Source organism: Ciconia boyciana, chromosome 11, assembly GCF_034638445.1.
Source record: "Ciconia boyciana chromosome 11, ASM3463844v1, whole genome shotgun sequence".
In the NCBI taxonomy this organism is placed as follows: domain Eukaryota; kingdom Metazoa; phylum Chordata; class Aves; order Ciconiiformes; family Ciconiidae; genus Ciconia; species Ciconia boyciana.
The window spans coordinates 22521993-22655409 of record NC_132944.1 but is presented as its reverse complement, the minus strand read 5'-3'; the positions used below and the strand labels follow the sequence as shown (position 1 = coordinate 22655409).

At 52.7% G+C, this 133417-nt stretch overlaps 3 protein-coding genes across 13 annotated transcripts; 2 read left to right on the top strand and 1 right to left on the bottom strand.

Moving 5' to 3' along the window:
- Nucleotides 1-17595: 17595 nt before the first annotated feature.
- FLNB (filamin B) lies at nucleotides 17596-92174 on the top strand. 5 transcript variants are annotated; one of them, XM_072876243.1, is made up of 47 exons: nucleotides 17596-17959; nucleotides 42200-42448; nucleotides 43435-43532; nucleotides 44418-44565; nucleotides 47732-47850; nucleotides 48604-48681; nucleotides 49484-49646; nucleotides 51497-51694; nucleotides 53377-53514; nucleotides 54696-54822; nucleotides 55377-55513; nucleotides 55883-56076; nucleotides 56422-56535; nucleotides 57086-57229; nucleotides 57577-57700; nucleotides 57957-58117; nucleotides 58663-58753; nucleotides 59007-59176; nucleotides 61373-61490; nucleotides 62203-62465; nucleotides 63087-63684; nucleotides 63916-64089; nucleotides 64516-64678; nucleotides 65065-65225; nucleotides 66371-66538; nucleotides 67151-67240; nucleotides 68068-68191; nucleotides 68462-68618; nucleotides 70352-70541; nucleotides 72456-72703; nucleotides 74429-74503; nucleotides 75222-75324; nucleotides 76226-76366; nucleotides 78137-78265; nucleotides 78761-78934; nucleotides 79085-79243; nucleotides 79617-79820; nucleotides 80437-80589; nucleotides 80911-81033; nucleotides 81607-81873; nucleotides 82319-82456; nucleotides 82547-82662; nucleotides 84506-84638; nucleotides 85661-85837; nucleotides 88290-88508; nucleotides 89459-89662; nucleotides 90376-92174. In XM_072876243.1, the coding sequence occupies exons 1-47, from the start codon at nucleotides 17611-17613 to the stop codon at nucleotides 90561-90563; spliced, it is 7959 nt and encodes a 2652-aa protein (XP_072732344.1). In that variant the 5' UTR covers nucleotides 17596-17610; the 3' UTR covers nucleotides 90564-92174. The 5 variants fall into 5 exon arrangements, with proteins under 5 accessions (XP_072732344.1, XP_072732345.1, XP_072732340.1 ...); XM_072876244.1 differs by lacking the exon at nucleotides 67151-67240; XM_072876239.1 differs by lacking the exon at nucleotides 74429-74503.
- Nucleotides 92175-102390: 10216 nt separating this feature from the next.
- DNASE1L3 (deoxyribonuclease 1L3) lies at nucleotides 102391-108461 on the bottom strand. Its single transcript, XM_072876307.1, has 8 exons — nucleotides 108330-108461; nucleotides 106507-106595; nucleotides 105803-105895; nucleotides 105406-105518; nucleotides 104778-104890; nucleotides 104247-104404; nucleotides 103243-103339; nucleotides 102391-102979 (listed from the first exon to the last, which is right to left on the bottom strand). Exons 1-8 carry the CDS (start codon nucleotides 108459-108461, stop codon nucleotides 102854-102856), a joined length of 921 nt encoding a protein of 306 aa, XP_072732408.1. The 3' UTR covers nucleotides 102391-102853.
- On the top strand, nucleotides 105438-133192 carry ABHD6 (abhydrolase domain containing 6, acylglycerol lipase). Of its 7 annotated transcripts, none has more exons than XM_072876303.1 (10): nucleotides 105438-105487; nucleotides 121051-121120; nucleotides 123142-123285; nucleotides 126723-126879; nucleotides 127275-127388; nucleotides 127604-127736; nucleotides 129040-129197; nucleotides 129955-130009; nucleotides 130458-130558; nucleotides 131327-133192. In XM_072876303.1, the coding sequence occupies exons 3-10, from the start codon at nucleotides 123167-123169 to the stop codon at nucleotides 131501-131503; spliced, it is 1014 nt and encodes a 337-aa protein (XP_072732404.1). In that variant the 5' UTR covers nucleotides 105438-105487; nucleotides 121051-121120; nucleotides 123142-123166; the 3' UTR covers nucleotides 131504-133192. The 7 variants fall into 7 exon arrangements, with proteins under 7 accessions (XP_072732404.1, XP_072732401.1, XP_072732400.1 ...); XM_072876300.1 differs by lacking the exon at nucleotides 105438-105487 and adding an exon at nucleotides 108701-108855; XM_072876299.1 differs by lacking the exon at nucleotides 105438-105487 and adding an exon at nucleotides 117273-117329.
- The last annotated feature ends 225 nt before the right edge of the window (nucleotides 133193-133417 follow it).

The window sequence follows — 133417 nt, the reverse complement described above, 5'->3', positions numbered from 1 at the left end:
TGATTTCTTCTTCCGTATCATGGCCAACAAGTCAGTGTTATTCTTTGGAAGCATGAACTCCTCCAAATCCTAACATGTGGGGAGAAAGAAATCAGAAATTTTTATTATCGCCTTAACAACAGCCCGCAGGAATGTGCTTTGCAGCGAGCGCGGCCTGCGAGTCCTCCTGCCTTGGCCCCGGCACCTTTCCCAGGGGCGGCTGGCACAGGCGGGGACCCCTCAGCCGACTGGCCGAAAACCCAGCAGGGGAAGCAATAATCCGAGCCGGGGGAAGGAGGCTGTGGGATACGTTAAGAGAGGAGCTCTGGAAAGTCATTAATAGAAATGCGGCAGGGAGCCCCGCTCCTGCGGGCACCCCAGGGACAGCCTGCGGCTGCTCGGCAAGGCTGACGGGGGATTCGGGGGCATCTCCTGGGGCCAGGCAGCATCTGCTGTAGGTGACATCGGATGGGGCCCTGGCGTTTCGTCTCTCAGGACAGCGGGGAAGGGATGCTAGGTGCTACGGCTTTTGCCATGCGGCTCGCTGGCTCGACGCCTTCCCGCACCGGTGGGGTCTGCCCTGCAGACGTCCCCGCCTGCCCCTCGTTGCCCATAACTGAAGTCGCAGAGAAAAATGCCTGTAGGCAGATGGTAACGCGTCCCGGGGAGCAGGACCTGCCCGGCTGGTGGGGTTTATTCAGCAGGGACTCGATGCTACTCCCACTCAAGTGGATAATAAAACTCCCATGGATGTTTTTAATTTATTTATGACTTTCTATGGACTCTCGATTACCACTGCAACCGTGCCGGGAGCGTGCGAGTGTGCGGGGGTGCACGGCGCGGCAGTGCAGAGGAGTCTGCTGTATCCTGTTTTTGTAAAGGGCTTTTCCTCTTAGTAGTTGTAGTGAAAACAAACATGTGGGAGAACAATGGGATTTTTTTTTCTATTTTCCTCTACATTTTAAAATACCATTAAAAAGCCTATTAAAATTAAATAAAGCGCATTAACAAAAAAAGGGATACCTACATGTTAGCGAGGAAAATAAGCATAACTATGTGCGCATGCAATCACAAGCACAAAGGTCATTTGCCTTCCTGATCTCAGCCTGTATTTTTGCAGTTGAAAGCCTATTCATTAAACTCCTTGTGAAAACAGGGCACTGGTAAAGCAGAACAATGCCTGAGCCATAGAGCTGCTCTCTGTCATGAAGGAGGGCCAGCTTCACACCCCGGAGAAACGCCCTGGCGCTGCTGCGGGCTTCGCAGTCTTCTGAGTCATCCTCTCAGCAGGCAGCAAAGGGGAGCCCCCGGCAAGGATTCCTTTTCTTCCGATAAACCTGTGGGTATTTTATTCGTTGTGTCTAAAATAGTTTGCAATAAGCAAATGAGAATAGTTCTGGTTGCTGTAAAAATGGAAGTAATAGGAAGATATTAATTCTTTCTAGGAGTAAAGCTTGGGATCACTGTTCATAGGACAAATTACCCCCAAGGAAACAGGGACTGTGAAATCAGTGATGAGGTGCAATACAACAGGTGGGACAACCACCTTAAATTGTTCCTATTTAAATTACGTGTGTTTTAGAGGAACATCTGATGTTCATTTTTCCCTAGGTAGTGGTGGAGAATGCACTGTAATAGGTGGATAAGGGTACGGTTAGTTGTTCACAACATCAAGTTGCTCCTGTTTGAAAATAGCTTTCCCTAGAGCACGGCTTTGTTCAGCTGCGGCTTTCTGCCAGTGAGTCCTCTTCCCCCTGGGCGGGGAGGACCCCTCGCCGCTGACATGGCTCTTCCCCGTGCCGGTGCTGCAGCCCCTGACCACCTCTGGCCTTGTGTGCTGGTTGTGGCTGGGGTAGAGTTAATTTTCTCCATAGTAGCTGGGATGGGGCTGTGGTTTGGATTTGTGACCAAAACAGCGTTGATCTTCCAGGGATGTTTCCGTCACTGCTGAGCAGTGCTGGCACCGAGTCAAGGCCTTTGCTGCTCCTCACCCCCACCAGCGAGGAGGCTGGGGGGCACAAGGAGCTGGGAGGGGACACGGCTGCCCAAAGGGACATCCCACACCATATGGCGCCATGCTCCGTGTATAAAGCTGGGAAGAAGAAGGAAGGGGGGGACGTTGGGAGCGATGGCGTTTGTCTTCCCAAGTCACCGTTACGCGTGATGGAGCCCTGCTGTCCTGGAGATGGCTGAGCACCTGCCTGCCCATGGGAGGCAGTGAAGGAATTCCTTGTTTTTTACTTGTGTGCACAGCTTTTACTTTCCCTATTAAACTGTCTTTGTCTCAGCCCAGGAGTTTTCTCACTTTTACTCTTCTCATTCTCTCCCGCATCCCACCGGGGGGGAGCGAGCGAGCGGCTGGGGGGGCTGAGTTGCCGGCCGGGGTTAAACCACGACACCTTGACCTTCTCAGCAGCAGATCGGGCTCCTGAAGCCCTTTGCTACAAGGTGGGTTTCCCGTGCCGTAGCCATCCTCCTCGCGGCTCTCCCTTTTCTCGTCTTTTCCGAGTGGTGGATACCACACCTGGATGCAGGTTTCAGTATGCTGATATGGGATGAGATTATTCATGCCACTGTCCAACGCAGTCCAATATTCTTTTGATTGATAGAGAAACTTGCACTAGACCCAGAAAAACAGAAGACAAATTTCTCTTTTAAAAGGGATCACACCCAGGGCTCTCCAGGTGTTACAGACTTAGGTTTGCTTTGTGTTTGGGCGTCACCGGTTTATTAAATAATCCCCTCTTGTGGCTGCTGCCTTGAGCGTGGCTGTGTGTGGGCACCAAGGTGGGGACACCGTCCTGGCCCCAGCCATCAGTGAGCAATGAGAAAGGCCGAGGACATACTGGTGGGACCGGATTTCATCCCAGCGTGTTTTGTTTCTGTTGAGATCGAAGTGCTTCGTGAAATCGATATGAATTTTAAGGCTGGGAGAAATAAATAAGGTGCGATAATGTCAAAATACTGCATCCAACGTGATTCGGGGTGTAACATTTCAGATTTATTTTGAAACGACGTATCCTTTCAAGAATTGGTTTGCTTTTATTCTGTTCTAACACATAACACAAAGTCGAAAAGAACAGTTTTGAAGCGCCTGCAACTGAGGGGAGCAGCTTTTTACCATCCTCCTCCTGAGAGCCGTACGCATCGGGCTCCGACTCATAGCGATGCTAAGTTGAAAAATCCTTTCAAAATAGGGCTCAGCCTTTCTCACAGCTCTCTTCATATAAAGCTGAATGTTGAAGTGATAATGTTCAGAACAAAGAACACTTAGTATAAACATTGACTTTGTACTAAATAAATTGCACTTGGTCTTACCGTCACGTTACCGGTGACAGCTCATACAGCCTGCACCCTTCCCCCGTAATGCACCAGAACGGAGCAAATATACATCGTTGGGAACAATTCCTTGTCTTTTGTCAAAGAGCCCAACTGCTGTCAGCAAACATATTGTGGGAATATGAATCTGGAAACAAACAGATCATTAGAGGGTGACCTAAGGTTTTGTGATTTAATTCTAAACATGTTGAGTGAGGGAACCAGAGATGTGCCATGCCAGGAAAACGCTGCACCAGAAGGGGTTTTTTCTCTAATGAAAGCTGGTATTTTTATTGAATACAAAGCGCTTTGGGTGACAAAGATGGTTACATATGGAAAATATGAAGTTCCGTTTGTTCTGGAGAATTATGAAGATCACTTGATTAGAAGTAACGTTGCGCCGATCCAAGTTTTACATTCTTTCCTGTGTGGAAATTATTCATCCATTTACAGAACTTTATTAACAAGGTACAATAATTTTCCGATGTAAAAAAGAGAACGTATATGGAGGACCTCTGCTTGCACGGAAGGTAGACACTTGTGCGGTCCCATCTCTGGTTGGATCACATCTGTGCTTTGCCCTCTTGCAACTATAATGGGGTTGAGAAAATAAGACGCCTTTCCCGTTCCGAGCGTGCCTGGCAGGGGAGCCTGCGCCGGGGTCGTGGTGCTGCCCAGCCCGCTCGACTGCCGGAGCTGCTTGGGCTGAGGACCGTCGGGAAGCCAGGGTGCCAGAGGAGCTCTTCGGAGGTCTCCTGGGAGGACTCGGAAATCATCTGTGGAGTCCCGAGCGGGGCCCGCGGTTCCCGGCGTTTTCGAGAAATGCAGTCCGAGGTGGCGGGGCGGTGGGAATGCCCCGGGGGCAGGGAGGGAGCCTGGCCCCGGCCCCGGCCCCGGCCCCGGCGTGAGATGCTGCATCCCTGGGGCGGACCGAGCCACGGCGACCAGCCTTGGGCCTCTTCTGGGCTTTCATTCTTCTGCTGCGTCTTAAAGGTGTCCTCCCCGTGTCTAGACACATCACTGCAGAACACATATCCCGATCTGCCCCAGCCCCTGCTCTGCAGGGACGGTCGCAAGGCAGTCTGTGTCCTTGTGTATTTTGGCAGATGCTGGAGCTTTGCTCTCTCGGGGAAAAGCTGCTTCGATCTCTCCCCTTCCTATAGCCAGACAGCTACTGTCTTGGCCCTACAGCTGTTCCGGTGGCAGCCTGAGCTGCTCCGTTGTGCTGAAAGGAGAAGGTTACGGCGAGGGAGCGGCAGGACGTCTCCACCTCAGAGCGCACCGCCGAGCCCACGTGGACCTGGAAGGCTTCGAAGGCTGCTCCTCTGTCCGGCACCTATCCCCGCAGCGCTTTCTTCAGGCAATAGTAGCGCTGGATGCCTCTGCCGGTAATGGTTTCCTGCGCGGTGCCACGCTAATGAAAACCGAAAATCCCCTGAGATGGTCAACCTTGTCCATCTGCCGCTTCCCCTCCAGCGCTGCCCAAGCACGCGCTGGTTTTCCCCAAAATACAAGGATTTGCTTCCTGGGATGCTCCGAGGCTGAGTATCCCGCCTGCACCATTAACCCGGACACAAATGGGCTACGAGAAGAAGGGGGAAAAAACCCATTCATTTCGCAAAGTCTTTGACAAGATAGCAAAAGACTTCTCTTCCTCAGGAGCAGAAAGACGCTTTTATTGGAGAAAATGCCCCTGCCAAGCTGGCTCGCAGCCCCAGGAGCTGCTGGTGGCCAGGGAGCCCCTCCCTGGGGGGACGACGGAGCTCAAACCGGGAGGTGGCTTCAGCCGCCCTGCTGCTCGTGGCCCCTTCGCCGGAGGATGTCCCCGTGCCGAGAGCGCGTCTGCTCTCGCCCAGCCCTTCGGCTGTGCTGTCTGAGGTGAGGTCAGGCTTTCAGTTATTTAAACGCTGAGTTTTATTCGCTGTTAATTTTATAGCGAGGTGGAGGTCGATCAATATTTTCTGCTATTTCCTGCCTTCTCTCACAACGCCGGTTCAAATTGTTATTACCCCTCCAAAAAACCCCAGCCGGCTCTGTGAATCCAGCCCGGCGCTCAGGGTAGCGGTCGTGTGGGATACGTGGGATGCACCGATGCTCATCGCAGGGGGAAGGAGCAGCTTTTTGCTGCCCTTCTTTCCCGCCTAGGAGAGAGTGCCGGCGCAGGAGCGGGCTGCGAGAGCACAGGAGCGCTGCCTGGAGACGTTGGGCTGTAGCGAGAAGATACCAGACGTCAGCTTCAGAAAATCTGCCCGTCGGGATCTGAGGCTGCATTCAGAAGTGGTAATGGCCGGGATAATGTGTTGTTTATTGCAAACAGGCATCTGCAGTGGCCTCGAAGGGTTGGATGTCCGACCGCCCGGCTACACGCATCAACCCCCCTGTTAGGAGTTTCAGCCCCATATTCAGCCTCCAAAGCCAAACGGCGATGGTATCGCATTCGCTTTTCATTTCTGTGTGGGCACCGTGCCTGTGCAGTTATAACACAGCTGATTCTGATTTTCATATAGTTCATTGTTTACTTATGACTTACTATAAAGTTGAGCTTGTCTTATTTATGAGCAGCCATGAAGATATGGGATTTCATCCGCTGGGTGATGACTCACTCATTGGGTTGGACTCTTTAGCTCCTAATACGTGACATATTTTGGAGTATTGGATGAACAGCATTTCTGCGTGAGCCCAAATTAAACGCAGTGAATGGAAATAATTAGTCATTTGTTTTTAAAATCATGTTTGTAGCTGGGTTTGTGCTGGTTCAGCTCCCGGCTCATTCCGCCGATGTGCACAAGGGCAGGATGAGCGGCTGCACGGCTACGGAGGAGAGGTGATGAACGGCGTTGCAGGGTCAGGCGCCTGACATGCCAGGGGCCACTGCGCTTCCTTTCTGCTGCACAAGGAAAAGCCTCGCAGTGCGGGAGCGTTAAATACTTTCTATGAACTTTAACGACTGCAACATTTCTTGCGCTGCTGCAAACAATTTGAGAAACTAATTTGTAAAATCACTCATAAAAATCTCATGTTCTTTCTGTAATAATAAAGCCCCTTGGCTGGAAAAAGAAATACAAATCTTCAGAAAGAGCAGCTCAGCAGGAGAGGACTCTAGCTGCTCTCGTCTCGGGCATGCCTTCCCCTCCTGTGGGCGCGTCGTGCCCCGTGCGTTCAGCAGGGAGGATTCATGCACAGTCAGAAATATCCCCCCCGGTAACGCTCAACTACCTAAGGAAAATGAAAAGTTTTCTAAAAACCTTTTCCCGCTCCTCCTGCCCGCAGCTCTCACGGATGGGACAGGTACATGGGAAATGTCGGAGTCACTTTGTCACAGCGAGCGGTTGTTACGGCTTTCAAGTTTTCACAGCCAGGAGCCCTGCCAGCAGAGATTTATGCCTCCATTGCAGCGGTAACGATGCTTCCCAGAGCTTTCGGCTGGCGGATGGCTGGGAGGCAGTGGCGGGGCGTGTGGGGGACTCGCCATGACATAACCGCATTCCTGCGACATTAGGAGATATTCCCAGGCCGCGGCAGGGGCAGCACATCCCCTTCCCTGCCTCCCGCCCCGCACGCTGCGGCAGATCTCAGGGCTCGGGGAGAGCGAGCGAACCCTTCGCCTGCGCCGGGCGCAGGAGATTTCCCCGCTGTGGGTTTGCGGGGGTGTTTATAAAATCAAATCAAATCAAACTTCTACCTCGTTTCGCAGGGGCTCACACTGGGAGCGTGAGAGCCGGCCGGTGCCCTGCGCCGAGCGGGGCGACGGGCAGCCGTAAGGGCAGGTTTGGTGCCAGCCGTGGCAGGGCCAGGCAGGGCCCTGCAGCAAGCGTCCCGCTGCCTCGGGCACGGCCACGGGTGCCGGTGGGGCCAGCCGGGCCGGCGGCTGCAGGTGGAGCATCCTGACATGTTTGCGTGGGGGGTTCGCCCTCCCCGGGCGTGGGGCGTGGGAGCCCGGCTGCCCCTTCCCACCGCCGGCCCCGCTCCGGGGGCACGCACCGAGCGCCGGGACCCTGCCAGGCCCTTGCTCAGCCCTGCATCCGCAGGCGTGGTCCTGCATGGGACACACGCTCGTGGGGGCCGTTGCCTCCACGCGTCCCGCCCGGCTGTGCGTGCGCAGCAGAACCGCGGTGCGCGGCTTCGTTTTGAACCCTCAGATAATTTACCGGCTTTTATCCAGCCCTGGGTTGAAGTGCCCTTCGCAGAGCCCTCTGGGGCAGTGAGTGCCTTCACCATATCCCTTCGTCCTCCAAGGCCGGCAGCTAAACGGACTTTGTGCTAATTAGCGTTTCTAAGAGCTGTCAGAGGGGTTGGGATTTGCCACGAAGGGAAACTGAACTGCACCAGCCGCTGCTCTCCTGCCTTGAGCCTTCTCGGCTGGAGTACAAATGACGAAGCCGTTTTCCAGTTGCACTTCACCAGTTTGCAGCCACTTCCTCACGCCCCCCGCTTTGCTGCTGGAAACTCGCTGCCGTCAAGGAACCAGGGAGAGGGTTTTTGCTTTGCAGAAGGAAAATTCACTGCTGCTGTGACTACAGAAAACACAACGGGCCAGTGCCTCCCCGGGTTTGCACGTCGCCGGGCACACCACCGCCGAGGCTGGCGAAGGAGCAGGAGGAAGGCTCCTGCGGGGCCGAACCAGCCTGTCGCAGCGCAGGGCACGGCTCGTCCGTCTGAACAGAGCTCCCGGGCTGCGGCCGCACCGCGGCACCCGTGCCAGCCGGGCACCGGCAGCACCAGTGTGTTACCAGCCAGATTTGTGCTGTTCTCACAGGAGCAAAGGCTCTCGCTGCGGAGTCTCCCCAGCTACTGCTCCCAGAGAGATGGAGATAACGCAGATGTGCTGGCACGCGCCCCGCTCAGCCCGACGCTTTAAGACACAGTCCTACCAGGAGCTTGCCAGCCAGCGATGGCTGCTGCCAAAAGGACCGAAGTCTGTGCAGAACAGAGGAAAAGTTTTACATACAAAGTTCAACAAAAGGGAGATATCTCCAGAAGATCATTGCCGTGCAGAAAGCGGGAGAAGGGGGCTTCTCGTGGGTATGCCTGGCCCCGCTGGCGTCTGTTGCAAACCCGGGGGGGGTTCTGGTCCCCAGAGGAGCTGCTGCCACCGCCCTCCCCAGGCTCAAGCCTCAGAGAGGCCAAAAGCAAACAAGGGCCATCGGAGGTGCCTCGGTGGCCGCCGTGCTGTGCCTGTGCAAGCAGCCAGTGCCTCCGAGAGGGCAGCGGGGACAGCCCAGAGCTTTGCAAGGCTCCTGCGGTGGAGTCCCCGCTGCCAGGCCCCCGTGGGGCTCCCACGTAGCACGACTGGCCCCAGCTGGATCGCCTCCGTCCTGCTGCAACCCGTGTTATCACCATGGCTGTAAAGATAAAACCGCTTACCTGAGGCTGCTGTATCTATGTCTCCCGTCCCTCTCCCTTCTCTACCACCACCATTGCAGCAGTGGGGCAGCTGGGGCTAAGGCACGGTGACCACCTTCGAAAAAGGGTCTTAAGCCGTGCCCCAACCCTGTTCCCCGGTTACATTTTGCTCTTGCTCACCCCAGTTAGCAGGACTGGGCCTGGCAGGGCTCTGTTTTTCTCCTCTGTGTCACAGTAGCCTCCCTGTTGGTGTTTTAACCCGAAGGGAAGGCACAATGCGCACGGCTTACAAAGACAAGGTTCCTCGCTGGGATTGCTGCACCAGATGGCTGATGTGAAGTGCAGTGCCAGCTCCTGCCGTATGGCTGAACCGCCCTTTGAAATACACTGTTCTTTGACTGAAAAGGACCTGTTTTTACTTTTTGGTCCTTTTCAATCAGAAGCGTGTGACTGGGCTCCTTCTTGATATTATCTCCCGTTTCAGGTCTCTGTCAGGCACACAAGGAGCGAGAGGAGCCGGCTGCCCAGCTAGCTCCACCGCTAACGCCTTTCTGATGCCAGCTTCTCCCAGTGGCGTAACTTTTATTGCTTTTTTTTAATCTGGTGATTTTGGAGCTGCTTTGCAAAATCCAGGAATCACCGTTGCGAGACGAGCAGGAAAAAGGAATCGCAGGTTTTGCCCTACAAGACAAAGGCAGAGTCGGAGCAGAGTGGGGGTCCCCACGAGCGAATCTCACAGTTTTTAGGAAAAGTTTACACCCAGAAAAGCTCCTGGGAATAGGTAAGGCACAGATCGTGCTGTGGGGACGGGTGATCTGCTCAGCTTTCTTCCTGCCCTGCTTTCTCCCATCTGGGGGCTCCGGTTTCTCCGGACAAACCCCGCGGAGCCGTCCCTGGACAGCCAGCCCCCCAGGTCCTGCTGGGGGCTGTGCCAGCACGCCCAGCCCCGGGTGTCCCGAGCTGCCGCTCTCCTCCTGCCCACCCCAGGGTGGTGTCTCCCATTCTTTTCTTTTCTGGGACGGTGGCAACACCCTGCCCTTTCCCCCCAGCTGGTTCTTGCACCCGCGCGCCCGTCTCCGCCTTTCCTCCTCGCAGGGTGTTGCTGGGCAGAGCTCAGCCGTGGAACATTGTTCTGCCGCAATATATTAACAGCAGAACTGATTAACAGCTACGCGGGGGGGACGGTGGCTTGAGGCTGGCGACTGCTGGCCAGGTCCAAGAGCTTTTCTTCCGCCCTTTATTATGCTTAATTCTCACCCAAATCAATGTGACGCTGCCCACAGAGGCCTCTGCCATTCCTTCTGGTTCTGCAACATGTTTAAAAGGTTAGCTCCCTTTCAGGCCCAGAAATGCCTCCAAATATATGGCCTCACACATACAAGCATTTACGGAGGAAGTTAAACTCTCTAATTGCTTGGCTGGATCAAGATCAGGCTGCCAGCGCCGCACTGGGCTGAGCAGCCGAACAACGCGCAGCCCTTGTGTCCTGTGTGCCAGCCAAGGCTTATCAGCCTGTGTGGGGGCTAATAAAGTAGCTTTCAAAATGAGTCAGTAGACTTAGGGCTTCTTATGCAAGATTTCTGTCTGGGAATATTCTTGTGAGAAATGTTTAAAAAAAAGAAAGGAGAGTGACTTCAGCCTTTTGCAGAAAGCAAATCCACTTAAAGGGTTTTTTTGGTCGATTATTCACCATCCTGAGAACACTGCAATGGGGACGGTGGGTACGCGCGCTGCGCAGCGCCGTGCCTTTCTTCTGAAATAGGCGGGACGTGCGTGTTTTCACTCACTCCGTGCACTGGCATTCCCATCCGCGTGGCTGCCGCATCCCGGGGCGTGCACCAGGAGAGCCGAACAACCTCCCCCTTTGGCCGCACGTAGGTCAACGGTTTTGTTAAGGTCACACAGAAGGGCTTTGGTTTCTTTAAAAAATATACCCTGTTCCCCTGGAAAGCGTTCCGTCCTCCGCTTCGTTCAGCTGTCCCAGGAGGAGCTTGGCCGCTCCTCTGCAGCCAAGCACAACCATTCATTTGTAGCCCAGGTTAAAACAACTCCTGAAGAGCAGCCGGGGAACACCTGGAATTGCGTGCAGTCCGCAAGCTTTGGCAGATGTGAGATGTTTTATTCTGATTTTACACCGTTACTCCTGCGAACTCCAACCCACGGAGTAAAAGCACAAGAAAAGAAGCCCAAACCCTGAGAAAAATGGGCGTACCATCTTAGGAAGAGGGCCCCAGTTACTCTGAATGCAAACACAAGCAGTAGGTAAAGCTGGAAGTAAGCACAGAAAACGTCTAACGAGGACCGTGCCTGCGGTATCTGATAGGGGCAGGAAGCTGTGATTAGCTGCACACTGGAGCATTGTGTGGGTTTGTATAGGATCTGATTTCCCAGGTCATGAAATCAGATCCTGAGTTATTTTAAAAATGAGTTGCTATTTCAAATTATTTTTCAACGTCGTGTTTGATATGCCCAGTGACATTTATTTGGGTAAGCTGTGTTTCGCTGGGGCACCCACAGCGCGGCCATTGCTGCATTCCCGGTGCTCGGTGGGGGCTCTGGCTGAGCGCAGGCGCTGCTGTGGGGATGTCTGCACTGCCAGGCATCGTCCTCAGGTACCAACACAACTTTTATTGGGATTCTGCAAAGCAGGAGATGCCTATCCATGGCTGTGAGTATTCATTTTTTCACTTAAAACCATCTTCACAAATGAGAAGTAAAATTAAACACCCTGCGGCAGTTTATCAACCAGAAAAATAGATGAACCTAGAAAAAGAGATTAACTTTGCAGCATTTCCATAGGAACAAGCAGCGAGGGTACTTTGGACAAAGAAACGAGGTGAACTCCTGCATGAGACACACTCCCAGGGAATGCCCTGTCCTTGCTCTCCAGTATGTGCTAAGTGGATTCCCCTTTGGCTGTCTCCCCCGATTTCAGCTGCCACAGGACAGCAGAAAGCACGAGCAGCCTTGCTCTTGGGCCATTTACAGCCTGTGTCAAAACCAGAGCTTTAAATTCCAGCTGCGAGTCTTCCTGGGATCCAAAGCAAGAGCAGCACTGTAAGTTCTGGCAAAGCACTGTGTTTGCCAGATGGAGGGCTGCTTTTGGCACCAGTTTCAGCTTCTGGATACATATATAATGCAGCAAGACATATATATACACATATATAGTGCAGCAAGACCTCTATGTACAGAAGAAAAATCATATTCTTCCAGACACAGAGAGATGAAAAAAATGCCCCAGACACAACTGCTGCTACAAGCAACCATTGCCTAAACAGACTTTCGAATGATAAATTTAAATACAAATTCCAGGACAAGTCCTATATATTTCAGCATATTTCTAGAGATTTCTCTGCCTAAAGACATCCCTCTGTCCAATTTGGACTGAACTGCTGCTGCGTGCTCTCGTATTGCTGTCTCCCCTGGATAACATAGGTAGGAGGAAAAAGAAGATGGAAAAACTCAGAACAAGTTGTATCAAATATCCTAGCCAATATTTGTATAATGCAGAACTCCTTTGCCTTCCATAGAGCTGCTGAATAAGGAAAACGCAATCCATGATGCAATCCATTGAATTCATGCTTTGACTTGAATGACTCGTCTCGGTTTTGCTTCGCTTGGTAGCGATCACGGCAACAAAAGGAGAGGCTTAATGACTACTTCATCAATCAAGAAGAAACACTTCTACTGTCTTTTAAGACTCAGTAAATAGCGTACCAGGAGAAGAAAATGTATGGTGTGTTTGGAAACCTTTGACGTGGGAGGCTGGGTGCTGCTCCTGGGGAGCTGGCTGTGACTGCTGTGCCAGGATCGGTGCTGCCGGCTGCGCGGCAATGCCATTTATGGTCACTTTGTCATGAAATCCCATCGTGTTTCGGTGTCTGTGGCTTCTGAAAACCCAAACCTTTAACTACTTTGAGCCTCAGCTTCTCTGTCTTTGAGGTTACTGGCTGAGAGCTGGATTAGCGGACGAGTCTCCCCGCGGTGCCGTGAGGATTAGCATCTACACAGTGTTTTGAATGTGCTATAATTTATTTTATGGCATTTGTTGCACATGGCTTTTGTTGCAGTGCACAATGCTGCCCTGTGTTTGGATAAGGCTATTATGTGCCAAAAACTTGTAAATATTTAAAATCTCCTGATAAATTTCTAAAGCTAGCTGGGTGCTATAGCCCACGGCTCAGTTAGTCCTTTTCCAAGCCATTGCCCTGACAACTCCCAAGCTTCGACAGCCCCGGGGTACAAACCGTCAGGGTGCTGCGGCTTTGGCAGAAGCCTGCGGAAAGGATGGAGGCATCTTGCTGGCTTTTCACCACACATTTCTGCTGAGATGTGATGCATCTTCAAAGTCATTTGTGTGGGGTTAGTTGTAGTGTGGGAAAAAAAAATCAGTGCTCCTCGGGTATTAGCAGCACCACTGAATTCTTTAAAAGATGACGTTTCTAGTTGCACAGATCCTCAGAGAGGCGATAACTGAACCACGAGCTGCCAGTGGTAGAGAAAAGCCCTTCCACCTGCGAAGGCTCAGCCCTGAATGCTCAGCCACGGCCGATTCCTGCTCTAAGCAAACTGTGCAGATGTTGGATTAACATTCGATATTCCGATTCTTGTCCTCTTACGATCAAAGCAAGCTGTTGCTGAATAATGTGTCAAGCAGAGAACACGTACAGTGTCCCAAATGGCCGGGATCTCTCATAAATAGCCCATGATTCGGAGGAATCCAAGAACATATCATCACATGAGACCGTGATAAAGTTGATGACCCCGAAGCAGACCTTCATTAGTCACCCCATCATGCGCTGCCTGTCCACTGATGTCAGCGAGGGCCGCGCCGCCGCTCCCCACACCCTTCTGCTTTTGCAAGCCAGGCTTAAACAGACCTTCCTGCATGAAACAGCCGGTGGTCAGAGCTGCTACTTCCCCCTGTTAGGATGCTCCAAAAAACTAATGGCAAGCGTCCCCTGTGGAGTCCCACAGTACACTTCCAGGGCCCCAAAAGATGTGATAAATAATCCGTGCTGAGATTAAATTTCCATTAAGGATTATCGCAGATTCCAGCAAGAGCAGCAGCAGACCTGTAAAGGCCAGCCAACTTTTATTTACCTTTACAGTTTAAACTATGCTCCCAATTTTTTTATTCCTGCCTGCAAAGTAACTCCCTGGAAATTCACAGAGCCTAATGCCGTATTCTGGTTTGAGAGACATTCTTTAATGTCTTTTTGCTAAAAATAGAGAAACAAAATGCCATTACAATTCATTCCATTTGTCAAGGCTGTGTTTTCAAACGCAAAATATTCTGAGCAGTTCTGTGATAAAACAGTAAGTATGTGGCAGCGGAAGACCTCTGCTGCTGAATAAACCAGGTCTTTTTAAGTCCAGCCTTGCAGTGAATTATCATAAAGAGGGAAGAAGAGTATTTTTAAAACAGTGGAAAAAATTCAGTGCTGTGTTTTTGCAACTGCTTAGAGAGAACCAAAAAGCAATGACAGCATTCTTCCTTCCTTATATCTGCATCTAGTGAGCAAGGGAAGAGCCGGGATGGAAAGATCCTTGTCATACAGGACGAATCAAAAGAAAAAAGTACCTATCTGCCCCAGAGCATAGTGTTGAAATCTCCCTCCCTCTCTGCATATATGCATACGTCCACACAAACATCTGCCCATATAAATATACACATAAGGTATTTCTGCAAGGCATGCATTAGTCCATTTGTAATAATATACAGTACCAAGATGGTATTCCAGCAAGTACAGATTCACGGGTTAGCTTGTTTTTACTTCTCTGCCTCCTGATGAAACTTGAAACACGTGTTCACTTGTGTTAAAGTGTCTTCCAACTCCATTTCAAAGGAAATCCAGTTTTTCAGGCCAAACATGACCCCGAGAAGAATCTGACCATGGAGCAGCACAGCAGGACTCTCTCTCACCGGCGGAGGAGGACAAGGCATTGACGCCAGAGGAGCTGCCCGGCACAGCAGTCACTGCCACGGCCGGCTGCCACGCTTGTGGCCAGGCAGCTCCCGGACACGGTGCCTCTCCTGATCTCAAACACCTGTGCAGGTGATGGGGTGCCCGCAGGGCCTGCCCCCCTCCGCTGCCCGTCAACCAGAAACGTTGCTCAGACCATGGCTGGGAGGGCCGTCTGTGAACGGGAAGGAAGGAAGGAAAGAAACAAGATCTGTTCCTCAGAGCAGAAATTATTTTGCTTTTTTTCATTCTCTTCCCATAAAGCAGCCTTTGTTTCCCAATAATCGTGAAAGCAATGGGATGCAAAAGGACAAATTCTGGTCAAAAGCCCTGTGATCTGCAGCAAAGGGCAGCTGCGACACGGGCTGCTGCATCCAGACCACCAGCATCCCACCGGCCCCGCGCGGTCCCAAGCAGCAGCAACCCCGACTGTGCCGCTGCCCTTCTCCCGAGGCTGACGGGTGAGCTGGGCTTACAGCTCTGCACCAGCGCTTCGCTGAGCTCTTCACGTCTGTCTTTGTGCCTTGATGCTTCTGGTGGGATGGATGGGTGGGTGGATGGATGGGTGGGTGGATGGATGGACAAAGTGGTGCAAAACCGCTTGAAGAAACCGCTGTCCTTATGTGTGCAGAGCATGTCGTTGCACAATATGTCGTTGGGATGAAAATTTTCTTTGCTGGGTCTGGGGAAAAAATGACCCTTATTGAAAATTTTAGTGAAATATTTAAGTTAAAAATTAAGGTCCTGATATTGATTCTGCCTTTTTTCCTGTTTACTTTTTACTCACTTCTTTTGTTACAGAAAAAAATGGCTGAAGCTTCAACTTTCAGTGTGGCATGGGCACAAAACAGTATTAAAGAGAGTGTGCGCTACTAGGTGCAGGAGTGGAAAGGAACTGAAATTAAAATGTTATAAGCCATCAGCTAATCCGGATGTGGAATGGTTGCTCAGGAGTCCCAACGCAGGCCAAAGTCAATACGCAATTAGCATCTATTAAAAGATGAAGTCTGGGATGATGGGGGAAAAGCCCTTGAAGAAAGGCGCAGCCCCGTTTCCAGCCTGTTCTCCCTGGGCTGGACCAGCCTGTGCCGACGGCAGGGAGCTGCTCGCGGGGGCACAACCCGCCCCGCCGCGGCCTGTCGCCGGCTGTGCTCTGCAGAGAAAATCCCTCCGTTACAGTCAGTTTTGATTTGAATCCTTCTTGCTGCTTGGCTCAATAATTTGAGGAAAGGGCAGTGGCTGCTGAGACACTCCTCATCATTTCAGTGTATTAAATCTGATCTCTGATTTCTTTGATAGTTTTAAAACAGGAGGTGATGCTGGTTGGGGAGCAACGGAAGTTTACTTAACTCCCACTCTACCTCACCTTCATCTTTGCTTCTTTCCTATTTTCTCGTGAACAAATTTATCTAATATAACTTAAGATAGTCGGAGGGAAGGAGCCGTCGGGTCACTGGAGAGAAACCACAGCGCCACGGTTTAGTAAAGGCGTTAGAATGAAACCCTTGAAAGAAAATCATTGGAAATCTGTATTCTAATTTTAGTGGAGAGTGGATGGTCCTTTAACTAAATTAGCCTTTACCGACCGTGCTTTAATGGATTTGTTTTCTCTGACAGACTCCCGCGTCTTTCAGTGCGACGGCCTTGATGTAAATAGATCCGCACGCGCACGCTTCGCTTGACGTCGGCGGAGCAGCTCCTGGCAGCGAAGCCGAGGCCGTAAGTGTGCGTGGGACCGGCCCGGCGGGGAGCGCGCGTGGGTGGGCACGGGGACGCGCAGGGACCCCTCGCTGGCCCGGGAAGCGGCACGAGACGTCCGGGCAGCGCGTCCAGAGTCAGCACGTAGCAACTGCAGCTGGGGGAGTTGTGTTGACTCTTCGCTGTCATCAGATGAATCAGCGGCAAGTCACAGTCGTGTACGTCTGCAGGGAGCGGCGTGCCAGGAAATGGGTCACAAAAGTGGGGGGGGGGGGGGAAGGAGAGAAACCCCCCGAGAATTCAAGCCTTACTTGCTTGCTTTTTGCAGTTTGTTTTCTTTAAATGGTTGATAAAATCGCGTGTATCGGTACGGAGGGTGCTATCCCCTAGCAGCGTGCTCGCACGGCCGCGCTCCCGGCCCGGGCCGCCCTTCGCCCCGCGCTCCCGACGGCCGCAGCGCTTCGCAGCCGCGCAGGAACGACCCCCCCCGGCCCCGCGCTCTGCCGCCGCTGCCGCGCAGCTCCACGCTGGGCCGCCCACCCGCGGCTGCATCGCCCCCCGCCCCCCAGCCGCTGCCGGCGTCGCCTTCGCCAAGCGAGGGGGGGGGGGCTGCGCCGCCCGGGCGTGCACCCCGGCAAGGGGCTGCGCTCCCGCTTGCACCGCGGGCCCGCGCTGGTGGTGCGGGGGGGGGGGGCGGCTGGCGGCCCCGGCCCCGCACCGGCGCCGGGCGAGCCGCTCTCCTGCGCGGGCCCAGGTGCCGGGGCCGCGCCCCGGCCCACGCAGCGCCGCGACGCGGCTCAGCGCTGCCGCCGGGCCGCTGCGGCCGCGGCCCTGCCCCGCTGCCAGGTGAGCCGCGCTCCCGCGCCCGCAGCGCTGCCACGGCGGCCGCTCCCCGGCCCCGCCCGGCGCCACGGCCAGGTGAGGGTCGGCGCCGCGCGGGGCCCGCCGGGGAGGGACAGCCGGGCGTGCTCCCGGCCCGACCCCCGCGGGGCCGTACGGCGGGGCGCGGGAGGCTGATGCAGCCGAGGGCGTGCCGCTCCCGGCGGATAAAGGCCGGGCGGCGGCGCGGGGCCCGCGCAGAGCCGGGGAGCGGAGCAGCAGCGCGGAGCGGGCGGGCCCAGGCGGCGGGGGCGGCGGCGGGAGCAGCACCAGCGCCAGCAGCGCCAGCAGCGAGCGGGGCCGCCGCTGAGCGCCGCGCTCCCTCCTCGCAGGCGGGCGGGCGCGGCCGGGCGGGGCGCGGGCGGAGCGGAGCGGATCGCGGCGGAGGAGGAGAAGGGAGGAGGCGGAGGCGGAGCGGGGCCGCGCCATGAGCACGCAGGCGCGGGGCCAGGGCGGGCGCAGAACGGCCGATCCCGACGGCGAGATGCCGGCCACCGAGAAGGACCTGGCGGAGGACGCGCCGTGGAAGCGGATCCAGCAGAACACCTTCACCCGCTGGTGCAACGAGCACCTGCGCTGCGTCAACAAGCGCATCGGCAACCTGCAGCATGACCTGAGCGACGGGCTGCGCCTCATCGCCCTCCTGGAGGTGCTCAGCCAGAAGCGCATGTACCGCAAGTACCACCAGCGGCCCACCTTCCGCCAGATGCAGCTGGAGAACGTCTCGGTGGCCCTGGAGTTCCTGGAGCGGGAGAGCATCAAGCTGGTCTCCATCGGTGAGTGCATCCCCAGCGGGGGGGGTGGGGGGTGTGTGTGTTGGTTTTGTCTCATTTTATTGTGGCTTTTTTCCTGCGCCGGACCTTTGCCTTGCAGAGCGTGGACGGGCTCGGGGCACTGGGGTGCTGCCGGCCGGGCTCCCCGGGGCTGCGGGGCCAGGCGCGGAGGGATTGCTGCCCTTTCTTTCTTTAAAGAGCAAGCTTTGGGGGTGCAGCGTCGTGTTGGTCTAAAGCTGTGTGTGCAGTGTGTCCCGCAGCCCGGCTGTCGGGGCTGGCAGTGCTCTCCCATCCTCCTGAGCTTCTCTCTTAGTCGCTGCTTCATAGGCGAGGCTTTGCTTTCAGGTCTTTCCCTGAAGAAACCCAGTACCAGAGCATGTTCCCTCCCTGTGCAGCCAGTTTCCCTGGGTGCTGACCCCTCCAACAGCCCCAGCAGGAGATGCAGCCGGGACGATGCTTGCCCTGGCCCGTGTCGGTACCGGGGCTGTGGCAGGGTGCCGGAGCCTGGCTCTCGTGGGGTGGGTGAGCTGTGCGGAGATAGGTGCTACCTTAGGTGGTGTAGGAGAGTGAGGAGGCTTTTCTTGCTTGCCAGAGCCCAGTAGATGATGCCAGCGTTCAGATTAGCGTGGGCGCTTGCCTAAGCGCAGTTGCAGCTTTAGAACAGGATTGTACTTTCTCCTTAATCTTTCTGCTGTGGTAGGTCATGGGTAGAAAATGTACAAGGACCTCTGCTAACGCCAGGAGATAGGTGGTTTGAGCTAATGCCCACCCTGGCTGGCACTAGGTTTGACTGTCCATGCCATACTGGAGGGTGCAGTTGCTAGATAACTGGTGGTCTGCTCGGGAAACTAAAGCTGTTGGCATGCACGTCAAATTGCAGATGATCCCTCAGGAATGCATGCGGTGACCGTTTTGGGAATAGCTCAGGTGTGGCCGCAACGCAGTCTGTAAAGCAATAATTTGAATGCCTGAGAGATCTCTGGGAAGGAATGTGAATGCCTTTTCTAGCTCTTTGCCAGATAACTCTAATTACCGCCTCCTGATGACTCTGGCCTCTCTGAATTGCACAGCTGAATTTGGGTGAGTGCAGCTCTGCTCAGTTGTCTAAAACTCTTGGCCAAGGTGAAAGCTGTTTCCCTTCAGAGGCTTTAGCTACGATAGCAAGAAAATAGAAACTTTGCAGTTTGGGAGAGACCTGGCCCTCTCTGGAAGCCTGTGGCTGGGTGGAGTAGATGGGTACCCTGTTGTTCCTCTCTACTAATGAGTAAAAGCAGCTTTGGACAAATGGGGATTGTTGGGTCCCGAGTGGCTGATTATCCTCCTAGGGCAAAACAGCTGATGTACTTGCAGCTGGGAATGGAGCTGGTGCTAATTATTTACTTAGAGATGCACTCCCTTTGCACACAGTGGGGTTTGCGTTGCAGCTGCTGACTCCTGGGCTGAGCTTGCTTTTGCTAACGTCGGAGCTCACCTTTCTGCTTCAGCCACTGCAATAGCTCCTCACCGTCCACAACGCTAACACCAGCCCAGCGCTCCCCTCCTGTTGTATTGTTTGCCCAAGAAGAATGCTACTCCAGCTGCCTTCCTATTTGTCTGTGGGATTTCCCGAGGGCTGCGGGTTTGGGAGATCAAGGTTAGTCCGGTCAGGCCTGGCTTCCAGTGACTTCCTTTCTAGAAACGGTGCTGCAGCAGCACAGCTCCCTTACAGGATTAGACTGAGCTGCAGGGTGGCCTTAATAATTTAAGACACGTCTAACTCTTGCAGCTTACTTGCATTGTGTTGGCTATTAAAAAAACAAATCAAAAAAATCCCCAAACACTGAAAAAACTTGTAGTTGAAGTTTTGGGAGAAGGGAATGGCCATGGCTGCTAGCGCCTTTGCCATATCACAGCCTCTGCATGAAGGGGTATACAGCTCCATCCGTGCTGTGCCACCAGAGCTGGAGCCAAGTGGTAGCACAGGAGCCCTACTGTGCAGTCCTGGGTAAACCCAGCCGCTCCTGAAAAAACATCCTGAACTCGCTTTCCAAAAAAGACGTTCAAAGCGAGCCGTGCGGTGCTCCGCTTGCTTGAAGGGGCTGAAGCCCACGCCACCTCTCCTGCAGGCACGGTGTCGGCTGGGATTGCTGCCTGTCCCTATCGTGTTTCTCCCTGCAGGTTCTGAATAACATGGGGCTTTCTCTTTGTTTCTAGTTTTTAGTCTCTTCTTTTGTGTTGCTGAACAAAAACGGGGCCATTATGGGGCCTGGAGCTACGTACCAGTAAAGGTTTTTAGGTGGAGAACTTTTATGACCAGGTTGGTCTTTAGGGCCTGGGGTGTTTAGGGCCAGCTCTGAGCCAAATCAGCTGGGAAAACCTGACAGCTGCAGTTGCTGGATTTCTGGCATTAATAATGCCATCAGACCTCTGCTAAGTGGATGCAGTGCCTGTTCCAGTTATTATTTAACTTCCAGGAATGTTTTGGAAGCCATGTATTATGGCTCAGCTACTGCTGCTATACTACAACCACACTTTTAAACTTTTTCAGTAGCAAGCTTTTGGCATTCAATTTTTGACGGTTGGAATAAGTCTGCCTATACACAGAGAAATCAGTTAAATCGATAGTGTTTGACCACAACCCTTTCTGGATGCACAGTTAGGAGTCCAGCCTCTCCTGCTGCTGTTACCCCTTGTTTAGTCTCTGCTCAGTCTCTTTGGTAGTTTCAGGATGCTTTTCTTCTGGTCATGAAGTGCCTTCCCTTCAGTGCAGATTTGACTGCATGTGTGGTCTATCATAAAAACGGCCATAAAGCACATAGGTGCTTTGTGCCATCCAGCAAAGATGGGATTGAAAGCTCTGAAAAAGCTGCTGTGAGGGCAGGTGACTTCAGAGTCTTCTGCTCAACATGAGGTAGCTGCTGTGCTACTCAAGTGTTAAGTCTAGCTTTTTTTTGTCTGCTAGACTGAGATAATTGCGGATTCCTGGGTGCTGAGTGGCATGTGGCGTGACAGGCGCTGGGGAGTAGGACGCCAGGAATGCAGAGCACAAGGGCTTTGCTCTTGGCCAAGGAGCCGATCAACTCTGCAGATTACTTTCTACCGGCACCACATTGTGCCTTGGTAAAAGCCGTAGCAAGTGGCAGAGAAGGGGGGGTTGAAGCTAATTTGGCACTGAGCTTGCCCCTAGAGACCCTGATAACAGGCAACAGGGGTCAACTGATTTAGCTTAGAAACAGAGGAGTTCGGTGTCTGAAGCCTGGCAGGTGGCTTTGGGCTGTGACTGGCCAAGTTGCACCCAGGCTTGCAGCCAGCAGGTCCTAGGTGTGTGCTCTGGTGCTGCTGGGTGCCTCTTGGCAGCGGCCTCGTGGCTGATGCTCACCTGGCAGCCCTGTGTCACTGGCAGAGGCAGGCTGATCAGAGTCAGATTGATCAACCTGGAAAACGTGCAGTTTCTCTTTGCCGGGTTGCGCTTTCGCCAGATGAGCGAGCTGACCTGGCTAGCCTCGCAACTGCAGGATCTCAAGTGGCAATGGAAGTAAACGGATGGGCAGGGGCAGCCGGGGCTGCGTGGCAGCTCTGCTGCCATTGCGCTGGGATCCGGTGCCAGCCACGGCTACAGTTGTGTGGTTGGTTTTCAGGTTTGTCTTTGTGGTGGTCCTGAGTCCCGCTGCCGTGCCTGGAGGAAGCTGAACTGTGCCAGGAGGGAGATGGGTGAGGAGAGTTGGGGTTATAATCGTGGTCTGTTGGTACTTGCCTCGTGGAGTCTTTGGTGGTCTTGGGATGTCCCAGCTGCAGGCGTACTTCTGGAAGGGCTGTGTCCTTCTGACTGAGCCTAACCTGTGTGTCAGGTAGGGTTTTGGTTAATGACCGAGTACTTGATGCATGCACTGCACCCCTAGCGCAGACGTCCAGCATGCTCTAAAGATGAAAGCACCTTGAGCCATGAGTCTCAGTACCTCATGGGAACCTCATTTTAGGAAAATAGTTGAAAGCCAACTTTCTTCCCTAGGCTGTTGATACACTGAAGAGTGACAAAGCAAATCTTAAATTTCTCGAGGAAGATTAACCTCTTCTAAAACTTGGTAAATGTGTTGTCCTGTAATGCCTAGAGCTAGGTGCTTGAAAACTGAAAAAAAGGAAAAAGTGTTGTTGGCCTGTATACGCTTAGGGTTTCTCTCTGTCTCACTCCAGGTGCCATTAACACATCATAAGGAGGTAGTCAAAATACACTTGCATTTTGTCTGCCACTTACCTGTGACTTCCCTGGAGGTTGTTTTCTGGAAAATATCCAGTGTGTCTTGGACGCAGGTTTCTGCTTCTTGGAAATGTGACACTTAATCCTTCCCCTTGAAAATTATTTTTGATAGACTGGCAGTGGGCCTCACTGCTGGAGACGGGAGGTGGCTTCAGTTTCTGAGGGTGGTTGGTCTCCTCAGGACCTTCTGTTCCAATAGTTGGACTGCTGGTCTAAAGAAAAAGTGGCTTTGCATGAGCCATTTGCTCCAAGTTACAGGAAACTTTAAGGTAGCTTACACAGACTGTTCTTGCATTCTTTTACATATGAGCGGAAACTTGTAAAGTGATCAAACTTCAGTAAAATTACTTGGGACCAGTTAGACTAATGTGCTAAACAGCTTTTTCATTTAAGGCACTGAATGCTATGCCAGCTATTCAAGCAGGACTGAAGTCTTAACTGCTCCATATTCTAATGCCATGTCCTGTATTGACTTACATGGGGATGTTTAAATCTAAATGGGTCAGGATAACTCTTTTCCTAGCCTACAACTGTAATCTAAGAACGTGGTTAGCCTTGTGTGTGGCCATGCTTCTGCGTTGCCAGTATTGTTCGGTGTCTGCTCCAAGCAATGGGAAGGAAAAGAATGATCTCCGAATCCCCCAAGCTGCAGAGGAGCTCTGTTTTCTCTCTGCCCCTCAGAAATGGAGTTTGGGCAGCTAGTTTGGGACCCGAACAAGGGCCTGCCAAGTTTAGACCACTAAGACATGCTAAGCAAGCACACCAGAGCGAAACAGCGCGTTGCAGGTGATGCTGGTGTGAACAGACCTCTGCCGTACTGTGACGCTTGCCACGTCTCTGCCACCGGCATCAGGGGGACCTGCCTGTGGACCTGTCTTCCGTTACTGCCTGGCGTGGTACACGGCTCACGAATACGGCACCTGACCTGTAAGTCACTACAGTAATGAAGATGCAAAGCTCAGCGAGCCGGGGTTTGGCTCTGTTGGTGCTTGGTACCGGTGTGCCTGAAGAGCCTGTCCCAGCGGCTGTTGCGTACAAAGCGTCGAGCCTGACTTTGGCTCTTGGCGAGGTAGCCAGGCTTTCTGTAGAGAAACTCGTAGGTTCCTGTGGGATTTTCTTGCTTGTTGTGTGTGTACTCTGATAGTGCCGGGGGTCCTGTTCCAGAGCACCCACCCGTGGGGAGGGGGAGTCACCTCCGTGCAGGTGCCCCACGGTAGTGATGGGCACGCAGGGTAGGTGGAAGTAGGTGAGGATGTGTTGCTGCAATCTCCTTGGACTTGGCAAGAAAACCAGAATTGGGTGTTCCAAGCGTGTCTGTGCTGGAGGAAGGAAATGCTGTCTAGCTGAGTGTTAACTGTTGCGGGAAGAATCCAAAACAAAATATATGTAGAAAAGGCTAAGGGAAGGCACTGCCCATCGTTGTAAGGAGATCTGAGCAGTCTTTGCTACGGCCTTCGCTGTAGGGCACTGCTCTCAAGGCTGAGCTCGTTGCAGGCTGAGTTCATGCTAACGGTGGGGGGGAACAGGTAAGTGCCTTCATGTTGTGTTTGGAGAAATGAGAGTAGCAGTTTTCATGAAAATACCGTGTCTGTGAAACCTGTGCTAGCTGCCCCTATATCTTGTCTGGATCGCTCTAGTAGCGTGTGCGGTAGAGGTGGATACTCACCCACCCTTCTCGCAACCGCCGCCTGGGTGGGGTGAGCAGAGCTACCCTTGCTCTTCCTGGGAACTTGACCTTGGTTCAGAGTTGAGTCAACCGAGATCTGAGGTTATCTGTTCAATGGGCTAAGCGAGCTCTGCCTGTTGACTTGGATTAATGCAATGAAGCCTGAGTATGGTTTTTTCCCTAGGTCTTGCTTCTAGAAATTTGGTGCAAATTTTTTTCCCCACAAGGCAGAAGTTTCTGTAGCTCGCGCTCCTGCCTGTTTGTGTTCCTCCTGAGGAAGGAGCAGTGCTCTGTAATCTGATAGGGAAGACACTTTCTTCCAGGTCATCATTAGGAGAGAAATCCTAGTTCCTGTGCTTGAAAGCCTTGCAGTGAGTGTATGTTGTATCACAACCAGATGGTTCTCTGGGCTCTGACGTGGTCTCCAACCTGTCTGTGAGCCTCCCTCAGCTTTCTGTCCCTCCTGCAACTAACCTGGAGTTTTGGAGGTGTCTACATAATACCTGGTACATCATAGTGAGGACTGGATCTGCTGCGGTGGGCTTTGGGTTGGGCTAATGGATTGCAATTCCTTGTGTAAACGCTATTCTGCTGTAAGCAGTTGAAGTCTAACGTCCGTAGTGAGATGTACGCAATGTCTAGTTCCTACTGTGCTAGTACATGGCAACTGTAATACTCGCAACCACTTCAAGAATAAACCGGATTTTTTTGTGTTGGCAAAAACAAGCTAGGCCACTTCAAACAACAGGCAAATGAGCTTTGCCCAGGCTCCTGGGGAAGCAGGGGTTGCTTTGCACGTCCTCCCTTGTGCTGAGTAACACCGCGGACTGCCCTGGAGCTGCCTGGGACTGGGCAGAGGACGGAGCAGCTGAATCCCGTCTCCCCTGGTGTGATGGGTTGGGGTTGTTTGGACCTCCTGCTGATACTGCCCTTGGAAGAGAGCAGCCATGGCTCTCTAACAACGGTCTGAGAAGCGTGGCCACACATACAGCGCACCGTCCGGCTGCTAACAGGACGTTTCCTCTGAGTCGGATAGATGATGGTCCTCTGCTGTACCTTACAACTCGCAGAAGCAGACAGCTGATCTAATGGGAAGGGGCCAATAAATACTGAAGGCAATCTCTAACTTTAAAGCATAAATTCAGCTGATATGTCGGAGTTGTTTTCTCTGGGTCACTGAAATATAGCAAGTTTTACTGATCAGGCTGGTAAGTTGGTGGCAGAGCTTTGAACATGCAGGCTGGGATCTTTCTTGCAAAGGGACGAGGTGTTTTCATCTAACAGCAGCAGCAGGTTGCATTGTTACACTGGTAACCAGTGTTACCCAGTAATAGCACAAAAATGGCTGTGGGCTACAGTGACATCACAGGCTGTGGCTCCTTCTCCCTTGCTTCAGGGCATGCCGTAAATCATGACGGGTTAATTTGTCAGAGCACTGAATTACTCCAGCATGAGCTGGCCAGGCTGCGTGGCAGCACGGCTCCCAAAAGCTGGGTCCTGCGAGGGTGAGGTGGGCACAGACAGACTGCCACGCTGACACCCAGCCTGCCTGCTGCGAGGGAAAAATTGGGCAAGGGCTGTTGCAGCAGAGCGTCCCGGCATCGCCCAGACGCCTGCTAGCAGGCAGTGCTCGCATGGCGTGGGTGCCGTGCTGAGCGCCCAGCCAGAGGCTGTGAGCAAACCTCTGCTCTCGCCGCGCCGTTGGCGAGGCTCTTGCCGTCTTCTGCAAGCCTGGGTGGGGTGCGAGCGTTTGCAACGCCGGCCGCAGGCCCTGCGCGCTGCCGCTCCGCTGCGGAGCAGTAACTGAAAGCAGTGGAGCCACCCTTCCTGCTAGCCCACGGTTGGTGCGTTTCCACCCGCTTTTTGTGCTGAAATCTGGGGGGCACTCCAGACTGCCTGCCTGCGAGAGGAGCTCTGGGCTGAGCTCGCACAAGCTGCTCTGAAACACCACTTCCTGTGCCTTGCAGAGGTGCTGCGAGCACATCTGGACCCGCGGCTGCTCCAGCTGACCCGCGGTGGGACGCCGGCGGCCGGCTCTCCTCCACGGCTCGCAGCCCACAGCGACTCGGGCTGCCCTGGGCGCTCGCGGCTGCCTACTGCTTTTGATTAGTCTGCGGCTGCTCTTGTGAGGAGACAATGTACGTGTCTGTGTTTCTGAGCCTATATTAAAGGGCACTGTCGCAGTTGGTGGGCCTAAAACGAGCCGTAGGTGGCAACTGGTGAGCTGTGTTAGGCAAACAAGCTTTGAAGGGCTCCTCTGGAGCCCTGCAGCAGAAGGCACAGCGCGCTCTGAGCAAACACCCCTGATATGTGCATCTGGAGGTTATTCAAACACAGAAGAGGAAGCACTGTTCCCCTCAGCTAGATACGAACGTGCTCTATCCGTGCTTCCTTTAATTGGTATAATTAACTGTTTTACATTCCCTTTTGTTACAGCCACTGTGCAGCAGTAGGTGCAGCAGTTTCAGTGGACTTCCCGTAGGTAAATACTGGCAAGCCAGGCCTCAGAGCTAGCTTAGGTCTCAAGGCTAAAACACTAACGAGTACGTCTTGGAGGTGACCTTCACCTCTGTGCAGATCCTCCCTTTATTACAAGGTGAGTGGTAGCAGCAGGTCCCTCTGGGCTCCGACCCCAGGGGCGAAGAGCCCGAGCTGGGGGGTCTGCGCAGGTCCTGCATTTCTCTGATGCGTCTCCCTGGCTGGGAACTGGCGGCGTGACAAATACACCTTGTACCTCTAGTGGTGTGAGACACAAATCTTGGATTAATCTGACTGCGTTTGATCCTCGCTACAGAACGGGGAACACTGGCTTGCTAAACGAAGCTGGTGTCCGATTGTCATCTCGATGGTGCAAGATATCAAATATTACTTCACCTTCATAGCTAGATGGTGCATTTCTGTAGGGTTTCCTTCTCTCTGCAAGACTCGGAGTAATTCTTCTTGTCGGTCTCCCAAATAATCCAAAGCCCGGGCACCTTTGAGCCTGCTCCAACACCTGGGTGCTCCTACAGAGCTGCTGTTCGCCGGTGTCACGCTAGCCGCAGTGGCTCTCTGAGCAGTTGTCACTTGCTCAGACACGGCTTGTTATCAAATTCCCCTGGGGGGGAAAGAGTTGGTGTCTGAACAGACTTAACATGCTGGCTGTGGGAAGACTTAGGATGCTAATCGTGTTGTTTCAGCTTTGTTCCGGCTGTTGATTAACAGTGTGGCTGCATGCAAATATCTGATAGCTTATGTAACTGCTTGAACAAGATCAATGATCTAATTAAAAGTCAAATGGAAACAGCTTTAGTTGTCTCTGAGGATTATTTCTTTTGGGTAGCTCTTTTAGGCTTGTGGTAAAAATGCATCTATGAAGAAATAGAAAAACTAGGCTGGTGACGGCTAGGAAAGCTTGTGGTGACTCTTGAAAGGGCTGTGACTTGCAGAGCCACAGCCCGAGCTCAGCCGTGCCGGGCACTGTGGCTGTCAGATGGCAGGACAAAGACATGGGGGCTTGTAAACTGTGACCACAGGACCCTCTACAGTGGTGCCATCTTAATGTTCTCTTAATGCTTCGTAGTTATGGAGTCCTGTGGTATCTCGTGCTGGCTGAACAGAGTTTAACACTTAACGCAGGATGCAGCATGCGTGCTGGACGACTGAACAGCTACATCAAATATGGGTGGCCAAAGGGAGGAGGGTTACTTGCCACAGCCCAGAACAGCTGCCATCAGAGGAGACCCCAGCTGGCAGGGGTGGGCTGTATGTTGATAAAGCAGCTCCTATGCTAATAATACTTCCCTGACCTAACCCGAGTAGTGAGGAATGCCAGCTCAATCAAGTCGCCAAAGGCCAAGTGAGATGTCTACTTGAGGGGCCACAGCACCAGGCTACCGAGGAGTGCCTGCAGATGCCCGTGGCCCCGAGCTGCAGCGTGCCCCGGGGCTCCCCGGAGCTGTGCAGAAGCAGGCGTGGCTCATGGGTAGCCAGTTATACTTTTTGCATCCAAAAAAGTTAGGAAAGGCTGAGAGAGTCTTCCAGTGGTTCAGGTTCTCCCCCAAAATGTCAGAGTGAAGAAGCACTGACTGCATTCAGCTCGCTGCCGCTGTGAAACAGGGCTGGCTCAGCCGTGTCCTTTGTGCTGTCACACGGGATGATTAGTGGCTGCTAAGCGAGCATTACTGAGCACGCTAATGACTTGCAGACATCTGCAGTTATAGAGATAGGAGCATGTGAGACTCCTGGACAAGGGCATTGCAAAGACCTTGTCCCAGGGAGTTAGCCACATCGCTGCCAGGATCCTCACTTGAGGATATCCGAATATGCCGCTTTCTGGGAGGAAACAGTTTGGAGCTACCTGGCGAGGGTCAGCTCACGGAGGTGGCTTGCTCTGCCGTGAAGGCACCAGGAGCAGCAGACTCCAGCGAGGAGCTGCGAGTTCAGGCCCTGGAAACAGTGGAGATGTCTGCGTTTCCCAGGTGGAAACCTCTGCTGAGAGCCCCGACTCAGCCAGGTTAGCCCCCTGAAGTTATGGCATCAAACCCTGCTTCAAGAAATCTACTTCAAATTTCGCTGTGGTTTTGTAGCCTAGCTCTGAGCTCAGTGTTTAAAACTAAAGAAATACCTCTTCTGATATAGATAGATAAATAACTGAAGAAAACTATGTACCTTTAACAGGTTTTTAATTGCAAGGAGGAAAAATGAACTGCTTCACGTGAAGTGCTGCAACTATTGGTTGAAAACACTGCCTAAGGCAGAGGAAGCTTAAATATTTTAATTAACCAGCTTTATTATTTAAACATAGGCTTTAACAAGCTGCAGAATATTTCATACTCCATCTGTAAGAAAAGTGGCTCAGGCTTCTGAAGCAGTGCCTGGGCAGCAAGAGTATTCAAGCCCAAATGTCGAAGCTGAAAGGAGCAGCCCAGTCTTTGTCTAGGACAAACACCTGTGGGGCTTTTGTTCTGTCTGGGTGGAGGTAATAGCATGTTACTAAACAATTTTCATGGTGAAATGGAGGAATTGATAACAAACGAGGTGGCCTAACGCTGTACCTAACCTGGTAGGTATCTGGAAGGGGCATGGGAGATCAGACAGAGCAGTGTAGCTTGCAATGTTGCTGCAACTATTCCAGCTCTAGCAAAATTGCCCCTGCAGCCAGTGCTTTATTTTTTTGTGTTAAAAATGTGAAATACAATAGGCTTGCAAATGTGAACAATGTGAGACTGCAGATTAAAAATGAGATCTTGCAGCTGGTGAGGATTTGGGTAATTGCCTGCACCCTGCTCAGTCAGCATGTGTGTGGTGGAGCGCCGTCCCTGGGGACTAGGGAGAGAGCTGTGAGCTTGTGAAGTTTGGAAAGACTTGCGTGAAGCCTTTAGTTGGAAGATTCGAAGCTCAGCCTCCGGAGAGGAAAGGTGGTATCCCTCTGAGCGCTGGCTAGCTCGGAAGTGCTGTTAGCAGCCAGAGCCTGTTCTTGCCAAGCAGCTCCTGACAAAGTTGCATTAGGCTGATGGTGCCAAATGAGCAGAGCTGCTCCTGCCTCCTGCTAGGAGCAGCCCGCAAGGGGGGGAGCGGGCGACGGCTCCCGAGCAGAGCCCGCGCATGGCACAGGACCCAGGGTGTGGGAGAGCGGGGCCGGGGCTGGCCAGCCGGTGGCAGCCAGCCTGAGCCGGGGGCCCGCGCGCTGCCTGGAGCGATGCGAAACTCGCACATCTGAAGCGAAGCTTGGCTGCGCGGTGGGCGAGTTTGGATGGGAGGAGAGGGTATGCGGTCTGCGCGAGCACGCGTCACACAGCTGCGGCTAATATGCGCTCAAGCTGTACCATTAATCCTGTATGGTCCTCTTTAAGGTGCTCAGAGACCACCCGTGCAGGCTGTGCCTCTGCAGATTCGCCGCCGCGCTCCTGCTGGTGAAGGCTCCTCTCAAAAGAGGTCTGTCTGATAGGGGCTGCCACCGTCGGATGAATTACCCGGGCCGCAAGCCAAGCGTCTATTCCTTGTGTTAGTGGCTTGTAGCTGAAACCGTATAAACAGAGCACTCTCCTGTGTGGGATGTTAAACACACGGGGCGTAAATCGCCGCCGTGCAGGGGCGAGCCTTGTGCTGTGTGCAGATGGAAGTGTGTTTACTGCTGGGGTGCACAAGTATACAAAAATACGTTCAAATGACTTCACTGCTTTCTCCATAAAGAGGGGAAAGCTGCTTCCTTCAAGAAGCAGCTGCACAACACTGAGTACGTTTTAAGGATTGACATTCCGGAAAGGAAGTCGCCTTCCTTCTTCTTGGACAGGGATGGTCGTGGTTCTGAGTGGAGGGGAGGATCTGTGTCTGTGTGTGAAAGCTCATGAAGAATTAACATCTAGCTGGCTTACACACAAAAGCATTAAGACATCTTCATAGGGGTCATGGAAAAGCAACAGTGCCTGCCAGGGCCGCAGGGCTGCAAGCGGCTGCACGTGTTGGTAGCGACCGCGCAGCTGCCCCGAGCGTCCTCGCTTGGTGCCGTCGGCCCCCTCCTGAGGGGCACTCGCGTGGCAATGCCGCGGCAGCGGCCGGAGCTCGGAGGCAGGACGACGGCCGATTTCAGGCGCTTTGCACCGTCACGGCAGCGCTGAACGGCAGTGGCCTGGTGAGACACGTTCTGGTGGCAGCGTGTGGGTGTGGGGCTGCTTTGGGTGCTGTGTCTTTATGTTAAGAGCGTGCGCTTGTGCCTGAGTGTCAAAATGAACCGTGGAAAAGGCTCAGATGTTGGAGGGAGATTTCCAAAGCGGCTGTTCCTATCTGCAGCGGGGGTACAATTGCATGTTAGAGATTAATTACCTTTCCTATTGCTTCTTAGGGAAATGATAGGACAGAGATACCTGACCTGCTGATAAATTCTGGAATAACTTTGTCACTAAGGCTACAGAGCACCTGTAACAGGTGCTTAAATGCTTCCAAACAAACCTGCGTGGAGCAGTGCTGTTAGGTGCTCAGAATCAGAGGCTATCAAAACTGAGACAAACCACAAATCTTTTGCATAGCTACAGTGACTGGCAGGGTATTTTCTGATGTGTCACCAACCCCAGACCACAAAGTGTGCTCCAGTGCTGAGCTCTTTAGTGTTGCAGCGTGGAGTGGAGATGGGTTGAGCCATGCAGGGCTGCGTGAATGGGGATTTCCTTCAAAGAGCCCTGTGCTCAGGGAATCGCAGTCAGTACAGCAATACTGGTTTCAGATGGAAAAACTGAATCTTGGTGTATGTTGTGGCCAAGGATTTCCCCAAACAGTAATCACTTCTGATAATTTCTAATGTGTTGGTTTTGGCTTCAGGAACTCCATCCATTGCAGCTTTCGTGCCTGGCGTCTGCTGCACAGAAGATGTTACAGCCCTATCTGAATGGGCTCATTTATCTCGGCAGGATTTTACATGCTGTTTCTTATAACTATCTTGACCTACACCCAGTGTGAGTAAACACACTCTTCAGTAACGCAGTTTGTCGTCTGGAAACCTCTGGATTACTCATTGCTCTTTGGCCTTGCCGAGGCGCTTTTTTTTTTTTTGCAGCCGCATCTCTTGTACCTTTTCCATCTCCAGGGCATGCTGATGCCTGAGGATGGACCTTCCTGTCGGTCCCCTGCGCTGAAGCTTGGTAGCCTTCCTTCAGCAACGTAAGACCCAGCACAGTGCTAATGACTTGTCGCCTAGGGCCTCTGCCAGCCCCTGCAAGGTCATTGCAAGAACTAGCCAGGTTTTTAACCTTGATGCAACCTGAAGTGACCTGGTGAGATTTAGGATTACCTTAATCCTGCAGAGATGGTTCCAGCACTCTCATGCTTCAGAGACAATTTGTGGTTTTGTTGTGTTACACTGGCAGAATTCTGACTCTACAGCCGCGTTTATCGGTTCAGCCTTGCTGGTCAAGGCTTGGCTTTCTAGCTGTGTAAGCACCTGATACGTTGTGAGGAGGTGCTTTTTTGTTTGCATGCCGTGCATGAAATAACCTTGAGTTTATCAGACTCCTGGACAAGTATTTTGTGCTAAGCTTAGGCAATTTTGCATTTGACTAAAATTTTAATGTCTGTCTTAAAGTGAAACTTGTTTCCTGTGAATTGGGCAGTGGTGTTGCTGACTCGGGCGTAGCTGCCCGCTCTGATGGGAAGGCGAAGCCTTGCTGTGCCATGGCAATAAATGCGCTGACCCTGAGGAGCAGAGACCTGGCATAGGATCGTTCCCCGTTCACTCCCATCCTGTGCCCAGAGGAGGGAGGTGTAGCTTGTGTCGTGTCTCTTGGTTTCAAAAGCAGAGCCAAGCATTTCTCAGCAGAGTGTGGCAAAGGCAGGAGGACTCCTTCCCCCCCCCCCCCCCCCCCCATCATTTAACAGAAATCCACTTTCCGGCATGGTCGCTCCTCCCTGCAGGGACTTTCCTCCACCACTCATTCCCGAATGATTAATCAACACTCAGGCAGCTTCCGTTGCCCTGTCCTCACCGCTTCCCGGTGCTTCCCACCTCTGGCCTTTGACTCCAGGGCCGCGGGGGCGAGCGGCGGTGTGGGCGCAATCCTGCAGCCCTTCCCACGGCCCGATCCCACGCTGCCTGGCCCTTCCCAGGGCTCTCCCAGGCAGCCTGTTGCCCACGGGGTCGATGCAACCGGTCTTGGGGGTGCTGCCAGCCATGCCGTGCTGGAGGACGGGGCACCGCTGCGTCACCCGGAACCGGCGGGAAGCAGGAATGTCCCGGGCGGGCTCGGGCTCCCTTCGCACGGTGAGGCACGAAGGGGTTGCAGGCCCGTTCCTGCCCCAGCCGCCCGGCTTCCGCTCATTTCTCCCCCGAAACGCAGAGCTTCGCGGTCGAGGGCGCCGAACTCCATCCGCTGCGTTCGGCAGAGGCAAGCGGGAGCCGCGGTGTCCCGGCCGCTCCCGGGGCCGGCACCGGAGGGGCGGTGGGATGAGCTCAGCAGCGGGGAATGCGTTTTGCTGGGCGCGAGGGGGGCCGCGCTCACAGGGCCCATTGTCGGGGCGGTTTTGGCAGTGATGTCATGGACGGCGGCGTGCCGCGGCAGGCCCTGCGCACGGGAGGGTGGCCAGAGCCCGCTGCTCCCTCGGCTGTACGTGGAGGGTTTACGAGAGCGGGGAGCGTTGCGGTGCCGCCTGCCCCACGGGTGCTCGGCCACGCCGGTTAACGAGCCGCGCCGGGGTTTGGGGGTTGGAGCGCGGCGGTGGCACGCTGGCGGGCTGCCCCGCCGAGCTGGCGAGGGGCTCGCTCGCTGCGAACAAAGCAGCACTCATGGAAACTCGCTGCTGTACAAAGGCTGAACATTCAGCCTCTTTTCCTGCCCCCGAAAAGGATCTCGGATAACTAGCGCGGCGTTCCTGCGTGCAGCTCGGCTGGGTATCTGCGCCGCGGTCCTGCGGCCGCGAGCGGGGACCTGCTTCCAGAGAGCAACTGGGTCTGAAATAGCCGGTGTGAATGGCAGCTCTTAGTCTTGTGTGTTGCATCCTTGCTCGCTCCCGGCAGCGTGCAGACCTCCTGCTCGTGGTGGGGATGCTCCCCAGGAGCGCTGGCCGCAGGACTCGGCTGTGTGCCGACACCTCCTGCCTGGGGCTGCTCTTGAACATCCAGACGTTTGCCTTCTCGTAGCCATAACTTGGTATATGGCTCTTAAGGCAAGAGCAACCCTAGGTGTATGCAGGCTGAAAGTATTAAGGAATTTGACCATAAGCCACCCGCAGTTTGAATTTTTTCCCCACCCACCCCAACAATTCCTAATTTTGAAATTCTTGACTTCTCCTTCCAGCTCCCTTGGGTGTTTTCAGTTTCTCTTGGACAAGCTGGGTTGGTTGCTGTTGCTGTTACACTGCTGGCTTAAACTTGCTTCGTGTTATGCCTTTCTCTTTGGGATGTGAGACTTAAGTGGTCTCTGGGTGCCCATTAAGAAGTTGGGCAGAGCTATTTTAGTCTGTATTTCACTCCTGTGAGCTCCACTGCTTTGATTCTTTTTATTCTTTTCTGTATTAAAAGTCTGTATGGTTTTTTTTTCCTTGCCAAACCTACACTGAAAGGACTGGATTTGACCTTATTTTTACAGTTGCCTGTTCCACCTCATCAGAGATCCTTTCCAGAGGCCCAACATGCACTGGTAGACAGTACAGGGCGATGGATGCGATAGTGGCCTGAGGGTGTCTGACTGATCCAAATGGTTTCAAATCCACTTAAAGTAAAAACTATTGAAAACCTTGGAATTGTAATGTTTAATCTCTCAAATCCTAAGATAAGTCTCTCAAAGGAATCTTACTCTTTTTTTTTTAATAACCAGACACCCCGGTAAGCATGTAGGGAAATGGTTTCTGTCCCCTTGCAAAAAAAAAAAAAAAAAAAAAAAAAAAAACCAAAAACCAAAAACCCCCCAATCAAACAAACAAACAAAACACCCCAAAAAACCCCCCTGACATTTTTTCCCCTCCTCCCATCTGTGCCCAGATCAGCACTCCTGTTCTTAGAACCCTCCAGTGAAATGGCATTCCTCCTCTGAAAAACTCACCTTGTACAAAGCTTAGGGGATCTGCTGTGTAGGTGGTGCATCACCTACGCTGCCTGAAGACACGCTTCCTCGGGTGACGAACGCGCTGCGGCCCGTTGGTGAAGCTGACCGCTGCCTGCGTCTTGGCAGGGTGCGGGAGCTAAGCCGGGAGCAGGTGAGGTGAAAGCCCGCTGGTGTTCGGGTAAGCTGGATGCCGAGGAACAGCTCTCCGAAGGGTGACGGCACTGACTGCAAACGCCGCTGCGAAGCGGAGATGCGGTGGGGCTGGAGCATGTTTCCGTCCGAGGCTAGCAGGTCACGGCTAGGAATCCACGAAGCTGGCTGGAGTTCAACTGCACCGGTGCCAGCTCTGCAATAAGCACAGCCTGCGCTTTCGCTGGGTGAGCCGGTTGCACGCGGCCAGCCGGCAAGCTATGTGCCGAGCCCCGAAAAGCTGCGAGGTGGACCTGGGCTTAATGGTCACTGGGGGAAATGCTTGCGGTATGTTCTCAAAGCACAGAGGAACCCATGTAATTGATGTAAAGACATATTACCCCTACAAAGGATGTCACTAATGTCTTTAGCAGGCGCGGTAAGGCTGTGAACACATACTGTACGCTTCAGCAAAGAATTTCCTTAGGCAGCTTGCTCACTCCATCTCATCTGCACGCTTCTGTTTGGCATGCATGCAGTGTGGAGCAGGGCTTTGGAAGAGCTCGGTTCAGTGTGGTGTTTTCACTGTTGCAGAAGATTAAGCCCTAATGAGTGCTTAATTTTTCAGTCCCCCAGTTGCTATAGCTGTTTAACAACAGGTGAGAACAGTTAGAGGTGGGGAAGTGCTCAGAAAGTTCAAGACACCAGGATTTAAAACTCCAACGGTCTCTACATAAATGATCCATAACTGAGATGAACTTTGTGTGCTATACAAAATTCCTCCCATGTCTGGAAATAGGGAATAAGGGCTGTTGTTGAGACTGCTCCTTTGTTTTGTGTTAAGGACCGTGCATTTTGGGTTCTTCCTCCACATAATGCATAAAACAAAATTGTGAATGGGGAAGACATCAAGATTGGAAAGGGTGACCGCCTTTTAGAGAAGCTGGATGCAAAGATCAGTGCTGGTTGTGGCAGAACTTCCACGTGTGAAGATCAACAGCAAAACTTCAGAGATGACTTCCTCAGACTGCGAACAAGCAGCGTTGACTGCAGCCTCAGTCAAGAAACTGCTTCAAAAGAAAAATTCACTACTCAAAAGCTGCTTTTTCAGTCCTTCATTTGTTTCACAAGGCTTCGCACGGTCTCTCTGACTAGCTCGCGGAAGCTGTCTGCTGCGGGAGCTTATCTTGTTTCCACTAATTGTCCAACAGAAAATGACTTGCGGCTGTGCTGGGGGGCAGAGTTCAAGGAGCCTTGCCGCAGTTCGGGCAGTGCTTGTGCTGGATCTGAATGCAAAGCAAACTTGCACGTGAGCAAAAGATACTAGTCACAAACTTGTTTGTAACACTGGTGGGTTTTTTTGAATTGCAGAAGAATTTAGTTTTGAAGAGACCTAATGAAGGGGATACAGTTTGAGCCATGTAGTGGGAGCAGGCCCAAGTTGCTCAGGTTGCTCGAGGCTGTGTCCGGTTGGATTTGAGTATCAGAGGATGGAGACCTCACGGACGGTCTGGGCTTCTGTTCCAGTATGCGACAGCCCTTATGGAGAAGACTTTTTCCCTTTTTCCCCAAAAATCTGCTTGGAATTTTCTATGTTGCAACTTGGAAACCCCTTTGAGCAGAGGAGCGAGGGGACTCCCAGTCTGTAAGATCTTATTTTGAATTTTCTTTTTTCTCCTCCGGAAATAGTCCTTCTTCCAGTATAGAGCTGACTGAAACAAAGAGTATACAGTGGGCTGGGAAAGAGCCCAAGAAGGACAAGTGAAGCTGTTCTGAAAGATGGAGGAGGCCACAGGAATTTCTCTTGCAGCACTAGCTCTTGAAATCAAGTAATGATGGATTGTAAGTTACAAATATTCTTAAAGATCTGAAGATGTCTAAAACTAAACTGTAACGTGCCCTAGGCTCTTAGGCTAAAGGCAAAAGATGCTGAATTTACTTAGCCATGGGTATTGTGACTTCAAGGCCCTAAGACGGCTCCATTTAAAGAGCCAACACCAAGTGAGAGGTCTCGCCATCCTGCTGGCGTTGGCACAACGCTCCGGGTGGAGTTCAGGGGTCTCTGCTCAGGAATCGGTGAATCGCCAAGCTTCCCATCAACGCCAGGATTCAGTTCTGCTCACTCCTGGGGCAGCTCCAAGCACCCAGCAAATACAGAGCACCCAGCCCTGCAGCGTTGGCTGCTTCCGCTCGGTAGGCTGGGAAGTTTTTCGTGGCCCAAGCCGTAAAAATGACACACGTTTGTCTCGAGGTGGCCGCATTGCTGGCTCGGGCTAGTCACGCTGCTGGCTGAAGACTAGGCACTTGAACGTCTGTCTCTGTGCTTTAAGGAGTGTGATATTAACAGTCCAAGTGTAACATATCGTATTAATATTTAGTATAGAGCAACAATTATAAATCAGCTTGAGCAGTTAAAACTTGGTTCCTTTTCAAGACTGAGACTGATGGCGTGTACTGCCGTCCTATGGAATTGCCATAATCCATTCTTTGGGCTGGTTGCCACTTGGTTAATAGGATAATAAAAGGGTAAGAATTACAATCTAGACTGAGGTGTGATGGGGGAAGCAAACGAGCTCTGGTTCAGTCTGTTTTCCTCTTCACCCTACCAGGCAGCCACTTAAATCCTAATAGCTGACTAAGAAGCAAGATACTCCTACATAAAACTTAATGTTGTAGGCTATATATAGGCTTTTTTTTTTTACAGAAGAGTGAGTGCTGGCTTGTTCGATGCTGGTGTTGGTTCTGCAGAACAGCTTAGGTCTCATGGGCAGGTTTTCCCCAGCAGTCAGTGCGGGTCCTGCCGAGCTGCGTCCCGATGCCGGGGCCGCTGGGCTTCTGCCTGCGTGCAGCTGAGCAAGGGCTGTGTCTCGCTTCGCAGCTGTAGCTATTTTGTTGACATTGGATTGCCATCGGGTACTTTTAGAGGAGGAAGGCAAGTTAGAGTTGGGGTAACTGGAGTTAAAATGCACATTGAACAGTGTAGGTGGGAATGAAGGTTCCTGTTAAAGCCAAACTTGAGTGTTTTTGCTTCTTGCTGCTTCTGGACTGTGTGTCCAGCCGTGATAACTTGCAGACGGTCTAAAAGTGCTCATCTAACAGCATTCACAAATTTGGAGTCTGCAGCTGAGCATCAGCAGGACTTGCATGTAGCAGCCCAAAACCTCTGAGTTCTAATGGGGAAAAAAAAAACCAAAACACAAACAAAAACCAACCCTCACCCTTTGGCTGTTCTAGATGGCACCTCTAAAGTTGGTTGCCTGTGTTTCCAGCTGAGCTGAAGTCCTCCTCAGTACTGGTCTGGGGCAGGCGAGAGGTCCTGTGGCACTCCAGCCATGCATCCTGCTTTACGCCTGGGCTCCCCACAAAAATGCGTCCCTTCAAAGTACAAGTCGAACGGCCGTCGGCAGGCATCCTGCTCCGCGGCCCGTGCGGTGGCGTGACTCAGCTCTGCGGGGACTTTGCTCTCCAAAGCAGGCATCTCCTACCAGGCACAGAACCAGTGAGCGAGTGCACTCTGGCACGCGTGTGAGTGCATCTTGCAGATGTTGACATAGGTGTTGTAACGTGAATAAAGAAAATTATGCAGATGACCACGCTTTCTCCAAAAAAAGGTTACATTAAAGCTGTCTACAGTGGTGCTGTAAAGAATTTGTTCTATCTGAACTCTCTTGGCGGATGAGATACGACAGCTCACTTCCTCCGAGCCGCGGGAAGGCGGCGATCAGCGGCTGTCGCCTGCGTGGAGAGGGCTCCGTTAATCTGCGGAAACTCGCCTGGTGCTGTGGAGTAAACACGCGCTCTCCGTGTCAGCTGCAAGCAGACAATTTGTTCCCATCTCCCTAACTCATTGAAGCTGAAAGGCAAACACTGGTGATGGTGGAGGCGCATCCTCGCGCTGTGGTTCTGAAGCACTGACCACGACAAGCGTGCATCTCTACGTTGTAAATTTACTGTGAGCTCCAGAGGAGCAATTGAGAAACGTGGCTTGAACGGCTCTGTAAAGCTGCAAAGTATAGATTGTGTGAGTAGTAAGTATGCCTAAAAGTAATTTTTGTAGTAGGAGAGCAGTTTTGCAAGATGTGCTGTTCACGTAACCTGTTTTCCAGCCTGGGATGGACAGAAAAAGGGTCTTGAAGCAGACCAGGGAACGGGGGGAATCCAGTGGAAAGCCAGCCGAGCTGGGGTACGCAGCAGTGCCTGCAGTAATGATTGGTGCTTAAGTGTCACTGGAAACACTTTTTTTTTTTTCCGCTGTTCCAAAACTTTGGCAGTATTACACTGGCAGTGTGCGCTTGGAGCTGGTGGGGGACGCCTGCAAATTTGGCTGTATTAAGAAGGTTTCAAGGTTCTCTGGGCCAGCTCTGTGCTCCTTGTGCAGGACCTGTTAATGGATGCTTGTCTTCCTGGGTGCCTCGTGCATCTTAATGCCCGAGAGACCTCGAGGAGAATGCATTGAATGTTTTTAGTCAGTTAATTAAAAAGACAGCACTAAAGCGGAGGCTTTTATGGAGAGGCTGAACGCTCGGGTGGAGCCGAGCTTTACACCAGCGCTTGGAAGCCAGGCCTGCTTTGGGCTGGACTCTGGCCTCTTCTTGAACCTGGAGGGTCCTTTTATATTGTGATAGAGATGGTGAGCCCAGGCGGGCCAGGGGCTGAGCTGCCGGTGGGATCCCCGTAGCTGGGAGCGGGGTGCCTGCGGGAAGGGTGTGCAGACAGCTCTGCTGGGTGCTGATAAGGTCTCCTGTCCTGCCCAGGAGTTCTTTTCCCTCCCTCCTCCCCACCCCAAATGAAAGCAGACAAGCCCTCCTACAAGCAGGCTTGGAAAAAATTACATCATGAGATCCCAATGCCTGTCAGGAAGCCGGGAGGCTGCAAGAGCCTGCTAGCTCTGCTAACAAAGTGCAGTCGCGGGGATGGCACCAGCCCCGGGGAGGAAGAGCCGTCCCGTTCCTGCGGTGGCCTTTTCCTGTCATCGGGGCAGCGGCCCCGCGCCCGGCCTCTCTGGACGAGGCTGATGAGACGGGGTATTCTCGCTCTCGATGCGAAGCTGTTGTGTGCACGGGCTCTTTTTTCCCCCGGTCAAGGACCGCTGCCCAGCCGTGCCCTCGGAGATGGCGATGGGGCGCTGGAGGAAGCTCTGAGCACGCGGCCGGTTGCTGCAGTAAGCAGAGGGCATCCGCATATAGACATTATTTATGCGCTGTAAATACAAAGCGGGCCGCTCTTTATCTCGAGTAACTTGCGCGTAGCAGCGTGCTCGAGGTGACTCTGTCCCGCTGGCTTTCCTCCCTGGGAATCTGGATGGCTTTCTGACACGAGCTTACTTGTAGCACACTAGCTCATCGCTGCGTCCGCTCCAGTAAAAATGCCGATGTCAGTATAAAGCCGCAACCGAAGCTCGGAGGCGTTTCTGGCGCAGGGGTGCGATGGCCGGCAGTACGCTCCAGCGCGGCGGTGCGAGCGGGTGGTCCGGCCGAGGGCCGCGGGTCGGAGGTGCCGCAGGGAGCGGGCGGGCAGCGGGGGCTCGCACCGACCGCCTGGTTTTTGCACGCTGCAGCCCTCAGTTCCAGCTTGCGGAGCTCAGGCACCGTGGTGAGCCTGCCAGCAGGGCTTTGGGTCTCTCTCATGTAAAATGCAGCTCTTCCTTCTGCTCTGATACAATTTCTTTCGAGAAAGCTTTCCCTAATAGCTTGTAAGGGAGCGTCCTCCCTCCACGGCCCAGTTTGCAGCTCAGCTGGAAAGAGGGGGGAAATGCGTAACAGCAAGGACTGTTTAGCTGTCGCTAGGAGACACGCTACTGACGCGATGCAGACTTTTACCTTGGAACCTGTAATTAAAACCCAGTGGGACTTAATCACCTCCTAGCTATCTATCGCATATCTCAGACTGGATGTGAAATCAGTGAGCAGTCAAGTGGCAGACACTTATCAGAACCCTGTAAGATTAGTCAAAACCGATGTTAAAAAAAATCCAATACAAATAAAGCCTGGGTAGAAACTAGACATGAACTATCCAGAAAGGCCAAACGCCATTCAAGGTCTGAAGGTACAGCATTATCTGTTCAGGACATACCGCCCTATTGTGAAACCGTGTAAATATTAACCACTTCGCCTGAGCATTGGGTTAAAGGGAACACCCTGGTGCTTACTGTTCTTGGCCACTGTTCTGTATAATCGCTTGTTTTGAAAGTCAGGAGATCTTTTTGTATTGATTAGATGGTATGGGGTTGCTGCTGCGTCTCTGTAGCTGAAGAGGAGCAAGTAAGGCGTGCCCAGCGGATGTTGGGCATGGTGAGGCTTGCCTTGGAGGGCTCTACCTGTAAATGCTCTGAATTTGAACTGGAGAAGGCCACCGAAGCATGGAACGCTTTTCCTTTGCTAGCTAGGACTCATTAAGATCCCTGTGCAATTACTTGGATGGCATCAAAGTGAGTTTATACCGCTGTAGTTGTCTTGACTCCAGCATCTGCTCTGGGAGCTGGAGAGCAGACAAAAGCTTCCAGGTCACTTGTACCTTCTCTTGACTAAAAAGGGATTTCTTTAGCGGTTTTCATTGTAGTGGAGAAAAGAACAGAAAAACGCTCTGCTGTAATGTGTTGCTGTGAATGAAAGGGTCGGTCAGGCTGGGGGCATCCCGTAACGTGCAGAACATCCCTGGTTTGGTTGAGCCTGGACAAACTGGAGCCGTTACAAGTATAATGCAACCTGAGTAGCAACTACAAGCTCGAAGGGAGTGCATCTGACCCGGGACTCGCTAAAACCAAAGTAGATTGCAAGAGTATTCACAAAACTGTAGACGTCACTTCATAAGGCCAAAGTGATGCAGAAAAATATCCTGCCCCTTCGGAGACCTTCTTACCACAACCTGACTTAGTGCCCAGCTGCATGGCGTGTCTTCAAGTAGAGCTGCGGCATGACCACTGTGGTGATCAACTTTTCCTAGGCTAGAGTGTGACACGGTTTTGCTAGAGCTGGCTTTTCCTTGTCTTCCAACTCTCAGTTGGTGGTGTGGGGGGATGACGTTTTGTGCAGGCAGGAGTGTGATGGTGCAAAGGATGCCCGATGGACCTCCGCTGCCCGCTTTGCCGTTTGTACCCAGGCCGTGATATATCCGGACTTTGTTCTAATTCCGAACTCTGGCTTTGCTGGACTTCATCATATAGTGCTTTTTTCTTTTGCTACCTTTTTTAATGCAGACTGTTGATGTGTGTGGGGAGGTACATTTGTGTATGTAAACGCAGTTTCCGAAATGGTGCTTTAGGTATGTCTTGGGGTATTTTGCCCCTGTTGGGATGCTGTTCTTGTGAACTCCGCTGCATACTGTTTGGCCTCTTTCATGAGATACAAATGCCATTAAAAATACCATGTGGCAGTTATCATCCAAATGTAAAATACCAGGGATCTTAAAGTGCTGATTCTCCTAAGCTTAATGTTATAAAGCTTCAAGGGTGCATCAGAACACCCTTGGAGAGCACTGAGCTCCCAAGGCAGCTGGGGAGCACCGAGTCCTTGGACTCCTCTCTTTCCTCCCGTCTAACGCAGGGCATGAAGAATGGTGTCGCTGCCTGAGCAAGCGCCTGCAGTGACCTGGGTCGCTGCTCTTGTCCTTGATTACCTGGGCACGAGCGCAGGCACAGTATTTTAAAAACATGCCTCTTTCCTTTAGGGTGGGAAATAATCAGATGTATGTCTTTTGTCTTCCAGATAGTAAAGCCATAGTTGATGGAAACTTGAAGTTGATCCTTGGCCTGATATGGACCCTTATCCTCCACTACTCCATTTCCATGCCAGTGTGGGAGGATGAAGGCGATGATGATGCAAAGAAGCAGACCCCTAAGCAGAGGCTGCTGGGCTGGATCCAGAACAAAATTCCTTACTTGCCAATCACGAACTTCAATCAAAACTGGCAGGATGGCAAAGCACTGGGGGCTCTCGTTGACAGCTGTGCTCCAGGTGAGTCCTTTGCTCTGATGGTCAGTGTGTCCTTGCTCGCTCTCCTGGTGGCTGCTCTGCTGTTCCTGTGGGAGGAGGTTTTCACTGCCGAGCTACAGATGGGAATGAGGCTTTCGAGAAGACCCGAGTCCAAAGAGGCCAGCTGTGGGAAGCAGCAAGTTGTAAACGACTTGGCCAAGAGAAATACTGGCCTAAAGCAGAACGTGTGATTGCATTATTGGAGGCGCCACGTCTAGGCTTTGTATTGGGTGCAAGGGACAAAGGCGCAAATGCTGGCTCCTAAATGCAAGAAAGGCTTGTTCCCACAGTGAGTGCCAACAACCTTTCAACTTCAGGGCGCAGCAGGAGGCTTCATGTGTTCTCCTGAAATAGGATTGCAGAGGGAGCGCAGAGCAGCCAGAAGCCGCACGCTACCTGAAACTTCAGCGTTTAGCAAGCTAAGGCTGTGCTTCTTAAGGCGAGTAACGTGATGAAGTGTGAAAAAGGCACGGTTTCCTCACCTTCTTGTAAAACAGCCTTGCTAGTGCGATTGCTGGTGTTCATCTAATGCAATCTGGGGTGCTATGGCAAGCAGTTGAAATTTTCTTTTCCAAACTTGCTGCAGGAGAGCCAACGGCACATAAAGGATTGCTAGATGTGTTTGTGATGAATTTAGAGTGGTCTCTTGCGCAGCTTAAATTTAAAGCAGTGCAGTTGCATAGCTTTTCAGTCAGCCACACGTCTTCTGTTGACAGGCTAGGTGGGTGGGAGTCTCTCTGAACTGGCTTTAATGTCTGCGCCATAAGGGCCCCTGGAGATGATGGTTGATGTCTCAGAAACGTTTCAGCGAGCAGCACGTTCTCATCTTGTTTTGGTTACTTCTGCAAAGCTCTGAATGTCTTTCTGTATAGCAGCATAATACAAGCGGCTGCGGAGTCTGTACTGGGTTTCTTCAGCTGGGGAGGCTCCTTTGCAGATAATACCTCACGATTGCAATGCACTTGCAGGCCTGTGCCCTGACTGGGAGACCTGGGACCCGAAGAAGCCCGTTGACAATGCTCGGGAAGCCATGCAGCAGGCGGACGACTGGCTGGGTGTGCCGCAGGTGAGGCTGTGCAGGCTGCCTGTGCGAAGCACAGCGGTTAGCTTTGTACTTGCAGCTAGCTTGAATGTAGATTGAGGAAAGCAGGTGAAGTTGCTTGGACGCTTCCAAAAGGTATGGTTTACTCGTGCGAAACTGCCTGAGAAAGGGCAAATTGTAATGAAACGCCCTATGACATTTCAGAGCGCTGGTTGTCAGATTTTGTGTGGGTGTCCCCGCTGAAGTTGCAGCGTGTAGGGGAGGGGAAAAAGTGCATGTGTAGTGGTCCCTGCTCTGTTGGTCCGTGGAGCAAGTTTGTTTTGCTGCATTGAATTCCACAGAAGAAAAGCTCACTGGCTTAGGAAATCACCTGCAAAGATTACTTTCAACCAGAGAACAATGTATTTGCAAACCAGATTGTTTTCATGCTGATAAAGTTGGACAGAATTGCTGAAGTCTCTGAAGCTGTTGGAACAGCGTGTGTTGTGGGAGCAGGAGCAGAGACTGGTCACAAATTTGACTTCGCAAGCGCTGCGGTTCAGAGCTGTAGCACACAGGGTTATGCATTGCTAATTCTTTCAGTTTCAGTTATCCCCACGTTGTTTTTCGAGGGGAACATCGCTGCCGTTGTCTTGCCTTGCTCCTGTTTAGTTTGTCACAGTCTCCTGAGAACCCCTAATAATCAAGGCACAAAAAGCCCCCGAGCCACATTTGGACCATAACAAGCTTCTTGATTTTCTTGCCATGAGATAATAAATGCTGTTGTGTGTATCAAAGGGAAAATAAATGTAAGAAATGACATTAGCATGCGGGAGTTTTGAAGGGTAAGACTGTGTGGTAGCTCTGTTTCTGTGTTGACATGCGGTAACCAAGCACTGCCACAATATACTTAATTGCGCTGTCTTTCAGGTTATTACCCCTGAAGAAATTATCCACCCTGATGTGGATGAGCACTCTGTAATGACTTACCTGTCCCAGTTCCCCAAAGCCAAGCTGAAACCAGGAGCTCCTTTAAAACCCAAACTGAATCCAAAGAAAGCAAGGGCTTATGGCAGAGGTAAGGACTCGTTGAGCTTAAGCCGCACAGAGCGTTTAACTCTTCAGAAAGCTGGGTGGGGTTTTTTGCTTATGTTGAACTCCAGACTTACTGTAACTGACTTCAAAGTTTCACTTGTATACTCTTGGTGTGGTGCCTAGTTTCAGAAGTACGTGGATATAGTCCAAACGACACTCCTAGTTCTAACATGTAAATTCCCCACAGTCTCTGAACCTGTTCTGCAATCTGCCAGCCTTGCAGTCCACCGCTGGAAGAAGTAGCGTGATGCGGGGCTGAAACAACCTTGGTGTGAAACTTAAGCTAGCAGGGTTGCTGCTGACGGCCGTTGATCTAGCAGTGAATGCTTCTCGTGATAAAGCGCTCCTTTAAAGAGCAAAAGCTCCTTTACATCTGCGTCTCGCTGAGGAGGCTCTCTGTAGAGGCAGAGTCTCCAGTTTCCCAGGCTTGGTGGCAGATGTGTATTAGGGTAGGCTAATTTAAAATAAATTATTTGAATTGATCGGTAGGCGTGGATACTTTGTTTGCACATGCACGAAGGTGGGTTGGTAACCCTTCAAACATTAAATAGTGCCGAGCCTTTGTGGTAAATTGGAAGGACTTGTCCATAGATGCTTATGCAACTGTAGATTTACATAGGCGTTCTTATTTTTAGCTTACCTTTTAATGGATAATTTCCTGTAACTTCTGATGTGGTTCTACTCTAGATTGGAATACAATCACAACTAAACGAATAACAGATTTTTACCTTTAATATACTTGGTATGTAGCAAGACATCACTTAAGCATTACACTTTGTTCTCCATCCCATTTTCTTTTTTTGTAGATCTGGGGGTTGCTGCTGGTCCTTCAAGACTTTTAGAATTATGGGTTTCAGAATTGGGTATACAAGAGTGAAATGGAAAGAAACAAAACTTTCCTTATTTTTTTCTGTTTTTCTTGGGATTGGTTTTTTGTTTTGTTTTTGGTGTGGTTTTTTTTTTTTGAACTTGATTTTTCCATTGAAACTTAACTAGTGGAATGAATGGACATGGACACTATCTGTGCACTGAAGAGCGGTCAGTATAGTCAGAAGTGGGTTTAGCGCTTACCCTGCTTGGGGTTTATCTCCTTCATTGGTGCCTTCCACAGCAAACCACGACACACAGACACATTTGTCAGGCCCCAAACGTATAGACTACCTATACTGCGCTTACTGTGTAAATGACTGATCAGCCTGCCTCGGTCTGTCGAGTCTGGCTATAGTCATGTTCTTACTCTTTCAAAAACTGGAATTATTTTGTTGTCCACTTCCATGCATACAGTGCTCTGGAGCCTTTGTAATGGAAATTATAAAGGGTGAGCGGCTCTTCTTGAAAGATGGATGTTTTCCTGAAGTTAATTGCTGAAACAGAGTAACTAAAAAAATTGATGTTTGACTGCTAACGTGTGTCAGAACTGAAAGGTGACTCCAGCAGCAAGGGGCTCGCTGCCAGGCTGGGCAGGGTCTTCTGGACAAATGAGTAACAGGTCTTCGTGCTTCCAGAAAAAGGCGACTGTCAAGTGTGAAGAGGGTCAGTCTTAGCCTTTTTTATTATTGTTTTTCCATGCAAGTTGCTCATAACCTCCCAACGTCAGCCTTGGTTGGAGCCCACCGCCCCGGACACGGCGGTGGTTTGCTCCCAGGGCAGCTGTGCGTAGACCTGGTGTGAAATGAGCCTGCAGAGCTGCTCTGCAGAATCGTGCAGCTCATCAGTGATGCGCTACGAGTTCTCATTCAACCCGCCAAAGCAGATCTCTGATAAGAGAGTAAATCTGGAAGATGAAACGTAGGCTAAGAAAGTGCTGTGACTAATGCTGCCGTGGCCAAAGCCGTCTTCTGAGGACAAGCAATCCTTCTCGTTGTGCTTGCCAAAGGAGAGGTACTTAGCTCAAATACGATATCCTAGTGCTTGTGTGGTGGCCTGAAGATATGCAGAGAGAAGTTATAGCTGTTTAAACTAGATGATAATCTAGGGCTTAGTTTGAAAGGATGAATATGTCAATTGTTAACACCTTATCAGAATGCTCAGATTTCCTAGTAAAAACATGATCTTCCTTGCATTGCTATCAAGTTATTGTTTTCTGAAGATAAACAAGTTCAGGAATTCTGTTGTTCACAACCACTTCCTTTATAATCTATCAGACGTTGCACTTTCCACTAATTGTGCTACGGAGCAGTAGTGCCCACGGTTTTATGAATAAGCCGAGGAGTAATCCCCTTGGACGGAAGGGTATATATGTTTGGGCTAGTCTGGAACCAGCAGCTTTGGGAAGTTCTTCCACTCACTCGGGCTGACACCACCATGACAGGTGTCATGGCCTGGGGCTACCTGGAGGGAGATGACGAAACCCTGCCGGTAAATGCGTAAATGCGTGCTGTAGCAGGCCCTGTGCTGGGGAATAAAGAAACTCCGATTAAAAGTTAAGTGGAAGTGGCACTGGACTGCAGGATTTTCGTGGTTTAAAGAGGTTCCTGTGTGCCATTTGTACAGCGTTCGCTCTGGCAAAGTATTTTGAGCAGCTTTCAAAGAATAATAAATCTGAGCAGTGTCTGTACAGCTGAGTTCTGAAAACGGAGTGAAATGGGACAGTATAGGTAAGAATTGTCTTGCCTAAAGAAGTCTTTTCCCCCTCGGTGCTAGGGTAATGCCTTTACCAAAAGGCTTCCCAGAATTTCTCTCCTGCCTCCCCGGTTGCCCTTCCTGCGGTGCCGCACCATGGCAGCGTTTAGCTGCGTGAAGCAGAGCAGCTCCTAAAGAGCAACTAATGCGCGTACCCCGCTCGCTGTCAGCGCCGGCCGGGCACGCGCCAGCTGCGGGGTGACCCTCAGTCCGCTGCTCAGGCCGACGGGGTCACTTGCTCTCTCCTGAAACCAGATGCCAGCTGGGTTCCTGGCTCGGCCGGAGATCCTGAGATGAGTTGAGCACCAGCGAGTCAACCGATTTTGAAAAATGCTTGTATTGTAAGAGCAGGGGCTCTTGTGAGCATGATGCTCTGGGCAGCTGGTGAAGAGGTGCCACGCAGTGGCCTGGGGAAGCCGGTGCTGGGGGCTCGGGGAGGACGGGTTGGACAGCTTGTGGGTGGCCTCCGAACTACCTTTGGGGTTTTGTAGCAACAGCTAATGTGCCGCTCTGCGTCCGTCTCGCAGGGATTGAGCCTCACGGGAACATGGTGAAGCAGCCTGCCGTCTTCACGGTGGACACCATCAGCGCTGGGCAGGGAGAGCTGATGGTCTTCATAGAGGATCCAGAAGGAAACAGGGAGGAGGTATGTATGTTAAATATTTTGTGTGGAAAAGTAAAGCTGGTCTGAACGCTGAAGTTTTTGCAGTAACCTTCATCTTTCACAAGCGAGGTCTTAACAGATAAGTAATCTAAAAAGAAGTTGCAAAATACCATCTATCAAAAGTGCATGCCTCAAACGTTTTCTCATAATTGCCTTACTGGATGAACTTGAAAAAAAATTCCCTATCTGCAACTAAGCAACCCAACTCCAATGTCCAGTAGTTGCGGTACTTTAGCTTGACTGGCCAAGTACATTCTGACACGGTTTTAGATAACACACATCACTAAATCACTGCCTGCCCTTACTCATTCTGCAAGAATGGCTAAAGCAGCTATTTAGATGCCATGAATCATTTTGAGTGAAAATGCTGGTTTTAATGTTTATAGAAACTTCTCATCCAAGTGCTCCACTTGATCATGTTACAACATTCCAGAAAAATACAGCTGTGCGTTGGACTTAACGTCTCCTCAGTTTTGGCCTGCCTTAGAGCAATTAACAGCGAGGGAAAGGGCTGGGGTGGGGAGAAGGTAGCTTGCTTTGTCTCATGGAAAGACAAAACCAATGGGGGATTTTTCCCTATGAGAAGAGGAGGTAGTAAGGTTCCCTGCTCCCACAGCAACACGTCTCTGACATTGCTGACTTGGGAAATACTTCGCAGCATCGAGCGCTACCCAGAAAAGTCTTAGGCTGGTGCGCGTAGGCACAGCTCAACAATGGATGTGCTTTCTCTCCTAGGCAAAGATAACGCCGTCCAGTGACAAAAACAAGACCTATTCAGTTCAGTATGTGCCAAGGGTTACCGGCCCTCACAAGGTAGGTTGTGTGTCCATAACCAGCATTCTCTTGCTAAATGTGCCGCTCTGCTGGTTGTTAACGTGGGCCCCTGAGGGCTGCCTGTTAACCGACGGCGTGATAGCCACTCCGGGCATCCTGAAGAAAAGGTAACCTGATGTGGCCCTAATTCTCGGTCTGGGCTATTGGGCTGTCCCCTTCTCAAGGGGGGAGTGGGTGTGCCTTGGGAGACAGCGCGTGGGTGTTTGGGTGTCAAGTGCTACAGCTGCCTCTCCTCTCATGTGGGGCCACTTGTTGCAGCTCATGAAGCCAGTTTTGTGGGTTATCAGAGAGACGCGGAGGAAAGTACCAGGTTGTTTCTGTAAGGCGTTTCTTTGCTGATGATACTGTATGCTGTAGGGGTTTTGCAGAGGAGGTTCCTCACCCAGCTCTGTCCCCAGACGCCTGCAGAAGCAGGTTTATGATGGGGGATCCCATTGCTTGGCACGTGCCTGAGTGGCTGGTCCCACAGCCAGCCTGAAAAGATAAACGACTTCTGCTGGCACTTCATTGCTGGATGGTGATTTGCCTCTCGCTGGCCCATCCAGATTCAAGCATCCCCACTGTGTGGCTGCCCCGTGATCAGCAGCACTTTGAGGAGGTGACCAGCAGTTACACTGCATGGGCAGGATGAAGGTTGGGGGATGGATGGTCTCTCTCACCTCTGAGGCATAGACTCTGTGTGCTAGGAGCACCGGCGCTTGACCCCACGCTTGGCTACGTGGCAGCGGCGCTGAGCTCTGCCTCTGCCCGGTGGGTCGGAGCTGACGCTGTCTGTCTCTAGGTGTCGGTCCTGTTTGCCGGGCAGCACATCTCAAAGAGCCCGTTTGAAGTCAACGTTGACAAAGCCCAGGGAGATGCAAGCAAAGTAACAGCAAAGGGACCAGGACTGGAGGCAACAGGGAACATTGCCAACAAGCCTACCTACTTTGACCTCTACACAGCAGGTAAGCAGGATGAACGAGTGCCGAAATCCTGCAGCTTCCTCAGTGTCCTGGTTTCAGCTGAGATAGAGTTAATTTTCTTTATAGTGGCTGGTATGGGGCTGTGTTTTGGATTTGTGCTGAAAACGGTGTTGATAATACAGAGATGTTTTAGTTGTTGCTGCACTCGTCAAGGGCTTTTCAGCTTCCCGTGCTCTGCCGGGTGCAGAAGTTGGGAGGGGGCACAGCCAGGACAGTTGATCCAAACTGGCCAAACGGCTATTCCATGCCATATGGCGTCATGCTCCGTGTATAAAGCTGGGAAGAAGAAGGAAGGGGGGGACGTTGGGAGCGATGGCATTTGTCTTCCCAAGTCACCATTGCGTGTGATGGAGCCCTGCTGTCCTGGAGATGGCGGAGCACCTGCCTGCCCATGGGAAGGAGCGAAGGAATGCCTTGGTTTGCTGTGCGTGTGCGGCTTTTGCTTTCCCTATTAAACTGTCTTTATCTCAACCCAGGAGTTTTCTCATTTCTACCCTTCTGATTCTTTCCCCATCCCACTGTGGGGGAGTGAGCGAGCGGCTGGGGGGGGCTTCGTTGCTGGCTGGGGCTAAACCACGACACTCAGACGTGAGGAGAACCTAAGCTTTGGAGGAATAAACAAACTGAAAAGTGGATGAGGATTTGCAGCCCCGTCACGTCCAGAGGTGAACTAATAGCCAGGCTGCTTTGGAGGCTTCAGCCGTGCATGAAACGTTTGAAGTACGGAGCTGAGCTGGGGCAGGAAGGTGCTAAGCATTACCCAGAGATTTGCCATGAACTTGCTGAATGGCAGCAGGCAAGTTCCTGGATGGTTTCTTCACCCAACTCATTCATACAGGAACACAAAGTGCCCACCTCTGAAGGATGAACAGCGAGTAAACTGTAAACGCTTCACGTGTTCTGTACTTAGCTTTACAGAAAGAATCTGCTGCAGTGCTACTTCGAGTTCATACTTCAATGACGAACTGGTTTCAACCACTATTGTAATTATTAGAGGGCTACTATCTTCATTAGGGCGTCTCCATCACGTGCCTTGTTGCCTGCTATTAGGGCAATGCTGTAGCCTAGAGGAATGAGTCAATAAGATGCTACAAATGCTAATTCATTTAGAACAATGCAAAACTACTTAGGGCAGCTACTTCAAGTATTTAAACACTGAAATATGCTGAGTAGCATATTTTAAATTGCCTTCTGCCTGAGGGTGCTTAGAAATAAAATTAAATGTGGTTATAGTGAGGGGAAGTGTTATGTTCCAGCCTCTAATTGGGAGAGGGAGTGGTCTGAATCACGTAAAGACATGTCTGGCCTCTGAAAGTGTCTGGAAAACTGTTTTGTTGCATGATGAGTTGAATAAAATGGGAGGGGAGCAGGTGTCTGCACAAAAGTGAATTCGTGTAGTCAGGCAGAGAAGGATCCTTGTCCAGACCAGCACGCACTTTGTCCGAGCTCTTAATCTAAACCGCTTCAGAGCTTGAGAGGTTGAACTGACTGGGAAAGTTGTGGGCCAGTCTGCGACAGAGGTGCCGCAGGGTGGTAGCAATAGGGTAACCAGGCTGTACGTGTGTTCAGCGCTATACTGCTGGTGTGCAGCCCCGTGGATGGAGCAGCGGAGCCCTGTCCGTTTGATGGCTTCGTGGAGATGCCACCGTCCTGTCTTGCCCCCTTCCCGCTTGAATGTCTGGTTGCTGTCAGCGGAAGCTGAACGTTCAGGCTGTGCCTAGAAAGGGTAGCAGAGGACGGCCGGCTGAGCCCAGGCAGCCGGCTGTGAGCCTAAACGTGGCGCGTGTTGCTGTGGGGAAGCCGAGGCTCAGCTGGGCTTGTTTCCTTTGCAGGTGCTGGTGTGGGCGATGTGACCGTGGAAGTGGAGGATCCTCAGGGGAGAAGCCTTGCTGAAGTTCTAGTAGAAGACAAAGGCAACCAAGTCTACCGTTGCACCTACAAACCTGTTCAAGCTGGTCCTCACATTGTCAAAGTGACTTTTGCTGGAGAGGCAATTCCCAAAACTCCTTGCACTGTTCTCGTCGGAGAGGGTATGCTTTTTAAAAATGCACCTAAATGTAGATGGCCGCTTTCCTCCTTGGATGTGATAGCAGAATATGCTTGAATCTTGCCTTGGACATTCTCTGTACCTTTCAACGTCTTGGGCCTGATTCAGTGGGTCACCTGGGTACAACAGTGCTCTCTAACAGTAATATGGCTTTTGTTGCTAGTTTCCTTTCTGCCTAGACCTCCAAACATTAAGCTGCCCTTTGTATTTTTTTGAAGTGTTTTATGCAGCTATGCAGAGTCTTGCTGTTTTCCACCTTTGTTCCTCAAATGACTATATTTACTGTTTTCCTCCTTAACTGACACCTAACTGGCTTTCTGTTCCATCCTTACGTGCTCCTACGCTTTTAGATCTCTGCTCATCTCTCCTGAGCTACCCTCCATTTGTGGAATTTTGGACTTCACTGCTAATGGCTTCATAGTTGGTAAGAGGTGTGCAGGATGCTCCGTCACGTTTGCTTTTCGTAAGCTTCTAGCCTGCAGCTTGTCCCGGCCAAAAGGGTTTTTGGTTTTGTAGGGGTTGGGGAAGAAAGTCGCAAGTGAACTGAAGTGGTGCGTGAGCCAGTGAGTGAAACTGGCTTAGCCACGGGCTGCCTGTCTCAGTCGTGTAAGGGCTCCGCGAGCCGTTCCCGCTCCTGTATGCTCCCACCGAGTTTTCAGAGCTAGCAGATGGCATGCGATCTTCGCTTACACCGTCCGGTGTAGGGCGCGGAGCGATGTTGGCTGCTGCAGGGGTGAGGGTAAAACTTGTAAGCTATTGAAACGAGTAAAAACCTAACGAGCTGCTTGGCAGACTTGTGCTCCTGCTGTAAGCACGGCGTATTTTGGGGAAATGCATGTTGGGTTTACACCGCTGGGAAGCTGTGATTATTTGTAAGTCTCTTCAAACCCTTCAGGTCTCTGGAGTTGAAGACCGCGTGGTAGCTGGGATTGTGTAACGAAAACTGTTCATAAGTGCGCGTTATTTATGTAGCCACTCTGCAGGCCTGGAGAAGCACTTGGAGTAAAGGGGTCAGGCGTAAGCTTAAGCTCAGCCATACGTAACCTACTGCCCCTGCCCGCGGCTGCTTCGGTCTGCAGAGGGCTCGATGGCTTTACTTCTGAAAGCGTGAACTGCGACAAGCAGGGGGTTTTGGCGTGACATCTCTTAAGGAAGCACGTGCAGAACTTGGCTTTGCGATAGCAGTTATTCCAGTCATGTGCTTCTGAACAGCACAATAGTGCTGTTCACTGGGGCTTATCTGCAAAGGGAGACTTCGCCCCATGCTGCAGCGTGCCTCTCAACACAAAAGGCATCAAGAAGGTTGTGCCTGGTGCGGTGAATATCTGTACGTGACAGCCGTGTAAAAGCTTTGTATTGATAACTGGCATCAAATTGGAAAGCAACAGGGCTTCAGCGTTTGCTTTTAATTCTAAAAAATGGCCCTTGTAGGGGGTCAGCGTTGCCTGGCTGCACCGAACGCTGCTGCCCAAAAGCCGTGGGACGTAGACAACGGCTGGGCGGACTCCTGTCTGCCTGCCTTAATGCTATAACGGTAAAACTTGTGCTGAAAGCTAAGCTGTGGTTGCCCTGAGTCAACATTAAACTAAAGGTTGTTCCAGGCTGGCTAGGCTACGGGTATGTTGAGAATCAAAGACGGTATTGAAATCTGAAATTCCCTTGCAGCCTGCAATCCGAACGCGTGTCGTGCCACTGGTAGAGGTCTGCAGCCCAAGGGTGTCCGCATGAGGGAAACGGCTGACTTCAAGGTTGACACGAGAGCAGCGGGGAGCGGAGATCTCGGAGTGACTATAAAGGGACCGAGTAAGTGTTCGGGTGAATCTGTGCTGTGGATGTGTTTTGGAGAATGGGGGGAAGCGGGGACTGCGAAAAGGAAGAGCAGTAAGGAGATGGTGGCCTGATGGAACTGATGGGATTTGTATCACCATAAAAAGCCAAATTTCAGAAGGGTTTTCTGGTACTTTGTGTCTGGTGTGAAGGTTTCGATCTGCAGGGCTGGGTAAGATTACACCTGGTTTTCGGTGTCTCCATTTTAACGCATATCGGTTAGCAAAACTGAGAAAATCCACACGTCTGCCTGCCGTGGCCTCTGTGCTTAATGGGTTCGTGTTGCATCTTCATCTGATCTGTGGGAACAAGTCGCGCTCCAGGGGCTCTGGCAGGGTGGAAATCCTGCTCTCGTAAAGCTAGGAACGGCTCAGAGCAGCACTGATGCTCGGGCCCACGAGCAGGGGAGGAGAGGGTCGAGGGAACCTGCAGGCTGACATGGAGACCGTCTGCCAGGATCCGTCCCCGGGTCCTTTGCTGCAGCCCTCCGCCTGGAGCGCGCCAGGCTGGGGCAATGGGAGCGCCGCTGGCTCGTGCCGCGGGCTCCTGAGGCTGCCGGCAGCGGTGGCTGCGCTGCCGCTGCCCGGGAGCTGCTGCGCTTGTGTTGTCCTTGTGAGCCGGTCACCTCCCCCCGGCTGGGACGGTATTAAAAGGTGCATTGTATTGCCTTCACCTCCTCCACACGCACAGGGCTCTGACTGTGTGGCTTAATGCGGTTGAGGCGGGGGGGAAAGCAACAGACGTATTGATGTAAATTTTAGTGTATTAAGCTTTTCTCCCTAAATTCTTCATCTTGAAGAAAATGAAAAGTAGGCATTCCCTGCATACTTGTGGTTGCAAAGTCTGACAAATGTTAAGCTTTTTTGTTTTAACATATGACATGCATCATACTGCAGACTAAGAAAATAAAACACAAGGGAACCTATTAAGTCTGGTAACTTAAAATACTTTCTGCTGTATTTCTTCTGGAAGTGTTTGCTGTCTTTGTCCTAGAGGGCAACTAGAACTAACTTCCCTTATAACCTGACCTTTTTTTTTTCTGGCAGAAGAAATTTATTCTTGCAAGCTAAATAAATACTAGAAAACATGAACTTGTCTGAGTAATTGAAGGCAGGATGGAAGCTGTTAAGTTTAATGCTGAACTGATCTTTCAACAGAGGGCCTGGAGGAGCTGGTGAAACAAAAAGGCTTTATGGACGGTGTATATGCATTTGAATATTATCCAGCTACCCCAGGGAAGTACGTTGTCACGATTACATGGGGTGGGCACAACATCCCAAAAAGGTGAGTTAGAAGTAGCTTTTTTGGAGTTTTTGTGCCCTTCGATGGGTTGCGTAGCTGGTGGGCTTTTAAAGCAACGCTGACCTCTGAAGAAGCTCTGAGGGGACAGAGTTAGGGGCAAGCTGTTGCTGTCACAGTTTATCTACAGCCTGGTTTAGGGCTGCAGTGGCTTATGTTGGGAGAGCTTTGGAGGGTGATTCGCATCAGTCTTGCTAAACCCAAAACGATGAATACAAAAATCCAGTAAAACTTGGTGGATCATGCAGCTTGGACTTCGCTGCGAGTTTTTGAAGGGATCTGTTATTTTAGCGTCCAGGGCTACAGCAAGCAGCGCAAGCCGAGTATTTGGCACTCAGGATTTGTGATGCAAGATGTAAGCACGTGATGGGTTCGATGACCTCTCTGCGAGAAAGAGTCTGCTGGGCACTGTGCCACCATGTGATACCATCTGTTAATTTGGGAAATCCAATGTAAAGCCTCATTAAAATGCCTGGGGAAAAACATGGATGCTGTATTTGTCCTCACTTCTAATCCCATGCTTTGTTTTTCTCTTGTAGCCCCTTTGAAGTTCAAGTGGGTCACGAAGCGGGTCCTCAGAAAGTGCGAGCCTGGGGGCCAGGGCTGCACGAGGGGGTTGTGGGCAAATCGGCTGACTTCGTGGTAGAGTCCATTGGCACAGAAGTTGGCTCTCTTGGTATGTTACTTTAGTTAGTTTGCCTGAAATACTTATACATTGCAATGCTAGCAACGAACTCGTGAGAAACAATAGCTTTCCCAGCAGTAAAAGAACATGTCTGTGAGACGTTTTGGTGTAAACACAAACTTATATCAGAGTATCAAGCGCAAGTCCTAGACGCAGGAGCGTGTGTGATGGCAGCGTTGATCTGTGGTTTCGTGGGATGGGATCCAGAAGGGATTGATGGATTATCTCCTATATTGCTGAAGAAGGGTGGTAGAAAGCATAAAGCATGGTTATGGTTAATAAAAAGCAGTTTGGGGAACTGGTGTTAAATTAGCAGCCACCACAAACCTAACACGAGGAACCTACTTGTTCCTTTTTCAGGCTTTGCAATAGAAGGCCCTTCTCAGGCTAAAATTGAGTGTGATGACAAGAATGATGGCTCATGTGATGTGAAGTATTGGCCCAAAGAGCCTGGTGAATATGCTGTGCACATCATGTGCGACGACGAGGACATAAAAGACAGCCCTTACATGGCCTTCATCCGACCGGCTTCAGGAGACTTCAACCCGGATAAGGTGCTGTATAGGAGTTCACCCATGGCATAACTACAGTAGAGATGTTTCTGAAGGCTTCTGGTAACAGAGACTTGACTCTTAAGCTGCCTCGACTTAAAGCTCTGAATTTGCCATGCTCCAGCCGGATATTACGCGTCTTTTTCTAACAACAGTGTTGTGGTTTTGATTTAATGTAATGAAAACTTGCTGAATTAGTCCAAATTCTCAACTTTTATGCTACCCTCTACTTGTATCCCATGCTTCATGGGTTTTGTGGGAAGAGGAAAGTCTTTAGAAATAAATCACTTGGTTTTACTTCTCTTTCTGAACTGCAAGCTAAGACTCTTGGGTTTTTTTTTTTTTTAGGTGAAGGCTTATGGCCCGGGCTTGGAGAGGACTGGCTGTATAGTGAACAATCCTGCTGAGTTCACAGTTGAAACCAAGGACGCTGGGAAAGCACCTCTGAAGATGTATGCACAGGTAAAAAGCCAAAGACAGCTATGTGAAACTTCAGCAAAAGGGCTTTAATACTGTTGAGAAAAATGCCTTAAGTATTTCTACTCGCTTACACACCACTTAATTCTGGGCATGTGTAATTCTCTCAAAGCTCTGTGCTTTGATCTGTGTAATGTAGTCAGGCAACAAACCGAACTCGGGAGAAGGTGACTTCTCCCTGGCGTATGAAATACATGGAATACATGGCTCTGCTTCCTAGCTTGGAGTCTCCTCAGCCAAGCAAGCTGTAATTTCCTGGAGCTGTCATTTGGAAGCACCCAAAGTGTCTCTCAGCCTGTGAATTTCAGGCGAGCTTGTTAAAATATGTGTTGTAGGATGGTGTTAGGAATGAGCAAGTGTTAGATGAGGAAGGCTTGCAGGAGTGTAATTTGCATGTTTCTTCAGTATTTCTGAGCTGCAGTTCTGGAAAAAAAAAAACACAACAAACCCACATTTTGGAACAGTCTTGGGCTGTTCAAACGATACAAAGATTTTTAAAGTACCTGAACCTTCTGCTTGTATTACTGCTTTTTAGGATGGAGAAGGAAACCCTATCAATATCCAGATGAAGGGCAAGCCTGATGGTGTGTTTGCCTGTTCCTATGTGCCGGTTAAACCCATCAAACATACAATTTCTGTTGTCTGGGGAGGAGCCAACGTGCCCAATAGCCCATTTAGGGTAAGTACAGAGATGGATATTACAAATTCTAGCCAAGTAGGACGTTCGTGCTCACAACTACTTGTCATTACAACTAGGATGATAAAACCCTTCTGTGAACTTCAAGGAGGCATGCCTTTCTGCTCCCTTTTTTTAGGAATCTATCCACTTGAAAAAAGCTTTCTGTTTTTACAAGCTCACACGTCAGAGGTCTCCTGTCAGTCCAGCTGCAGCCTGGGGGAGTCAGGGCAATTCACTCTTACCTTGGTACTGTTTTCCTGTAGCCTCTGTCCGAGCAATGCTCCAACTTGACCGTGACCTCGAGCGTGACACGTGTGTGATTCTGACCCTTGTGAATCCGTGTGTAGGTCCTTATAGGTCAAGGGAGTCATCCTCAGAAAGTGAAAGTGTTTGGACCTGGCGTGGAGAGAACTGGCCTGAAAGCGAACGAGCCAACCCACTTCACTGTTGACTGCACGGATGCAGGAGAAGGTAAAGGCAGGCTGGGCTCTTGCTGCGGTGTCAGAACCACAGGTCATGCAAGGGGGGGATTATGTACTGTTTCGTGCTGGTTTTCCTTGTTTCGTGGAAAAACCTTGGGAAGCAGAACGTTGCAGTGCGTTATGATGTGATCCGTTACATCGGTTAACGTGGTGACTTGACCAGCGCTGGAAATGGGAACGTGCTGGCTGTTTGGCTAGCAATGCCTGTACCGTCCAGTAGCAAAACTTCCCTTTGCTTTTCCTAGGTGATGTCAGTGTTGGAATTAAGTGTGATGCTCGTGTGGTCAGTGATGAGGAAGAAGACATAGATTTCGACATCATCCACAATGCTAATGATACGTTCACAGTGAAATACGCACCACCTGCCGCCGGGCGCTACACTATTAAAGTGCTTTTCGCAGGAGAGGTCTGTAATCCTCGTTTTTCAGCCTGATGTTTCTGGAGTCTGTTTATCTGCTCTTTGATCACCGAGCACATCCCAGTTTACAGCCGGCTCCTTCCATTTCAGCTCACATGCACTTTGTCTGGTCCCTGTTTCTAAAAACGCTTTTGTAGTACTTGAAGGTACACAAATGAGAGGGGTTGGCTGGAGACGCCGAAGTTCAAGCATGTGATGTGTTGGGCTGGCGTAAAGAGCGTGGTCTCAGGGATGGGGCAAAGCTGCTTTCTAAAGGATAGAAAACCTAAGTGACTCTCCAAGGAACATGGGAATAAAAATAAGTTTACCTTAAAAAAAGAAAAAAAAGGGAGAGGCCCCTGCAAACTGTCCACCTATTAACTTTGCCCTAGACTGTGCATGATACTACTCATAAGGCAGCGCAGAGTGTTTAAGTGAGGCAGAATTTTACTCCGGATGGTGCTGGAGTTAAAGCAGAAGTATCTTACAATGAGTATCTGTCTCGCTTTGGCTAGTGAAGAGTGACCCGGTTTAGAGCTGTGTTTCTGTTGCAGGAAATCCCTGCCAGCCCGTTCAGAGTTAAAGTGGACCCCTCACACGATGCCAGCAAAGTGAAAGCTGAAGGACCTGGGCTGAACAAAACTGGTGAGAGCTGGGCTGGGGTGGCGTGGCCAGTGCTGGACCACGAGGGGCTGTTGCGGGGTAGCCGCTGCCTGGCTGAGCATTGCCGGGATGCAGTGGCGCAGTCCTGGGTACAGCGGGGCGGGGTGCCAGGCCATCGAGAACGACTGCGTTCCCGTGGCATTTTGCTTGACTGGGCTTTATAGGGACCGAATGCTCTTGGGAAGAGTTTCTGTATGCGAGCTCTGCATAAATTAGAATTAACATTTTTCTTCAGGCGTGGAAAATGGCAAGCCAACGCACTTCACTGTGTTCACCAAGGGAGCTGGAAAAGCGCTGGTGGATGTGCAGTTCAGCAGCCCAGCGCCGGGAGAGGTGGTGGCAGATTTGGATATCATTGACAACTACGACTATTCCCACACTGTTAGGTACACTCCAATACAGCAGGTAGGTCTGACTCCTGAGCAATACAAGAGCGAACGGCTCATGTTGCCGTGGTGCCGTGACCTCCCTCCCCGGTACCCGTGCACAGAGGAACGAGCAGATAAAACTTGCCAGGGTGTCCTGTTCGCCGGGATCCCTAAAGCCTGCAGGATAATTGGGATTGGAAAGCAGTAACGCAGTTTTCTAGGGTAGTTATTGATAGCTTGTCACTGTCTTCTTTTCTGGGAACAAGTGAGATACTGAAGCAGTAGCGCACGGCTCACGTTGCCGTTCCACACCTTACCAGTCAAAGAGGAAAGGCGGGGAACCTTCCTGGGGTCTGAAACGGAGCCGGCTGCTGCACCAGCCGCTCCGGGCTGCCGCGGTCCTGCAAAGTCGGGGCTGCGGCGTGCCGCCCCTCAGCAAGCTGCTGTCGTCAAAGGAGCTGTAGCGCAAACCGGAGCAGGGACAAAAAGCACAGCGTTTGGGCGATGGTGCAGCAGCTCCCCAGTAGGAAAGCGAAGGAGTCGGTGCTGAGGAGGGGAGCTGGGCTGCAGATTAAATGTGTCAAAGCGTTTGTCTGTATTTGAGGTTTGCCCTTGGGTTGGAAAAAAATTCAGTCTAACTCGTTTTGGTTCACAGACACATGCTTCCTAGCAACACCATTAAAGAGCTGAAAGTGGAAGCTAATAACTAGAAGTATTTTTCCTTATGCTGTGCTTGTGTGTTTGTAAAGGGCCATTAAAGGCCAGAATGCATGCATCTCATGTATTTCTGAAGACGTAGGTGCTGTAGCGCTGAGATGAAAGTGTTTTGCTGCTCTTGTTCTGCTGAACAAACACACGAGCTACTCGGTCACCTGCACCAGCTTTCTTGAACAGAGCTGTACAAAAGTGGACTGATACGGAGGACTGTCGCCTTATTTATCTGATAATGCTGGAGTAACGTTCTTGGAAGCACCATAGAGCTAGCATTTGTTTTTGGATAAAGCAGTTGCATGATCTCAGGATGTGGCCGGCATGCCTGTTTGGAGAAGCTTTTGCTTGTTCGGTCAGGGTTGATATGCGGAAGGGAGCAAAGCCGACTGAACTCCGCACGTGTGTGTGTGAGCAGTACCAGATTGCGATGTTTCACGTGAAAAGCAGTGGTGAAACAAGCCAGGATGCCCAAACCAGGTTTCCCACTTGGGTCTCCCATCTGGAGGAGTACCTTGGGTCACGGAGGAGCTGTGGACTTACAGGAGATGCTCGCAGACAGCAGTGGCAGGAAAGCAATGGTTAAAAAGAGAAGATGAAAATGGAGTGCACAGTAATTAGAGTAGCCTTGTTGTCCCTCCAGGCTGCGAGCACGTAGGTCATTCCTGGACCCTGTCTTTCTCGGGTTCGTAAGCAGTAGCGTACGAATGGGACTCTGGGCTCTGAAGAGTGGGGGAAGGAAGGACTGGGTGGTTAAATTCCTGAGGGGTCGCGTCAGCAGCAGAGGAGCCTTGGTTTAATGCTGTTTACTCAGCCTTATCGATCTCGCGGTGTTGCTACAGCTACCCGTGTGTGTGTTTTCTAAAAACAACCAAGAATAATCATGGAAGCTATTCACTAGCTTGCGTGAAACATCCATGATTATTTCACTTGGGAGCTGAACCGGCCAAGAAAGAAAAGTAAGCAAACAGTGAATATAGCTAAAATATGGACTGCGGTAGGAGAGAAATAAAAGGAGCACACATTGTGGGCTGGAGCTTGCCATGGCTGTGCGGTATTCCAGCCAAAATACACAAGAGCATTAATCTTTCTGACTTGTAGAGCTTAAAACCCTGGTATTTCAGATGCTGTAATAATACGGCCTCTTTGCAGGCTTGGCTTTGGCCTGGCCTCTCCGTGTGGTGGAAGGGGATACCTGGTCTGGAGCGCTGGGACATTCATTCAGCTGTCGGGTCTGAGCGCCGGGAGGGTGGGAGCCAGCCTGAGCCGGAGGCTTTGCCAGGCAGCTTGAATGTAGTCTAATGAAATGTTGGAAAGAACTGTCTTCTTCTCTCTTCCTGCATTAAATAAAAACCATTTAATACTTTGAAGGGCTGCAGTGGGATGAGAGCTTGAGAGTCCGTAAAGCAGTAAGTTTGGCTGTGGTCAGCTAAAATGGATTAGGTGAAGTGCTTGCGTCCCGCTCGGATGTTAGCGCGTCTGTGTGAAGTGAGGAACTGAGCTAACTTGTAAATTCTCCAACCAGGGTCCAATGAAGGTTTTGGTAACTTACGGTGGTGATCCTATCCCTAAAAGCCCTTTCACTGTGGGCGTTGCTGCTCCGCTAGACCTAAGCAAAGTTAAAGTCAATGGACTCGAAAACAGTAAGTACCTCTGGGCTGGGAGCCCCATAGCCTGCCTCTGAAGTGTCTCCTGAGCCTGGGCAATAGCCAACATGTCCTGCTGGAACAGAAGTGGGCAAAACAATCTTCTTTTTAGCTTGCTACAGTTGGGAATCAACCAGCTCCAACTTTATAGCTTGACCACTCTGACTTAGCTGGTCCTCTTGAGGACTGCATTTCCATTCAGATGATTTTTTTTTTTTTGGCAAAGATTACGTAGCAATGTGGACAAAGCATGTGTTGGGGTTTAGTCCCCTGTGGTGAACAGAGCTGGGCTCTTCACCAGGCTGGGCACCTGCTGATGAAGTCTGGTTTCCTTGGAGCTAGATGGCTGTTTGTTCAAATATATGTAACCGCTACAGTGCAGAATGTCATTTAGGCAGTCTCTTTGTTTTCTAAAAGCAAAAGAACTTAGGGCTGTGAAATATTGTTGTGTTCCTGAAATGATCCTCTGATCCTGTCAGGCCACGTCTTACAGGCTTGTTGAGCACTGTAGCTTTGCAGCTCCAATTAACCAAAGCACTTGTTTATGCCTTTGTTTGGCTTGGCAGGTTTTCTTGCGTGCGGAGGGATGCAGGCTGAGCAGGGCTCTGCCGGTGCTTGCTCCCTCGGCGGTGTGTGCACAAGAGGTTTCTTGGAGCACTGTCTGATGTTGAGTACTTAACGTAGTAATATGGGTGTTTTCTTTTTTCAGGAGTGGAAGTAGGGAAGGATCAGGAATTTGTCATTGACACCAAAGGAGCTGGTGGGCAAGGTAAACTGGATGTTAATATTTCCAGTCCTATGAGGAAAGCTGTGCCATGCCTGGTGGAACCGGTTCTGGGTAAGGAGTGCAGCACTGCGAAATACGTCCCAAGGGAAGAAGGACTGTACGTGGTGGATGTGAGTTACGACGGCAACCCGATCCCAGGGAGCCCCTATACTGTGGAGGCCACGCTGCCTCCCGACCCCTCCAAGGTGAGTGAACGGTTTAGGGCTGTAACAGCAGCTGATGCCTGAAAACTGAGTTGTGGGCTATTGCATGAGACTTGGCTTGGCTTTGGCCAAACCAGACCTGGAAACATCCTTACTCAGAGCGCCGAGTCGTTCCTTTTGCAGGCTCCGTGACTCGTGGAAGTCATTCCTATAACGCTGTGTTTGAAAAAACGTTGAACTACTTAAGAATACTGCAAGCATCTTGCGTAGCGTGGCAAATACAAGTCTTGCTCCTAATGTAATAGAAGGTGGCCTCATGAGCATCTCGACTGTATTAATTGAGATGCTTCTTTCTAAGGAAATAGACTTCAAGAAAAACGTGTGTACAGCCATCAAATATTTTAACTTTTCTACCTTTTATATCCCATGGCTATATAAAAACAGCTATGGTGAGAGTATGAATATCCTTGCCTAGAAACCTCTTTGGAGGAGAGATACCAACTTCACAGTAAAACTGGGAGGAGTGGCAAAGCAGGCGTTGCTTTCTGTGTATTTTTAAGAGCTTGTTAATCGAGTCCCACATACAAACAAGTCTGTTGCCAGCACAGACTGCCTAGTTAACATGAAAAAATGAGTTTAGCTCAACTGCATGTTGTCTTCTAGGTAAAAGCACACGGTCCAGGTCTTCGAGGGGGCCTCGTTGGAAAACCAGCCCAATTCACGATAGATACCAAAGGGGCAGGAACTGGAGGTTTGGGTTTGACGGTAGAAGGCCCGTGTGAAGCTAAAATTGAATGCTCGGACAACGGCGATGGAACCTGCTCCGTCTCCTACCTGCCTACGAAGCCTGGAGAGTATTTCGTAAACATCCTCTTCGAAGAAGTTCACATTCCTGGTTCGCCGTTTAAGGCAGACATAGAAATGCCGTTTGATGTCTCTAAAGTCATTGCCACGGGCCCGGGTCTGGAACGTGGTAAAGTGGGTGAGGCAGGGTTGCTGAATGTCGACTGCACGGAAGCGGGTCCCGGGGACCTGCGGGTGGACATGGTGTCGGATGCTGGTTCCAAAGCCGAGGTCCAGATCGACGATAACAAAGACGGGACCTATGTTGTAACGTATGTGCCGCTCTCAGCTGGCGTGTACACGATCAAGATGAGATACGGAGGAGAGCAAGTGCCTAAATTCCCAGCCCGAGTGAAAGTGGAGCCAGCTGTGGACACGAGCAGAGTTAAAGTGTTTGGGCCAGGAGTGGAAGGGAAAGGTGAGAATAACTGTTGTTATCAGAGTTTGTAGGATGTGCGGTCCTTTATCCCGCACAGAGTATTCTGAGCGTTACAAGTTGTAATGGCCTGGGGGGTTCCCATGGTGACCCTCGGACGGGGGTGTTTCGTTATGTTCCCAAATGAGTTGTTTATCATGCTGATTCACAAAACATTTTCTCATCGGAAATACATGCGGTTCTTGAAGTGACTTTTCAAAACGTATCCTGCAGATGTCTTCCGAGAAGCTACGGCCGAGTTCACTGTGGATGCTCGACCTCTAACGAAGGCTGGTGGCGACCACATCAGGACACAGATCACGAGCCCGTCCGGCTCCCCCGCAGACTGTCTCATCCAAGACAATGCTGATGGAACGTATTCAGTGGAGTACACGCCGTTTGAAAAGGGTAACCTCGGTGTTGGCTTTTTGGGGCTTTTTTTTGTTTGTTTGTTTGGGGTGGTCTTTTTTTTTTTTTTCACTTGAGAGAGGAAAACCACGAGTAAGCAGCTCTTCTGACACTTTCATTTGGCAAACTGCTGAGGTCTGCCAGTAACTTGTTGGCATCTTAGCAAGATTTTTGCCGGTAGAGAAGCTAATTCTGCCGGAAGTAACTCTATTTTAACTTGAATAACTGACTTTTATGGTAACTTGGCTTCAGAAGAACAGTGCGTAGATGGCACCTCGGTTATGAAACACTAGTGAAGTCTTGTGAAATACAGGAGGAAGCTCTTACCCATATACTGACATTTAAGTCTTGTAGCATCTTGTAGAAGCCATGCTAAGCGATGAGAATATTTAGGGAATTCAGGATGTGTTTTACTGCTCTTAACAGGTCCGCACACAGTCAGCGTCACGTACGATGGCGTACCTGTGCCAAACAGTCCCTTCAGAGTGAACGTGTCGGAGGGCTGCCATCCATCACGTGTGAAGGCACAAGGACCCGGACTCAAAGAAGCTTTCACAAATCAGCCAAACGCCTTTTCGGTTGTCACCAGGTAACCGGGCCTGCTTGATCCTTAAGGAGTATCTGAAGGAGGGAGGAGCGTAGTGGGCAGTGCGAGGCAGGATGCTAAACCCAGTACAAGTATTTATAAGAAGGCCAAGCTGCGTCCTTCTGATTACTGCGTGTGCTGCCTCATCGTGTACTGAGCACTCTGCTCTGCAGAGATTAGGGGTCAATTAGTGTTTGAGGGTAAAATCCTAGGAAAATGCGAGTGAGGTTATGCTGAACAGCTTTGCATGCCAAAGCACGCTGAAGGCTGGACGTGAGAAGTCAGGTTACTGCCTTGCCAGTAAGGGTAAAAATGCAGCCAGAGCACGCGAAGGCTACGAAGCTTCTGTTAGAAGCAGGTAATTCTGACAGTGTGTTTCTGTCTTGCAGAGGGGCAGGAATTGGTGGCCTTGGAATAACTGTTGAAGGACCTTCAGAGTCTAAAATTAGCTGTAAAGATAACAAGGATGGGAGCTGCAGCGCCGAGTATGTTCCTTACGTTCCAGGAGACTACGATGTTAACATCACGTACGGGGGAGAGCATATTCCTGGTAAGAGCTCTTGCTCAGTGGCTTTCAGAAGAGGGAAGGTGTTGAGCTAAGGACTCGGTGCCTCGGCTGCGTCTCACTCGTGCTGGGGGATGTCGCGGTTTTGACTTTCTGCTTTTCCTGGGAATTCAGGCAGAAACAGCGGTGGGGTTTGCTCCTCACACCGGGGGGGGAAGCGCGGAGCACTTTGTGCTGTGGTGCAGCGGTTTTGAGGAAAGGCTGCCGTCTCTTCTCGTTTCTGAAACAGCCTCTGTGGGGATGTGGAGGAGCCTCATCCAGACTGCAGCACCCGCAGCGCGGAAGAGAAGAGCGGGTAGAGATGGGTGGGACAGGGAAAGGGACGCTAGCCCTTGACAAATAACTGGTATTATGCACAAGTGGTGCGTGGTACATTAGGTCAAGAAAATAGCCCTTTGGTATGTGGATGCCTTCAAGACTCTGTTCTGCAGTAAGATGGTCTGATGGGTGAGCTTGTCATGAGGATGATATTAAACACCGCAAGTTTTGGTTGCTGCAGAAAGCATAGTAACTGTTTCCTAAACCAGATTACCTGTGTGTGCATTTGCACTGGACTTTAAGCTGAAGTAAAGTAGGTCTAAGGAATGTTCCAGGTACATCTGGCATCCAGCAGTTCACAATTAAAAGAATGATGTTTTGCTTGATACCAAGAATTAAATGCTCCTAAATGCCAGACACATTTTGCTGCAATGTTCGAGTTCTTGCATGCTGTCATGCAGCATACATCTACGTATTCTTTCCTAGACATTGTGAGTGAGCCGATTCTTTCCTGTTGGTCACATTTTATTTGTCAACATACTGAACTTGGTAAAATATGAAGGAAACAAGTGCCTGCGTGACGCTTCGTTTGCACTTCTGGCTTCTTTCATGCATATTTTTTTCTGAGGTGTGAGAAGCAGATGGACCGCAACTGAATTGTTGAGTAGACAGTGAAAATGTGGAAGCACCATCATTACACTTCTGGCTTTTGCAGAAGCAGAGAAGTGGCGTGGAGGCTGTGGGGTTGTCATTCCTGCCTGAGGTTGAGGGATAGTAATAAAAAAGCCCAAGGAAAAGTAGGGAAAGAGGCCTCTGGTTTCCTGTAACTGTTAACTCTGTGGTGTGTTGACACTTGCTGCGTTAACTTTCAGGCAGTCCTTTCAAGGTTCCTGTGAAGGATGTTGTGGATCCCAGCAAGGTGAAGATAGCAGGACCAGGTCTGGGAACAGCTGTTCGAGCCAAAATCCCCCAGTCCTTCACTGTAGACACCAGCAAGGCAGGGGTAGCACCCCTTGAGGTGGTGGTGGCAGGACCCAGAGGTAAGAACCCGCGGTACTCCATGCAGCTGTGCCCCCATCTCTGCCTGTGGGTGGGTGACACGGTCCTGGCCCTGCTTGCAGAGGTGGTGATACCGCTCGAGTGAGCATTTCCCCCTGTTCCTCTTCATCCGGCGTGGGCACCTTGACAGCTGACCCGTGTGTCGTGCTGTAAAGGGAGGAGAACTGTGTCCTAGGTAGTGCTGCTTTGGGCAGTGTCTTCGATGGCTTTATCCTGATCTTCAGAGCTGGGAGAAGTGACATGAGTAACCATCACTGGTGAACAATTGTGGCTTAGATTTAGGCATCAGAAAATACATCCTGAGTCTTACACGTGAATGGTGACTTGGGAAACCTGTGTCGCTGGGTTGCAGGAGCCTCTGAAGCATGGTGGAACCCCTCAGTGGTCCCCAGAGAGCAGCAAGGCCCTCAAGCAACAGCGTTCGTGATGTTTGCGTTAGCCTAAGAGGCTGTGTCTCGGTGGCACGGTATCTCAGCAGCGAGTACCTTTTGGCCGCGAGTCTCGCCTTGCTAGGAGGCGAGAGCTGCTTCCCCACGCGAGTGTTAGGTCACGCTGGTGCGGGTGCCCCTCAGGTAACCCTTCTTTAATTCTAGTGGATGAGACGGATTCCCAGGGATGGCGCTCCCCCTTGAAAGTGATATCGGATTTCTTTAAAGGTGATCCGAAGGGTGACACTGAGACAGGTTTGAACTCTCACTAACTACTGGCAATTCTGGCTCGGAAATCCAATTGGCAACAGCAAGAATCATCTGGAGGAGGGAGTGGGAACCAACGATGTTGCTTTTAGGCTTTGCATGGCAACTATACGTTTCTTTTGCGCTTGCTTTACTGCCAATCCTTCCTGTGTTTTAAAGCCAACTTGTAATTGTAGATTGCTTTGTGTGTTGATCTGAACCGATATGTCACGTAATCTGCTGTAGATTTAGCTTAATGCAAATTGAAATAATTGATCCTGCTTTCTTAGGACTTTGGCAGCTTGCAGGGCTCTCCTGCCTCGGCAGCGAGCCTGCCTTTCCAGGTGCCTGATTGTGAAAGACTCCCTTGGTGAATGCTACGCTCCGACTGGCTTTAGGGCTCAGTTCTGTGCAGTGAATCCCAGTAACAGTATGTAATCTTGTAAATGATAGTTCAGGCAATTATAACCATTACTCATTTTCTTTCTTGAAAGATCTGCAGTGTATTTAGAGCAATTGCTCTTGACTTGGGCTGTACAGAAAGGCAGATTTTTCTCCAGTATTTTCATGCTAGTTTTGTTTACAGCGAGAAGACGGAGCCCAGAGAGTGGTGGATAACAAATCTATCTCAAGTCAATGGCTCTTGAATACAAACTAAGGGAAACTGATCACTGATCCATGCCCATTGCCTTCATTCAAAAAAAAAAAAAAAAAGAAATTTAGCTTGTTGCAAACTGTAAATGAGCAGTGCATCTTGGAGCTTTGTGCAGCAAATGGATGGTGAGGAATTGAGTTTTAATAGCGCAGCTGAGAAAATCGTCTGTTGCTTTTTTTAGGAGTTGTGGAGCCTGTTAATGTAGTAGACAATGGAGATGGCACCCACACGGTGCTGTACACCCCTACGCAGGAGGGACCCTATATGATCTCTGTCAGATATGCTGATGAAGAGATTCCTCGCAGGTAAGGCGATGAAGATAAACTTAGATGAACCGAAGAGTTAATGACCTGACCGTGCTCTCCCAGCACAGAGCACCGTTTAAGGGCGCACTGTGGTCCTTTCCGCTTAACCGGTGCGGCTCCTTGCGTGACTTCAGGGTTCAGCGGTGGTTTGAGCCTGCTGCACGCGTGGCAGAGGTGCCGTAGGGAGGTGTATCCACGCCTCGGCGTGTACTGCAGTACCTGTCAGCCACTGACTTGGGAGGAGGGGGCAATAACAGGTTTCCCTTTAAGTCCCTTCAAGGTGAAGGTGCTTCCTACGTATGATGCCAGTAAAGTGACGGCGAGCGGACCAGGTCTCAGTTCTTATGGCATACCTGCCAGCCTGCCTGTGGAGTTTGCTGTGGATGCTAAGGATGCCGGGCAGGGACTTCTGGCTGTACAGATCACTGTAAGTAACGACAAAACCAAGCAGGAGCGGAAACACGTTGTTCTAGGTGGGCGTGAGTGGCTCCCATCAGAAGTGTCCACAGCTGTACCCTGACATACCCAGTGTCCTGGAGGCTGGGCTGCTGGCTGGACCTTAAGCTCTGGTACAGGAAAGTCTTGCACTCTGTGTTTGTGAAGCTCTTGAGGCTGCTTTTATGAGCCTTCTGTCTTAGTCATCACCCATGCTATATTTGGCTCTTTGTTAACCTTATGCTCTGCAAATGCCCCAAATGAGATAAATAGTTTCTTGTAAGATTATGAAAATGCTGGAATTTGAAATGGAGACAGCCTTCTAGCAGTGTAGTTGGGCAAGGCCATGAGATAACATCCACACTGAGCGTTACATGATGATAAGTTAACAAACACGTCTCCCTGAAGGTTGCCAAAAGTCATACGCTGCTTAAGGAGATACTACAGGAATGTTTTTATTTGGCTTTGTTACTGCTCTTCCTGAAATTTCTGGTGCCTGGACTCTGTGGCCTCAGCAAATAGGTCCCTGGTTAGTGGGCCATAAAGCACATTGCTCAGCTCTGGCATGCCTAGGTCATGGCATGGCCGGTTGTACTTGCCCTCCTGCATTCTTGCTCCCCTGCTGTCCCGCTGTCTGTTCAGGTGCAGCAAAGCAATTGCCTTTATTCTGGCATGCAAGTATGCTCTTAAAGGATCCAAAATGCTTAGCAGAGCTCCCAGCCTGGCTGTGGCTTTGAAGATCAAGTTCCACAAGTCCTGCATGCTGGGAGTGCATAGGTGATCCTCCTCACAGCATTTGTTTGCTGCTTGTTCTGAGCCGTTGAATGTCAAACGTTTCTCACGCCTTCCTGAAAGAAGTGAGCTCTTTTGTTCTGTACCTAAAATCTCAAGTCCTTTGCAGCTTATACTGTGCCCCAGGCAGCGTTAAGTCATAAAATACAGAATGGGGTCAACATGCGGTTCCCTGTAAGCGGGCCTGGAAGACTTTCTCAAATGCTTCATGCGTTGCAGCTGATGAGTTGCACTGAAAGCTGAGGCTGGGAGTAGCTGTGTCGGAAACATTATGCACAGTGCTGATCTCGGCTGTAGATATGAAAGCTTGATGCTGAAGCTCAGATCTGTATTGTCTCTGCATCTCTTCAATTCTTGTATTCAGTGTAGAAATGGTAGTTGAAGGGACTACATAGACCTGCTTTTAACGGTGGGCCTTGCAGTGCGTCAGGAGCTGGATGCCTCATGCGGGGGGGTTGACGGCAGACCCCAGTAATGCTTCCCCCTGACCTTGAACCTTTCGGGGAACATCTGGCCAAAGCTACCCAGTGCTTTGTCAGGACAGAGCTGCCCAGTCTGCCTCCCAGTCTGTGCCTCAGGGACCTGGGAAGTGCTCTTCAGTTCCAGCAGCGATATGACAATGAAGCCTAAAACTTCTTACAATGAACATAAAGTTCATTAAAATGGCTTGCTGCATCTTATAAACATTCTTGTATCGAACAAAGGGTAGTTAATGATAGCACTGACTGTTGTATAGTGGCCTGATACCTTTTTGCTCCTAATAGTCTATTCCTGGTACTAGTCCTTGAGTGAAATATATTTAACCCTCAAAAAGCTGCAGTTCTCTATCTATTTGCGACTATCTAGATATGGTTGTGAACGGATTTGCTGCCCTGCTAAAGGAATTCATAGCTCACTTCATAGTGCCTAAATCTTCTGGTTTGCATTCCTCAGGACCAAGAGGGCAAACCCAAGAGAGTGGACATTCATGACAACAAGGATGGCACTTACACAGTCACCTATGTCCCTGACAAAACGGGCCGCTATACGATTGGTGTGAAGTACGGTGGAGATGATATCCCGTCTTCTCCCTATCGGATCCGGGCATCTCCAGCTGGGGATGCCAGCAAGTGTTTGGCCACAGGTGAGCGTTGGCTCCTCTCTGCTGCTGCTGTTTGTACTTGGTGTAAAGCTGCCTTCTGAGCGTGGTACAGTTGATGTAACGGGTGTAGAAGATGCCAGAGACTTGGCTAATCTGGCTGCTCTTACAAGAGGGGTTTTCCTAAAGATAAAGAAGTGTCCACCCTGCGGGTGAGCAGGAATCTCTCGCAGTCTCTACCAAAATCTTTCAAACTGCCTGGGTTGTTATAAACAGCCAGATGCAACCGAAGTCTGATGCTTATTTTGGCCTAGATAAATCCTGCTGAGAACTGCAGTGAGGTTGACTTCAAAATAACACATCTGCGCATGTTCGCTGCAGCATGCTCCTTGCACTGCGAGTGTTGCAAGAGGCTTTTCGTTCTGAGCAAGAACAGAACTAATTCTGAGGATGTAGATAGCTGGCCGTGCGCTTCGGCGTTAGCAAAGCCTGTTCAGGCTGGGTGTTATTAGTGGAGGTTTCTGCTGCTTTTCTGTCTGGTCAGGGTTGACCAGGGTCTGAACAGACTTTTGGAAGGCATAGGTGGAAGGAGAGAACGGAAAGATAAGATGTTACTACAACTCAAAAATATCATTGCTTCAAAAATCGGTGCCTTGGTGTAGGGGAGAGCCTCCAGATTTGTTGCCGTAGGAGCACCCTTACAGCTTCGATCCTTACCCGTCCTCGGGATGGGTGGTCATCGCACGGCTGTGGGCTGGCCACCGTGGCACGCTGCCACCTCCTAGCCAGCTGGAGGCTGTGGCAGGGAGCAGAAGTGACAGGAGCTAGTTACAAGAATGCCACTGAATGCTTAAATCCCCCGAGTTTAAAATAAATAAATTAGGCAAGACCAAATTGAGCAGGGAAACTTAATCTGTGCTTGTAGACCTGTGCGAGTGTCTGGGCATTGTGCTGACCTGCATCGTGCAGTTAGAGCATAGCCGGTGCCCATCCAGGGCAAGCTGGTTCAGCAGAGCTGCTTTCAAGCCTGCTATAAACAGAAATGTATTCCTGGCACAATGGAAAACACAGAGCCAGCAGGTATCCCCTTTGCTTCAAAATTTGTTTAAAAGAGGCCTTAATGGCTGAATCTGATACTCTTCCAAGTAACTCAAGGCACTAACTATTCAAAATAACTGTGATGGAGGTTACTCTCAGGTGCCAGCTTAAATTTCCCCTTTCCAAGAAGTGCCTCTGACTCTCCGCTGGAAAGCTGAAATACAGTCGCCGTAGGAGTAGATGCTGGAATGCCGTCAAGGTATTAAAACGGCAGGTTTGTTGCCACTTGAAAATGAGCCATTTACCTGGTAACAAGTGCCGGTCAAAAGCAGGAGTATTAAATATGTACTGCAAATAAGACTTAATAGTTCTCATTTAAACACAGTGTTCTTCAGGCTGGATCCGACTGCTACAATTTGGGCATTGTTTCATGACTTTTTGGGGGGGGAGGGATGTGTGGCAGAACAGTGGAAAATCATTTGTGGGTAATGTAGGAGGAAACGTGGCCAAGGCCGCTACCGTGCTCTTTTGTAGCTGCTTACCCAGGGAGGTTTACGTTAAAGCAGTGACAGCCGAGTCGCTGGCCGGGGCAGAAGATAGTGCCTTTGGCTCTGCATAAAGGAGTATGACGATAAGAGGATGGGTTAAGGCATTGCTGGCTTCAAACTTAGCTTTTTTTCCCCCTCTGTTCTCATCCAGCCTCTCTGATTGCAGAGGAGGAGGAGAGCCGGTGGCCAGCTCTGGCATGCCGCTGTGCTGACCAACGCTAAGAACGTCCCTTGTTGTACATCTGCTCCCAAAACCACATCTGTGGGTCCCCGGGAGCGGCGTTTTGGTGCCGTGCTTCCCAGGCGCCTCGCGGGCAGCCTGCCTGGGAAAACCGTCCTCTGAACGCTTTCTGTAACGAAAATTGCCTTGTAGGTCCTGGAATTGCACCCACTGTGAAGACTGGTGAGGAGGTTGGTTTTGTGGTAGACGCCAAATCAGCAGGGAAGGGAAAAGTGACGTGCACCGTCCTGACGCCAGATGGGACAGAAGCTGAAGCAGATGTTGTTGAAAACGAGGACGGGACTTACGATATCTTCTACACCGCTGCCAAACCAGGAACCTATGTGATTTATGTCCGCTTTGGTGGGGTGGACATTCCCAACAGTCCTTTCACCGTCATGGTAAGCCAGCTCTGCTCCAAAAATACCTCCCACTCGGATTCCTGCTGCCACGTTTTATTTAGTGATAGGTTAACTCTGTGTGTAAATGTTTGTTTAGGCATTTATTAGACTAACAGGAGCTAATGAATCCTTGTTACTTGCAGGGCTTGTTTTGAGCAGGCAATACAGTTAAGTGAAGAGGGATAGAAGCCATCGGAGGATGAAGACTTGGCTTCTCTGAACAAATCCATTTTTCATTTCCTGACCATGTAGTTCTTTTTCTAAATGATGTAAGGGTGGTTGTAATCGGCTTCTACGACTAATTACTTCAGCCCTTGTCAGATACAGTGCTCTGACTTGTCCGTCTCTCACTCTTTATAACGTTGACCCCAAAATAAGGAACGGTCTGCTGACAGATCCCAGGGAAGCAGGCTGTTAGCTCACACTTAAAAATGATTTGCAAGTGCTAGTTAAACTGTTACAGCCAAATCCCCCTCCTTCTAATTATGTTCCTTCCAACATGCAGTACTTCAGCGCGTTTAAGTTTAAAAAGCAAACGAAACCCCGGCCTCCCCGAGGGGCAGACTGGGTGCCTCTCGGGGCTCACAGAAGCCCTTCGCGTGAAGAACGGCTCTCGGTGTTGGCAAAACGAGTCTTGGTCTTGAAATCTCAGCCGAGGCGGCCTCCGGCACATCTCAGTCCGTGAAAGCACACGGCCGTACTTGTGCTGAGCCTGGCCGGAGCCCGCGAGCGAGTCCCTGGGGCTGGGCACGCCGGCTCTTCGTACCCGCCACCCTGGCAGATCGCTACCGGCATCTCCAAAGATTTCCGTGAGAAAAACGACTCCCTCGGTCGCTGCTCGAAGGCCACCGCAGGAAATGCCTCGCGAGGTCAGGGAGCCCGCTCCCAGCCAGCCAAAATTCCCACTTCCTAGCTGACTGATACACTACGTGTTTGACTTGGGTGTCTCAGCCGGGGACAGAGAACGGCGAAACAGCAGTATTTCTGTTTTGCGTTGGTTTTCTTAGTGGAGTTTTCCATGCCTAAGTTTCCAGCGGGTTATTTTGTTAGGGTGGGTTGCAGTGGAGCGCAGGGGCAGGAGGAGCTGGGGCGGCTGAGCCCGCTGGAGCTGCGTGCGTGGGCGTCAGCCCCAGCCGCTCTCGTTGGGTCAAGCGGGGGAGATGGGAATCTGCAAGTCGTGCTCTTGGCACGCACGTTCGGTGTCTTGACGACGCTGTCCCAGCTATGAATCGGGAGAATAGCTTTGCGGCTCTGGCTGGACGTGGGCTGGGTCATTCACCCAAGCGCGTGAGCCGGCGGCAGCCCTCCCACGGCGGCAGGCTCCCCTGCCTCCCCGAGCTGCGCAGCGCTTGGGGACTCGCGTCTTAGGCTTAAACCTTTCGCTTCCCTCCCTGCACCAGTCCCATAAAAAAAGCAACTCTGAAATTCAGTTCCACCAGTGTTTAAGCGCTGCCTTCCAGCTTCCCGCCCAAGCTCCCAACAACGCCATGTACTGGCTGTGTCCCTTTGCTGTGCCGCTGGCGGCTTCCCCCCGTGCCTGCGGACAGGGGCAGTTTCCCAGCTCCCTGGCTGGATCCAGGCCCTTATGATGGCGAGAGGACTGGGAGGGCTGTGCGGTGGGAGGAAGGTGTTGAGCAGCTGGAAGGAGCTGTGCGTTCTGTACTGGGAAAGGTGGGAATGCCTCCGTGCCAGAGTAACACCTAACCTGCCTTTACCCCTGCCCAGGCTGTAGATGCAGATGACGCTGCCGTGCGGTCGCAGGAGCCAGTGGGCGCCTCCCCCCCCGGATTCCGCCCTTGGGTACACAATTTTTACATTTTTCAGCTGTTTTTCCCCCATCTGTGTTCCATTTCAGATGACAGCCTGCTTCTTGGGACTGCTTGAATCGCTCTGGTCATTGCGTTCATTCTTTCTGTTTGATCAGTTGTTCTTGGGATCCAGACCTTGTTTTTTCTTTGCTGCTTGAAGGGAGTCTCCAAATAAACTCTCATTTAAACCCGAAGAGGATCGTTACACCTACAGCTTCTACTTCTGCAATGTCTACTGTTGGCAAAAGCAACCTGAGTGCATCGCTTTGTTTTCTCCATAAAACAGCACAGTGTCTTGAGTCCAGAGTCGCATTGTGAAACTTGTTTCTTTTGTCCACTTCGTGTTGCAATCACTCTGCCCCATTCAAAAATCACTTTCTCTTCCAGGCCTTAAGCAACTAAATCCTTTCAGACGGAGCCACTTTGGGTCTTGCGTGCGCTACATTGTCTTCCATCCCTTTGTGTTCCATTTTTATCTCTAACTTTTTTCCAGCATGTCTTCCACTCGCACCGCGTTTGATTCGCTCTGCTCTGCGGCGTGGTGGGCGTTACGAAGGAGAGCTTGGCCGGTCACTGCTCTGGTTGAGCCCAGTCCTGTGGCTGGCTGCGATAATCACCGCACGCTCTCTTCTGCTTGTGCTCGCAGCGGAGTTGGGTCCGTTTGGGTCTACCGTCCCCTTTGAAGTGACCCATCCTTTTGCTGCTTTTAGGTCACGGAAGAAGCTTATGTCCCGGTTGGAGACATGAACGGCATGGGATTCAGGCCCTTTGATATGGTTATCCCTTTTGCCGTAAGGAAAGGAGAAATAACAGGTACCTGGAGTACGCGTAGCCTCTCGGGGAGGTTTCGCTTTTTGTTAGCGTGTTTATCCATTTGCAGTTAACAGTCTGGGTGGTCTAGACCACAGCGTGTGGGGGAGGATCGTATCCTGCAAGCAACTTAGTTGTTTAATTTCACATCAAGTGGCACCCGCTGCGGGTGAGTAGGGTACGCCCCGCCGATGGCTTGAGTTAACTGAGGGGATTCTTGGTGCTGCCGTGGTCCTCGGCGCTAGGCTGTGAGCTGCTGCGCTGTAGGACCTGTTGCTGCTTTTCCCCCTCTGGAGCAGCTACGTGCATCCTTGATAAGCTCCGTTATTTGTTTTGGGCAGATGCTGCAAAACAGCCTAGTCCTGCGTTCCTGTCGCGTCCCTTCTCCAGAGCAGGCTCTTCCACAGGTCTGGCAGCTGAGAGCATCGCCCCAGTGACGCCCGGGCTGCCCTGAGCTCCTGCACACGCGGGCTGTGTCCCCTCCTGCCCTCTAGCTCCGCGGTCCCACCCCAAGCCCTGGGCTGTCCCTGCTGAAGGGACAGTCGATCTTTGCTTTTTTTTCCTTTTCAAAAGAGCCGCAGGAGAGGGAGCGCCTTGTGCCGAGGTAGATCGGTGCCTTTCCTGGGGCTTGCTGTGCAGATTTCAGTGGCTGAAGCAAACAGCCCTGCCTGTAGAGTTTGTAAGGTCACAGGACTGTTTGCCAGATGTCTACCACTGCGTTGTATTCATGTAGTTTAAGTAGAAAACATGTCTGGTTAGTGTTCCCATTAGTCTCCTATTTGTGCCTGTGGGTAAGGAATTTAACAATTTAAAATGCTTGTTTAAAATGGCTAGGCAATTCTTTGTGGGTGGGAGAGGGGAAGCAGGCAGCTTCTCCTGTAACTCCCACGGTGGCTTTTTGTAGGTGAAGTACACATGCCCTCCGGAAAGACGGATACGCCAGATATTGTGGATAACAAAGACGGCACAGTAACAGTGAGATACGCTCCTACTGAGGTCGGGCTGCATGAAATGCACATAAAATATATGGGAAAGCACATCCCAGGTGAGTCGGACAAAGCAGGCAACACAAATCCAAGCGCAGTGTCCTGCTGGTGCATCTGCTCCCTGCTGAGGTTTCTATAGCTTATAAGCTATAGCTTATGGCTTGTATACTCTGGAGAAAGAACTGCCTGGGACATCTTACCGTTCAGCAGCAGTTCGTCTGCAAGCAGTCCAGAGAGCAACTAAAGCAAAGGAGTAAGTGCCGGCACATGTGAGCTTCCATTGTGGTTTAATAGTACCAGCCAGGCTTAAAATGGATTTTGGTTTTGAAAACTAGCTTTTGTGGCATTTTATTATGAAGAAGAAACATACAATTTTCTAACTACCATTTTTTTCAGGTTGAAATTTACTGCCATGGTGCTGAACAAAACTAGTGGTTGCAGTGTATGTTTATCCTTAAAACTGCATTGGCATAAAATCTCCAATCTGTGGGGAGGACTAAGTGGCTAAAACACCATGGTTACTCTTTCCATCTCATTGCAGTAAGATAAAGCACACATGCACACTGTGCTGTAATCTTTCTTTCTCCCTGGCTGCTTCTTAACAAACAGAAACCACTGCCTTCCACTTCTCTTCTTCTCCTTCTCTTCTTCTCCTTCTCTTCTTCTCCTTCTCTTCTTCTCCTTCTCTTCTTCTCCTTCTCTTCTTCTCCTTCTCTTCTTCTCCTTCTCTTCTTCTCCTTCTCTTCTTCTCCTTCTCTTCTTCTCCTTCTCTTCTTCTCCTTCTCTTCTTCTCCTTCTCTTCTTCTCCTTCTCTTCTTCTCCGGCTCCCCAGCCGAAGCTCTGCCTTGGGGCCGCCCTGCGGTTCTCCGGGCATGTCGGCTGTGTGGGGCTGGGGCGAAAAGGGCCAGATCTGCAGAAGGGTGTGTAGACATGAGACAAAATACCTTCAGCACTGCCTGAACCGGGCTGCTGGATCTGTTGGCGTACAGAAACACGGGATGACTTTGGCTGAAGCAGGGAGCTCGATGATGTGATGCATGGTGCTACGTTGGTATCTTCAGCACTTTGTATGGGTATAGCACCTCCATAAGTGCCAGACTGTCGGATGTATCGGTTCAGTAAGACCGTTACCCTTCATCTGGACAGCAGGATGATGTGCCGTAATGTTTCCTTCTTGAAGGCTATTGTGAATCAAACTTGCTGCTGTCTCAGCTGCAAAATCTAGCTTTGGATTTAAGAGCTATCTGTGCCTTTTTTTGAAACCATTATTGGCTGTTGGTGACTGTACTTTTTGTTCTTGTGCACCAGCTTAGCTAATCTGAGGCTGGCAAATCTGTTTTTGGATACCCTTCAAATTTGCTAGTTCAGGTTCATTGAGTCAGACAGTGTGCTGTGCTAGTTCCTAATTCTGAGCTACCAAAATTCAGGACCTGTGCCTGAACTGAAAGCCTGCTTCTGAGTCATGTTCTGATTTAATGTGCTAAAAATAAGCTTGTAATGAGTAAGACCCTTTACAACATCATTGAAGCTTATCTCTGGTAATTTGAGTAACACTTACTTTGTCATGACTGGATGTGTAACAAATTGTGGAGAAGTATCTTTTGAAGATGAAAGGGGGAGGCTTACTCGTTTTTAAGTGCATTACAGTCACATAAAGGTTCTTCAAATATCAAGTAGTGAGAATGGTATTGAAGAACATGGGTATCAGTAAGCATAAGAATAAGATCCTGTTGGGTCGGAGCAGCTCGATGCCTGTTTTGTTCTTGTAGTCCAGGCCACTCATTCCTAAAAGTGCTTCTTTTGTTTCTTTTTTTTTTTTTTTCCTTTAGAGAGCCCTCTGCAGTTCTATGTGAATTATCCAAACAGCGGCAGTGTGTCTGCTTATGGCCCTGGCCTCATTTATGGGGTCGCCAATAAACCAGCGACTTTCACCATTGTCACAGAAGACGCAGGAGAGGGTAAGTCTGTTCTTTAAACCCATCCTACCCTAAGCTAGGAACTTCTTAGAAGCGTAATGCGCATCGGCGTTAATTTGCATTCATCTGTCCAACTGTGAATCTCTGGTGCGATACAAATGACTTGTGCGAATATCAGGTGAAACGGATTTCATCAAGCTGTAACTTGCAGTAAAAACTGTCTTACCACTTCTTCCTGAGAGCAGTAGATGCACCCTGTGGTACAGGGTGCAAATGATTCATTTAATTAAAAATGAACTGAAGGCAGCTTAGCTCTAGAGGATGATGACTGGATGTGGAATGGCTGTTAGGTAAATCTAACAGACTGAATAGAGTTGTGGTCTTAGTGGATTGGCCTGAGCTCTTTCTGCTGCTGTCCTTTGAAAACATGCATCTAAGCTGCATTTTCAGTACCAAGTACTGGATCTTCCTCGTTGGACCAAGTCTTTGGACTTGGTGTGCATGAAGATTTACATAAGTGCTGGTTTTGTTTCCTAGGTGGGTTGGACTTGGCTATTGAAGGACCTTCAAAAGCAGAGATCAGCTGCATTGATAACAAAGATGGGACGTGCACAGTCACCTACCTGCCTACTCTACCTGGGAACTACAGCATCCTGGTCAAGTACAACGACAAGCACATCCCGGGCAGTCCGTTCACGGCCAAGATCACAGGTATAAAGTTTAGACTTCTGGAAGCACTTAATGAAAATTAACCTCTGATAGCGTGGGGGACCTGGTTTGTGTCAGGAACATGAAGTCCTCCAACTTGTTCTGCACTTAGCCTTGCAGTATTTTCTGACTCGTTTCTCTTTACATATTCAGATGATAACAGAAGACGGTCCCAGGTTAAGCTTGGTTCTGCTGCTGACTTTTTGTTGGACATCAATGAGACTGATCTCAGTCTCCTAACAGCCAGCATTAAAGCCCCATCAGGTCGTGATGAGCCTTGTCTTCTGAAGAGGCTACCCAATAACCACATTGGTAAGCTCTGATGGTAGCGTAGTAGCCTCTACGCCGGTTTGCTTTGCTATGTAAAATGACTGACTCTTCTACTCCTTCCCAGAAGAGCGTTGTCAAAGCGAGTGGTTGATATTGTTTGGTACAGTTGGCCCAAGGCAGAAGAGTACGAAGAATGACCTCTTGTGTTAGCTTGCACGTGACGTGCCAGGTTGTGATTGAAGAGCTTTTTGTCAGCGTATGTGAATGGCTTTGTCGCCCATTTGAGAGCAACACTTCAGCATGTGTAAACAGTGTGCTCTTTCGGAATTTCATTTCTTGGTGTGATTAAGGCATTTAAATCAAGTATAACATGCATAAAAAGTGAGTACGTTTGTTACATTTCTCTGCTTTGTAGGCATCTCGTTCATTCCACGGGAAGTAGGAGAGCATCTGGTTAGCATCAAGAAGAACGGGAGCCATGTGCCAAACAGCCCTGTAACAATCATGGTGGTCCAGTCCGAGATAGGAGATGCCAGACGAGCAAGAGTTTTTGGACGTGGCCTGGTAGAAGGACGAACCTTTGAAATGTGTGACTTTGTTGTAGACACAAGAGACGCAGGTTAGTTCCATCGCAAAGGGACTGTGAGATGCTGCGAGACACGTATCCTCTCTAAACAAGAGCGTTGTCTCCCTCAGCGTGCAACCACCAGGTCACAAGCCGCAAAGCAGCAGATGCAAATAGTATATTAAGCGTGCACGGTCACTATTGTCAGTTGTTAACTACAGACAGTGCTATTTACTTCTAAAATGCTTTGCGTTGTCTTGGCTTATGTCTTCTGTTACAGCCAACAGGGGCTGTCACTGAGGCACTGACGAAGCTTTTCTTTCGTTCGATGGTGCTGGTTCTAGTATCGTTGTGTACAGCAAGAAGGAAATGAGGAAGATATTTCCCTCTTGGTTTAATGTGGAGCCTTGGCCACAGTCTTTGAAGCTAACTTTTCAACATTAATGAAATATAAGAGATATGGTCAGAGCATTTTAGGAGCTGAATGCATGCTGTGCCTTGAATATCTGACTGATTAGGGCTACAAAAATGTCACTAAGGCATCACGCAACTCCCATGTGCCCGTTATGATACAAACCTACCGACGAGCTACTGCTATGGGTTTGGACTATTTTGTGTCAAATTTATAATAGCACTGTGGAAATCTGAGGCTAACTTAGCTGTATTGTAGGTTATGGTGGGATCTCGCTGGCAGTTGAAGGACCCAGCAAGGTAGATATCCAGACTGAAGACCTAGAAGATGGAACTTGCAAAGTGTCCTATTTTCCGACTGTACCTGGCGTGTACATTGTGTCCACTAAATTTGCAGACGAACATATTCCAGGTAAGCAGAAGGGTTGAGCAACTTTTTGGTTAGTACAACAAAAGTCTTACCTAGCTGGCCAGCGCACTGGAGCTGCGGGTGGGCTGTGTAACCTGGCTCGGACCATACGTCCCAAAGATTCAAGGAGGTCCTACCAGTACCGTCTACGAGCAGCAAGCATCCAAAACTATTCTGGTTACATGGGTGTATTTCACTTGGACCTGACTGTTAGCTGGCTCAAAAACGTCCCCTATGATCCGCCACAAATCGGAGGAAGCTTTCACTCCTCCCCTCGGTGCAGTGTGTAACGAGCAGAGGAGTGACTTGCTGTGGTACTTACAGGCAGCCCGTTCACTGTGAAGATAAGTGGTGAAGGAAGAGTTAAGGAGAGCATCACACGAACCAGACGGGCTCCCTCTGTTGCAACAGTAGGAAGCATATGTGACCTGAACCTAAAAATTCCAGGTGAGCAACATCCTTATCCCCGTAACCATAACCTGCACTTGTGTAGCGTGGGCGTACCTGAAGCAGCGGAAATAGGAACTTCAGTGTTGTTAAGACATCCTCATATTAAGATGGTTTAGGGAAGAAACACTGGCAGTGTGGTCTCTCTGAATGGTTAAAAATAAGCATAACCATGCTCAACACATGGAGAAATAAATACCAGGGAGGCCTGAATGTATTCTGTGTACAGCAGGCTGGAGAACGGGCTGCACAGCTCACCCTGTCTCCAGGGTTTTAGGATCATCGTGTTGGCTGTTAGGTGTGTGTACTGCTGTAACGGGAGTCACGTAGGCCAGTCTTAGCTGGCTGCACTTACCCAGCCTCTTCATCCGCCTCCGTGGTGCCTGGCAAGCCGTACCTGGCCGGGCTTGCTGCTCAGCAGCACGCAGCTAGCTGAGCGTGGGCTGGCACCTACGTGCCTCTTCTGCCATTCGCACTGTGTAATCGCTTCAGCTCAGGTCCTGCTTCCAAAAACAAAATACCAAACCCCTTTGTCACTTTCTAATCTGCATTTTTTTATTTTCTTCTTGTTAGAAATTGATTGTGGGGATATGACAGCCCAGGTAACTAGTCCCTCTGGAAGAAACTTTGATGCTGAAATTGTAGAAGCTGACAAAAACACCTATTGCGTCCGCTTTGTGCCACAAGAAATGGGGGTCCACACTGTGGATGTCAAATACAGAGGGCAGCCGGTGCCGGGCAGCCCCTTCCAGTTCACCGTGGGGCCACTGGGCGAGGGAGGAGCCCATAAAGTCAGAGCTGGAGGCCCGGGGCTGGAGCGTGGAGAGATGGGTGTCCCAGGTGAGTCCCGCGCTCGCCAGGCTCCGGCGCCCGCTGCGCGCGGGTCTGCAGCGCGGTGCGTTGGTTTCTCTTGGCCTCTCCTCTGCGAGCTTGAGCAGAGCTTGGTGTAGCAGCAGAGGGTCGCCCCGAGCCAGGGGTGGTCGGTGGAGAAAAGAATATTGCTGCGTCACGCAGATGGAGAAGTCTGGAAATCCGTGTTTTGGAAACTGACTGCTCTCACGGGATGAGCTTGAGGTTGTAAGGTGTGTTATACAGGGCTGGGGGGCTACTTCAGGGCTGATAGGAGCCTCTTGGAGAAACTGCTAAGTGTCGTCACCCAGGATGATGGGACGAGGTTCCGTTCCTCGTGCACATAAGTATGGGATGCTGCACGGTCTGTTAGGAAGAAGCTGCAACCCAGCAGCAGCCAGCTTACTCTTGTGTGTGCTCTCGTGTGCTTCAACAGCCGAGTTCAGTATATGGACACGGGAAGCTGGAGCTGGAGGACTGTCTATTGCTGTAGAAGGCCCAAGTAAAGCAGAAATCGCCTTTGAGGACCATAAAGATGGATCTTGTGGTGTATCATACATAGTTCAAGAGCCAGGTGTGTACCGAGACCAAATCATACTGAAATAACACCGAATGCTACTTTCAAAGAAACTAAGGACACCCACCACTTCTTTTCTCCCTGCAGGCAACTATGAGGTGTCCATAAAGTTCAATGACGAGCACATTCCTGAAAGCCCCTACCTGGTTCCCATCATCGCCCCCTCCGACGATGCTCGCAGGCTCACTGTCACTAGCCTTCAGGTGAGACATAAGGAAACATCTCCACAACTTGCCACACAGACTGATTTCGTCCTTGTTCTCCGAGACCAAAGTGGTTGTCCTTTCTTCTTAGTAGTGGCCTTGCCTTGGTTGGTGCTTGTTTTCAAGCTCAGCTTGCAGCCAGAGAGAGGTTTTTGGCAGCTGGCCCCTTGGTAACTTGGGCCGGTAGAGCTGGCCCAGCCTTGGCTAGCCAGAATTTGAAGGCAGAAGGCTCAACTGAGCGTATTTCAGGTGGTAACACTTGGGAATTAAGAATAAAAGGCTGTAGAAACAGCATTAGAGGAGCTAAACCTTGCTTTCTGCCCCGTTAGCTAGGGGAAGGCCAAGGAGAACTGAAACACGGACGTGACCCACCAGTGGTCATCCTGGTACCGAGTTACTCGGTTGGCACGTGGGCTGCAGAGCCGGGTTCCCACGGCGAGGCGGCGTAGGGCTGCGTGGTGGGGACGTTGCCGCAACCTTGCTGGAGCGTTCGCGTGGGCAGATGGAGGGGGCCCCGCTGCCCGGTCGGAGCGCGGGGTTGCTCTGGCTGACCGCACGGTCGCAGCTCAGATGATTCATGACCAGTAGCGAATCTGAGTGAATCACAGCTTTGATCCGTTAACCTCACCATATCGTTTTTGTGTGTGTGTGGTTACGTGCATTAAAGTACAAGTCACGTTAAAGGCCTGACTTAAATTTCCAAAGCCAGAAACTTGGACTTGAGACTGAGAATCTGTGTCTAAACATACCGCACCTCAGTCCTCGCTGAGTTGTGATAAGCAATTAGTACTCCGGTTGAGGCTTTTTTCTGGATACGTCCCAGCTGTGGTCCCCAGGAGTTTGCCTGGGCTGCAGGACTCCTCCACCTTGGCTGTGTAAATGAACCGTGACAGCCTGATCTGATAGTATCTCTTCTAACCAGGAGTTACAAGGGCGTTAATTAGTCGCTGTGGTATTGATGTTTCTCTTGTGTTTCATTTAAAGACTCTTTGACAGGAATGCTCACTTCAGTTAAGTCCTGGAGAGGCAGATAAAGCTGAGTATTCGGTAACGGGAGCGCAGTGTGCAGCATCAGCCTCCGCTAAACCCGCAGCAGGGACTTGCTTTATACCTTGTACCTCAGTCCTACTCAGTTGCATTTATTTCCCTCTTCAGGACTTAGTTGAAAACAAAATCAGGTAAAGTATGTGTAGCATGAAGTATTACTGCTGGATAGCTGCATGGGCTGCTCCGGTCGAGGGCCGTTGCAGCAGGGATGCTGAGCTGCCTCGCCTTCCACCGACGGCCTGACAGCACAGCAACATCTGGTTTTGTGTTTTAAATTACTTTCTCATGTTAAGATGTCTTGTGGTGGCGTTCTAAATGCAGCCTCTTGTGGCAAATATAAACACGCATATTACTCTTTCAGACGACTGGATTATCAGAGGCTTTTCCCCTGAATGAATCTGGAATGAATGAACGGGCTGAAAATGGAGCTATAGCTTAAACATCCCTTAAATCAAGTGCCTGAATGCCGGGGGCTGACATCAGTGATAACGGGTGACTAGTCTTGTAAACCTGCCTCTGCCTGATTTGGCAGAGTCGTCTGGCTTCCAAAAATGGTCTGTTACCATGGGAAAAATCAGCCTAGCCAATATGGGTGACTGCTAAATCAGCCACCCCCTAAGAGGGAGAGAGCTTCTGATGTGAGAGTTAATGCAAGTCACAACTTTACGCCTTTTGTTGAAATCTAAAAAAAAAAAAAAAAAAAAAGCTGTGCTGAAGCGGTTATTTCCCTGCCACAAATCTTGTGCTGTCTGAAACGCGAAGTTTGAATGTGATAATCTGACTGTTGCATTCTCAGGAGTCTGGATTAAAAGTTAATCAGCCAGCATCCTTTGCTATAAGGCTGAACGGGGCAAAGGGCAAGATCGATGCTAAAGTCCACAGCCCCTCCGGAGCTGTAGAAGAGTGCCACGTGTCTGAGCTGGAGCCAGGTGAGCAGGGCTTTACGTTGTCAAAACGCACCGGGTGACCTCCAGAACACCCTCGCGGCCCCGTAGCGAGGGGCTTTCGGCCCTTTGGCTTGCGAACGGCGTACCCCAGGGACGAGCGCCTTGCGCGGAGAACGACGTCTTGGTGTCAAGAGCTGTTCGGTCAGGGTTACGTCCGTGCTTTTCCCAGATAGCTCAGGAAGTGACTGAGCCCTAACTTATGTAAGATACAGATATTTAAGTCTTGGCTTGCCAGTGAAGGTACGGTGATATTAGTCGTAAATGAAATATGATGTGGCTGTTGAATTTAGCCAGGGAGGAATTTTATTTTTCAAAGCTATGCTTCCATCTTTGAATAATAGTTTATTTTTAACTCGCACTCACTCCTTCATACGAAACGTCAAGGAAGCTGAACATAAGCAAACACTACAGAAAGCTCAGCACCTGTTTCAGCAATGAGCCTTTCTTTTTCACTTGGAGTCTGAGCGAGTTACGGTCTGTACTATGGACAGACAGCAGCTGGGGAAGATCAGTCCCTCCTCTGGGCTAACACACAATCAAAAATGTTAAATATCAGCAAATTGCTAAATGACTGTTGAATAAAGGTGTGGTGTCAGAGCAGCACGCTCAGCCCGCTGGTAAGATTTGGCTTGCTCTTACCAGCTGCTTTTCTTCTCTGCGCTGCTCCCGCGACCGCTGACAGGTTGGGCGGTGATTAAGCTGTCGTGCTTAGTGCACGTGTGAGGCAAATAACCCTACAACTCGCTCTGCGGGCTGGATGACAGATCAGGTCCTAGTAGACAAGCTGAAAATCCAACCCGTGACACCTCCTGCGATAAATACAGCGTTTCCCTACTTAAATATGAGCTTAGCAGCCTGTGTAGCTGAGTTTGCTTAAGCTGGGACCAAAATATGTTGAAGCGTTGCAGAAGCCTCGCTGGGGTTGCTAACCAGCCCCGTGTTGGGTTGAATTGCTGTTTTCTCGTTATCTCTCGTACATCAGAAAAGCCGCTTCTCTCTTGCAGATAAGTATGCTGTTCGGTTCATCCCCCATGAAAACGGCATCCACTCAATCGACGTGAAGTTCAACGGAAGCCACGTCGTGGGCAGCCCTTTCAAAGTGCGCGTCGGCGAGCCCGGGCAGGCGGGCAATCCCGCGCTCGTCACGGCGTACGGATCCGGCCTGGAGAGCGGTACCACGGGTAACCCTTCCTTTACAGCTTCGATACGGACCTGCTTGCGCTTTGCCTTTCTGAGAGAGACAGAAGCTGTTCCCTAGGCATATTTTTACATGACTTTCCCTGCTAAGGCAGCTGGACTAACCCACATTCTCTGCTGACCTGGGCACAGGCTAATTTTGCTTTCTCGCATGCTCCTCAAGTCTTATAACCATCGATTAGTGAGTCTGCAGGCTATACTAAGCCTTAACAAACTTAAAACCTCTGTAAACCAGCAACTGCAGCACGAGTTCTCTTGAACTGGCTAGCAGCTGGGCTACGACTCTGCCGGTTAGCTTAGCTCCACGTTGGTGGTCCCTTGGAGCTCCGGAGATGCTCTGGCTCCGTTCCACGCGTGAACGCGATGTCTGCAAAGGCCGGAAGCTTTTGTGAATGCAGATACTGAGTTGGCTGTCTAGTTGAAGGCGTCTGGTTTAACTTGCATGCCCCTGTAAATTAAACGGGTACGAGGGTGTACCCAGTTACCTCTCCTTCGGTGCTTGCACCTCTAAGAAAGTTCAAGTTTAAATGTAATGCGATGTGTAAACTCTAGGGAGTACGGTGCGTTGTTCGGTTTGCAGCGTGCTACACGTGCTTCAGACGCAGCGTGAACGCTGACTCTTCTTGGAAATCTGACACCTAGTTATCTGCGGTGGCCGCCCCATCTGATAGTTCTCAACTCAAGAATGTAGGGTTTAGGGCTTTGGTTTTTTTTTCATTTATAAGATTTATGGCCTTAGTAAGTAAGTAGGAAAGCATTCCAGGATCTGCACTTTGATTTATTTAATTGCGTGCTTTCTAGGGCCACACACACAAGTGAATAGCAGAGTAAAACTGATTTTCTTTTTTTCCCTTCGATACACAAGGTGATAGCTAGCTCCTGTTATCCTACCCACTCCTGTCTTTTGTGGATTCTATTTTATGCTTTTTTTTTCTCCCTGGAAAAAAAAATATCGCAGTTATTCAGTCAAAGCTTCTGCTGTTTTGGAGAAACCAAGCAGTTGGTTTTGGAAACATGTGGATATACTGTGTAAAATAAAGATATTGTAGCCTGTGCTGCTTTAATAGGTGGAAACAAAAGCACTCATTAATACTAGCCACTGATGCATCAGGGATGGGGGAATTTTTCTCCATCTATAAAGGTGCTTGGGGTTGTTTTTAATCTAAATAGACTGTTTAACTTCAGCAAAGCTACTCTGTGCCCCCTTGTTGAATCCTGGCCGCTGCCAGAAGCTCAGTGCCCTGGGAGCTGCTGAGCAGCTTTTCCAAACAATGACCTAGTGTCGCGGTTTCGACAGCCGGTGGCCGAGCACCTGAGACGTCCCCCGGGAAGGGTGCGCGCCTGCGGGCTCCGACAATGCGCGCCTTCATTTGGGGCACAGGCAAAAAGCAGTGACTTCGGAGCGAGAAGTCTTCGGCGAGAAGCCGTGAAGCTTGCCGGCTTTGGAAATTAATTTCCCGCTGGTCGAGCGGTGCGTATTGCAAGCGGGCCTGCGCGCTCCAGGCTGAGCACCTTACCTCCCAGGCCGGCGGTGCCGGCGAGGTTTGCTGCTGAAGCGCTGACGATGGCGCAGTCCTCTGCGGAGCTGGGTTCTTCCAGCGTTGCGACACAGCAGCCGCTTGTGTGGAGCGGCTGGAAACCGCTCCCTACTTTATCACCACGCTCGCATGCTTCGGCCACGGCTGTAGTAAACTTCCCCATAACCGTCCTGGTTTTGATTGAGCTCGAGCACTTTATTCCTGCTCAGCAGCGTCTGATACAACAGCCCAAAGATCATAAATATTTGAAGCCAGAGTTTGACAGTAAATTATTTAGGGGCTGAAAGCCTTGCTTAATTTTTTCTTGGGTTGCTGGCATTGTGTCATTGGCTTAGTATTAGCAGCAGTAATTCAGCTGTGTTAACCAGATGCTGTAATTGAACAGGCTTTTGTTTCCACACACTGCTTGGGCTGCTGTTGCCGAGCAGTTCAAACGCCCGTCTCCTCCAGGAGAGCTCCTGCCCCTCGTCTCTCTTGCTTTCTTGTGGGCTCTTCGCTGCTCATTTATGGTCCAGGCAGCGAGACGGCTCCGAGCTTTCCTGAGCTTAGCCACGCAGGAGGCTGCGTCGGCTCCAACGCCCAGTAGAAAGGCTCTTGTTCTAAGAGTTTTCTCTCTAAGCCAGTCTTTCGATGCCAAAATCCTTCCATTTTGGCCCTAAAGGGCTGTCGTGACCCCTTTTCCCACCCGCCCGCAGTCATAGAACATGAGCGGAGGGAGCCGGGGTGCAGAGCCCGCGGCCGGGGCTGGCCTGTGCGAGGGTGCTGGGGGGAGGCATGCTGTCCCTCCCTGCCTGCAGCCTCGCCTTGCACCGAAGTACCCGTTCCTATTTAACAACAGGCTGCTTTTGTAACACGGGGTGTGAGGAAGAGTGTGTCTTACTGTGCTCCGTCTTTCTAGGATTGCAGTCGGAGTTTTTCATTAACACGACCAAGGCTGGTCCAGGTACCCTCTCTGTTACAATTGAAGGGCCATCAAAGGTGAAAATGGACTGCCAGGAAACTCCAGAAGGTTACAAAGTCATGTACACACCCATGGCTCCAGGAAACTATTTAATTGGAGTTAAATATGGTGGACCTAACCACATAGTGGGCAGCCCCTTCAAGGCAAAGGTTACAGGTAAAAAGCTAACCAGTCTTTACTGTGTGCCTGCAGTAGTTTGTGTCGTTCAGCAACCACGTCCCTCCGAGATGGTGCGGCATTCGGGTCTAGATGGCCAAAACCATGAGAAGCGAAGTGTTTCTCCCCATCGCCACCAAAGCCCAGATGAGGGATGTCAGGAGAGGCGGCAGGAGCATTAGTCACGGAGCTTGCCAGCTTGACTCGGTGGAGGGCCGTAAAACAGCTTCGTGGGGGAATATAAAATCCTGGCCTAGCCCCAGGGCGTTGCATTGGTAGTAGGGAAATACGACTTATTTACCCATTTCTCCCCCAAAGCCTGAAACCTGGTCGCCTGTAGCGTAATTTATGCCCCTCTTGGTCTCATTTTGGTGCAGGTGTTGCCTAACCAAAGGTCGGTAATGTCTGGGAGGCTTTTAGATGACGTGAGGAAGGCTGGTTTAGGAAGCTCTTTCTCTCTTCAGTGCTGTGTTTAAGCACAGACTGGGGTTCATCTCTGCTGCTGCCCCGGAGCTAGTGAACCCTCTCCTGGTGCCCGTGGCGCGGTGATGCTCTTGGGAGCGGACGGCAGGGACTGCGCTCCCCCGGGCTGGGACACGCTCTGCTTTCCAAATGGGTTATTGCAAAATTGCACCTGCTTTTCTGCCAACTCGAGTAATTTTTGGCATTTGGTGATTGGAGCACAATTAACTCTTCTTAAGCGGCCAGCTTTGCTTAATAAATCCTGAAGTTCCTGTGGCCCTTTAACCACTCAAGGGCTCTGGGATGGGATCGTTGCCAGCGTTGCTGGAAGATGTCGGCTTAAAAACCCACGTAGGAAACTGCTCCTTTCCGAAAATGCATTTCTGGATGCAGAACGCATGCTAGTCATTAGGAGGGTTTTGAAACCTCCTTGTAAGTGCCTTTCAGATGGGGTGAATCTGAACGTCAGAAGTCTTTTCTGTTTCCAGGACAGCGACTGGTTAGCCCAGGCAGCGCCAACGAAACTTCTTCCATCCTGGTAGAGTCGGTGACAAGGTCGTCGACTGAAACTTGCTATAGTGCCATTCCCAAATCCACCTCGGATGCTAGCAAAGTGGTTTCCCGGGGAGCAGGACTCTCAAAGGCTTTTGTGGGTCAGAAAAGCTCCTTCTCCGTCGACTGCAGCAAAGCAGGTATGGGTACAGGAACCAGCTGGATGTCGGGGTGGTTTAGCTGGATGTTTTTTTGCCCTAAACCAACTTGCAAAGTTAAAATTCAGAGCTTGAGGTGATGATCTGGTTATAAAGAAAAACTCTAAATGCTACACGGTGCTCACCAAATCAATCCTAATAGAGAGGCTGTAAAGATGCCAGTTCCTCTCCAAACGGCTTTGTCGGAGCCAGGTACACCGGAAAGAAAGCACAGGGTTATGGCACGAGAACAGACAGGTTGCTGAACGTAAGCGATCCTCATGGTGCGTTGTAGCCCGTAATGCAAGGTGTTCCCATCAGCCTGGAGCGCTGATCATCGTCACCGGGGAGCTTTGCGGTGGTGGGTTACAGGCCAGCCGCGTTCACTGGTCTCTGCTGTTAACTTCTAAGGAAGTACGTGACCGGCAGTGCCTGCTTGCTTTCACGAGCAGCGTTCGTGTCTCCTGGGCTCTGGTTAGATAGTGGTAGCCTGCCAGGCCTGGCAAAACGCACAAGCAAACCCTTGCCGCTACGAGGCTGAAGGTCTTTTTCAAATCGCATTCCTTCTTATACCAGAGTAGTTTAGCCATACCTCAGACTGCCGCTCCGTGAATTAAAATAACAAAATCCTTGTGTTATGGAGCTAATATATTATGGTACAACCATGCTTGTTTGTTTAAACTCCGGAATGCTAACTGTCTGTTATTTTGCTGTAGGTTCAAATATGTTGTTAGTTGGCGTCCACGGACCTACCATACCGTGCGAAGAGGTGTCCATCAAGCATTTGGGCAGCCATCAGTACAACGTAACGTATGTCGTCAAGGAAAGGGGTGACTATATTCTGGCGGTGAAGTGGGGTGACGAGCACATCCCCGGGAGTCCCTTCCATGTCACCGTTCCTTAAACTCGCCGGGCACCAGAGTCGGTCTCTGCGTTTGCAGTTCAGATGTAGAGTTATACTGGGCGCAGTCCTGTTGCAAAATTCAGTATCTAGATACACACGGCTCACATTTCAATACAGTCAGAAGTAAACTCTGTAACTTTATTTTTTACAAGCATTTCACTTCTATCCTACTTATCAACCTAATGTCGATCTATTTAATGTCCTCCTCAAATTGTACCTTTGCAGTACTCTCCGGGTCACTGTTACTGTTTGGAGAATCATGTGGATGAGTAGACACTAATTTCCCTTGCGGATGTTAAAGACTTTAGATGTTAATTGAAAACTGGAATTTGTCTTTTGTAATTGGGTATCTTAACTACTGATTTTATTTGACTGGAGACTTTACGTTTTAGTTATGGAATATGACTTGGGCTGTCCCCAGTTCAAATTCTTTTCTGTAAAGAAATGAGGTAAAACTGGTACTATAATAGGTGCCTTCGTATACTTGATCAGTTTTAACACTTAACATTATAAAAAGCTACCAAAGGTGGCTTTACCACTCAAATTTAAAATGTTTTTGAAAATGCTTTGCTAATGGTTTACATTTAGGAAAAGTTTATCTTTTATAGCGAACCAAAAGCAGACTGAAAATGACTTTGTGGAAGCTTTCAGCCTTTCTTATGTTAATGCTTTGTAAATCTAGACAGGTAGCTTTTTGGCCATGATGCTAGCAATGCGGTTTTTAATTAGCTTGGGATTCTGGTGAAATTTCTGTAACTTTACAGGTAACTCCTCACACTCTTTGATTTATTTTAAGAACAACCCCCGGTTTGGCTAGGTTAAATAAAGCCCTAAACTTGCCGCGCCGGGCGTAGCTCTCGCCTGTGTGACCCAAAACTCAGGCAGGTGGGAGCACAGCGGGGTACTGGGAAGGTGATCAGCTGTTTCCCTGGAGGCTGCGGACCAGGCGAGCAGCTGAGATGGTGCAAAGCCAGCCTGGGATGGGACCCCCCGTCTGTCGTCGGGTACGGGGCGGGTGTGCGAATCTGCCGATAACAGCAACACGAATCAACAAACCTGTGTTTGGTGCGAGTCGTTTTATTAGATCTCAGTCCAAGGACGTGCCTGAAGCACGCTCATCTCTCCTGAAATCCCCTCCGCGCTGCACGAGGCATTCCTGCGGAGGGTCAGGGAGTGACAACTGCCGTGATAACTTGTCTGTTTGTCCTGGATTACTCCGCGCTACTTCCCAAGTGCGTATCTCGGTTGCTGTCAGCTGCTGGGGCTTTAGTAAACTCTCCAAATGAGCTTTAACTCTGTGACTAGGAGAAGGTAGGATTTGTTGAAAACCTGTTGAAATGTCACTGTCTGTCCCTAGGGAGAAGTTCACACTTACCGTTCTGTAGTTACGTGTGGATGCACTACTCTCCAGCACAGTCATTGGGGAAATAAAGGAAGGTTGGGGTTTTTTTTTTACTGTGCTTTTTTTGTGCCTTAATGTGAAATGCTCACTACATTGTAAACTAGGAAGTAAAAACAAAATAAACTGGAATAAAATGCAGGATTGTAAAATTGTATCTTATAACTTATTAAATAGAAATGTTTGCTTCATTAAAATGTGCATGTTAAAAACAACATTGCATTCTTTTCATATGTAGTCAGTAAAGTTCAAACTAAAACTACAGTGTGCAGGAGCTTCGGGCAGACAGAATAACCCCCAGCCCACGCGCCCTGCAGGTGGCCCTGAAAAACTTGGGCATAACCTCAGTGCCACTCATTTTTTTTTTTTTTTTCCTCTAAAATTTTTTTTCCTAAAACAAAATGCCTGGCAGAAGTTTAAGCCGTGGCATAAACGTAACTGGGCGGCAGCAGGCGCAGCGTGAACGGGCCATGACATGGCCGTGCCGCTTTTCCCCCGCGTAGCCCCCCGCGTCCTGGGGCAGCGGAGCTGGGGACCAGCGTGTCCCCGGTGGGGCTCCAGCCCTGACCCTGCGGGCTGGCAGCGGCACCGCCGGCTCCTCCGGCTCCCTGGGGCTCTTCGCAGAAGGGGGTTCCTGGCACGGTGCTGCACCTGGGGCCGGCTGCTCCGGCGCCCGGCCATGGAAACCGGCAGATGTTTTCCCAAACACGGCTCCCGCTGGAAGCCCCGCTGAAACCTGAGACACGGCGGCTGCCAAGGACTTTCCTGCCCCAGGTTTATCAGATTATTTCCTTTTTCTAGTTAACTGCGTTTCACTAGCTTTGTGCTGTGTCAGCTTGAACCTCCTCTTTAATGTTTTTAAACAAAACAAAACAAAAAACTGGATACCGCTGTTGGGTTGAGTAAACCTGAGCACCTCGCGCCTGCGTAACTCCCCCTGCCCAGTAAACCTGCTCGTGTCTGGCCCCCTCTCGCTGTTGCCGCTTGGCTGCTTTGGTCTGGTCACACGCGCTGAAATTAATTGGGAAGTTGTCTGGGAAGCTGGTGGACCCTGATTGTTACCTTGTCTGAGGTTACCTCCAGCAAAAGCTGCGCTCTGCTTCAAGCGAGCGATTCTGCCCTGCCTGGGGACCGAGAGCTGGGGGGTGGCCGCAAGAATGCCCTTGCTGAGGACAGCAAGCACCCGGTGGAGTTGATCAGAAGAGCTCGTGGTGCAGCTTGGCTGCATCGATCCTCTTTGTCAAGGACGTTCAGCCAAGTCCACCAGCTCTGGCAGCCGAGAACTGACTTCGTGTGGGGCACAGAGCGGTGCGGGGGGGGGACTGTGCTCTGCTTTTGGTCTTCGGCACCTTGACGGAGGTTTCCATTTGCGGCGCCCACTGCCGCAGGCAGCTGTGGGGCTGGGGTGTCGGGGTACCAGCTTACTGGTGTCCCAGTGCCTCTTGCTGGGTAGACTTGCAATGGTGTGAGATGCGTTTTCTTCGTTATTTGGAACGGACTGGCGTGGATTTTTGCCTCTAGCTGTGGAACTGGACTATGCTTTTTGGGGTTTTTTTTCTGCCATTTTGGTTGAACTTCAGTTCTTTTTCTTTGTTTATAATCTCTCTCTCGTTGGTGGTGGTTTGCAGTAGAATTTGGCCACCTGGTATCTGTATGTCCCACTGGGAACTCCTCCATCCCTCCTTAGCTGGCCCAGACTGTCCTGCCAGCACTGAGCTAGGTCTGGCAGTGCCCTTGGTAGCCAGCTGGCCCTTGCCTGCTGGTGGCAGGTGACCCAGGGCAGCCTGTAGTAAGTCAGGGCACTGCCACGTAGAAAAGCCTGGGGCCCGCTGCACCTCCAGGAGGTTCACCGGGCGTTTTGGTGGGTGGTGGAAGGTAAGTCCCTGCAGCACACCAACCCAGAGATGGTAACGCTCGAGAGCATCCCATCCCCGTCCGGCATTGGCGTTTTTTGATGTCAGCAGCACTTCATCTCGGTGGGCTGGGGAGGGTCGTTGGAGATGATGTGCTGGAGCTCCTCGCAACCTCCACGCGCAGCCTGTCCTTCACTCCACCCTGCTCAGGTCCGTCTTGTAGCAGTCCCTGTCCCTGGGCTGTGCTTGGTCCTGCCGTATCCCGGGGTCTCGCCTGTGTTTGCTGCCCACTGGCTACATCCTTTGGTTTGGGGAGCTGCTGAGTTCCCTCTTTGGACCCCTCTGGGTGTCCCTGGCCGTACCCCCATCTGTTTCCGATGGTCATTACCGGAGCCAGCACGGCAATAAAAATATCTCGTATACTCGGGCGTTGCTCAAAACTGAGAATTGCATCTGCTCCTGTGCAGCTGTAGTACAGAAATGCAACGGGGAGAGCATCCGCCACTTCTCTTCCGATCAACGCCTTGGAGGCCGCTCCTGGGGGAGGCGAGGTGGTGTACGTACTCGTGGTGTACGTACTCATGGTGTACGTAAACCTGCTGACAGCCCGGCCCTGGCTTTCTGCACCACTCACAAAAATGAATGGACGTCCTTTGTTCTCTTGTGCCCGATACGGAAGATGCAAGAGGTCTCGTGTTAGCTGGGGAGGCACCCCGTCGGAGGCCTGGCTCTGTCAGGCGCTCCCTGACAGCAGCAAAGGGCCCGGTTTGCTGCGGGTGTCCTTCCCACCGGGCACGAAGCTGCCCGCTGCAGGGCTCCGGTGCGTGCCTGTGCGTCGCTCGGGGGGAAAACCCCGGGCACGGGCACTTCCAGCCGCTGGCTGATCCCGGGCTGCAGCGCAGCCGCTCCGAAGCTTTGCCGTTAGAAAGGCACTGAAAAGCCTCCGAGCGCTTCTCTGGATGTATCCGGCTGGCCCGGGCGGAGGGGCTGCCCGCACAGCGAAGGGGGGTCCCTTCACCCCTTCTCGCTCTCCCCAAGCCCTGCTTCGCACATCCCCTGGAGCAGCGGCTGCGAAAACGGGGTTTCTCTCACGTGTGATGTCTCTCTAGGTACCAGATGGCCCTCATTCCGTAGGTGGCCGTGTATGTGCTTCGTTTGAGTCTTCTGAGCGGACTCGTCGATTTTTTTAAGCAATTGCTCATGTAAGTAAAATTAAACGCACGTTCATAGTGCCACGGCATGACTTCTTTGCCCCAGCATTGCCCTAGCAGCGTGGGGATTCGCTTTTCAAAGTTGCTTCAGCCTTTTTGAAATAAAGTATTAAAGTACAGCTCCTCCCAAAAGCCGTAATGCGGAGTTTGGCTCGGGTCCTTGCCTCGGGCAGGGGAGAAGGTTGATCCATCCACAGCCCGGTACAGTCTGGTCTTCTGCAGCGTTTGCGTGCCAGTGGCATAGCTCTCGTGCCGTTTGGCACCTGCTGTATTCTTCTTGAGGCACAAGAACCGCTGGATGATGCTGTTTGGGCGGAGGACCGAGCGCCTTGCTTCATGAACGGGCCAAATGACGTCCCCCGCGGCGCCTGTGCTGAGGGGCTGGGGACCGCGCGGCAGTCGGGCTGCCGGGACCGGCAGGGCTGAGCGCGGGGTGCACAGGCGGGCGGGGTGAGGGTACATCCCTGCCCTGGCCAGGATCGGTGTACGTGATTAATGAATTAACGGTAGATATAATATATATTATAGTGCACAGGCAGACAGGGGCTGACGGTACAGCTCTGCCCTTGCCAGTATCAGGGTAAGTGATCATCTTTAATAAATTAAAGATATATATACAATATATTATAGATATACTTGAAATGAAGCAAAGATTAATTTAAAATTTGAAATAATTTAAAGCTGTATCAATTTAAATTATTAAAATATTTTCAAGATCTATACATCTTTAATTTAGCCAAGCTAATCCGGTATACGTCGTTTTTCTGGCGGCGTTAGCGCAGCGGTACGCCTCCAGCCCGTGCCGCGGCTGGGACTGCGCGGAGCGCGTGGGATCTCCCCGAGCGCGGGAGCTGCCCTGGCCGTGGCCGGGGGCTGAGCCACGCGGCGCAGGGGCTCTTGCTTAGCAGGACCCCGCTTTGGGTCAGATTATGCAAACCCTGTAATTAGTTTTCCCTCTAATTGTCTGTGGAAAGCGAGATCGTGAGGTTTCCAACCCAGAACCTGCTTTTTTCTCTACTCAGTTTTAACTTCTAAATGTATTTGTTTTAAACTGATTTGATTTTATTTGCAATTTTTTTTACCCCACGTTGAAACGTACTTGCAGTACGGACAAAGCACCTTTCTTACTTAAAAAAAAGGAAACAAGCTATGTATTAATCACATTTAAAAGCCTGTCCAAAGTGGTTAGATATAACAGATATCGCTTGACAGGAACTGGGATGGAGTTGCACGAAACTGGGAATTCAGGGAACGGCACAATGATTTTTACACAGTGTTTTTTATTTGTTTGAAGAAAGACTCTTCCCAAAGCACCCGTTATCGTGGCAGCCGGCTGCGCCGCGCCGCACCGGGCTCTCCCGCGGGCCACACGAAAGCGGTTGCCCAGTTTGGGCTCTGCCAGGTCAGGGACAGCTCTGACCCGCTGCACACAGGGGACGGGGTCTTGCAAAGCCACCGTCAGCATCCCCAGGTGTTTATTCTGTGCTCTGTGCCAGCTGGCTTGGAGGAGCTTTTTTTTTTCTTTTTCTTTTTTTTCTTTTTTCCTTATTTTTCCTTATTTTTTCTTTTTTTTTCCCTTTTTTTTCTTTTTTCTTTTATTTCTTTTTTCCTTTTTCTTTTTTCCTTTTTCTTTTTTCTTTTTTCATTTTTTCCTTTTTTCTTTTTCCTTTTTCCTTTTTTCCTTTCTTTTTTCTTTTTCTTTTTCGTTTTTCTTTTTCCTTTTTCCTTTTCCTTTTTTCCTTTTTCTTTTTTCTTTTTTCATTTTTTCCTTTTTTCTTTTTCCTTTTTCCTTTTTTCCTTTCTTTTTTCTTTTTCTTTTTTCTTTTTCCTTTTTCCTTTTCCTTTTTTCCTTTTTCTTTTTTCCTTTTTTCATTTTTTCCTTCTGTCTTTTTCCTTTTTCCTTTTTTCCTTTTTTTCCTTTTTTTCCCCCTTATTTTATACATCTCCGCCCACATCCAGAGTAGCAGAAAGGAGCGTCGGAAGGTTTGCCGCCAGCAGTGGCGGTGCGGGATGTGCCACTGCAGCACCCAGCCCCGCCGTGTGGCTGCAGGCTGGGAGCAGACCCGCCTGGTACCCACACCTTTCAGCATCAAACCCCCCAACTCCTGTAAGCGAATGTTTATTTTAAAAAAATAATTTTTCCCTGTGTTACACTAACTTAGGGATATTCCCATCCCGCCGCGAGGTGCCACATCTTCACGGCTCCATCCGAGCTGGAGAGGAAGCGGCAGGATGGGCTACGGCATTTTTTTTTCTCCACAGCCCGCAGGAATCGTTAATATTCAGCAGTCCCTCGCGCAGAAGGTTGTCAAAACAGCCCCGCCGCCAGCTTTCCCTCTTGTGCGGGGCTGTTTCCCCAGGGCCTCCCGGGAAAATGCTTTTAAATGGCTTTTCAGAATTTCTCAGACTTTCAGAGTTAATTTTCATGGTTGTGGATTTATATCGCACACTTAGAAAAAACATCGTCGCTGAATCAGGCTGGATTTATAGCTCGTGTCGCTATTAATTTGACCAGGATTTAAAGCGCATTCTTTATATAACACGAATGAAAGGCTAATATATGCGATTTTAAAAAAATATGTGATAGGCAAAATATGATTTAGCAGGACCCAGAGGTATCGTGGCAGCTCTTTCCCGTGATGAACTGCCTTTCCGCGGGACCTTGGCACTGCAAATATTTATATCCATGCTTAGCTGGAAGCCTGTGAATCCTCCGAGCCCCGTGGCGGAGCTGGCCTTGCGTGGAGGGTACGGGTTTCTGACGGTGCTGTCCTGCTGGGGTTCTTTATTTTGAGGGGTGGGATTTTGCATCGGGCTGCACTGCAAATGCCCGGGGTCAGCCCCCCTCCCCGCTGGGACGCACAGAAAGCAGTCGTGGTTCAAATGCCAGCATTTGCAGAGCTTTTCGGGGAAGGTTTCTGGTTCCTTTGCCAATATGGAAATTAATTCCTATAAATCTGTCTCCCGACTAATAGAAAATACCCTGCAAACACCGACAGCTGAGGCACTATATTTAAAATGACACATGAAGTATTTAACCTGGTTTTTCACACCAGCTGGAAAAGCAGACTGCACAGAGAGGGCGTTCATAGTTTTATACCGGGTGATAGCAGAGAGGTTGTGTCGCTTAACCCTCGGGACAGCGGAGAGGAACGTGGGGTACACCCAGCCCGGGGGCCGCGGAAAGAGCCCCCGAGCCAAATCCCGGCTTCCCCCAGCGCCGGAGAAGGGGGTCGGCGGCCTCTGCCACGGACAGGGACGGCAGAGCGGGGCTGGTGGCCCTGGGGCCGGCGTGGTCTCGCATTGCTCCCAAAACCAGGTACAAGCTGCCAGGGGGCAAAAGCGGAGACGCAGACAGACATGGCGGGGGGCCAGGCAGGCTGGAAAGGCTGTGAGCGCGGCTGGGCTAAGCCAGCCACCCCGATGCTCTCGGTGCAGGTACGGCAAGGGACCCCAGGGAGTCCCCGGGGTGGACGTGCCCCGGAACCTGCCGGCACCCGGTCCTGGGAGCCGCTGCCGGCGAGCAGGGCCGCCTTGTAAAGGTCATCGCAGCGCGTTTCCTAGTTAAATAACTGCGGGCAATGAATAAAAAGGCCTGGAGCCAAAAAATGTGCTACCTTGTCGTTGCAAAGCTCATTTACAGCCACAGCGAGACGGGGACACTTTGGGGTCAGCTGCGGGCCAGCTCTTGGCAGTGAATAGCGAAGGTCCGTATAGAGGCACGTATGGGGACGCAGATCCGTGAGCTCCCGGCTAAGGGTGAAACCCTGTTTCCTTACGGCAGCTCAGTTTGGGGGCTGCGCTGCGGCGTCGGGGTCTACGTACCGCGGCCCCCCGGTTTATGGCGGTGCCACCAGAGGGTGCCCTGATAATATGGAATGCACGCGCGGTGGCCAGACGCCCTTGCAGAAAGGAGAAACGAGGGCAAGGGGCTGGCGGGGGTTGCGGGAATACTTCTAATAGATGTATCCTGGGCAAGGGGCTGGCAGAGGTTGTGGGAATACTTTTAATGGCGCATAGGTGGAGGGGGGGAAAAAAAAAAGTGAATTTTCTATTTGTTTTCCTTTTGGAATAAAGGCAGGGAAAGGATGACTGCTGTCTGCGCCTTCTGCTCTCCGTCTCCTTGGCTTGCTCGGCAGAGGAAAGCCCCAGCAGACCGCTGAGCACTGCTTCAGGGAGGCTGAGAACCAGCTCCCCGCGGCCGCCCTGTGAGCGCTGCCCAGGGAGCCTCTGCTCCGCTCTCGGTCTTTCTCCGTGGCAGATGCTCCATCGGTGAGCGGCCGAGTGCAGCCCGGGGCTCCGCGCTGCTCCCCGCAATCCCCCCAGACGCTGAGGGAGCCGTGAAGCAGCCAGGCTCGGGCCAGCTGCTGGTTTCGGCAGTCCCACACCGGTAGGGTCTTTGATTTTTCTGCCTTTGATATCGCTGTCAGTGCTACCGGCCCTGCTGGGCGATAGCGCAGCACAGCCTTTCTCGGGGCTGCAGCTCGATTGCTCGCTGCACGCCTGTGTGTGGCCGTACGTCTGTACGTCTGTACGCCTGTACGCCCAGGGACAGGATGCATGCGGGTCCAGCCCAAACCCCGGCAGCGGCAGCTTTGGTCCTGCTTCTGTTCGCCCGTCGCACACGTGGTGGGGAAGCAGCGGGAGCTTTGGAGGGTGTTCAGGCTTGGATTGCCCACGTTTGTGTGTATTTGTGCACAGTTAAACTTTCAGGAAAGCAAAGGAAATGTGGATGTAAACCCAGCTAAGAGAGGCTGGGCCGCACACGGGTGTTGCCGTGCTTCAGAGCTGGGGACGCTTGCCCTGGAGCAGAGAGGGGACGGTCCCCGGTCCCGCTGACCCCCATCCTGTGCAGTTCATTGAACAGCACATCCCAGCATGGTTGTCTGACTGATGGTGGTTTATATATAATTTCTCAATGTTCCCCTAGTGCCGCACATTCAATAGCAGTGCATCCTGCGTTGGTCTGCGTCTGGGGACATACGGACCCCGAGCGAACAAGCCAGGTGGGTCCCTGTGGGGTTTCGTACCAGCTCTCCTGTCTCCTCGTTGCTGCCGGTACCTAAAAGGAGGCAAAAGGAGGTACGTGGAGCCTTGCCCGGGGCCAAAGCGTCTCTCGCCCTGTGGCACAGGCAGAGAGGTGTCGGGGCCCTCGGGGGTTAGCGGGGAGCAGTGCCAAGGCCAGAGGAGGACACCAGCCCCGTTCAGATGAGTCCAAGGTGCAGCCGGACAAACCCAGCCAGCGGAGATGACGGAGGTTATGGAGAAATGGCAGCCCTGCCTCGGCTGCTGCCGTGGGTTCCTGGGGGTTTCCCTGCCGAGGGACTCGCTCGCCCAGGGCAGCAAAACCCGTGTCCGTGCGGGTTTCCGCAGGGCGAGGGGCAGCCCTGGCTCCATCGCCGGCGCAGGGCAGCAGGGACCTCCCGGGGGGCTGGGGGGTGCTGTGCGGGGCAGGGGAGAGCTCGGCTCTGCGGGAAGCGAGGGTGCCTCCAGCACCCTGCGCTGGAGAAGGGCGTCCCGGGGACCCAGACCTGAGGGGTCAGGGGGTCTCAGCACGATTCGTTCAGCGGGACCCTATCTGCTCTCTGTTCTCACCTGGCCGGGGCTGCTGTGGAGCGAACAGAGTTTTCGGCTTCTGAAGAGGCTCTTTGTCTCTCTCCCAGCCACCATCCGAGACCTGGCTCGCATGAGACAGAGTCTCTCCAGGCCACTTTTGGATTCCCTGGGTAAAACTCCTGTTTGATCATAAATAAAGCTCAAGGAGCCTCATTCATCTAAAGAGAAACTTTCTTCTGGCTGCAGAATACATCGAGGCTCCTGCAGGCTGGAACAACTGAAAAACGCCTTTGCACTTGGGACAACTGGGTAATGATCCACGGTGGGGAAAATCTAGAGAAGATGTAAACCGTTAAACATTTCAGGATGTATTTACAATATTGTCCAATGAGCGTATGGAATATACACAGGAACATCTACAGAGACCGACCGTGCTGACTGCACGAGCTTTGGACCCCTCCCAGCCCCTGCCAAACGTTATGAACCGAGCGCAGACGCTGTCTGCCTGCTTGGAGTCCCACAGAAGGGCGTCCCGGCTCTCCCCGCAGCAGCAGCAGCATTTTGCATTAAGATGTCTCTGCCGGTCAAACGCTCAACCTCTCTGCGGCAGCGTCTCCAGCCCGACAGCCGCTAACGTCACGCCTGAGGCTGCAGCCGCTGCAGCAGCTCCTCTCGGGCCACGTCTCTTGTCTTCAGATGCCAGGTAAAGGACGCTACTCGCTGCCACAAATAAGGACAAAGCTTTTCCAGTAAAACTTAGTCATGTTTACGTATTCTTCAGGATTGAATGTGTCCATTGTTGCTTTCCTGGAGTGTGATTTATTCCTTTGTGCATTGCTTCTCTCGGAAAGCCAAAAGAGAGTGGGGGCTTATGTAGGACTAAGATGTGAGGCCAGAGGCTTAGGCTGATTTCAGCCTTCGCATGGGCCATCGCTGCTGTCAGCCAGACAGTGGCGTTTCTATAAAAATCCCAATGTAAATATTTGCTCTTAATCAGGCTCTTTCCCTCTTTTTGCCTTGGCTGGCGTATAACCGAGGGAGCTTATGCAATGCTCTATCGTTTCAAGATTAATTGCTACTGAAAGTTGGGGGGGGGTGGGAGGGGGGTGTCTGCCCTGCATGCCTCCCCTTGGGATAATCTCCTCTCGATTTAGTTTCTTTCCTCAAATTCTTTCTCCCCAGACAGCGAGTTTCGCAAAGGCCAAACTGTTTTCCTCCCCTGCAAGTGTATCTCGTCTGCCAGCCCTCCCTGCCCCGTCAGCAGACAAACCAGGGGGTGTTGATGAAGGGCGATGAATATTTGCCTCTACTAACGGTTGGATTCTTCCCACTTTTCAGATGCCATCTGTGTGACGGGGCTTGGTTTGCACTAAATACAGCCTGCGGGCTGAGCTGAGAAAACAGATTGCTGCACCACTCTGTTAAATAACCATCATTAACGTCTGGTTCATCGGAGAACTTTAGGCTGCCGTGGAGGTTTGGGGGGGGATGCAGCTCTCTTCCACGGCAGGGTGCTGAAATCAGATTTTAATTTAAGTTTTGCTCACGCTCTCTGTGGGCAGCGCTGTTGCCTGGGATCCGCAGGACTTCTCCCCCCAGGTTTGCGGGCAGGGTGACGGCAGCTGGCAGGCAGGGCTGGAACCACCGCCGCTCCCTGCCTGCTGCTCCCTGGCTGGGTTAGTGCGGACAAGGGGCTCTCGCTGCCTGTCCCTCTGTCTTTTCTTTCTGTCCTTCCCCAAGCCCTGGATGCTGCGAGCAGTTTCAAACCCCGCCTGAGCAAATACTCTTAAGTTCAGCAACATTTTACATCGCAAATCACCAGGCACAGACCCGTGTCCCACCGGTTGCGACTCTGAAGCACACACACACACACGTGCGCGATGCAGAAAGGTCCTTTTAATCCCTCTGCCCCTGCGGAGGAATGGCAGAGCTCCAGAGCCCGCGTGAGCGCGTGGAGATCCCTGCCCTTCAGCCCTTACAGGTAAAGCACACGAAAGTATTTTATCCTTGCAGTAGCTCTTTACATTTGGGAACAGTACGTAAGTCTAGTGTGCTGCTTCTAGCCGATTTATTTTCGCATACAGTAAGGAAAATAACCTGAAGTTTTAATTCACCTTCTTACCCAAAACATTTGAAGTTTAACAAAACATTTGGGGTTTTTTTTTTCCCACTGAGTGTTGCACTTGCTGTGAGTATATCTACACTAGCCTTCTACAAGGTCTGTTGGCATCTGTGTATTTCCACGCCACGTGAGAGGACTCAGCAAGCTCATCAGCTCGAGTGGCGGCTCTTTCTTGGTCTCCTCTTCCTTGAAAACTGTGATTTCAGCCAGTTGAAGAAGCCGCCTCTTGCTTTTAACTCAAACTCTACGGGGAAGTGGTCGCTCACCCCCAGCGCCTGCAAGACAACGGCACAGAGGGGTTGGGAGCTGGCCGCCCACGCCCTTTCCAAACCCTGCCGCAGGGGTTCCACCGCGGTGGCAGGGAGGTGGATGGGCAGCGGCGGATGTGGGGAGGTGCAAGGCGAGCATTGCATCACTTCGGGAGGATGCGACGGTTTTACGGACAAGACCACGTTCAAAACTGCCTGGATCCCACCGCCGGCTTTGCGCTCCTGTGTTAGCCCTTGCCCCATTGCTGCAGAGGCCACGCTGCGCCTACCTCCTCCTCGGTCATCTGAAAGTCCTTCTGGAAATCAAAAATGTTGACAGAGTGTGGCACGACGGCTTGGAGGAGCTTCTGCCCGCTGACCACGATCCTGCAAGGAGCAAGGGAACGGGGTGCTGTTATGGGATGCCCAAACAGCAACAGCCACGCTGCACCGTGCCGGTGGCCGGAGAGGTGGCCTTGATGGAGTCACAGCTACGCATGGTTTGTCCTTTCCCATGGGCTGCCCACCTAGAGATGCCAGGACGTGCTTTCTGCGGCATTTGGCTGATTGCTTTCCTTGGGAGTGAGACACCTACGTACCTCAGCGTGTGTTGGCCGTGGAAGCCAACGTTAAATGACTTGTATCTAAACCCGCCCCAACAGTGCTGCAAAGTTCAAAGCCGTACTTTGGATACAAAAATCATAGGACACCAATGGCTGAAGTCTCAGTGAAGTCCTGCTTTGATCCAGAAGCTCGTTCTGCAAGAGGTTTAAGTCTTGACTTTGGGCTCTAATAAGCTGATGTATTTATTGTCCCTGCTGAGGGAGCTGCAGGTAGCAGCAGGACTCGCCACGTGCCCGGGGAAGGCGAGGCGTCCCGCCTCCTGAGCAGAACCGCTTTTTGCATTTGTCAATCCAAATTACGAATGCAAGAGCAAAAACCATGGCGCAGAGCCGGCACGGAGGAGGCAGCAGCACCTCCCGCCCGGGTGTCTGCAGGGCTCTGCAGATGGGAAGTGCTGGGTGACTGACTGCCGTTCACCTCCACCTAAGCCGCGGCGATGGCTGGTTCTTGCATGAAATCTTGCCCTTTCTGCAAAGCTGCTTGCCAACGAGCCTGGAAAGTGCTTTGTGCTCCTGACTGGAAGTGTTCAGGTCTCATTTCCCCCTGGATACTGTTTTCTCTTTGAAGGCCTCGTGCACATTTGCTTTATCTGACAGTCACTGACACCTTTCCATATATTTTTTTTCTCAGAGAGACATAAACAGGGAATGGATGGCAGGGAACCCTTTACCTGTCATACGGGCAGCTTGTGCTTCCCTTCACCGTCGTGTCATTTTTGTCGCCGATTAGCCAGACGAATTCGGAGTAAGTCCTCAGCCGGATGTTCTTCCACTGCTTTTGGGGAACGTAGCTACATCCAGCATTGAAGTCCCCCATGAAGATGAAGTTCTGGAAGTTAGGAGGGTTTTCAAAAGTAATCATGAGGATGGCTCTTCAAAAGAAGACCAGCGAGGACCTTTAGGGTCAACAGATGCTCCCAATAGCCCATAGAGCTCAAAGAGCGAGCGCTCATTGAGCGCAGTGGGGCTTCTCCTTTCTGCTGGGCCCACCACCAAGACATGCTGATAAAACAGCAGTTTTATCGGGAGGTCAAGTTTACCGACTAAAGTGTGGAGAACTCGATGAAAATACATCAAAGGGAGACTAAAAATCTGGGGCTTGTTCTCAACGGTTTTAAGGTTATCAGGCTGTGAATAGTGCATAGCGTGCCAGGTGACTCGGTACCAAAGCCGCTGTTAGTAACGTGGATGTGTCAACTAACCTCGGTTTTCCAGTGCTGTTTTATGTCTAAATATACATCATAGAGCTCATCAATCTCCCGTACTGCTGTCTCTGGTGTGGTGTGCAGAGGGATTACAGCAAACTCTTTAACAGCTTAAAAGCAAGACAAAAGAACAGGAAAAAATGTAATGGTTAAACACACACTGAGTCACAAAGAAACAGACTTGGAAGCAAGAAGGTTTTTTCTGAAGAAGAGCGGCTTCTGTTCTGGCTGTGGATCAGAGGCATTTGCTGTGTAATTGCACCGTGCTCCCCGTCAGCGCCCAGCCGATGCTGAGGTGCTGTGTCAGGGCAAGGCAAACCCCGCTCCGGCACCCATGGCAAGAGCTGCTCCTGGGGCTGCGCCGCCGGCATGGAGCGCATCCACCGAGCCGCTGGCAGAGGCGTTCCTGGGGCCGCCGGCCGCCGGGCTGCGGCGTGCACCGAGCTGCGGGCGATGCCGGAGGCAGCGGCCCCAAAGGCAAACGCTGCTCTTGTCAGGAAATGCAGCGTGGGGTGAGGACGCGGCCCCTTTTGCCTGCCCCCAGCGTGGGCGCGGGTCCAGCCGGCGGCCTCTCGCTCCGTGAGACTCGCTGGTGGGAGAACAATTTGTTTCTGAAACATCTCACCGGTTTTTGGAGACTGGAACCAGATGGCAAAGGGCTCTCTGGAGAAGGCATCCTCGTCCCCAGGCTGGGTGTCAGGGTACTGGTAAGTTTGTTTCACAGATACCAGCTCTTGCCTGCAGCAGAATAAACAGGATAGGGGATGGCGGGCTCGTGGCTCGCCGGGATGTGTCTAACACTGACTCCGTGCTCTGACCCGGACCCCGGGCCGTGGGCCGGGACGGACACAGCCAGGCTGGTGGCCGTGCCCGGGACGATGCCCGTACCCAGGCACAGCCCATCCCGCCCGCGCAGCCTGCGCCTCCCCAGCTCCCTCGGAGCAAAGCCATCGCCACCGCGTCCAGCCTGTCTCTGCGGCACGGCGACGCGGGAGGGCAGCGCGCGGGGCCGGCTGGCTCACCTGTAGATGAAGGCGTACTGCTCCTTGTAGCTCTTCCTTCCCAGCCGCTCGCTGGCCACGCAGCTGTATTCCTCCTTCGGCCCCTTCAGCTGACTGGAAGGAAAGTGGTTTTCCTGAATTTCTTTCTGCATTCAAAAGGGCCGAGGAGGAGGTAGTTTCGCCTTTGTCCAAGGGTAGGGGACGTTGCCTGCCTGACCTCAGAGGCGGGTGGCAGAGACAAAAAACCGTCTCAGGACCTGTGGTCTGGACCTGTGCTCCGTCGCTGGCTCTTTCGCTCTACATCCTCCCTGCCTATTGCAGCCTCTGCCTCTCTCTCAGCCGGGTCTCGTGTCCGGCCAGGTTTACGCTGCTCTTTCCTCGGGACCGTCGGTCCAGGCAGGCAGTCGCCAGCCTAAAGCCATTCCTGACCCTGCAGAAAGTGCCGGCCCAGTGCTAGCCCTCCCTTCTGTTTGCTTTTGAGAATTAATCTTCAACAAATTGAATCTAACTCGGTTATTTTGATTAAAAAATACGTGTCCTACAGCGGTCTGGAGCTGCCTTTGCTCCTGGCCTTCAGCGAGGCTGCCAGAGCCTGGTCCCTCCTCGACGGCTGGGGCAGAGCCCAGACCTTGAGCTCTCACGCCGGTAAGGTGGCACTGAGCAGAGCATGGGCTCTTGCCGAGCATCGTTCCCAATATTTGCCTCCTTGCCCATGGCCACCCTACCTGGCGAGCTTCTCCACCAGGAGAGGACAAACCCGGTTCTTGCTCTCCTTTATTTCCATCAGCAACGTGATGTCACAGCGAGAGACGATCTGCAAGGGGAAGGAGCAGAAGCAAGTTTGCAAAGCGGTGGGTTTTGCAGGACCAGAAAGAGGTTAGAAAGAAGTGGCTACTGGTGCGGGGGAAGTCCTCTGTGGAAGAAGCGGCACCCAGCCTGGGGTCATGGGATGGGGGCAGCGGCTGGAGCAAAGCCCTTCTGCTTTCAGAGCGGCCTCACGCCCACACGGGAGCTGGGAGAGGGAACTCGAGAGCAGAGAGGTTTTGGATGTGTTGAGAAGCTTTTGTGCCTGCCCGGAGGAGGAAGTGTGGAGGGGAAGGGGCAGCGGGAGCCGCTGCTGCCAGCCTGCTCTCCCGCTGCCACGGCTGGGCTGCTGCCCCGGCCGCCCCGCCACGGTCGGCCGTGCTTTTCTCTCCTCCCTGCCCCTTGCCGTGGAGGTTTTCTTCTCTGCGTCGGCCCAGCGCTGCACACAAGCGTCCCAGCTCACTGGGTGCCCAGACAGATGTGGCAGGAGGATTTGGGGACATCAAGGAGAGCCTGTTTGCATCTATCATCAACCCACTGCAACGGTTTCCATCCTTTCTCTGGTGGATAGACCCCTGAGGTCCTATCGCTATGCCGTGCCTTCCGAAAGCTGCGTGTGCTGTCAGCATTCGCCTCTCCCAGTCGTCTGCCGCAGACCCCTCTGAAACAGCCCGTAGAGCCCGAAGCCATCCCCGGTCCGACAACGGGGTGCCGGCACCCGTGGGCTGCAGCACGGCAGCCGAGCCGCAGGGTGCTGGGGAGCGGGGGGAGGCTGCCCCAGCCTGGCTCGGCTCCCACGGCTCCCACGGCTCCCACGGCCGGTGCCGGGATTCCCCGCGGGAAAGCCCGGCTCGCCCCGCAGCCCGGCATGCGCAGGGGCTTCCTTCTGCCCCCGGTTTTGTCGCTCTTCAAACTTTGCAGGTGGTTTTGTGGAAAAAAGCCCCTTTTTGCCCCCTGAAACTTGTACGAAAGGAATATATTGCCCATAATTTAGTATATATTGCCCATAGTACTGACAGTATAGGAAGAACGAGCCAGAAATGCCAACCCCAGCGAACCCCTCTCCTCCAGCTCTTTGCGACGAAAGGATTGACGCCCACCCAAACAGCGGCGTTCCTGGCTGCTGCCGCGCGGCACGCGCAGCCATCCCGCTGCCGCCGAGCCCTGCGTCCTCCGGTACCGGGGCCTCTCGGAGCGGACTTGCAAAAGCTGCAAGTCCAAAACCTGGTTCTTCTAAAAACCTGAGTTATCTTCAGCTGCTGCAGAGGAAGCCTGACGGTGAGGGTTTATTTACAGGAATTAGCAATCAGGCTTTTCAGTTTTGTGCCACACTCTGATACGATACTCTCCGCTGCCCTGAGAATACATTTAATTAGACAAGAATATTTCAGAATAATTAGCACATAGGCAAGGTAAATAGTGTATCACAAAACAAAGCTCTGTGGATTCAAAGTGAAAATTATTTTTACTGTGCACAGAGGTTTTCCTCCTTTCCTAACTCCATTTCCAAAGGAAACAGCAAATGTTGTTTCTGTTATATTCCCATGCAGGCTAAAATAACAGCAAACACCCTACTCAACCACAGGCTGATTTTTGCTTTAAGAGTATGAAATGATTTAAATTATTAACTCTTTTTTTTTTTTACTTGAAATTCAACTGTGAAAAATAAATAAAGTGCAAGATCACGTAGCTAAGAAATCCTCGGACAGCTCAATGTCTGTCTCATCCAGGCGAACGAACGTACCTTTACCACGGCATCGACGACTTCAGGCCTGGCTATTTTTGTTTCTCCAAAAGACCTCACATTGAAGGAGCAGATTTTTAGGCTCCGAGACGGGTTGAAATTGAAGAGTGAAAGCAAGATGAAGAGCAACATCTTCAGGGACTTGGGCAAAATGAGTCGCTGTGAGTGTGGCTATAAATAGAGATTTGTGTGTGTGTGTGTGTGTGTGCATCCGTCCCTCTGCGGCCGGTTGGGAGGCCAAACGGAGCACGCAGCTGTGTCGATCACGAACACGAACAGGAATCGCCGTTTCCTCCTTTCCCTCACTTCCATCTCCCAGCACGAAGCAGCACGGAGACTTGGAACTTCTGCTTTGGGGGAAAACCAGCTCTTCTGAGCTGAACTCTCCATCCTGGAGGAGCAACTGCTCTGCCAGACCCCAGCACCCCTCCCCACGGGGAGGGACGCGCCGTGGGATGCCTGCCGCGCCAGCCGGGACCACCCTGGGCAGTGCCAGGCCGGGACCGGGCTCCTGGGGCCGCCCCAGGTGAGAGGGCAGGAGCCTGCAGGACCAGGAGGTCCTGGGGCAGATGGTGAAAGGGGCTGGGGCGCAGCGGTGGGGGGAGAGGGGTTTCTGGAGGGCGCTGGTGGTGGGCACGAGAAAGCCCGGTGAAAGGCGACGGTGGTGGGACGCCCTGGGCACGGAGGTTTTGACCACGTCCCTGTTTTGTTCTGCTTTTGCCTTGGTCGGAAAGTCATGCTGTGAGAAAGCGATAAACCACCCAGCGCTCGAGGCCGCGCGCTTTTACCCGCCTCTCCCTTCGCCCAGAGCTGTGATGTGCCCTGCTGCGGACGCTTGCCGCGGGACGCTTGCCGCGGGACGCTTGCCGCGGGACGGCCACGTTCATTTGCCCACAGTTAACAGGGCCGGCTGGCTGAGCCGCCGCGGTGCAGCCTTGGGGAAGGTACGTCACCGAAAGGGTTATCGAGCACTGGAACAGGCTGCCCAGGGCGGTGGTGGACTCCCCATCCCTGGAGGGATTTAAAAGCCGTTTGGATGAGGTGCTCAGGGACATGGTGTAGTGGTGGGCTTGGCAGTGTTGGGTTTGTGGTTGGACTCGATGATCTTAAAGGTCTTTTCCAACCTCTTCGATTCTGTGATTCTGTGATGGTCCCAGCGCTGCCCCCAGACTCCCGGCCAAGTGTCCCCAGCGCAGCACGCTCGGGCTGGTGACCCAAGGTGCGTGCACGTGGGTCCGGCTCGTGCCGCGTGGCGGAAGGGGACACATGAGTCTGGCCAAGGGGACGCTCGAGTGAGGATGCTACAGCTGGGGCGGCTTTTGCAGGAAAACCATCCCCCTGCCCTCCCTTCCTCCTCTGCCGGAGATGCATTTGTGGGCCCCCAATCAGGTATAATGGTGGGAGGTATACCAAGAAGTCAGGCTGAATGGCATCTTCAAGTGTCTTGGATTTTTCTCCCTGTGCTTACAGGGTGCTTTCACATCCTCTCTCCTTTTCCTGAGAACAGCCACGAAGGCTGTTTGCACCCCGCTGCCCTGCCTGCACGGCCGCCCGTGCAGGTCCGGATCCAGAAGCACCGGTGCATGGCTCCCAGCCCTGTCTAAATCAATTAAACAGGGTCAGATGGAGCTGGCACAAAACACAGCGCATGGGGGGCTCCCAAAAATGCAGCACGGCAGACCAGAGCGAGATCCCGGTCCTGCCGGGGAGGCGGCTGCGGCTCTCCAGGGTGCGTGCTGCGAGCACGGGAACGGGCACCACAAACCCATTTTGGCTGGGCAGGGATTTGGAGCAATTGGTGCCAGCGAGGGGCCTGCGGCCCCGCTGCCCTGCTGCTCGCTGATGAACGCAGCTACCCGGGGAGCAGGCGTGCAACCCGCCGAAATAACAGGGGTCGTACAGTGCTTTCTCTCCGCTGGCTCTCTAATTGAGCCAGCCTCGGGCAGGACAGGCTCTGGATGAAACTAATAAAGAGGGAGGGAAGCGACAGCTTCAGGGGTTGTAAATCTCCCGCCTGACCTTGCTAAAAGCACAGCGTGAGCCAAGGGCTTGAGGTGGAGGCTGCAGCCTTGGGGTCAGAGTCACCAACAGCCGGAGCTCCCCCCAGAAGCAGCCGTGCTTTGGCTACCCGGGCATCAAAAAGCAAGCGTTTGTTGCGGTGCCCGTGAGGGCTTTAACCCTGAACCGCGGGGACCCACCTTCGTCGATGCCGTGTTTGTGCCCAGGGCTGCTCACTTATCAGCCTCCCCTTTCCCCCGCCCCAGGCGTTATCAGCAGGACAGACAAAGCCTCCCTCCGCCCGGACAGACGGCCGACCTGCGCGGGGGACGCAGGCAGCTCACGCTCCTTTCTGCACCGCTTCATCTCTCGGTTTGCTGCACTTTCTGTGCATGTACTCTTTGCTCCTTATCAGGCCATAAAACCCGCTTGATGCGGGCCACGAACCCTGCCAGCGCAGGGCTGTCCTGGTCTCGCGCAAGCGGGGTGAAGCTGCTGGTGAAAGCAGCCTGGGTCGGGTTTTTACCCCTGCTCTGAGTGATGCTGGTGAGGGACACCACCTCCAGCTGAGCAGCACCTGCGGGACGTTCCCCAGTAAAGCCCTTCCTCATCCTCTCCCGGGGCCGAAGAGGCAGGTGATGAGGCTGCAGGCAATGCCAAAGCTTGGGCAAGAGCTTAGAGCAGGGCGTAGGCGCTGCCCAGGCCCTGCCTGCTCCTCCTGAGGGTCCTTCAGCCAAGCTTTGCTAGCTGCCTGCGCTGGGCGCGCGGGGCTGTGGCCGCTGCCTCGCTGCCTCCGCAGCAGTGATTCAGCCGCGGTCTTCTTTCCGCTCCCGGGAAGGCGCCGGGGGACGGATGGCGTGGGATGTGTCCCCGTACCGTATGCCAGCACAGGGTCCCATGGGACAGCGGGGGCACGAGGGTCCGGCAGCGATGTGGGGGTTCCCCCTCTCTCCTCAGGCGCAGCCGCTTCCTTTCGGCCGCAGCCCTGGCCGCCTCGCGGGGCACCCGCAGCTTTGTTTTTGCTGGCAGAGATGGACTGAGAGGATCGCTGACGTTTCCTGCGCCTCTCGGGGAGGGCTGCAGGGAGAGACCGTGGGCGAGCCCACATCCCTTCTGCTCTGGCAGAGGAAGCCTGTTCTGGGCTTGAAGGGCAGCGTGACCCACGGGCTGCTTCGTGGGGGGCGGCACCTCTGGGGCACGACGTCGCCCTGGGGCTTTGCTCGGCGCCGGAAAATAACGCCGAAGCTTTATTTCTCCTCCCGTGGGCAAAACGTGGTGCCTGCGTGCTGGGGGGGGTTCAGCGCCGCTGGGGACGCCAGCGCTGCTGTGCACCTTCCGCAAAGGGCACAGAGGCTGCCAGCCTGCCCGAGCCCCGGCCCCTCAGGGGGTCCCTGCCGCCCTGTTCTGCACCCCCATAAGCCACTGGCAGCGTGGGCAGGGGGGGTGCGAGGGGACACTGTGGGGACCAGCACCTCCAGGCTGGTGCTCCCCAGATGCCACCACAGCTCTGGTTTTCCCCAGATGCCACCATAGCTCTGGTTTTCCCCAGATGCCACCATAGCTCTGTTTTCTGGACAAGGGGCCGACGCGCTCCCTTCCCCATGTGCCAGACTTTAAGGTGTTGGGTGTTTCTTAATTTTTGTCATTTTGACCCAAATTGCATCTCTGTCAACATCTGCTGCGGCGAGGGGAGGTCTGTGGGAGAAGCAGGAAGGGCCGGCCCCGAAGTCACCAACGTCACCGTAAAAGTAGGTTCCTTTGGGCAAATGGAATGACCTTTGGGCTCTCAGTGACCTTATCACAACCATGGGGCAGAGTGTATTATCACACTCTCCTGGAATTTCAAGTTAATAAGTAGCAAAGCACTTGGGCCACTTCACATTGCTAAAGTTCACAATTGGGCTGCGGACCAAATATGGTCCTTTGGGAAGCGGCTTCGGTGTCAATCTAAGGGCGGTGAGTGTCCCGGCGTGACCCTCTGGAAATTCAGTATAATCGAGGGTTAAAAATATGTGGCGTGCAAGGTACATGGTATGTGTTGAATCAGTAGGGTCTTCTTTGATACGTTATCGATAATTCTGGAAGGTACATGCTCTACTTAACAAATTACTGTCAGGACATAACTCCTTTGCTGGTACAGGACTCTGATCGGGTTTTCTTTTTCAACTTCATACGTCAGTATCGTGCAAGTAGTGGTTTAAAGCGTGAAAGCCTGCGCGTTGAAGCAGTTCAAGGAAAAATTCCTCGTCGTGTTTTCAGTCTCTTGAGCGAGGCCACTTAGCTGAGACGTAGGAGAGCACGCGGTAATCTGAAATAAAGGCTTTGACGTGTGACGATTAGAGCAGGCTTTGAAGTTACCCCTCCATAAAGATATTGTAGCCACCGAATAAGGAGGGGTTTGTGACAATAAGTACACCCTGACTGTCAGCAGGCAAAGACATAATTAAAATGTGTGTAATATATGCATTAACTTTGAGCAGAGTTAAGAAAGTATTATTTAAGGCTGTTAACAGGCAAGTAGGGCTTGCTTTCATAACGTTTTAAAAGTCGGGAGCATTTGTTCCTGCGTTTGTCCCAGGTTGTGCAATGAAGCCGCTGAGGAGCGACGGGGCTGCCCAGAGCTGTGCCTGGAGGCCTTATCGTCTACCGCGCTCAGAGAGCTGCTCTGTGCGAACCGGGGTGAGCCGGGATCTTTCCCCTGCCCTGGGGGTTGAATTTTGGCGGCTGTACGTCATTAAAGTTGCCCTCTGCTCAGGGCACGGCAAGGCGTTCCTCAGCAGCAGTCCCGCGGGTGGGCTGCGGGGCCGTGCCGGCGTCGCGGGGCGCGCGGGGCTCTCCCACGCCCGTGGTTCCCCGGGGATTTTGCTCACGGCGTCGTGCCACAGGGCCAACGCTGCGTGAGTGGAAACAGATGGGGGCAAATCGCCCCGGGAAGATGATTCACGTCGCCAAAGCGGCGTGCCGTGACTTGTTATAGTTGCAAACAATCCCGTCGTGTTCCCTGGCGATTCATCGCCCACCAGTGGAAAACAACGTGGAAGCCTTTCATCTGGGGGAGCAGCACAGCTCCCCAGCCTGGGCAGGCAGAAGCTTCCGTCCTCCACAGCCCGAACCCAGCCAGAGCTTCCACCTGCCCATGGAAAACAAGGCAGTTTACGTGAAAGTCTCGCTGCCTTGTTTCTGGGGACGTAGGACAGCTAATACTGATTATTTTTGACTTTTTTTTTTCCTGTGGCTACTCTGATTTAGAAAGACATTTTGTTTCTAACTGGATCACAAGTCATCCTCTGCCCTGCTCACAGCATCAAAGCTGTGCTCCTGTGCCGGTGGGAAGCCCGGCTCCTGACGCTGGCATTAGGAATGAGGAATTTTCGGCCGAGGGCCGGGATAGCTGGTGCTGGGCTCCGAAACGCCGGCAGCCCGGGGGGGTGACACGGGGGTGACTCGGGCCTCGCCGGCTGCGCAGCTGTGTGACGAGTTGCGTCTGTGGGCTGCGAGGAGAAATGAAACGCACGGGGCAGGTCGGTGCAGGCGCTGGCCTTTAATTTGAGCTTGCCGTGCTGCAGCCGCCCCAAAAATGGCTTTGCAGGGTCCCCAAGGAGGGAGCTGCTGGGGCTTCCCCTCCAGCCTGGGGCTCACCCGTGCTCTGCGGGGACGGGGAGCCCAGCCGCTCCCCCACGGCCCCCGTGCCACCCGGGGAGCCCCAGGTCCCCTCCGCTGTGCTGGGACGGAGGAGCGGCCTCGGTCCCCACCCGGCAAATTCATCACGGTGCTGCCAACTGCCTCGCCGGGGCCGTGACCCGTTGAAGCCGCGGCCTCGTCCCGGTGGCGGCTGGCTCAGGAGAGCCCTGAGGATCCCTCCTTTCCCCATCGCCACCAAGGGAGACACTCGACGACTCTTCCCCATGGCTGAGATCGTGAGAGCGAGTTCCCCGGTTAGCTCGTGCCGTGTTTCGACATAAAACCGTCGCAGGTCTCTGCTTCAGCGTCTCGGTTTCAAGAGCCATCGTTCACTATGACTATTTCCAGGGGCAGTCCCACCGGATGGCCTGGAATAACCGCCCGGTGGGTGATCCGTCCCTGGCGTGAGTCAGCGCTGCCCGGCACGTGTCCCGTGGGAGCCTGGGGCCGTGCACAAGAAAGTTGAACAAACAAATACGACTACAAACAACGTTTAAAGGCTTGGGAAATACCTCCTGTGTCTGCTTAGGTCACCTTAGTGGAAGCTCATCTTTGCTGAGCCTGGCTTGACTGGGAAGCTCTTCAAACAAAATCCCCAAACAGCTGCACGAAGCTGTGCCGCGCCTTCACCGGGCCACCTAAAAACCTCGATTTCGGTTATAAATCTCTTCTGACAGCTCACGTTACCAAAACCTTTTGGTTATTGTAGTAAACTCTGACCCGGAAAGCCCTTTACGCCAGTTCCTCTCTCGGCTCTCCCAGCCTGCCAGACCACAGGGACGTCCTTTATGAAAGCACAGATGCGGTGAGGATTTGACCCAATTTGCTTGCATTTACTCAGGAGCTGATCTCATTTCCAATTTAATTAAGTTTTCTCATATTTTTGGGCATAACTTAAAGGTGCATACCAAGCTGGTATGTGACCCAGGGGGAATGACAGTAAATTTTCTTATAGCAAAAGGATTTGGGTGGCAGTTTTAAGAAAAATCAGAGCGGATTTTTAAATGCAGGTTGAAATGCAGCTGTTGAGAGCAAACAGTGTCATCTGTTGGGAAGAGAGGGCAGGTAGCAGGCTTGTAACCTAAATGGCAGGCTTAAAAATCCTCCTCCGGGTGTAAAAGTCTCAGTGGCATGCTCTGATTTCAACCTGTGTGCCTTTTCCACGGGAAATGCGGCAGCGCTCTGTGCTCCCTGCTCACAGCCCCGGCCCAGGACCTGGGAAAGGGACAGACGTTCCCCACCCCGGGCTTGCTCCCGGGCCTGGTGCGAGGGGGCTCTGCGGTCTCTGGGGGGGTGCAGCGCTGCGGTCCCCTTTGTATGTCTGTGGCAGTTGTATGGCATCCCCTTTACATCCCTGTCGTAAGCCCTGTTGTGTCCACCCTTGCGCCTCCCTGTTGTAACGCCGTTGCAGCCGTAGCACATTCCCTTTTTTATCCCTGTTGCATACCCATGGCAACCCCTTTGTACAACTTCTGGAGCCTGTTGCATCCTCCCTGTATCCCTGCTGCGTCTCCTTTGCATAGCGCCTTACATCCCTGTTGCATCCCTGTTGCAGCTGCACTGCGTTCCCCACTGTACCCCTTGCATCCCTGCCATGGCTCCCCCCGCACCCTGTTGTACCCCCCTCGCACTCCCCGTTGCGTTGCCTCTTGAACGGCCGCGTTGCACCCCCGTTGCAGCCATATTGCATTGCCTCTTGCACCCCCAGTTGCAGTGATATTGCATCCCCACCGAACCCCCATACAGCTGCCTTGCATTTCTCTTGCACCCCTGTTGTATCCCCCTTGGACCCATGTTGCAGCCCCCTCCCACCCTGTTGTATCCCCTTCACACTCCCTTTGCACCCCATTGCAGCCCCCTTGCATCCCTGTTGTATCCCCGTTCCACGCCTGTTGTACCCCCCTTGTACCCCCACGGAAGCCCCGTTATGTCCCCCCTTGCATCTCCCCTTGCACCTCCATTGAGGTCCCGTTACATCTCCCCATCGCAGCCGCCTGGCAGCCCTTTGCACTGTATCCCCCCTTGCACCCCATTGCAGCCCCCTTCCACCCCTCTTGTACCCCTTGTACCCCCATGGAAGCCCCATTATGCTCCCCCTTGCCCCCCGCTGCAGCCCTATCACACCCCCTTTGCACCTCCACTGAAATCCCATTACATCCCCCATTGCACCCCCTTGCACCCCCACTGCAGCCCTACTGCATCCCCGCTGCAGCCCCCATTGCAGCCCCCACTGCACCCCCTTGTACCCCCATGCAAGCCCCATTACATCCCCCTTGCACCCCTGTTATACCCCCTTGCACCCCCACTGCAGCCCTACTGCATCCCCCATTGCAGCCCCCTTCCACCCCCTTTGTACCCCCATGGAAGCCCCATTACATCCCCCTTGCACCCCTGTTATACCCCCTTGCACCCCGCTGCAGCTCTGTTGCATCCCCCATTGCAGCCCCCATTGCAGCCCCCTTGGAAGCCCCATTACGCCCCCCTTACACCCCGCTGCAGCCCTATCACACCCCCACTTGCACCTCCACTGAAATCCCATTACATCCCCCGCTGCATCCCCCATTGCAGCCCCCTTGTACCCCCTTTGTACCCCCATGGAAGCCCCATTATGTCCCCCTTTGCACCCCTGCTACACCCCCTTGCACCCCTGTTATACCCCCTTGCCCCCCCTGCTGCAGCCCTATCGCACCCCTTTGCACCTCCACTGAAATCCCATTACATCCCCCACTGCAGCCCCCATTGCAGCCCCCTTGTACCCCCCTTTGTACCCCCATGGAAGCCCCATTATGTCCCCCTTTGCACCCCTGCTACACCCCCTTGCACCCCTGTTATACCCCCTTGCCCCCCTGCTGCAGCCCTATCGCACCCCTTTGCACCTCCACTGAAATCCCATTACATCCCCCACTGCAGCCCCCATTGCACCCCCTTGTACCCCCATGCAAGCCCCATTATGTCCCCCTTGCACCCCTGTTATACCCCCTGCACCCCCACTGCAGCCCTACTGCATCCCCCATTGCAGCCCCCATTGCACCCCTTTGTACCCCCATGGAAGCCCCATTACATCCCCCTTGCACCCCGTTACACCCCTTGCACCCCCACCGCAGCCCTCCTGCATCCCCCGTCGTTCCCCCCTCTCACCCCCACTGCACCCCCTTGCACCCCCTTCCAACCCAGTTGTAGCCCCTCTACCTCCTCCCTTTCTCATCCCCCCCCTCCGCCCGCCCCCGCGGAGCCGCCCCGGTCCCGGCACCGGCGCGGGGGGAGGGCGCAACGGAGCCGCGGTTCGCTGCTCAGCGCTGCCGTTGCGACCGGATCGGCACGGTGAGAGGCGGGGAGGGGGTGCAGGGCTGCCGGTAGCAATGCCAGGACCGGGGAGGAGGGGAGGAGGGGGGCCGGACGCCGTCCCGGCGTCCGCCCCCCTCCCCGGTCCCAACCTTGGCATCGCTTGGGGGGGGAGGGAGAATGGGCAGGAGATGGGGAGCAAAACGAAAATGCAAGAAATAATTTTAAAAATATATAAAATAAATAATAATATCATCAGAAATAATCAGAAAACGGGGCACGGAGGGGAGGAGAGCGGCGTTGCATCTCGGCCGCTGCTCTTTGGAGGATGCCGTCATTTTGCTTTTTTTTATTGGGGGGGAGGGGGCTGTATGCTGGGAAAGGGGACCTGGAGGTGACCCCCTGTACCCCTACTCCATCCCTCCCCACCTCTTTCCTCCCCCCCCCACCCCCTCCCACCCCACCCTGGAGAGGACTGAGTCCGGGCACGCTCGTGACATCACATGCGCCGTGCATCCTCCGCTGCGTGCGTGTGCGGCGGGCTGGGGATGGCGATGGGGTCCAGAAGGAGGATGGGCACGTTATGAATTTCTAAACCACCAGCTGGCCGGTGGCACAGCCCGCTCCGGCCGCGCTTTTCAGCCCCCTTGTCCCCGGGCTGGCTTCGGTGACGCTGACGCCTCGTCCTTGTGCGTTCCCAGCCCGGGGTGCAAGAGCGGGGCCGGGGGCCAGCCCGGATTCTCCGGCTCACGTTTGTGAGCCGCGTTGCATAGATACGAAAGGGTCAGAGATGCACGTTTTGTGAAACGGCGCTGCAGAAATAATGATCTCATTGCTGCCTGCTATAAATAAATGAAGGTGAAAGGGCACGTTTCCGACTCCCAGCCCTCCGGAGGCTGGATTAAGACCGAGAGCCGGCTGGCCGATGGACAGACATCTTTCAAATATTAATAGCTCTTAAATTATAACTTCGCTGTGACGGGCATCTAAAAGGTCACGCTGCAAAATATACCACGGAGGAATCGTAATATTAGTTATGTCGTCGTTTATGGTCAATATTATTTTTCTGGCTGCTGAGGATGCGGTTTCCAAGGGAAACGGCTTACTTGCATGTTTTGGGGGTTTTTTATTACCTGGTTAGCGGTGCGCGTCAGGGCTTCTGGGGGCCCCCTCCTCAGCCGCTGAGGCCTGTCAAAGCCCCCTGGTTCTGCAGTGGCATCTTAAAATTGGTGGATGTTTCTTCTTCTTCAGTCCTTCAAAAAAAAAAAAAAAATTCAGGTATTCCTAAACGTGCTGCTTAGCTTTCAGCTATTCGGAGTTTTTAAACCTATTGTCAGTCAGACACGGGCTGCTCTGGAGCGGGGAGCGGTCGGTGAAACGCCGAGCACGGGCAGCAGCCCTGGTTTTGCCGCCCGCTCCCGACGGGCGCAGCCCGACACAACCTTCGCGTCTGAATTTTGGCACGGCGTGGGAGCGCACGCGCGCGATTCCCGCATTGTCAAAGCCCCGTCCTCGCACTGGGGCTGCCCAGCGCGTTCGCTGCCGCTCACCCCTTCCCAGCCGAGCCCCCCTGCCCTGCGAAGGCTGTTGTGCCGCAGCCCCCCGACGTGCCCCCCGGCAGCCCTTGCCAGCTCTCGCCCCGTCAGAGAGGTTGCCTCTGAGACCTGCTCTTCCAGAGATGCTGATCCTGGTGAAGAGCCTCCAGGTCTCCCTGGGTAACAAACCCAGCTGCCTGCACATTTCTGGGATTGCTTTTTTTTTTCTTTTTTTTTGAGCTAAATGCAGATTTTTCATCCCGCGCACGGGGGTGTGCTGCTGCTGCTGCTGCTGCTGCTGCTGCTGCGTCCTGCCTGGGGCTGGGAACAAAAATCAATACATACACCTGAGTTGCACTGTTGGGTCTTCTCCAGCCTCCCTGGTGTGACCCAGCGAGCTTGAAAGAGAAAAAATACCAATGCGGATTCAAACCTTGCTCACGGTAATTTGTTGTCCCTTTGTCTGGCGGCCCTGGGGACCGTCACCGTGCTGTCCTCCGTAGCAACCCGCAGCCCCCTCCCGCCTCTTGGCCCCTCTGTTTGCAGGTGCTGGGGCATCTGCTTGAATTTGGGGCAGGGGAGGAAGTCGGAGACAAGCGGAGACACGGAGCCTCCCCTTGGCGTCTGTCCTTGGGCCATCCATCCCGCTGCCTGGGGTGGCTTGTCTCGGGGGGTCCTCCCGGGCGGGGTGCAGGGGCCGCGGTGGTTAGTGCCTGTGGCTCGGCTGCCGGCACGGGAACCGCTGCTCCTGGTTTGGCATTCCGTGCCCTGCCAGATGTGCAGCCCGCTCGGCCTCGTCGCTGCCGTGATCACACGGCGTTTATCGGACTTGCCTAATTGATGTTTGCAAATTAATTTATGAGGTACTTGGCGATCCTTCCAAGAAGGCAGTAGCAATGCTCGGGGCCGTTGGCTGTGACTCTTGGTCGCGGGACACCTCAAAGTGATGGATGAGCCGTGGTCTGAAGTCTTACAGCTGTTACCACGAGGCTTGTTTTTATTTTTAAGCCCACGACGTCTCTCTGGTTGGTAACAAAGGACGGTGCCAGGGGCTGGGGCGACGCTGCCTGCTCCCAGCCCCGGTGCCGGTGCGGCGGGGAGGGTGCATGTCTCCCGGGCAAAGCACCGTGGCAGGGGGTTGGCACCGCGGGTGCTCCCGCGTGGCTTTGGGGAGCCGGTGTCCCCGCAGCGCCGCTGGGCGCAGGGGTGGCTTTATGGGGCTGGGGGTGCCGGGGGCCAGGGTGATGGTGGCTGCCCCCGACCGTGGAGCTGGGCCTGCCGGTGTTTCCCTTCCCGCTGCCTCCATCGCGTGTAACCATAGAAATCGGTGGCGATGCTCTGCCCACGCGGAAGGAGGCTCGGCCACGCCGCAGGGCTCCCCGAGCATCCTCCCCTCCAGGCGCCCATGGCTGGCGGGGGCCCCGAGTGGGGCTTGCTGGGTGCACGTGGCCGGCGTTGGGTGCCGCGTCTCACGTGGCGAGCGGTGGTTGCCGTGGCCCTGCCGAAACGCTCCGGCACGATGGGGCCAGGAGCTCCCCTGGGGCACCCCCGTCCCCGCAGCCGTGGCATGGGGGGATCTCTCAGGGGTTTTCTGGCTCAAAGCAGCCCTGGGCACTGGTGCGGGGGGAATCCAGTGCTCCCGCTGCACCTCCAGCTTGAATTTCCACGGCCAAAAGCTGCCGGCGAGTTCAGGCCAGCGTTCCCCTGCCTCGCCGGCGACTTCCTGCGGCTGCGCGACGCCTCAGCCCGGCTGGCACGGGGAAGGCTCGGAGGGGGGGCACTGAGAGCTCTTGGAAAATTACATTTAAGACGAAGAGGAAGGGGATGGGAAGCAGCTTAGCTGGCTTTGTTCTAATAGCTGTAATCACCCAAAGCGTAACCATGAGCCCCGTCTCGCTGGGTGCCGCACAGCCCTGCCGCGGCAGGGGCTGCTGGCATTGGCTGTCCCCGCCGCGCCGCGCCGGCTTTCGCTTCGTCTCCGATGGCAGCTTGCACTTTGTTCCTGCTTGGAATGAGTGCCCTGGTTTGGCTTTATTGTACAAAAGACCATATTTACATAAACAGGGGAAAGGTTGGTCAGAAGGTGAAGTTGAGGAGTTTTGAAGGGAAGCCGGTGGCTTAAATACCCCAAACTCGCCGTCTCGCCCGGCTACCAAATCTGAACGGAGGGAAAAAAAGCAGGAGTGCGATTTTAACCTTTTTTTTTTTTCCCCCTCTTCCTACAGTGCTTTCAGACGCTGCCGCTACCCGCAGAGAGCAGGACCTGTGCCGAGAGGAGGAGGGGATTTCTGCAAAGTAAGCTGGGCTTTTTAAAGGCTTTCTCCTTCTTGTTTTGCTTTCCAAGAGCGGTGGCGGCAGCAGAGGCGGTGACCCCGCGCCGGAGAGCACAAGGGCTCCCACCGCCTCCGCTCCTCCCGTGCTTTCTCCTGGCTGCAACCTTCTCGTTACGGGTCGCCGATGGGGATGATGGCGATTTTCTGCGCTTCATTTCTTCCCTGTTTTAGTGACATAGCGAAAGGCAGCAAGCGCGCTCAGGTGGGCTCCCGTGCAGCCCCCCTCTCACGTACAAGGTTTATCTGTTGCATAAAGCGTTTATCTACGAACGAGCCGTGCAGAGATCAAAGATCTTTCTGCAAAGCGTTAATTAAACGAGTAACACCGTGTTGTTGAGGCTTGAGGAAGGAAATGAGGTTTAGCTTTGTTAAGGAAGTGCCTGGTGGAAATATTTACAGTATTGCTCAAATTTCAGTTACGCCTGCTTTTCCTGGGGCAAGAGGGCAACGGGGGCTGTTGTTTCAGAGGTTCTGGATACCGTTTTTCTTGGTCGTGTGTAATGTGGGGGTTTGATGTGATCCGGTGTGATGGCGTCGGAGGGGGAGAGGATGTGACTGCGGCGATTCGGTTCCTGCTTCACGGCGTAACACACAACGTACCCCATACTGCCGGGAGCCCTGCAGGAAACAGAAATAAATCTGCCCGTCCTGGCATGGAGCAACGTGGTGGTGATGATGGGGGGGATGGCTGGTGGGCGAGCAGGCGTTGGAAACATCGCATTTTAGAAATGCGTGACAAAAGAGCTAGCGCCGAGGAAAGGGCGAGACATAAGTTGGTTAGCAGCAGGAATTAGAGGAGATGCGCGTGCGACGGAGGGTTTAACCTCTTAATGAGAAAAATATATCCCGGCTGCCTGCGGTGGGGCGAGTTCGGGACCGAGCGCGGTGTTGCGTGAGAGTTGCCCTTGCACCCCGTGTCCTCCGCCTGCCGCCCCTGAGATCTGTCCCAAGGATGCTCGGGAGCCGGGATGGGACCTGTGATCGACAGCCAGTGCAAAATGCCTGCAGGGCAGGAGCAAGGACACGGGGACGGGGATGAATTTGTCTCAGATAAGGGCTGCTCGCCAAAGAGTGCCCTGCCAGGTCGTTTCCTTCGGTTGCCCAGCCCATTAATAGGCTCTGCTCCCTTGATTAGTTGGTGCCTGTGCGGAGCAGTAATGAGAGCCGGGCTCAAGCCATCAATTCTAGGTCAGTGGCTGTGTGCTGGGGATCTGGGCTTGGGCAGGGGGAGGGGAGCCGGGCCGGACGCCGAAAAGCACCGTGGAGCCCATGTTAAGGCAGCCCTGCCTGCACCCATCGAGGGACAGGCTGCCTGCACCCATGGGGGGGGACAGGCTGCCTGCACCCATCAAGGGACAGGCTGCCTGCACCCATGGGGGGGGACAGGCTGCCTGCACCCATCGAGGGACAGGCTGCCTGCACCCATGGGGGGGGACAGGCTGCCTGCACCCATCGAGGGACAGGCTGCCTGCACCCATCGAGGGACAGGCTGCCTGCACCCATGGGGGGGGGACAGGCTGCCTGCACCCATCGAGGGACAGGCTGCCTGCACCCATGGGGGGGACAGGCTGCCTGCACCCATCGAGGGACAGGCTGCCTGCACCCATGGGGGGGACAGGCTGCCTGCACCCATCGAGGGACAGGCTGCCTGCACCCATGGGGGCGGCTGTGCTTCCCCCACCTGCAAAGTGCCCCAAGGGCCACGTTGCGCCCCGTCGCCCCGGACATGGCCCGTGCCTGTTAGGAGGCTCATTGCCCGTCTGAGGCGTGCTCTCCTGAGAGGATAACATTGCAACAATTAGATCCATTAAGGAGCCAGAAGAAATAATGGAGTTTTAAAACTGAAAGAGACTTTGCTGTGCTGCTGTCCTTTGCCTCTCACAGAGCTGCTTTCCTCCGGCCCTGGCAGCAGAGCTCTCATTTAGCATGGACTTGTCATCGTTTCTGGTGTTTAACCTCTGATCCTTCCCTAAATGTGGGCAGGTGAGGCTGGGCAGCGAGGAGCAGCATGGACCTGGATGTGCTGAACATGTTTGTCATCGCCGGCGGCACCCTGGCCATCCCCATCCTGGCCTTCGTGGCCTCCTTCCTCCTCTGGCCCTCAGCGCTCATCCGCATCTACTACTGGTGAGTTCGCTGGCCTGCCTGCTCTCATTTTAGCGCAGGGGTGGAATTACTGCTGGTCCCCAGCAGGTCCTGCGCCCTCGCACGCACGCGGGTGGGCAGCAAGGCGGTGCGGGCAGAGGTGGGTGTTCCTGCCCGTGATGGCCATGGGAGCAGGTAAGGTGGGCTTTTCCCGGGGCATACCGATGGCGTGTAGCTTTAAGCATCTCTGGGAGAAGAAAACGGCATTTTCTTATTGCTTTTTTGCTGCTGAGGCTTATGTCTGGCTGCGCTGCGGGATGTCTCCGAATCTTTCTGGGTTGTTTCCCCCAAGGACGGGACTGCGGCTGGGAAAAGCATCGCCGTTGCTGCCCGTCCCCAGGCCTGGCAGCCCCGGCAGGCTGGTCACCTCCCGCCTCGTCAATGCAGCCGTTGGCGTGGGTGCCCTCGGCTCTGCCGCGGCTCCCCGGGCTCAGGCGGGGAGGGAGCCTCCTGATTAACAGCCTGCTCGGCAGGCAGGGACTTTTCTCTCACTAGTGGTTACGGACGAGGCTTCTTGCATCCTCTCCCTCTCTTCTGGGCTGGAGCATCAGAGAAGATGGAGTGATGCTCTTCCTTACCGCCTTGCGCCTTGTCCTTTCCGATTAACAGCAGGCAGGCGCTACATCCTTCAGTCCTTGTCTGTCCCTGGAAATGGGCGATAAGCACGCTGGCGATATCGGTGATAAGCACACTGGCGGCTTTCCTGTCTGTGGTTGCTGCAGAGAACGCTGGAATAACGCTCCCGTCGGAAGCCGGGGCAGCAGCTCCTCGCCCGGCGCGGGCAGCAGCAGGCAGCACAGCCGGCTGCCCTCACGTGCGCTGGCAGATGGTGGCTCCTGCAGTTTTGCTCACGGGGGGGTTTCCAAATCAAAGTGACCTCCTGTGAGAGGAGGAGGAAGCCGACCCACCCCGGCACTCAGCCGCAGCAGCGTGATGAAGCCTGTTTTTCTAACGGCGCATTTATTAGCAAGCTTTTAGTCACAGCGTCTGGGGGCTGACGCAGCGGAGGGAGGATGGGCTGAAAACCCCAGCGACCGGATCGGCACGGGAGATAATTTATTCCCGTTGTGCATCACATGGGGACCTCAAGGCCAATGGTCGCTCTGCAAAGGAGAGCAGGCGGCGTGACAGCCTCCTGCCCGGGGGACGTCCGGGCTGGCACCCGGGCACGGGTCCAGACAGCACCGGGTTTGTCAGTCAAAGGGGTTTTTTCTTCCTTCAGACATACGAGCAGCCGGTGGAAGCCAGGGAGGACCCCGATGGGCTCAGGTTGAGAGGAGGATCAGCAGAGAAACGCTACCATGCCCCAGCAGAGCAAGCGCGATTGGGGCGAAGCCGTCAGAGGGATGCGGGCAGGGATGGCAGGACAGGGCAAAGAGGCTGATGGGCTTTGAGGAGCCGGGTTGAGCGGGAGGTAGAGAAGAGCCTGTCTCCTTGTCCTTTGGGGCTGCAAATCACGGGCTGAGCGGAAACGCGCCGTGGGTCGGTCGGCAGGGCCGTTTCAGCCGTTTCCCTTTGAAGGGTCCGTGCCCCCATCTCTCCATCTTCCAGCATCTCTGGTAGCACTGGCGTCTTGCAGGAGCGACTGCGACGCTCTGTGTGTCACGGGCACCTCGTTTCTTAGGGACAGCGGGCGAGACGAGCGGGTTTGCCCTTTACTCTTCCTTTCCTATTTGCTTCTTTCCGAGTTGTTTTTTTTGGAGGCGAAATGGTTGTGTTTCCCCATCGGCAGAGCCAGGAGAGGGGGCAGGCAGCATGCCACGCCGCCCCCCCCTTCCGCCTCATCCAGCTCCAGCGTCGCGGCACCGCTCCCGGCAGGTCCCCGGGGGTCCCAGGGACGCTTCTCCCTTCTCCCACCCCTCGCTGCCCCCTTCTCCTCCTCGCTGCCGGTCTGCGTGTCCTCAGCCGGCGCGGCCAAGGGTCATGCAGGGCCCCCGTCGCCGATGGCCTCGCTCCCTCCCCTGCTGCTAATGCGCCTCGCTGCCGGGCGTGACGTCCAGGGCTGCCCGGCTGACCCCGGCCGCAGAGCCTGCCTGCTCTGCCTGCTCTGCCTGCTCTGCCTGCTCTGCCGCCGTTAATCAGTTTAGCTGCTGCCGCTAAGCGCGTTAACACCTTGCAAGGGATCAGTTCAGCTTTGCACAGATTATTTTGTCTTCTGCTGAATTGATCCATCGGGATCAGTTGCTAAAAATGTTATCATCTTCCCCATCGGTAGTTTACACCGGTGCCTTTGAGGCGAGGACTCTTAAGGCACTTATTCAGGGAGAAATTCACCTCTCCTTGTAGGACCAGCACAGAGCCGAGATGCTGCTTAAGTCCCACTAACTCCTTCCAAAAAGGGATTATGCTAAAAGAGGATTGCATTATGCATAAGCTTTGAGTGGGCAGAGAGCTATGACAGCCCAGCAGTGTTGGTGACCTTGCTCTTGTGTCTCCAGTAAATTCTGATGTCGCATATAAAAGTATTTGCTGGTATCTTGGCCATCAGGAGTAGCCCGGCAGTTGTCCTGACAAGGGTTATGTCTGCGCGTAGGGGAAACGCAGAGACAGCATGCCTGCTCCTCTCTCTTGGGCTGCACGTACACATCATGTGTCCAAAGTGTCACCGATAATCTCTGCCCGGGTCCCCTCTGGCCGGCAGTTTCACTGCATCCTCTTTGAGCAGGCTGCAAGCGTGCGCTGGCAGGAGCCCTCTGTCCTCCTGCTCTCAGAGGAATGGCCCAGGTGTCCTTGGGGTTCGCCCGGTACCTGCCGGGGTGCGTGACCCTGCGTGAGGAGGGTCCCATCCAGTCCTTCCCCCGCGTGCAAACACATTTGTAAAGAGCCGTCTAGTTGGCATATGGGAAGCGGGATTCCGTGGTGCTCCTGGGGGCACGGTTGTTTTGCCTGGGACCGATACGCTTGTCCATGGGGTGATGTTGTCCCATGGCTGCAGGGCTGGGCCCAGATAAACCCGAGACAGAGCCCCCTTACCCACCTCCCTTGGCCTGCCCACCCCGCACGCTGCCTTGCCCTGTGCTCAGCCTTCCTCTCTTCAGCCTCTCTCATACCAACAGTTGGGTGTTTTCAGTTTTAGAGTTGTTCTTTTGGCCCATTGCCATTGCCAAATTAGTTATTTGCGGTCTTTTTTGAAGTTTTTAACGGAGTGTCTCCACAAGCTCTTTGCAGTGCAGCCATGAATAGCCAGCCGCCAGTACTACACGCGTAAGGGATCACATGCGAGCACAGGGCCTGGTCCAGGGACCCGATGCGCAGAATTAGTCCCAGATAGGGCTGTGACAGCACCGGTGTAAGCCCAACCTAACTGGCCTTAGCTAACTAGCAAATCTGCGGCTGAGTTTGGACCGGGCCCCGGGTTTATATTGCCGCCGGGCCCTGGTCTTGCCCCACTCACGGTGGTGTTTTCTCCTTGTTTCCAGGTACTGGCGCCGAGCCTTGGGTATGCAGGTCAGATACGCCAACTACGACGACTATCAGTTTTGTTATTCCTACAGAGGGAGACCTGGATACCGACCGTCCATCCTGATGTTACATGGGTTCTCAGCCCACAAAGACATGTGGCTGTCTATAGTCAAGGTGGGACTCCATTTCTATCGTGTTGAGTCGATGGTCCTGGGCTCGAGGGCGGTGTGGGGACCCAAGGGTTGCATGCATGGGATGCGATGATCGCTGTAACGTGCTGGAAGTACCCTCCTTAGCTCCGTGCTCGTTGGGTCCCTTTCGTCCCTATGGCATGCAGAGCTGCGGGGGAAGAGCAGTCCGTACCTGCCTCCTCCATGGGAAGCACGTCTTGGCCGTGGTTTCTCATCATGTCATCCTTGGTACATGAGCTGACTTATCCTGGTGCACGAGTAACCAAGGGCTGCTAGGAGGAGAGCAACCCCCTGCTCCCACCCGTGGTCACCAGTTTCCATCCCTGGCCTTCGCAGCGGTTCCCCTGCGCCGTAACCGCCCCTGGTTTGTTTCTGCAGTTCCTGCCGAAGAACCTGCACTTGGTGTGTGTTGACATGCCCGGGCACGAGGGCACGACCCGCTCGGCCTTGGACGACTACTCCATTAGTGGGCAAGCTAAGAGAATACACCAGGTAACGCCCCAGCATCGCAGAGGGATGCAGAGACGTGAGGGATGCGGGGAACACGAGCGATGCTAAGCCCCGTGAGCCCTGCCTCGCGCGGCCCCGCTTCCTCCCTTCCCAGGCAGCCAGAGCCACCGACCTCAAGCTTTTGAGTTGAATTTCTCTAATGACCCCACGCCGTTGCTTCCTCTCCCCTAACAACGCTCCTTCTGCTCCCCTGCCAGTTCGTGGAGTGCATCAAGCTGAACAGAAGGCCCTTTCATCTGGTTGGCACTTCCATGGGGGGAAACGTTGCCGGCGTCTATGCTGCTCAGTACCCAGAAGACATTTGCAGCCTGACCCTCATCTGTCCTGCAGGTGGGCGATGCAGGGGAGGCGAGGGGAGAGCGCGAGCAGGGGCCGCTGCAAAAGCCCAGAGCAGAGCTGGGAGCAAAATAGGCTTTTAGCGCAAAGCATTTTGAAATAATTTGTATGTACAGTCTGAAAACCTCTGGCAGGGCGTGGGAGAAATCACAGCCTTGTCCTGACTGCTCTTCTCCAGGGCTCCGGAGTTTGCCGTGCTGTGCCGCGGTGAGAGCTGGGAGGAGGGCAAGTGGGACAAGTCCTGCTCTGGAAGAAAATGTGTTTCCCCTTGGGGTGGCAGCCGTTTTACGTGGCACATCCGTAGCCTCTCGGTTCTGGAGGGGGAACCCAGGCAGGCAATGGGAAAAGCCTCCCCAGTGTGGCCACCCGAGAGCCCCAGTGTGCCGGAGGGCTCGGGCTTCGGGAGCTGGAGACCTCCGTCCTCCCACGTTTGGGTGCTCCCACATTTGGGTCCTCCCACGTTTGGGTGCTCCAAGCGGGAACAGCGCTTCGGGGCCAGAGGCAGGGTGTCCCCGTGCCCGCGTGGCTCCCCTCCACCCCCACCGTCCCCTTGGCTGGGGGGCTCGGGGGAGCCTGGGCATGACGTGCGGCAGGAGGCACGGGGCTTTGGCAGGGAGCTTCTCTGCCAGGGAGGGCTCGGCTGCATCCCGGTTGTTACAGCAGCTCCTTCCCCCTCCCACGCCAGGAAAGCGGCTCCCAGATAAGAAATAAGTAATGAAGCAAAGGGAACGTTTCCTGGCTACCGGGCTCTGGGGGCGGTGAGCTCCCTGCTCCTCTCTGCGAGAGCTGTCGGCTGGCTCTCCGGGTGCTTCCGGATGGGAAACCTCCGCCTGGGGCTGCAGAGAGGTTTGGGGTTAAGCTGCCGGGGATTTTTCCCCGCAGCGGTGCATGTGGATGGGGCTTCTGAAATTTTCTGTCCAATCCTTTTCTGTGGCAGGCTGAGCACGGGCATTAGTATTTGCATCCGCTGTCCACATAAAAATAAACACTCTAGTTTTTGCCAAAGTATTCGTGCCTGTCTACAGGGAATACACCTCATGTCGTGTCAGCCCGTGGGGCTCGGTAGGGTCAAGCCCTGGAGCAGGAGGAGGCAGGGGTATCTCTGGGCGCATATTAAGGTTGCTGTTTGTACAGATTTTATTCTCCCCCTGCACTTTAAATTTTTTTTTTTTAATGATTGAGCAAGCGGGAGGCCAGAGGCAGGGATGATGGAGGTCAATACAGCGATGCTCTGTCGCTGGGGCTGCTGAGGTCTCATGCGGGTTTTAGCTTGTGCCCCCCTTCTCGTTCGACCCAGGCCTGCCGAGTACCACCGACAGCAAGTTCATTAAGCAGCTCCGGGAGCTGCAAGAGTCCGAACGCATCGACAGGATCCCTTTAATTCCCTCGACCCCCGAGGAGATGGCGGATATGCTGAAGCTTTGCTCCTACGTTCGCTTCAAGGTGCCGCAGCAGGTGAGGAGCCTGGGCTGGCTGCGGCGGCTGGAAGGGGGGTCTCAGGGGCGGGGGGGTCAGGTTTGCTTCTCCCTGAGCCTGCGTGGCCGCAGCCGAGGCGATGCCGGGAGCGCTGCCGTGCCCCCGTCACCCCGGCGGGACACCCCCGGCCCCGCTCCCAGCACCTTTCCAGCACTTTCCCTTCAAACCCACTTTTCCCAGCTCCCTCTGGCAGTGCCCGCTGAAATTCCTCCTCCCATGAGGTCTTTGGCAGCGGGCTGGGATGTCGAAGGGTTTCTTAGTAAATATGGCCGGCAGGAAGCATTAAATAACTAACTAGGGCGGCCGTTGTCCGGCCTGGAGGGGGATTGTTTGTTGCTTTTTAAGCAAAAGCGATGGAAATGTTAATCACTTCATTGTCAGGCGAGAGGAACTTGGCGAGGGGCTGGCCATTAAGCTGGGTTTCCTTAGGAAGTCTGGGATGAGTAGATTGGAGAGTAAGAAAAAAATGTAAGGTAATGCCAAGACCTTCTTTTTTTTTGTTGGCAAAAGAATAAAAGAAGGAAGAAAAGCACAGTCATGGCTGAGGCAGCCTGCTGGCCATGGATAGCTGGCCTGGGGGAGAAATTCAGGTTTGCAGCATAAAAGACAAAAATACTTGTTGCTGAGATACACGTCGCTTAAGCGCGGTTGTGGCAGCCAGACGTGCTTAGGAAGGCGCTCGCGCGGGGCCGGGCGGCTGCAGCCCCCCAGCAGCTCTCCTCTGCTCTCCCTGCAGATCCTCCAGGGCCTTGTTGACGTTCGCATCCCACACAATGATTTTTACCGGAAACGTAAGTGCACGGCAGCAGCCCCTCTCACAGGCTTTCCAGCCGGACCCCCCGGGTGTGGGGGTCCCTGCACATCCCTTGGCCCCAGCACCCCGCTGCTGCCTTGCTGAGGGTGGGAGGGGGCAACGTGATCAACAGATTCGGGGATGCACCTTGGTCGCTGGTAGCAACCCCCTGCCGCCCCCACGGCGATGGGGTCGCTGCTTCGCCCTCACCCTCCAGCTGGGTTAATTCGTACCAATACCTATGAGCAGGCGGGCTCGGAGGAGGGTCTCTCCGTAGCGGGGCTCGGTGGCAGCGCGAGGACAGCCCGTCGGGGCTCTCCCGTCACCCCTGCCGGGGGTCTCCCACCGAGGGGACGCTGGCAGGGCTGGCCCGCAGGGACCCCTGCGAGAAGGGAAGGCAAAGCATCCCTCACGCACAGGGCTGACTCTCCTCTTGCCCCCACTAGTGTTTTTAGAAATCGTGGATGAAAAGTCCAGGCACTCTCTCCACGAGAACATGAGCAAGATCAAAGCGCCGACGCAGGTCATCTGGGGAAAGCAGGACCAGGTACACAGCCCCCGCCGCCTCCCCCCCGGACCGTGCCTCCATCTCTGCCCGCATCCACCCGCGGGGCCACGGCACGGCCTGTGCTGCCGAGCTGCGTGCCGCTCTGCAGCGAGCTGGCACACGTGTCCCTGTCCCCGGTGGGCTGGGACACGGGGGCTCGGCGGGGTGACGGGTGGAAAGCTGCCAGCCAGCGCAGGGCCGGTGGGAGGAGAGGGCAGAGCCGGGGCTGTGGAGGGCGAGCGGGCAGGGGGGCAGGTGCCAGCGCCGCAGCAGGCGTGGGCTGGGAAGAGGAATAAAGTGCCAGCAGAGAGAGTTGTCCTGGCAGCTGGGGAGAAATGTGCTGTCCGTGGGCCGGCGGCGAGGCAAAGGCACGGGGCTCCCGGCTCTTGTTCCGTGTTTCTGCGTAGGGATGGGTACGGAGGGAGGAGCCGGGGTACGGTGGGGGGAAAGGAGGCGAGCTGCAGGCGTGCAAAGGGCTGTGCGAATGCAAAGGTGCAAGCCTTTGCTTGCAATGACCCCTTTGCACTGAGCTGGCAGCCAAAAAGCGTCCAAGAGAGTTCCCTGCCGCATGCCGAGATGGGCCCCATGCAGCCTCCCTGCCCTGGCCCCAGGCGTGGGTACCACGGGACGGGGCTGCCGTCGCAAGGACCCTGTCCGCATCCCGGCTCAGCATCTCTTGGACTTGCGAAGGCAGCTCCCACGGGGTTTCTGTGGCCAGCAAAACCTAGCTCTGCCCGTGGGAGTGACTACTTTTCCCCTGCCGTCCAGGTCCTGGATGTTTCTGGTGCCAGTGTTTTAGCGAGCGCTATCCCGGACTGCCACATGTACATCCTGGAGAACTGCGGGCATTCGGTGGTGGTGGAGCGGCCCCGCAAGACGGCCAACCTCATCCTGGAGTTCCTGGCGCTGCTGCACAGCACCGACAACAACAAGAAGCAGGCGTGAGCGTGGCGGGGAGCTGAGCGCCCACGCCAGGTCTTTTAAATTGTAAAGTACTGCAGCTTTGATCAGTTCTCAGGGATCTTGTACGAATCGGGGTGAATGTGCCAAAGTCCCTGAGGAAGGCAGAATCACTGATACCTAAACCTATAGCACCGCCGGCACAGCGACCTAGGGGTCATTGAGCAACCTCCATAGATACAGGAACGGAAGCAGAATCTCTCCCTTTTCTACTTAGAGGTAAAGTAGGAACGAGCCGAAATCACCAAGCGCTAGCCATGCAGTGTGCTGAAGCTCCTTACGCAGCCGCCCATCTTACCTGAGTTACCGGCACGTAGTTGTTAATGACATTTACCTAAACTATATAAGAAACGTAGGAAGGAGGAAGCGTCCTGGACTGAGACTTACAATATTTCTACTACTTAGAGTCCGTCGTGTTGCATGCTGCCGTGCTGTAAGAGAACCCCAGTGCTCCAGGCATCTGCTCGAGTGCTCTTTGTGTAGCTCCTTAATTCGTGATTTATGCAGAAAAACAACAGAAAACTTCGTGCGTGGAAGTCCAATGACTGTACGTGCAAAAATGTTTACACTTTGAGTGGGTTTTTTTAAATCCCCGAACCGCTCCTGCGTATATGTAATGCCTTAACATTGCCCAGGGTACGGCACCCGCGCACAGCCCGCCTCGCCCAGGGGATGGTTCCCCCGAGGGTGAACATAGCAAGGGAAGACTCGGGGTGCAGACAGCAGCTTCGCCGCCGTTGTGCGAACCGGAGGGACGGAAACCGCCCGGAGCGATTCAGTCCCTGAGCCCGAGTCAGCAATAAGCCCGTGGGCAGGGTGCGAGTCAGCAAACTCGGGCAACCTCTTGTCTCAGCTCTTCTATCACGTCGTGCTGCTGAACTCGTTGATGTAAATAACGATTTTCTTAATGAATTCCGTGAATTCTGCGAATGCCGACATCACCAAAACCAGGCGTGAGGGGTGGGAGCGGGCTGTGTGTGCGAATAGCGCGGGCTCCGGGCTCGCTGGGAGGCGAGGAGGGGGACAGCTCGCCTGCGAGGCGCGGGCTGGTGGCGTGGAAGCGTTCGGCGTGCTCGTGCATCCTCTCGATGGTTTATAACTCCTGACCGAGTGAAATTATAGATAGAAACGGGCAATGCAGAGAAGCTACGCCTTGCAGCCTGCGAGGTGATGTACAGGGACGGATCCTGCACCTCCCCGGCTGCGGTTCCTCGCCGCGTGTCCCACGGGGAGAGGGCTGCTCCTGGTCTCGGCATGGCTGCTGGAGGGCAAGGCGGTGCACGGTCCTCTTGAAGGCAAAACAGCGGGCGGCCATTGTCCCTCGGTCCCCCCCAGCCCTCCTCGGGGGCCGATAGCGGGTGCTGCTAGAGCCCCCACGCAGACTGGGTACGCACGCTGGCGGGGCTGACAGCCGTCTGCTTGCCGTCCTTCCGAGGTACCCCAACCTGTACATATATCCGGAACTCCCCGTCAGCTTCTCTGCTCTTTTTGAGAGAAGAAACATTGTTCTTTTAAAAAATTAGAAATTTGCTGTTACTGGCTTGGTTATTGTTTCTACTACAGGAGTTGGTTAAAAAAACCAAATTGCTGATAGTTTTATGTGGTAAAAGCCAGAAGAAGTTGTTGGGTATCTATATGGTTTCTCATATGCCACAGATTGCTGTATGCAAAGGATTTATATGGCTATTAAAATCTAGTGATTTAAGGAGTCCGCCGTGCAATGATTGTCTTTTCCTTTGGGGATGAAGGGGGCTGTGGTGTGGCATGGCGCACGGCACAGGGGACTTGCTCTGCTTCTTCTTTCCTCCCCACATTTCTGGGAGAGGCAGGTTTTGCCTCAAGGAATACTTAATAATGTCAAGAGAGATGGTGAAGGTCGGGAAGGCTCAAGTCTCATCT

Excerpts from the sequence above, each read along its gene's own strand:
- FLNB (XM_072876243.1), top strand. The coding sequence starts at position 17,611 with ATGAGCACGCAGGCGCGGGGCCAGGGCGGGCGCAGAACGGCCGATCCC. Across the intron at positions 61,491-62,202 it reads AGTCAATGGACTCGAAAACA|GAGTGGAAGTAGGGAAGGAT; the intron begins GTAAGTACCTCT and ends TTCTTTTTTCAG. Across the intron at positions 78,266-78,760 it reads CACAGAAGACGCAGGAGAGG|GTGGGTTGGACTTGGCTATT; the intron begins GTAAGTCTGTTC and ends TTTGTTTCCTAG.
- DNASE1L3 (XM_072876307.1), bottom strand. The coding sequence starts at position 108,461 with ATGTTGCTCTTCATCTTGCTTTCACTCTTCAATTTCAACCCGTCTCGG. Across the intron at positions 106,596-108,329 it reads TCGTCGATGCCGTGGTAAAG|ATCGTCTCTCGCTGTGACAT; the intron begins GTACGTTCGTTC and ends TTCCCCTTGCAG. Across the intron at positions 105,519-105,802 it reads CAGTACGCCTTCATCTACAG|GCAAGAGCTGGTATCTGTGA; the intron begins GTGAGCCAGCCG and ends ATTCTGCTGCAG.
- ABHD6 (XM_072876303.1), top strand. The coding sequence starts at position 123,167 with ATGGACCTGGATGTGCTGAACATGTTTGTCATCGCCGGCGGCACCCTG. Across the intron at positions 126,880-127,274 it reads TGTGGCTGTCTATAGTCAAG|TTCCTGCCGAAGAACCTGCA; the intron begins GTGGGACTCCAT and ends TTGTTTCTGCAG. Across the intron at positions 127,737-129,039 it reads GACCCTCATCTGTCCTGCAG|GCCTGCCGAGTACCACCGAC; the intron begins GTGGGCGATGCA and ends CGTTCGACCCAG.